Source organism: Molossus molossus, unplaced genomic scaffold, assembly GCF_014108415.1.
Source record: "Molossus molossus isolate mMolMol1 unplaced genomic scaffold, mMolMol1.p scaffold_m16_p_5, whole genome shotgun sequence".
NCBI lineage: Eukaryota > Metazoa > Chordata > Mammalia > Chiroptera > Molossidae > Molossus > Molossus molossus.
Genome location: NW_023425388.1, coordinates 33,265,859 through 33,410,037, shown reverse-complemented (window position 1 = coordinate 33,410,037; position 144,179 = coordinate 33,265,859). Strand labels below are relative to the sequence as shown.

The window sequence follows — 144,179 nt, the reverse complement described above, 5'->3', positions numbered from 1 at the left end:
TTTATATGTTTAGTATAATTGTTATTAAGAAAATAGACTCCCGGATAAACTGGAGAAAAACAATCTGCCTTATAATAAATATATATTTATATTCTCATATAACAAAACTTACATTTGTCTACAAAATTACACTTTTGCATTAATTCTCATAAAGCACCTAGATTAGGAATTTCTTATTATGGAGAGTTTTAAATAAAAATGTGCTTCTAGTATTATTTTTCAAAAATGTCTCTTTCCTCTTGCAGAGCTCAAATAACCATACAGAAAAGGGATGCTTTATAAAATTATACATACAGTTTAATACTTTCTTGGCAGGACATTCTTTATAAAAAGAATTTAGGTACCTTGTTATAAATATTTATTTTTTATAGGCATCATGCTACCATTTCATAAATAATTGATTCATTAGAATATAGAGTATACCAGATGTCTCAATTTTTTAACTGCAGAGAATGGGGATACTTCACCAGCTTTAAAATGAACTAGATGAGGCAATGATCCCAATAATGCTTCTTTCAAGTAATACACAATGTAAAAGTGAACTTGTTAGTGGGGACCCTGAGAAAGAAGATACCTACTGAAAAGGGCTGTTGGTAGCTTATTGGACTCAAAAAAAGGGCAGACAGAATCTAACAGCCATTTCTGTACAGGGGCCTCTCACTCAAACTGCACTTCAGGGAGAAGCCTGCATTGAGCTACCTACCTGCCTGCACTGTTTCCACCATCTGAGCAAGTCATTAGAAAGGAGTTCCTGGAACTTTATTTCAACCAAAGGACTGAGTGTTTCTAATTTAATCAGAGCTCAACAGCTATATCCCCATCACCATCTTCAGTGACCAGAGTGGCTTCATTTTGACCAATCAGGACAGTGCTCTTTGGACCAATCAAACGGCAAGATTTGGAGTTCCCCTTGAGGATGGGCAATCAGGGACCAGGGATGAGAACTGTCTGTATAAGTCAGCGCCTCTGTGGCTCTGGGCGTGCGCTTCCCCTTTCCACCGAAGAATGCATTTCCCTGGCTGCAGCTGAAACTTCGAGCTGTCGGCTGGAGCAGAGCGGAGCAGAACAGCCCCGGCCAAGCAGACCAGTGAGGGACAGAGGGTTGTCTCGCCAGAGATGCGCCTGGACCCTGCTGTTTTCACTGCTGTGCTGTGTCACATCGGAGATGCTTTGCACTGAATAAAGTTTCCCTCCTCACTACATCCCGTCGTGGAGATTCCTTCACTGCCCCCCGATTTGGGGATTCCTATTGGCACCGAATTGGTGCCAATGACCATAGATTGACAATAGTGTTCTCACTACTGCACACAGGACACGATTTTGAAAAATTCAACTGGTTCTTTATCAAGAACTGCCTTTATCTACTGTTTAAACAGAAAGAATAAAATACCATAAAAAGAAAGCTATAGAGCAAAAAACAGTCTGAGAATAAGGTACAAACTGTCACTGTGGAGTAAGCTGTTTTCTCCAAGTTCCTTCTTTACTTCCTTTCAGATATAAAATACAAAGATAAGGGATTAACATGAAAAACTGCAAATCAGTTATAAAGGAAGAGGACAGAGTTGTTGCAACATCCTCTTGATAACTCTCGTCGACTTCGGTGTACGTGGAGGTCAAGAGCCTCGTGCCACTGTTCACTCATTCTGCAAGCATACAGGAGTCACACAGGAGGAGGTGAAGTCCCTGTGCTTGTAGCTTATGATGCAGCTTTCCTTCCAGGCTGTGGTTTTTAGTCACCTAAGATCCAAATTTTGAGTCTCAATATTATTGCTTATACCAGATTAACTATAAAATTAATAACAACTTTTTAAATTAGGTGTCTTACAAAAGAAAATGTATTGTCTGGCCAGTGTGGCTCATTGGTTGAGGGTCGATACATACACCAAGAGGTCACCTGTTCAATTCCCGGTCAGGACACAGGCCCAGCTTGAGGGCGTGATCCCCAGTGGGTGGCATGCAGGAGGCAGCCAATAAATGTTCTCTCTCATCGATGTTTCTATCTCTCCCTCTCCCTTTCTCTCGCCCTAAAATCAATAAAGAAAAAAAAAAGAAAACATATTGTTTAATTTCTAATGGTATTGTATTAACATATAGCAACAACTAGAGAAAGAACAATAAAAGTAAAATTCTCTATGAATGTCATATTTTGTCTCTGACTAGTCAGTTTTATAATAAGCAATAATGAGATTAATTGCTGCTGATATTTCATTAGAACGAATTAGAAATTGTAATAGCAATCATTTACATGTATGCTTTTATCTAATTCTTTCTTGAGATAGATAAACAAAGGCTTGGAAAAATGTTTTATAATCATGGACTTTTAGTGTGATTGCAGCTATGTGAGCAAAGAGAAGGGATAGAAGATGAGGTAGAGATGAAGTCACAGAAGTTACTGTTGCGTCAAAAATAGACTGAAGCAGAACAAGTGTGAAGCGGAAGGGTCGCTGAGGAGCCTCTTCCAATAATCCCCGTGAAAGCTGCTGATAGCTGGCTCACTGTGATACAAGTGGGCAGACATGGAACTCTGTTTAAGGAGCCTCCTGCAAGAATACTTCCAGTTTATATTTGGAGTGTTAGACAAGTATCAAAGACAGTACTATTTTTTGCCCCCAAATAATTAGAAGAATAGAATTGCCTTGTCATTAGATGGGAAAGATTTTTAAAAAGAGATTTGTGAAGATAGGAGTATTTCTGAGTTCTGAGCCCCAAAGACTGGAGCTGCTAATGTATGCTGCACTGTGGGGAAAGCTGCCTGAAAATGAAAACAGAGAGGACAGAAGAAGGATGAGGCAGACCGAGAACAAAATCCCAGCAGATTTCATAAATATTATAAAATTAATTTTCACTGGTCTTTTCCTTGTTAGTTTCCATACCAACTGACCGACTTTCCTTTTCTCCAACAGGTAAATATATATATCACTTTAAGGTGGCTTTTTTTTTTTTTTTATCCTCACCCGAGGACATTTTTCCATTTTTTGTTCAGGTAGAGTGGGAAGGAGAGAGAGAGGAACAGAGAGAGAGAGAGAAACATCGACGTGAAAGGACACATCGAGTGGCTGCCACCCGCACAACCGACCAGGGCCGGGGACAAACTGCAACCGAGGTACGTGCCCTTAGCGGGAACCGAACCCGGGTCTCTCCGGACCGCAGGCCGACGCGCTAACCGCTGAGCCAAACCGGCCAGGGCTTTTTTTTTTTTTTTTTGCATAAAAGACTGCCCCACTTTTTTGGCTAGCTTTTTCTCACCCTTCGGACATTCGCATGGTTGTTTACTCCCAGGGAGCTGTGTTCCCTGACAGCTCAATCTCAAGTAGAAAACTCTGTGGTCTGTTACTCTTACCTACTTTGCCTTACAGTATATATACAAGGGATATATTTGAATATATGAATATATATTTTATACATTTATTAGATGAATATGTATTTCATTATGTTTTGAATGTTTGTTTATTCATCCAATTTTATGACAATGAAGATTTTTTTTGCTGTATTCTCAGAAGCTACCACAGCCCTTGGAACATAGAATATGTGAATTAATTTAATTAATTTGCTTTGATGACACTCTGTTCTTCCTTTAGTAACCACCTTCCACTTCATTTTTTAATGAAATTCATTGGGGTGCCACTGGTTAACAAAATTATACAGGTTTCAGGTGCAAAATTCCACAACACATCATCTGTACTCTGCATTGTGTGTTCACCACCCCAGGTCAAGTCTCTTTCCATCACCGTTTGTCCCCCCTATACCCACCTCCACCTCCTCCCAGCAATCCCCACACTGTTGTCCGTGTCTAATAGTTTTTTCTCTTTTTTCCAAACATTTTCTCAATCCTTCCAGCATCCCTACCCAGCTCCCCAACCCCCATCCCTGACAGCTGTCAGCCTGCTCTCTGTCAATGGGTTTGTCTGTATGTTACTTGATAGTTCATTTTGTTCATTAAATTCCACATATGGGTAAAATCATATGATACTTGTCTTTCTATGACTGGCTTATTTTACTTAGCATAATGCTCTCCCCGTCCATCCACGCTGTCACAAGGGTAAAATTTCCTTCTTTTTTTTTTTTTAATCCTCACCCGAGGACATTTTTCCATTTTTTGCACAGATAGAGTGGGAGGGAGAGAGAGGAAGAGAGAGAGAGGGAAACATCGATGTGAAAGGGACACATCGAGTGGCTGCCACCCGCACGACCAACCAGGGCCGGGGACAAACTGCAACCGAGGCACATGCCCTTAGCGGGAACCCAACCCGGGCCTCTCCGGACCGCAGGCGAATGCTCTAACCGCTGAGCCAAACCGGCCAGGGCAAAATTTCCTTCTTTTTTATGGCAGAGTAGTTTTCTCTTGTGTAAATGTACTTCTGCTTTTATATCCACTAATCTACTGATGGGCACCAGGGCTGCTTCCAAATCTTGATTATTGTAAATGACACTGCATGAAAATAGTGGTTCATATATTGTCTTGAATTAGTGTTTAGGGTTTCTTCAGATATGTTCCCAGAGATGGAATCGCTGGATCATAAGGTGGTTCCATTTTTAATTTTTTGAGGTAACTCCGTACTACTTTCCACAGTGGGCGTAACCTTCTGCATTCCCACCAGCAGTGCACGATGGTTCCCCTGTCTCCACATCCTCACAAACTCTTCTTGTTTGTGACTGATTGATGACAGCCGTTCTGACAGGTGTGAGGTGATACATCATTGTGGTTTTAATTTGTATTTCTTTGATGATTCGTGACATTGAGCATCTTATCATATGTCTATTGGCTATCTCTATGTCCTCTTTGGAGAAGTGGCTATTCAAGTCCTCTGCCCATTTTTTGATTGGAGTGTTTGTTTGTTTGTTTGCTTTTCGGTATTGAGTTGTATAAGTTCTTTATAAATTTTGGATACTAAGTGCTTATCAGATGTATCATTGGTGAGTATATTCTCCCATTCAGTGTTTTTTTTTTTTAACCTCATTCTTTATTAAAGGAGTTTAATTTTGTCAACCAAACCTTGATGCTACCATTCTTTTAAGAACATGGCTCAGTGTAATTCTGCTTTGATTTTATATATTTAGAGTTTACAATTTTATTATAGAAGATAAATTTGTTTTCAATGTCCAGATTTATGAAAACACCCATACCGATAATTTAAAAAGCGGATACCCAATTCTGTCATCTAAATTTTAAATCAGGCTTTTCAATATTAATAAAAGCTTGAAGACATTTATTTTTTTATGCTAGAATATTGGTTGTATATTGGTAGAACATTGAGAGAATGAGCATATCTACAATGTAAAAATTTTAAAATAGCTCAAAGAATGACTAAATCTTTATTGGTAAAATTGCCTAATGTACCGCTAGAGTTACAGTGACTTTTCTCTAACGTAACCCTGCTGTTTCAGCCAAAATTACAAGAACTAGGAGGTTGTGTTTAGTTGATCCTAAGGTTCTGTCTCTGTGTAAGTTAAATTATATTCATCTTTTATTGGTAACTACTTTATTATTAATTCTTTGAATATTAAAGTTAATTTCAGATAATGACAATACTCAGGCCTGGAAGTGTTATTTTCTTTATCTCTCGCACTTGTCCCCACACTAACCAACTATCGGGAGTTCATTCAACCAACATTAACAACTATGTCCTTTGTGAGTCCAAAATAAGTTGTAGAGGAAATATAAGGGGAAATAAGACAGATTCTCAACTCTAACTGTTAGATTGATCATTAATTATTATACTTAGATGCTAATATTAATGGGAAGAAATGGGAGAATATGAGGGCAGTTTATTGCTGTAAAAGGCAGAAGTATTAAAGAACTGTTTAGTTAAATGGGTCATGGGAACAAAAAGAGATGTTACTAATAAGGCATATGTGAAACTTTCGCTGTGATGATTTTATTGAGAAATGTTTCTCTTTTCTTATATTCAGAGAGAATGTATTTAATAACTAATACAGAAAACCACTGGTACAAAGGAAGTGAACACTGCCTAAAAATCCTCTCACCTCAGTTTCTCTTAAAAAGAGAAAATAATCCCACTTCTAGTTTCTCTGGAAAACTTTATGTTTAAATAAAATTTTACTTTATTTCAGCACTCATTAAACACATTTCTAAATTATATACATTGCCCTCTTTGTAGGTAAAAATTAATAAAATATTTTTGTAATTATAATTATGGTATATGTGTATTGTAGGCTCACATTTTTAAATCACTGCTAAGGATCACATGCTACTGTTTTTAAAAGTTGGTTAAATACAGAAACCTTGTGTGGTTTGGAATTAAAAGTCAGTTTTATTATATTTTCCTTGAAGTCTCTCTTTTAGTAAAAATAAGAAAATTTTATTTAACTGAAAATCTAGTTGTTGGGGTTTATTCACTGAAAATATTAATGCCACAGAAATATAAGATATACTTTGATTTACAATTCTCCGTCAATATAAGAAGGTATTGATCATTTCTGTGTTATCAATTCTTTCCATAGAAGTATAATTAGATCACTAACATCTAATATATTTGTCTAATTTGGGTTTCATAAATTAACTAATAAGGTAAAATTAATAATATTTGATAATATTTATTTAATTTAGGTTATTTACTAAGTGCATCTTTGTATACATCCATACCCATTATCTCTGACCTAGGTTTAGAGATTTCCTAACTTTGGCTTGTAACCTGCTTCCACATACAAGGAAGCATGCTCAGATGAGACCTGAAAAGATTTACTACTTCAGTCCCCTCTCCTTTCCCATCTTACATAACCCCCAACATCAACCCTGGTACTTTTATCATAAAACCTTCATTACAAAACTCTTACTAAAAAATAAAAGCCTGCCCTGACCGGTTTGGCTCAGCGGTTGGAGCGTCGACCTGCGGTCTTGAGAGACCCGGGTTCGGTTCCCGCTAAGGGCACGTACCTTGGTTGCAGTTTGTCCCCGGCCCTGGTTGGTCGTGTGGGTGGCAACCACTCGATGTGTTCCTTTCACGTCGATGTTTCTCTCTCTCTCTCTGTTCCTCTCTCTCCCTCCCACTCTACCTGAATGAAAAGTGGGAAGATGTCTTTGGGTGAGGATAAAAAAAAAAAAAAAAAGTCTATTTTGTCTCTGTTTGCAATGTTCAAGAAAGAGCTGATTTCATGTTAAAATGCATAACTCATGATTTTCTGCTGGAAACAGACTTTTTAAGCAGTGCACTTAGAACTCTACATTATAGCAGAATCCTAGCGCTGTTCTGGTGCAGGTGCGGCGCACAGAGCCATGTCTGGTGTTCCTGATGCCACCTTACTCCCTGTATCTAAATTGCAATGTTCCCTTCCTCACGTGGTAACCTAAGGCTGAATCCTGAGCCCTTTAGTTCTGAGAGGCTCAGTAAGGTCTGTGAGTGAAGCTGGGGACAAGTTTATAATTTCCTCTCCTGTTTCTTTAGAACTGTGCATCTAGTAGATGAATAAACCTGATGAATAAACATATTAAATCATAGTCATGATGTGTTGGAGAGAAGAAACTTGAAGAATCTCAATGCCATCATATCCACATGAGAAAATGCTATTTAAAATTTTTCTGTTATTGAGTTAAATATTTATGACAACTATCAACAGCCTAGTTCTGTGATAATGGCTTGCAGAAACCATAGATCCTGGCTCTCTCATGATTTGTATCATGGAAATAGAATACCTGTTTTTCTAACCCCTCTGTTAAGGTCATTTATGGAAAGAGCAGGCACATAAAAGTACAATTTTTACTTAAAATCTACCGCTGTCTAGTGTCTATGCTACAAGTATGAAAACAAAGATGAACACTATAACTCTACCTTCAAAGAGCTTACAGTTCAGTAGGGCTGATAAACAATGCACACAGAGAGGTGCAGTACAGACAATTTAAGAGGCTGTATAAAAGTTACAAAGGAAATGATGGTTTGCACACGGTATTGTGATAACCTTGTGCTTCTATGGAAATATAGAGTTATGATTATGGAGACTTGTAGAATGTATTCATTTGCAATGTTATTTTTTTAAGTCAAAAAATTTGAAATGCTGTGACAAAAAAAGAGTATGTTTTTTCCTTCATATCACTATTATAGATGCAAAAAGAGAAAGAGTTAATATGTCAATCTATTCATGAACATATAAAACTCAAGTGCCTCAGTAATGACTCAGCCTTCACAATTATGACTTTATAACATATGGATCATTACTGATTTCATCTTAATTGATATGACAATTTCCTTTATACTCTTTGGCAACATTTGGCATTGTGATTTTATTCAAAATGTATAACTCAAATATCTGACATTTTAATTTGAGGACATCTGTCAGTCTAAACTAGAACTGATCATTGATTTATCAGCATCAAATTATTTAGAACTTATAATGATAGAATGTCTGAAATAATTGAATCACTTTTCATAAAATATATATTCATATCAAAAATAATATGCTGTATCAGTATGGACAATATATTATAAACCCCTTTTTCTCTTTAATACTGACTACACAGTAAAATGTATTAACCACAACTTTGTGTTGAAAGAATATACTTTTCCTTCATTGAAGAGCAAGTGATTTTTTATTTCCTTTTAATAAAATAAGATAAAATAGACTCTCATCTTGGCTAGTTTCTGAAAGTTTTGTGGTTTAGTTACTATCTATATAATGTTTGATTTATAAATAAATATTGTTTGTAAATATCACTAGTAATATATTCTGTAATTTTTTTCTCTCCATGTTTTGAAATTAATTAACTATTTTCTCCAAAAATGTGTTCTTCTTTGCACACACCCTCTTCCTTACCCCTTTTTAATCACTGCTTTAGTCAGACATTCTTACTTAGGTTTGTGGGGGGACAAATAGTTGAGAACCATTGGATTACAATACATTTTTAGAAACTTTTTATATAGTAAAAACAAATTATTCTCCTTGGATGCCATAATATTTAGGCAATTTTCATAGACAATGAAGTAGACACAAATTATTTCTATCCCATTCCAAATATGTATTTTATAGGTGAAACGGTGTTTTGTTACTCATTCTTGGCCTTTGCAAAGACATTGCCTGTTAAAAGAGCATATGCACTGAAATTGTGTTTTAAGATTTACTGAAGTTGTTCAATTTTAAGTATCTGCATTGGACATAAACCTAGATGATTTTGTGTTAAAGCCAGAAACCATGCATTTTCCGCTGTCACTTATATAGATGGTTTATGGCTCAGACATGGAGAAACATACTATGGAAATTGGGTTCAAAGTATTTGGAGTAATGCTGTTTGATTTGGAACCCTGGGTCTGCCACTTCTTATTTGGGCCACCTCAGGTATTACTCATTCAATGTAGCTAAATCCTATATGCTTAACCACAAACCAAGGATAATGATGGTACCTATATCTTAGAGTTGGGATGAGTATGCAGTGAGATAATGCATTCCAAGAATTTTGTTCAGAGGCTGACACTAGGAAGGAGCCATCAAGTTCTACTATCATCCTTGTCGTCGTCATCATCATCATCATCATCATCATCATCATCATCATCTAACAGGCACAGCATAGCACTGTATATTTATAAGAATCTTCCCTTAATGCTTATTATTTCTATTTCTTTTCATAATATATTACCTACAATTTTATTTAATTTACTCTTATGTTTTGAGTTTTATTTTGTTTTCTGGTTGATTGTTTTGTTTTCCTAAGACACAATGTTTAGTGCTGTTTTACTAAAGAAATTTGCAGTCTTTGTAAGTGTTGCAGATTGCTTAGCCATCATAGGGGAGCAAAAAAACAAAATATCAAATTACATCTAGCTGTAAAATTCAGCTGGAATGTTTAGAAAGTGAGTAATTTGTTCATCTTCAGAAGTGAGTTTATTTTTTCTTTCTTATGATAAAAGCAAACATCCCAACATTATGCCAAGTAAAATAAGTCAAACAGAAAAACAAATATTACATGATATCAACTTATATATAGATTCTAAAAAGCCCAACTTGTAGAAGTAGAGTAATGGTGGGGTTGGGGGTGAGAAACGGAAAGAAGCTGCTTAAAAGATACAAACTTCTGAGTCTAATATGAATAAGTCCCAGGCATCTAAATTACCTCATAGTGACTATAGTTAACAATATTTTATTAAATATTTGAAGTCGTTAAGAGAATAGATCTATGTATTCTCAACACACACTCACACACACACACACACACACACACGGTAATTATGTGAAATGAAATGTGTTAACTTAGTTCTTTGTGGTAGTCATTTCACAGTATATACTTATATCACATTGTTCCTAGAGAAATGAGTTCTCTGTCACTAGTGGGACTGGGATCTTGTGATATCTTGAGAAAATGAATTTTCTAAGACATGCATGAGAGAATGAGTGATTTTTTTTATTTGTGTAGAGTTGTATCCATTGGTTTCTAAAGTCCCAGTTCCCTTAGTTCAGTCCTGGAAAAGGGGTAGCTGAGGATTCAGCAGAGCTAGAAGTAGAGCCAGTGTCCAGAGTTTCCATCCCATGGTGGAGCTGAGTCTGGCAGAGTATCAGGGTAGATTCAGTCCATCAGTCCACTGCGTGGGTCCCACATGGCCATCAGCCATGTGGGCCAATGCAGGGCATGGGAGCCCCATAAGCCAAGAGTCTGGTGCGGGCAGCAAAAGGGATTAGAGCCAAGAGAGGACACTTTCTTTGTTTTGAAGTTTACGTATTTCAGATTTTGTGCCCTTGCAGTAGCCATGCCTACTCTGGCCAGTTACCTCTTTCTAGGTGTGACTGACAGGCAAGTATCTTCCCACATCACCCACACCTTACTGTGCATGCGTCCATTGTCCAGTCCCTTCCCCAGTGACATGTGAGGAGCAGACCTGGAGAGTGTTACTTGCAGCTTTCTGACATAGTTGTAGAAATGGGTGCCTATATTATCTGGTCTTCCCCTTATTCCTTTCTTATTAAATAATGACCAGGTAATGTTAACAGTATCAAATTCACCGTTATACCTTAAACTTACACAATATTATATGTCAATTACATTTCAGTAAAGCTGGGGGAAGCAAACATTCCAAGAATGGTAGAAGCTCTTTATTTTATTTTATTTTTTAATAATTTTTCTTTATTGGTTTTAGAGAGAGAGGAATGGAGAGGGAGAGAGAGAAAGACATCAATGAGAAAGAACATCAATTGACCACCTCCTGCATGCCCTCTATTGTGGATCTGGCCCTCACCTGGGCATGTGTCCTGACCAGGAATTGAACCAGTGACCTCTTGGTGCATGGGTTGACACTCAACCACTGAGCCACACCAGCCGGGCTAGAAGCTCTTCTATAAAGATGACCCACACTGATCGCTCTTTACTCATTTGTTATGCCTTACATGAAAGACAACTGATAATATGGAGAGACACCTTGATCACCCAGCTAAGCTGCTCCTCTCAGCAGTATAGTCTACAATAAAGCCAAAGATCTCAGGGGAAGATTTCTGCCTTCAAATCAACAAATGGGTGCAATCTGAGCTTAAGATTAATGTTTTAATGTTTCAAGAACACACTATTGACTGGAAAACACACAAGTAAGTGCCATATTGTTTCCGGGAGACTATTCATTGTATATATCGGGCCTTTCACCCATTTTTCCAATCTTAGAGCATTAACTTGCACCACACACTCGCATAAGTAACACTCTAAAGACAGAGGTAGGGCATACACTCCAACTCCAACCTTCCCCTCGATATATGACTTGTAAGGAGGGATGCTTTTTAAACTATACTTAACCCTGGGTATTTTTTTTCTTTATTGATTTTAGAGAAAGGAAGGGAGAGGAAGAGAGAGATAGAAACATTAATGAGAGAGAACATCAATTGGTCGCCTTCTGCATGCCCCTCACTGGGGACCTGGCCCACAACCTGGGCATGTGCCCTGACCGGGAATCGAACCAGCGACCTCTTGGTGCATGGGTTGATGCTCAACCACTGACTCACACTGGCTGGGCAACCCTGGATATCTTGATAATTTCTAAATTGGATCTGTCCCCAATTTGGACCTACCCTATCCCCTTGAAAAATTATATACTGTAAAAATTACTTAGGTCTTCCAATTGATAGAAGTATTCTCTGTCTTGATTTAGGGGTTGCTTTTATGAGTTACATTTTTCTCAATTAAAAATAGAATGATTCATGTTGATGCCTTCTGTTTGCATACTAAAATGGAGTTTATGCTTACTTCTTCTAGCTCAATCAAAATGGTTTAAACTTTGAAGTCAATACTATGTGGCAACATTGTCTCCTAGTAGCAGCTATTACCATTGTAAGAATGAGATTTACAAGGAAAATTGCAGCACAAAGCTGAAAACAATGGGCAATCGTGGCTTCTCAGGGATACCTCCTTTTTGTAGGAATCATGGTTCTTAATTTATTGTATCTTAAAACCAATGTAAAATTTTAGTATATGAAGAAGAGTATTTAGGATTTGAAGAGGCCTAATAAACATCACCACTCCCAACATTCTTAACAAATTGCAAAAAAGACAAAAAAGAGGACAAAATGACAGCTTTCCAAGGCTGTGTTAAATGAGAGTCAAATGGCCTGAACCTCAGTCCAGGCCAGGGAAAGCCCAACTGGGAAAGGGTTTAAGTCCTCAGAGCAAACAATTTCTTTCATTCTGTTCTCTGCCTTATACTGGTTTGAAATGGAGATGGAAGAGACAAAATCCCTAGCGCTTACATTTTTTGGTAGATTAACTCAGTCAAATGGAAAAATGCACAACAATAGCTTTTACCCAGCAACCAGATAATTGGCTATATCTGTGAGAGTAAAAGTAAAGAGACAGAAAGAGGAACACTGAAATCAGAAGTTTGAAGAAGGGTCATTTCTATATATGGAAAATATGTGCAATCAGGATATGAATTGTCGGCATCACTGACCTCAGTCCTGAACCTGATCACTATCATTGAATTTTGGTGATTCACAAGTTCATCAAAAGAGTTCTTTGCAGGCTTAGACTGATTTTTAAAATGTGGCCACAATACCACAACATCAACATGAAAAAGAAATAAAGCTATAATGTACATCCATCAGGTACTGCTTGGCTAAAAGGGTATTTGGCCATCCCTGTATGTTATTTCCCGAGCCATGTTAAAGGAACACGGGTCGCTATTTGCTGCTGGAATTAAGGACAAATACAAATAATAGAATTATTATGACTTGAAGGTAGGAAAGAGTAGAGACAGAAATCAGTCACAGTGGAGGACACGGAAGCCTGCTTGTCGGTGAACATACCGCTAGTGAAATCCCCAGGCTTCCTGCTGTCTATCTAAACTCGCCAATGGCTTCTCGTTTCACATCAGGTCAATGCCCAAACCCTGTTTATGACCTACAAGGTCCTACATAATAAAGCCTTCCATAACCTTTCTACCCTCATCCACAACTGCTTACCCCTTTGTCCGGTCCACTCCAGATAAAGTCTGGCCTTTTTCCATCCCTGGAACACAGCAGGTAACACCCACCTCGCAGTGAATCTGTTTAGCTCATACCTTTACTTCCTTTGAGAGTTTTTTAAAATGTCACTTTCCAATAATTAACACTCTCGACCCTTTGCTCTGTTACTTGTTTTCTATGGAATTTATTACCTAGCTCTATATAATATACGTACTTATTATGTTAGAGTTTGAATCCCCTGACTGGAATAGAAAGTCCACAAAAGGAGGTATTTTAGTATTTTATTTAGTTATATCTGATGAATGAATAAAGCCTCATGGAGAACGACTAAAGCAAGGGCATTTAGGATTTCCTGATGCTGCAGGATACACGTTGTCTGTCTGTCAGTCTGTTATACTCCTGACACATGGCAGCCAGCTAATCGAACAGCAAGGAATCATCCTCAAACATAACCTAATTATTAGGTATTTTCCCAGGATAACACTCGAAAAGCCTTATTGCTTACTGTTTCTCTGGCACTGTCTTTCTGGTTCCTGGCTCCAGTGCACCTCAAGACTATACTGCAATTTTGTTTCCTTCTTGTTGCCGATTAGATTGGGCTGGAGCTGAACCTCTTGTACTTCCATCCTAGTCACTATGTTACATCCTTGCTCCCCTCTGTCATTGTGCCCAAAGGGGGAGGAGTAGACAGCAGCCTACTTCACTTCCACGTTCTTAGAATATTCAGCCTTCAGGGTACTAATTTGTCACCTATAATTTTGTATTTATAGCCATGTCTGCAATTTAAAAATCCAAGATACAGCATGCAGAATATCAGGAGGAGAGGCACTTATTTTTACCCACTTTTCTTCATTTTAATCATATTATTTTCTTTGTTCTTCAGTCGATTTTTCTCCGCTCCCTGTTGAGTTATTTTCTGCGTGCCTGAGGATCTGTCTCGTCCAGGAGGCCCATCTCCCGCGCTCTGCCTCTCTGTATGTTAATTTTCAGAAGCAGGTGTGGGGTGCAGGCATCCGAAGCAGTTCATCGGCCAACAAGATGCAGCGGTGAACACTGGGTGGAGGCCAAGGACGGAGCTGGCGTGGGCACTGGAGCCAGGGCTGAACTGGCTCAGGATGCTGTGATGTGGAATAGAAATCAGGGAGCCAGGAAAAAGAGCCAGACATCAACTTTCATCACATTGAGGTTTTCATTCTGAGAACAAGAAAGATTTATTTTTAAGTCTTAGTGTCATCATTTGCTAGTTCAGTAAGACTTGACAGAAACTTTTACTTCTGCTGATTCCTCTGGGGCTGAGCGAACCTGCCCCTCCCGGCCAGGGCCCGCAGCCTCCAAGGTCCCTCTGCTCCTGCGCCGTGATCCCGGCCAAATGAGCAGCATGCTTTGGTGTAATACTCTCCCCGAGTGTGGATGCGACTTGTCACTTGCATCTAATCAATAGAATTTGGCAAAGGTCGGTGATGGATGTCACTCTTGTTGTTAAGATACTTTAAATAAAACTCTGTCTTGCTAGCTGACTTGCCCTAGAGACCCTCCTTCCTGGCTCTGTAGAGTAAAAAGCCTTGCCGGGAAGCCAACGTGACCAGGGACTGCAGCGGTCACCAGGAACTGGGGGCAGCCTCCCAGCCAGCCAGCCAGCCAGCATCTGGACACTCAATCCTACCGCGGCAAGGAAATGAATGTTTCAAAACACCGGAGTGAACAGGAAAACGGATTCTCAGTCCGGCTTCCAATAAGCTAGACCTTGATTGCAAACGTGTGAGACTGTAAGCAAATAATGCCAGCTAAACTGGGCCCAGACTGCCGCCCTGCAAACTCTTTGAGATAATAGGTTTGGGTTGTTTTAAGCCTCTAAGTGTGTGGTACTGGGCAACACAGCAATAGATACTACACTGACTTTGCACCCCCTAGTGGCTTCCCTAGGCTATTACACTTACAAGATGCTGTCTTACAAACAGATGCCCTCCCCCGCCCCCCAGATTTTTACCAAAGGAGACCCTTTTCCCTACTCTTTCAGCCACGGTTTACTATACCAGAATTGGACAATTGCCAGTTCCTCAACTAAGACATGTCACAACCTTAGTGATCCTGCTGAAAAATCGAATTGGACCAATTAAATTATCTTAATGTCATTAAAACTAAAAAGTGCCTTAAATGTCTCACCAACTTTCGGGAAGAGGATCAGGTTTGAGAACATAAGTGGATGTGTCTGCTACAGCATACAGTTCCATCTGCATATGTGGTATTTATATTTTATTTGCTATAATTTTTAAAATAAAAGGTACCTAAATGTCAAGTGGAGCAGTTGACAACACGAATGTACATTTATCCTTGCCAATCTGTTTTTCTGTTATGTAAATTTAAAAAAATTATTGATGAATTCATTTATGTTATTAACACTCTAATGAGAGAAATTTAAATCAGAATTCTTTCTCATGTGAAGAAACAAAGACATCATGGGGCCCCTAAATTTAATTAAATATAAAAATGTGTTAGTAGCAAAATGGGTGCTTAAAAATTGTGGTGAGTGGCCCACAGATAAAAGAGTTGTGGGTTCAATTCTGGTCAAGGGCATGTGCCTTGGTTGAGGTTTCATCCCCGCCCTGGTTGGGATCCTACAGGAGGCAACCAATTGATGTGTCTCTCTCACATCGATGTTTCTCTCTCTCTCTCTCCCTCACACTATCTAAGGATAAATGGAAAAATACCCTTGGATAAGGATTTAAAAAAAAAAAAAAGGTGACTCCAATCAATTTTGGCTAATAAAATCGCTCAGGACTAGTACTTAAAAAACTGAAAGGTTTTCTTTCACAGTTCCAGAAATTTTTGACTTAGCACTTTAATAATATAAATGCTTCTTATAAGAATCTAAATAATGTTAGAATATTTGTTGTAGAAGTAACATTGATTTACTTAAACTTGTAAACTATGTCACAAGAGATGGTGGGGTTGAAACCCATACAGTCCTGGGAACATGAAGGAAGGAAGCCACCAGAAAATAATTAGAAGTTCAGGAGATGGTTACATTTTGTTTTACAGAATAAGAATGTATTGAAAAGCAGAGAAAGACTGGCAAGAGTAAAGATACAGAAAAGTAAAATGATGGTATACTAAGGGCTGACATTTATCTTTAGTTAAAATATTTTGTATCATCAAGTCTATTTGAGAACTTTCAACATTTGTGATTTGTAGTGCAAATATTTTAGTAATTCCTCTTACTCTAATATACTAATGTCCTCTTTATTTCAAAATAGACCTAAAGTTGAGATTATGTTTAAGTTTTATATTTTAATTTCACACAAGCAGTGTGAAAATTCTAGACCCACTGATTATTTAATATTTATGTAACATTCTTAAACCGTTTATTTCCTTAGAGGTCATCTTAGTTCAGATGATAAAGAAGTCATGTACTTATTTACATTGTTTTAGAATTTGTGATGACAGCTTCACACTGGATTCATTAAGGAGAGGGTGGCGCGTAATAAATACTTGTGGAAATACTCACACAGTTCCCCAGTCGTTGTTAATAGGACATGGAAGGCACGGCATATACACTAGAATGATAGTTTATTTTTTTTGTGTCAACTTGGTTGGGGCCTGGTACCCAGACATTTGGTCAATGTTATTCTGGAGGTTTCGGTGAAGGTGTTTTTGGTGGAAAATATCATTTAAATTATTGGACTTTGAACAAATCAGTTTAGCCTCATAATGTGGGTCAGCCTCATCCAATTAGTTGAAGGTATAAATGGAAAAAGATTGACCTTCCCCAAGCAGGAAATTCTGACAGCAGACTACCTTTGAACTTGGGCTGCACGTCTTCCGCGGGTCTGCAGCCTGCTGGCCCATCCTGCAGACTGTGGACTTACACCTCTACAGTCATACGAGACAGTATCTTAAAATAGATCTCTGTATACAAACATACTCTAATGGTTCAGCTTTTCTGGAGAACTCTGACTAATGCCACTATCTCTATCTGAATAAATATTTAACTACTCTGAATAACAATCTTTCAACCATAAGAAAAGGAATTGGACTAAGTGACTTCAAAATCCCTTATTGCCAGAATTTCTATGAACTGTAATTTAAAGTTATGTTTCTGAAGAATTATGAAATAAAAAAGCTTTGGGCCCTGGTCAGTTTGCTCAGGGTTAGAGCATGGGCCCTTGGACTGAAGGGTCATGGGTTGGATTTCCAGTCAAGGGCACATTCCTGGGTTGTAAGTTTGATCCCTGGCCCTGGTTGGGGTAGTGGGGGAGGCAACCAATTGATGTGTCTCTCTTTCTCTCTCCCCTCCATCCCTTCCACTCTATCAAATATCAATGGAAAAATATCCTGAGATGAGGATTAACAACAGCAACAACAAAGCTTTGTAAACTACATTCTATTTCCAATTTTGGTCACTTACAGTGTATCCTTAGTAAGTGCTAAGGGACAATAGTTGTACTTATATACAAATTAACCAACTATGTATATATACTTTGTTTTAAGGAAATAAGTTTATGACCAAATTATTCCAATACAAATGGGGAGAAAAGAAAAAATACCTAGATCCCCCACAAACACTATATTATACTTTGTTATTTGTTTTATACATTTTTTTTAATGAACTGACCAGAACAACTGATACTTGGTGATGTTTTTTGTTAAGTGTTATTGCTTTGATTGGAATTACATTTATTTTCATGGTTATGCCATCTTTTTTACGTTATTTTGCTTTTGAAAGCTAATGATCTAAGCAAAATTCACATGCATATATCATCAAAAGCATTTACATACAGACACCAAATAATTTATTTTCTTGATAATTCACCCATGTTGGCAACTATGTTTTTTAAACAGATGGCACTATGATAAATGATCCAATATGTAGAAATCATGGCATGAATCTGGAAACTTTGCACAGATGCTTATAATGAAATGTTCATGATCACATACCACTTGCACATTCAGAGACTGACACAGCCTTCTGTTGTAAGGCATTTATATGGTGAGGTTTCTTTTAGTAATGTTTAGTGATACTGCTTTGCTTAACAGATGATGCATTCTCCAGAAATTAAATTTATGTATTTGGTGATTTTATTCTTTAAGCTTTAAAGCTAAACATTTCTTAGGGAAATTTTTATGGAAAATATTAATTTAGAGTTTATTCATTTTAACAAGAATTGAAGATACTCTGGGCTTAAAGATGTTTGCAAAACTAGCTTTTCAGGCCTCAGTACAATTTTAAGTTTCAACCACAAAGCTCTCTAGACTATAAGAAGAAAAACTTCATTTTGTTACATGGAAAACATTTTGTTTAAAATATAAAATATTTGTGTTAAGCTATATACAGTATGATGCTATGTAAATTCTCCTTGATGTGCAGATTATATTATAGCAGGTAAAATACACCATTCAAAGAAAAAAAAGAAGTCTTTTATTTCAAAGGCACAAAGCTAATCAACTTGAGCTGTAAAGGACTTTAAGATGATATTAACAGGGAGCTGGTGAGTTGGAATGTTGAGTAATGATTCCCAAGGAAAGCAGATAAATCACTTGACATAATATGAATACAAATCACGGGCAGAAACATGGATCATAACAATCTATTTCTTGGTTCTTTAATCATGAACTATTTAAATCTCTAATATACTAAAGTCTGACTCTTAACTCTGTATACAATTTCAGAGTTTCTCTGATTTACATTTGGAGAAAAACACATAGGTCTTAACATATTCTAAGCCTTAACTTATTTATACTTACTGCCTGTCTCTATGTCTCTCTGTTCTTGTGTGTGTCTCTCTCATACATGTACAAACACACACAAACACATGTTTGAAAAATTCAATGGAGCAAATAAGGGACCATAAGGAACATACACACATATTATTAATTATGTGAACTTCATTTTAAACTTGACATTTCAAATTATACATAAGAAATTCTCATCTATCTACATATTTATTATATCGGTAGTCATTACTAAGTTTTAAGTCCATAAAACAATGGTGATGAATCATGAGCCAAATTACGTGCCAACTGTCTTTCAGTTTTATATTTCTAAAATAAATTATGAATACATTTTTTTTAATCCTCGTCCGAGAATATTTTTCCATTGATTTTCAGATAAAGTGGGGGGAGGGAGAGGGAGAGAGGGAGAGAAAGAGAAACATCAATATGAGAGAGACACACTGATTGGTTGCCTCCTATATAACCACATCCAGGGCCGGGGATCAAACTACAACAAAAGGATGTGCCCTTGACTGGAATCAAACCCACAGCATTTTGGTGCATAGACTGTTGCTCTAACCGCTGAGAAAAACCGGCTGGAGTGAATTATGAACACTTTTTACGTAGGTGCATTTGAGAGTTGCTTAAACAAGGTATAAATTTCAAGATAAATAAATTTTATGTATCCATATTAAAAATTCTAAATACTATCAGGGACTTGCATTGGAACAAACTGTGACAGTCAATATTAAAACTGGAACTTACAACTATAATATTTTGATCCTTTTATGTGGCCCATAAATATTCATTTTCTGATTTAAAGGAATGTAATAATTACTTACTGGGTCAATAGCAAAATATGAAAACTATATATATTTTCCCCTTCAGTTTATACTTCATATTAAACACACTTTGGTTAAGAAAAAAAAAATTTAAATACACAGAAAAATTTATGAAAAGATGAATTAAGTAGACATGAGGAGAAGTGAGTGTTTCCCTGTATTTTTCTTCATTTTCTTTATTTATTCTTTACTTCTACTTATTTTCTTATGTTGAAGTATAGTGTTTAGTGGCAATAACAAACCAAGGAAATTATCAATAAGTAATCAGGCCAACAGTTTTCAAAAGATGATGTGGAGATTCCTAGGTTTCTTTGAGACACTTTCAGGGGTTTTATAAAGTCAAGACTCTTTTCATTACATTGAGACCACATTTGTCTTTTTCATGCTCATTATCTCTTGCATGTATAAAGGAATTTTCCAGAGACCACGTAACATGTGATATCACAACATGTTAAATCTGAAGCAGATATAAGAATCCAACTTCTATTAAGACAAAGATTTAAAAATCTTTCAAAAATGTTAATGTTACTCATCTAATTTGTTTTATGATGTGAAAAATCTAGTTATTTTACTTAAAATGCAGTTAAATCAACATGTAGTGTGTTTATTTCTATTTAAATAAATTAACAAATGTTTAAAAATTACTTGTTTTAAGTTTTAATATTGTAAATATTGATAGCTATAACTCACATCAAAAGCTATTTGGAATCCTTAGTAATTTTAAGTGTATAAAAGCATCTAATTTCCAAAACTTTAAGAACTTCTGCCATAAATTAGTGCCTAATACCTTAGATTATTGCCATTTTCCATATGAATGTAAAAACTTAAAGTGACCAAGATGCTCTATTAGACACATCTCCCTCTTTTGGTAACCTATTCAACTAAAATATATTAGACTTTTTCTATTCAATCCATTGGGTTAAGCACTGGCCCTAGAATGCTCAGTAAGACCTCATCTCATGTCTATCCCAGAAAGAAGCAACGTCCTGGATTATCATGTTCTCACAACTAAGAGGGTGTATTCTCTTGTGAAATCACAGCATGTATCTGATATGAAATATTGTTTACTGAAATACTGCTTTTGGCATTTTACAATACCAGGTCTTGGCTATTCTTTATCTAGAATTATAGCAAACGATCAAGGTGACTGCCCTCCTACACCCAAGGTCATGGTGACTGAGTTACAGAAGGTACAGACTCCACCTAGGCTGTGCACAGTGCCTCAAAAAATTCAGTTTCTTCAAAGGAAAAAATGAACACATGGGACTACATCAAACTCAAAAGTTTCTGCACAGCAAAAGAAACCACCACCAAAATGGAAAGGCAACCCACTCTATGGGAGAGCATAATTGCCAATAATATATCAGATAAGGGGTTAGTTTTCAAAATATAGAGAGTGCTCATACAGCTCAACAAAAGGAAGACAAAGAACCCAATTAAAAAATGGGCAGAGGAACTAAATAGACACCTCACCAGACAGGACATACAAATGGCCAGGAGACATATGAAGAAATGCTCAACATCACTAATCATCAGAGAGATGCAAATGAAAACAACAATGAGGTATCACCTCACACCTGTCAGAATGGCCGCCATCAACAAATCATCAAACAAGTGTTGGCGAGGGTGTGGAGAAAAGGGGACTCTAATACACTGCTGGTGGGAATGCAGACTGGTGCAGCCACTATGAAAAACAATATGGTGTTACCTCAAAAAATTAAAAAATGAATTGCCATTTGACCCTGTGATCCCACTTCTAGGAATATATCTTAAGAATCCTGAAACACAAATCAGAAAGAATATATGCACACCCATGTTTGTAGCAGCACTATTTACAATAGCTAAGATCTGGAAACAGCCCAAATGTCCATCAGTAGATGAATGCATAAAAAAGCAGTGGTACATATACACAATGGAATACTATGCAGCTGTACGAAAGAAAGATCTCTTATCCTTTGAGATGACATGGAGGGACCTGGAAAGTATTATCCTAAGTGAAACAAGCCAAACAGAGAAAGGCAAGTATCATATGATCTCACTTATTTGTGGAATATAATGAACATAACAGCCTGAAGAACAGGGTAGTCCCAGAGATGTGGAAATAGAGTACAGACTGACAATCCCCAGAAAAGGGGGTGGGGAGGGGAGAGATAAACCACAGAACTTATATGCATGTAAACATAACCAATGGACATGGACAACAAAGGTGGGGACAGGGCGGGGAGGGAGGGGGAGGAGGGTGTCAATGGAGGAAAAAGGAGAAACATCTGTAACAACAAAAAACATTCAGTTTCTTATGGAGGAATCAAAAAAGAAATATCCTTACAAAATAAGCTTTTGATAATCTATTTCAAAGTCAAAGCTTTTGACTTATAAAAGTTGAACTTTGTTAAGATAATTAAATATTACTGGAAATCAAAAGTGACGGCACTTAGCACGTGAAACGCCTGCTCGCACGGGCATTGCAGAGCTGCATGTGCTACATGGGATCCGCGTGAATGCTTGAGGCGCATGACTTCCCGTGTGAGCAGGCGTTTCACGTGTGCTGGGCTCAGGAGTCACGTAGGTTATGCTTCTTCTCATGGTTGCCCGTTGGGGGCCATCATCAACAGTTTCCTGCAGGTTGCCCATGAATCATCACATAGAAGAGGTTCTCACTTATGCTTCAAGATTTTTGTCAAAGCACCGTTGAAAATGACAAATGTGGGAGCTCCAATATTTACTTTCAGACCTCTTGTAAACCTTTTGAATAACACTAGCGAATGTATGAAATTAGAATGGTATGGGAAGGAAAGACCTTAGCTACTCAACAACAGAGGTGTACCTGTTACTTATGGAGATTGTTATCAGTGCCACGGTCATTACCAATACTTAGATTAAAAAAAAAAAAAATAGAAGCACAGTCATTTGAACACAAGGTCATGACCCTTTAGGAGAAAAAAAAATCTCATCAAAGAAGAAACCAGTTATTTAGAGAGAGAAAAAAGAAAGGGGAAGGCCATAGAAAATACCCTTGAAGGCTTCTTTCTTGGACTTTGAATTTCCATCAAACTATGGAACCTCTTTTCAAGTACAGAATACAAAATTGCACAGCTCAGTTCCTAAGTGTTGTAGCCTAGAGAATATATGAAGAGTTTGGAATTTGGAGGAAAAGTCTGGTCTCTACATGCACGCCAGGAAGAAAATGTGCAGCTGGTAATGTGGACGCTGTCACTTTGAAAGTGTCCTAGGAAGCCAGAGAAGAGTCTTGTCATTTTTTTGGAAGGGAAGTCACTGGCATCCCTCTTGAATCAGATGCAATTGTGACTCACAACTGGAAAATGATACACAACTGCTCAAAGAAAGCTTCGTCTATGCTGGCGGCAAAGCTACTAGAGAAGGAAATGAATGTTCTTGCACCCTCTGCATCCCTACTGAATCAGAAACGCTGGGAAAAGTGCCCAGAAATGTGTTTCAAGAAACCCTGTAGGTGATTCTGATGCACAATTACTTTGAGAACCACTGTTTCAGGGTAAGACATGGTGTTGTCTACTGTTCTGATGTTGGAAAAATAGCAAGTGATGGAAAAATCAAATTTGACAACATTAAGTTTTCAACTTCTGAGATGAAATGGCACCTTAACATAAGATTAAGTGTCTTTTTTAGGAAACAATGTTTTACTGGGGTAGGATGAAATTGAGGTCATATTTTTGCAGATGAAAATAGTAGAATTCTATTCTCGATAATCTCAGTTGTACCCTGGCTTTCATAACCATTGAAATAGATATACATTGTATCAAAGAAAATTAAAATACAGGCTAAATAAAGTATTTATAGGTCAAATAAGACTTTTTTTTATCTCTGGAAAATAATAGACCTTGTTAATTTTTCTATATTTTATTTATTTATTTATTTATTTATTTATTTATTTATTTGTTTTTAATCCTCAACCAAGGACACTTTCCCATTTTTTGTTCAGATAGAGTGGGAGGGAGAGAGAGAGAGAGAGAAAGAGAGAGAGAGAGAGAGAGAGAGAGAGAGAGAGAGAGAGAGAGAGAGAGAAACATCGATGTGAAAGGGACACATCGAGTGGCTGCCACCCTCACGACCCAACCAGGGCCGGGGACAAACTGCAACCGAGGTACGTGCCCTTAGCGGGAACCGAACCCGGGTCTCTCTGGACCGCAGGCCGACACTCTAACCACTGAGCCAAACCAGCCAGGGCAATTTTTCTATATTTTAGAAGCTTCTTTTTCAAATATCAAGATAAAATTTAGAATTCTGAGCATAACTTTCTGCCAAAGCCAAAGTGTAGAAAGGACACACTCTGTACCTATCAAGACAAATTTACTGTGGCCTAGAAAGGAAATAACTATGTGAGCAATAATAGGAATATAAATATATAGAATAGAAGGCTTGTTAAGATATTGACTAAACCTGTGATAAGAACCCAAAACCCTCAGTTTGGGGTGAAGAGGGGGATAAAATAAATGCAAGGTGGGACAAAGAACAAGCTGAAAGAGAAGACTGGTACCTGAGGCACTTTATAGCCACAGAAGAGCAGAAATAGTAGCTTGACATCCACAGGCAGAAGGAGAGCTGGAGATGGAGCCACATTGCTTAAAATATGCAAGAACTACAGATGCTCTTCAGTCATTCTTGGAGCAAGTGGCAATGCTGAGGAAATGTGACTTGCAAGGTGTCCCAAGTTGGAATAAAGAGGCAGCAGAATCTGATAACCTTGTGATCTGAGGGAGCTACCCAGTCATTGCCAGTGAATACCAGCCTGATGGTGTAAAACCAGGCCAAACCAGGTAGGTGCACCTGAGCAAACAGACAGGTAGGAGTAACTGGCGGGGCAGATGTGCATGGACAGTGCCTTCCATGAAGATTAGAAAGCTTGACTGTGAACAAAGGTATCAAACTAGAAAGTCAAAGTGAAAAAAGACTCCTTGAAGCAGAACATGGCCTTAACATTATGCTTAAATTTTACATTGACTGAATATTTAAGGGAAAGCAACAACTGTAAACTCAAAGAGATCAAATCACATTTAATAAGCAAATATAAGGTCCACTCTTGTGTCACTCTCATCATCAGGAATGGATGCTCCAAGAGACAATAAAGTCAGTTACAGATGATAAAGTTATATTTTCAGAAGGAATCAGGATCCATTGGCTTGTTTTTCCTATAATCCTTCTTAGATCTTCCCAGTAATGCACCCTCTTGCAGCAAGTGAGGAACTTTGGTAACGTCTCGGTAAGTAGACCCATTTTGAATCCAAAGTGATACTGTATTTGCACTTAAGTAAATGCATACTACTTACCTGAAACATGACAGGCAATCTATGCCTGTATGAAAGCAGAAACACATTGTATTCATTGAAGTAGAATTTTCAAAAAAATCTTGAGAGGAAGCTACAACAATCAAGAAGTTACCCAGGAATATTTTTTGAAAAATAAATATGACTTATTTACTGAAGCTAAGCTGAGTAACCTGGCATGTGTGTTTTTCAAATATTGGCATCCATTCCAAGACTATCAGACATCACGTATAGTCAAGGTTTGAGTGCAAACAATTCAAGATTTGATACATAAAATGATGCCAAATGTGATAATATATGCCTTGTATAAAAAATAAGACATTCACAAAAGACATTTTTTTGTGTGTGTGTGGAAAAAATAACTCATGCTGACAGCTTATGAATTTCAGAATTCTTCAGGCAATTCTATTTGCCATTGTCTCTGGCCCAATTTTATATTGTTAACTGATTATCACAAAAAGGTGGCTAAGGATGCATTTTGAAAAGAGTTTGGATAATTTTAGATTTGCAATGCCAGACAACAAAAAGCTTTAATATGTTATACTTCTACATGCGCAGACAAGTAAAGAGAATTAATCATTAAACAAAAGTTTCCAGCAAAACGTGCATGGTTATATAATTAAGAATGTACCATCTCCTAGAACAATAGTTTCCAAACAGCACATATTTAAAAACTGCAGGCATAAACCTACTTAAAGGGCTTCATCATTCAGGCCTGCAAACATAGCATTGTCTTTGTCAATTTGTCTGTGGTTCATTCTGGTAGGTGACATTGTTCTTGAGTACTAATCAATTGATGTCTCCGTGCCATCTGGCATTCTGTTGCTAAGCACAGCTGCAGCCCTGTAAGGTGAAGTGTGAGTGGCAAGAAGCAGGGTTTGTGTTCATCACGATGTCACAGCTCTGACTACAGAGTCAATAAATCCCTCCTATGTCAGGCTTATCCTACTAGGCAAAGAAGTGCTTTGCCAACGCGTTGAAGAAAATATGATGAAAAGTAATCACTCTAATGAGATTTTGAAAATCTGGTTTTGTTTATAGAGTGACCTCATAAGAGAAGATACTTTTCTTCACTTGGATTGAATATAATACAAGTCATTAACAGCTATATCATTACATAAAAATATGTTACTGAGAACTCTGAGTTAATCTTTATTCTTTATCACTTAAATATATGCATGATATATCTCATTGACTCATTTTCACCTATTAGTAGGGACCTATATAATTGATCTTTAAATTTTGACAGTGAAAAACAGCAATATTAATAATTACGTGGAGAAAAGAGACATTTACCAGAAGTGTCCCAGACAAATATAGTATAAATCTTCAATCTGAGAATGCTGAGTCCCATTAAATATTGTAAAATTTAAGTAAAAACTTAAATTCTTATCAACATGTTGTAAAAATACTGCTAATGGTTGGCTTTCAAAACATCATAAATAATTAGCTGTTGTTAAACTTGAGTGTGGTGCAATTTTATACAATTTCTGTCAAAGCCAGAATAGCAGAGTATTGATTTCAGTTATAATTGCCAATGAGTGAGAATTGTAATCATGATGTACCTGTAACCTCTGTGAAGTGTCTCTTTGCCATTGTATTTCTTGACTACCGCAATCTGTATAATCCACCTTGGGACTGTTTGACTGATTCAAGAACATCTCTCCCAATTTCATATTCGTGATCTTCTATTGTAATTCTTAGACAAAAAAAGACATGTCTAACCTTCAAATAAATTGTTTCATTGAGTGTATCCAGCTTGAATAGAACTGGTTTAGGAAACACCTTGGGGAAAGAGACTGACAAATTGCTGTGGTAGATAAACACCTATAACAGATGAGTGGTTGCCAAACATGTCTCCAGTGATGAGAAACTTTTTTTGTTTTGTGTTTTTTCAAAATGCACTTTCTTTTTCTAACATGAAACTCTTAGAGACATAGGCACACTGTACATTTAAAATGGTTTTGAGAAAAATTATGTTTTCTACATTTATTTATACATTAAAGCAACTACCAAATTTTATACAGTATGTTGATGGTGCTTAGGAATACACAAGGTGTTGTGAATACAAAGATAGGAAAAATAACGTTCATTTCATCAACTCAAATACAAGAGATGACACAAAAATATTAACACATAGGGAACTATCTATAGTAAGTTATTTCCTCTAAAAGCATCTTCTCGTTTTTGTCTGACCCCTTACCCTGGTCTATTCAGAAGTGTTAAATGAAGTCATCACTTTTATATGTCCATAAAAGCTTATACATCCATAGTTCTAACAATTACTGTCATAAAAATAAGTTAGATATGTATATCTATCTATTTGTAGAAGAACATCTTGTAAGATCGAGGTAGGTCGCCCTTTCAAGTCATGTTCTTTGGAATTTGTAGCACTAAACTATATCTTATATTATGTTGATCATCTGAACAGAGCCAGAAATCAGACATCAGAACAATGATTATACACAGAAGGACTAAAGGGTGACCTGACAGGTTTAAGGAGGAAATCAAAGGTAGAAACTTTACGTGGAGGCAGCAAATTATCTTAATGTAAGTTTTCTTATGTTCAGCAAAATAAGCTTCTCTATATTTAGGAATATACTCTGAACATATTTTCTTTGTACGATAAAATCTTTCCGTGAATGTCATCACCAAATATGAACAGACTGAAAAACAATATTAAGATACAGATTGTACTAAGACATAGCAAGATTAATTATTAATTGCCTGGTTATATTTAGTAACTGCAGTCATGCACCAGCAATCCAGTGCTTAGCTAAATGTCAGACTATTTGGCAATACATTTGTAACCCCATTGCAAAAAATAGGTGAATCTCAGCAGTTTGCAATTTCTGCATTGTGGCTTTGATGACTATTTCTGTTACTCTCCCCCAAAATAAGGTTTAATTGTTGCCTTTGCAAAGTCATCCTGCAGTAATAAAATAAAGTTTCAAAGCAAAAGGAGAGCGGTATCCAGAAATATTGTAAAGAAGACAGAAGATTGTCAGGGGGGAAAAATACTGAGGAGAGGTTACCCTGAGAATGAAGCAATAACCTGGTGGAGAAAGTGCCAATTGTTCTTTTTAAACTCATCTCAGAAGTCACTGTATGACTCCAAAATGTGCTCTTACAGTGATCAAAATTATTTTATAAAAGCTTATTTTTATTTAAACATATTGTATGCAAATTGGAAAATTTTCAAATTATAAAAGTGGCGAAAGAAAGTGAAATGTCACAATTTTTTAATTCACAGAGCATAACTATTTTATTTTATATTACATACATCTCTTTTTTCCTCATCTCAGTCAGTGTCCCTCTTGGGCGCGTGTGTGCACGCACATACACACACACACACACACACACACACACACACACACACGCTTCAGATCTAAGGATTCTCAGGAAGGATTTACACCTTGCCACACTATTGAACCTTCCTAGAAGTCATTCCTATGCATGTAACTCCCCAACATTTCTACTCTTAGGGCAACTCTCCCACATTGTTTTCTTCTCTTAAACTATGTCTGTCACCTTATTTACTTTGTCCCAGCCTAAAATATTTGTGCTCCAGCTTCTTCATACTGCAAGTTTTTTTTTCTTTTATTGTCCTTGACCTATTTTGTCATAAAGTTTACATTATTTCAATAATATCAAATGAGCAGCTATACCTCATTTTAATCTCTAAAACAATGAACACAAGATAAAAACTCTTGTTAGATCATCTGATCATGAGTTTCAGGGGGGAATTTTTTACTGTTCTTTACTTAAATTTTACTTTCTATTTGGGTATATATAAATAATAATTATAGGAACAGTACATTTACATTACAGAAAATTGGAAAATAAAGAGAAACAAACATCTAGAAGTAAATATTTCATATATTTGCTATATTGAAATAACCACTATTAATATCTTAATTATGTTCATCCAAATCTTTGTGTGTATGTGTATGTGTGTGCATACCATAATGGGATCATATTTTCATAACTTCTTTTAATCAAGAGTTTTCACCACAGTAATTCTCATTTAATCTAATATCCCCAAATTATTTATATTTCCCAAACTGACCCCCAGTATATCCTTTCTGACTTTCAAACTCATTTTTAGTCTGCACCATGCACTGCATATGGTTTGGTTCTATTGAAATGATTAGGCCAGAATGTCTCACTTTCAGGAGTTGCCTGGTTACTTTATTGTGACATAATTTATTTTGTTAATTTATGTTCGTTATTTATTATAAAATATAAGTCATATCTTAAAGCTTGATGATAAAAGATCAGTTTAGGAAATTTTGGGTAGACTAAGTGCTATTATGTGCCCAGTATTCCACTGATTCCATCATCCATGATGTTCAGTTTGACCCTTTGCTGAAGTTATGAAATTCTTAATGTCCTCTGTGTGGTTTTGCTGGAATATCGAATGTCCAGTTCTCCGTCAGTCATACACTTAACGATTTTAATACCAATTGTCAGTTCTTGCCTGAATTAATATTTTCATCATGGTCTGTGAAATTTCTGTTCTAACATATTATTCCTTCTACATATATTAGCTGTCATCTTTAAATTAGAGTTGTCCCTCAATAACAGGGCTATTTAATTTTGTATGTTTATTAGACTGCAGATTGAATTCCTCATATACACAGCCAAAGAGCAGGTGATTTCTGTAGATCTCACAGGAGTATTTAGGCATAAATGAATATGATGCCAGCAAATAACAGTAAAATAATAGGCAAATATATGTACATACATATGTACTATCATATACATATATATGAAGCAAATAGTCATGCTATTGAAAATGAGTCAAAATATTGACATGTGATGACTCTGGATGAAAGTATATGAAAGTTTTTAAAATTGTTTTGAAACTTTTCTGTAACTTTTCTGTATCTAAATAAAAAGTTACATTTTTGAAACTACTAAACACACAAAAATATGATTGATCACAGTAATAAGCAAATTAATTGTAAAGTCGTATTTAATCAAGTGAAATGAAAAAGGGAAATAGACAATAACCAATTGTATTTTTTAAATTTAATAGAATTTATTTTTCAGAGTAGTTTTGGTTCATGGCAAAATTGAGAGGAAAGTGTAGAGATTTCCCATTTACTCCCTGTCCCCACACGCACAGCATTCCCCTTTAGCAGCACCTCCCCAACAGGGCGGGACATCTGTCTGTTACAATGCATGAACCTATACTGACACATCATCATCATCAAAGTCCAGAGTATACATTAGGATTCACTATTGGTGCTGTATATTCTCTGAGTATGGACAAATATATAATAACATGTGCCCACCATTATAGTATCATTAGAGTATGATCTTATAGTACCCTAAAAAATCCTTTCTGCTCCACCTATTTATCCCTCCCTCCACCCAAAATCTGGTAACTATTAATGTGTGTGTGTGTGTGTGTGTGTGTGTGTGTATACTGCCGGTGGGAGTAGAAATTAATAATATTTTGTGCTGGTAGTTAGTCGTATGTGTCTTAGCCATAAAAGTGTATATACCTTTGGAAAAATTCTGATTTAAATTATTATTTCATGAAAAATAAGGAATATGAAAAAATATAATTGTTAGGTCCATCTTTATATTACTATTTTCATGTAAATTTAAAACAATCTACCTTTACAACAAAAGTGAGTTAAATAAATTATAGAACATCAATAAAACTGATTAATATATAGTCAATAAAATTAAAGTTAAAGAAAAACATTTGCCAAAGTCAATGATATGAAAGTAGAATGCAAAATATTATATTGGACACATTTCCTAATTAGCTTAAAGTAAAAGGTGTAATTTGCTATGATTAAATAGGAGAAAAAAGATAGGCCATATACATGAGAGAATAACAATTTCCTGAGGAGCCAACCTCCAAGACTCTGGCTCTCAGAATTTTGTCTGTGAACTTTCCGAATCAATCTCACAAAAGAGGCCACTTTGAAAGCTCCCACCCCAGATCTAAGAAAGCTAAAGCCCAAGGATATGGTCCAAATCTGGATTTCTAAAGAGCACTCGAATTGATTTGGTGGCATGCTAATTTACAATTTTTCTGAGAGTAGAACTTCAAGATTAATCAAGTGTTTGGCAAGAAGAAATTTAAGCCAATTCAATAAATTAGATTATAAACAAGAAGAGTGCTGCTCCTTTCTCTCCTTATTTATGTTTAAAATATGTGTCTCCTTTCTTTGCTCAAGCCCTGTGTACTTTAGTTTCAGAGTTTATTTCCTTGCTTGAATCTCCTGCCTTTGTAACTTTGACAAAAATCAGCTTGATACCATGATTCCTCAGAAGCTGTGAATTTTTAAAAAATGTTGTATTATTTTTCTTAGAGTCCAGTGTTCGAGACTCTAATCAAGTTGTTGGTGTCTATCAACCTCTTTCCAGAACCTCTTTACACGATCTTCCTGTATCCCTGTAAAATAGCACGGGGCTACTTCAGATCGCCCATCATTCACTCTCTAACTCCAGAGGATCTCTGTTTTGTCTCTTCCTGAGGCCCTGTCTGCAGGCGCTCCCCTATTAGCTGCCACCACACAATAGTAGTAAACAGTGGCATTATTGCCTGCGGAGCCGGGCTCACGTCTAAAATCTGGCAGGAAATCTACCTTAAACACCTGCCACATCCAGGGGTCAATGTCTAATCTCTTGGCTCCAAAGATTTGTTCAGATTTATTCTGATTAAGAACAGTTTCCTCTTTTTGCAGGAATTGTTGAAAACCTATCCTTAGGAAACAGATTTGGGGGACAGGGGATTTAGAAGACTGCAAAAACCCCACACTACTATGTACTAGTCATATTGAGTTATTCCACTTCTAGAAAGTCTATTAAGAAAATAAGGAATAGTTTCATTTAAATATCCACATGCAAAAATGTCAATTGTGCTTGTGTTTGTATAAATTATATTAGAAAATATTTTCATTATCTGTATGATTTTTGCAAGTTACTTAAACCCTTTGTGCTAAATTCTCTCCACTGTGAAATAGAAATAATAATATTTGGTTTTGAGTTTTAAATAAGTTAATATATTAAAATATATTCAAAGTGCTTAAAACTATGCACACAGTAATTAATAGTTAAAATTATTATTGTCATCATTTAAGTAACAAATGGTGCGATAAATTGTGTTATACTCACTGATAATGTATCATTGTTATTAATTCATTAATTTTTTTAAACAAAAATTAATGGGAAATACATAAAAACATGACACAAGGATGGTAAAAACCTATTTTACTATTGGTATATATAACTGTAATTATAACAATGTACATAGATTAAAACACCAGAGTGGAATATATCAAATCATCTTTCTCATCTCTGTGACATGTAAAATGTAGAAATACATTTTTTTTGCGATTCACATTTTCTTTAGAGAAGACAATATCTACTAATAAAACATTAGGGCCTGGGTGGTGTGGCTGATGGACTGCGCATCCTCCCATGGACGGAGAGGTCCTGGTTTCATTCCCGGTCAGGGCACATGCCCAGGTTGCAGGCTCCATCTCCAGTGGAAGGCACACAGGACACAGTCGATCAATGTTTTTCTCTCACATCAATGTTTCTATCTCTCTCTCCCTTCCTCTCTCTCCAAGTAAAGTCAATAAAAACATATTTAAAAAAAGAAGTTGGGCATTTTTATGGCATCAATATGCCTAAGGAAGACCAATATATACTACAAATTAGTACTTCCCACACTGTCCCAAATTTCTTTGAAGGCTGCTGCGAGAAAACAACCAGACCAGTGGTAAGTTACACTAAACCTTAAAAGCAAAAGTCACTCTAATAGGTTAACTGGAAATAATCATGGTCAAGGCCACTGCAAACTATGAGCAGTGTTAAGTCGAGTGCTGTGGTGTTTCAGCAGTGCCCCTTGAAAGACATACTCTACATCCAACAGGGTGACCATGTAACCAACACTGGTCTGCCTCTGAACCCTGAAACCAGACCCACTGCCTGTGATCTACATCCTCCCGCTGGATATGTGTGAAGAAATGATGACATCATAGAAGTAAAGCAGCAGGTGTATGTTCAGCCACAAAGAGAGAAACCGGCAAATAAGACAGAAAGAAAAAATGCACCTAATGTGGCACAGCTGAGAAACCCTGTGAGAAAATGAACTAAAGGGGGTTCACTGAAGCAAAACTTGAGCAGAGGGCAAAGTGTCAGATTTTGCAATCAGTCAATGTTAGCCAGTTGAAACATATTAAAAATAAAAATCTGCTTATAACAGATTACTGTGTAGCTTCTGTTTTAAAATAAAAACAAAGTATGTGATATATTTTGCAGAGTAGTGGATATTAGGACCGCACCAAATACTCTGTTGTATTTGCTAACATCTGATACACCCCTCAGCAACTGCAGGATTTGAGAATGCCAACCACATGCTAGCCCAGAAATCAATGCACTGAAGCTGTGTTGGAAAGAGGAATTTTGACATTTGGATAAAAAAATCACATATTTTAAACCAATGAACTCTTTTTCTTGTAGGCCATCAGACTGATTACATTTTAAACAAAAGCGCCATCTCTTTACAACCCATTACATAATTGTCAGTCTATTGCTTTAAACACAGTTTCCTCCTTTAGATAGACTGTGCATTCTATAACTTTTGTGTAACTAGATTGTCATTATACAAACTATATTTTAAATAAATTACAAATTATTATGACTGTAAAGTGTAAACTTTATTATCTAGTAAATACCTCTTAAGTAACAATTTTCCCAGAATAGACAACTTTAAGATATCAAAATGGATATTATCTTCGAAACAGTTGATGTGAAAAGACATCAGGCAAACCTAGGTAAAATTCTGATTCTAACAGCTACTAGTGATAGGATATATAGCAAGCTTCTGATCTTTAGAAGTCTTAGCTTCATCAACTAAAATTGTGGTTAATAATATTTACTCATATATTTGTTGGAGTAAAATAAAATAATTTATGGAAACTGTCAATATAATGATGGCATAAGGTATTATCAATAACAAATGACAGTTCTTATACTGGATGTCTGATATCTTAATATGAAAAAGCAAAAATGAGTCCACAGTGAGCCAAGAGTGAGAGATTTAAAAGTGAAAACAATTATTTGCAAAATATATAAAGAATGTAACTGCATTGAGAAGTCAGGCTTTGACCCGTCCCGCAGGTTGAGCAACGAGGACTCTAGACACGCGAAATGGAGACAAGACAGGGCTCTGATCAAGTCTCATTTATTCTGGGGAGATCCACAGTATACATAGGGCAAGGAGCAGAAAAACAAGAACATTTGTTGCCAAGCGATAAGTTTGTGGTAACCACCCTGAAGCAATTTCAGGTAAATATCCCATAAATATCCCGGGTGGAACAAAAGACAAACAGAGCATAACTGGCTGAGTAAATGGTTACTTAAAGGAATGCAGAAACATTGTATACAGAGGTATCCTGCCTTGGGACAGGAGATGGCAGAGCAGATTTTAGCAAAATGGATGCCATGCAAACAGTCTCCCACAAGGCTTTAAACAGTTAATCTGTTTTTCATTTTTCCAAATATCTAAGTCAAGAATATAAGCCTAGCTCTGGACGGTTTGGCTCGGTGGTAGAGGGCCGGCCTGCAGACCAATGAGTCGCAGGTTCCATTCCGGTCAAGGGCACGTACTTGGGTTGCGGTTCATTCCCCACCTTGATTGGGGTCATGCTGGAGGCAACCAGTTGTTGTGTCCCTCTCATGTCAATGTTTCTGTCTCTCTCCCTCTTTCTCTCTCTCCCTCCCCCTCTACCTGTACAAAAATGGAAAAATATCCTGGGGTGAGGATTAAAAAAAAAGAAAGAAAAAAAGCCTGAAAGACATAAATACATTCTTGAGAGTTTGCACACTAACAGCTGACAAATGTGTCTTTTCATAGAGTTTGGTGAAGATTATTTTCTGTATGTTCCTTGTATTGACCAGAAAATTGTGGCTTCTTATTACACTTGACTGCCTGCAGGGTTCCTGAAAAGGAAATTAATGAGATTTGTATGACAGATAAGTGTTGGGCTGTGAGGCTTGAAAGGACATACATATAAGAGACATCCATTCAGTCAATATAACTAAATCTTTTGATTTGCATACCTTGACCTGCAGAATAATTATGTTTCCTCATTTATCTGTTACCTTCATGACTGGCACAGATTGAAGGTACAAAGATTTCAATAACAGCATGTATTTTTAGAACAATATGTACATCTTTAAATTTTAAAACGAACATAAGAAAAATATATAATCTATAAAAGAGGAAAAACACCTTAAAAGTTTTGGTAGTGTTAAAAAAAATAAGTTCATTTCTGTTCTATTTCAGTTTCTGTTAAAGAAGCTTCTGTTTCTTTTTTCCTTCCGTCATAGATAAGTGCCTGCAATCTTAAACCTTGAATCCGGTAATACTTTTGTAAATGAATCACTTTGCATTCATACCATTAGCCTCTGAACAGATGTCAGAAAGTAAAGATTGGCTGCTTCCAGATCCAGTTGCTGCTGCCAAGTCTCGCGAGCTTTGTCAGTAACAGTTGATTGTAATGTCAGTGCAGTCCAATTTACAGGCTGGAGCAGCAGCTGCATACTGCATTTCCCTGAAGTAACACATGATTTCCACTCCTTGCAAACTTTATCATCTTTTGTTGCAGTGAGTCGGGTAAGTTGCTCTGATTTTACATCTTGTATAGAGATGCAAGAGATGCAAGTTTCTGTTAAACTCATTCTGTAGCCGGATTGAGATCCCTTCCCGTATTTGTTGTGCCTCTGGGGTGCTCTGTGGAGGACAGTCATTGGGGGAAAAAAAAAAGACAAATGAGGCAAGTGAGCACGCACATGCATCAAATCTTTATATTATTCAGGGAACACAGACTGAGTCCATTTAGCTACTGAGGAGGTAATGAATTTATTCAACTTTGTATAGAGGACCGCAGCACTTGTGGAATCACTGTTATGTTCTCAGTGCACACTCTAAGCAAAAAGGTTTTATGCTGTTTTACCCTTCAATGCACTGTTTGGTGAATTTCTCCTTAAAAGACTAACAGAAGTGATCTCTGACCAGTTTTACTCTATTTTTCTAAGTTGCATGAAAAAAATAGTTCTCTTTTTGTTTGGCAAAACGGGTTACTTTTGTTAATCAACATTTTGCCATCTGAAACTTGTAACAATTGAGTTTTCAAAGGAAAGGTCTAAGTTTCTTATATCTAAAAGGAAAATCTATTTCCCAATTTGATTTACAAACTTTTGCCCCCTTTGCCTTGTTTATTCTCTTTCAATATGTGTGTATTGAATGTTTCAATAGCAAAATATTTTACATTTACTATTATTTTAATATTATAGAGGCTATAAGCAAGTATAGATTTCTGCTCATATTCTAATCTGTCAAACTTAACTTTATTTTGATAATATCAGTGTTTGTTTAACCAGAAAATTAATCATTGAATATAAATTTTATGGATGATTAAAAGTAAACTAAATGAGAACAAAATTATTTTATGGTTTATGATTTTTTTTGTATATTTTTAATTTTTAGAGTATACCTTTCAAACTTTTAGGAATATATAAGCTCAATGAAGAGTTACTATTACTAGTCTGTGTAATGCCTTCCATAATATAAACTATTTGTAGTTATGATAAATATACTTATAGTTCACCTGTATAAATACTTTTTAAAGGATGAACAGGAGCTTCTAGAGAATGATATTTCCTTTTAAATGAAAATCTTTAGACTTCTCTGTGAATTTGAAGTAATGTGGCCTTTTGGATGAAAATAAAAATTCTAATTGGACTTCAAAGTTTTGTTTCATTCTCTTAGTTTTTATTTTTAATGCCCTGCTTCTTTAATTGTAAGAAAATATTTGGATCTACTCCACATTTCAGTTTTTAAATGTAAAATAATAATATATTTTAAGTGACATCTTATTTACAAATTTAGTTTGTGCTTTGATTCATTTCTTGGTAACAGTTAATAATACAGATTTAAATGGCATATTGTCTATATTTTAATGCTTTTATGATAAAATATGCTCATTTCTATAAAAACTGTCCTAGATTTTAGAGAATTATAATTGAATAAATGTTAACCTAAACACAGATTCAACTTTCAAAGAAGACCCATGATAACTCTCTTATATTAAGTGTTCATATTATTAACACAATGTAAAGTTTGTGAGTGTTCTTTCCGATTGAGGACAGATCCAGACCTTATGTTTCTCACACCTAATAAAGAGTCTTCTATCTGCATACATCCTTTCCGTGCCTAATGGGGAGCTGAAGGATCCCTGAGACAGTGGTATAGTCTATTTATAAACAGACTTCCTCAGTTCCCCACTTCACTTTGCCTGCAACAAAACAAGCTTTTTTAGGATTAGTATAAAGGCTTAGTTGTTTTAATTTGACCAAATTCATTTTAGCGGTGCTTGTACTAGATCATATTATCCATGTAGCTCTTTTCCCACTATTTTAAGAGCCATTATTTTTCTCTAGAAATATATATTCTATTATAGCTATTTTAAATACTGGAAAATTACTCTGTACTCAGAGAAAACTATTATCAATATTTGCTTGACTACTCTTTAAGAAGTTCTTAGCTGGCCAATTATTTTGAAAATTTGGTTGATATCCAACGATGAAAAATATATGGGCAAATATATAGCTCTTTATATCAATCATTTTCTTCTACTCATATCTTATACTGTAACAATACAATTTTCTTTTTAAAATTGGTCAAGGAATTTTGATACTACTTTTAAAGTTGTATTAAAAGTGCAAACTAAAGAAAATTATTTTTTTAAAGTTATTTTTGAAAATTATTTTTATTTTGAAAGTTATATTTGTAAAAGTTTAAAATGTTTTTCTAAAAACTTCAGTAGATTTTTATGTCCTGGAGCATTTACTAAACTTTGAACATGATAGTATTGTTATCTTCAGGTTTTTCCCCCTTCTCACTCCCATCATTCATGTCCTTTTGTAATTCCAAACAGTAACTCCCGCCTTTTTTTCAAATACTAAATGTTATGACAATAAGTTAACTGATCTAAATGCAGATACTTGGTTGTACTTGGTATGAAAACTTACTCCATTTTTTATTATAAACACGTTAAGTGTTTTTAGTGTTTCAAATGTTTATTTAATGTGGTAGTAGTCAATGTGCACCAGAATTTATGAGAAAAACTATAAAGTTTTATTGAAAATTTTAATTATTAATAAAGACTTAAAGATGTAGACTAACATTTTTATAGCCACCTTTAAGTATGTTTCTTTAGAATGTTTAACCATGTGACGGCATATATTAAACATAAATGTTTCTTTTTTTTTATCCTCACCTGAGGACAGTTTTGATTTTGGTTCAGTTAGAGTGGGAGGGAGAGAGAGGAAGAGGGATACAGAGAGAGAAACATCGATGCAAAAGGGACACATCGAGTGGCTGCCTCCTGCCCGACCCCGATCAGGGTTGGGGACAAATCGCAACCGAGGTACGTGCTCTTGACTGGAATCTAACCTGCGACTCATTGGTCCTCAGGCTGATGCCCTAACCTGACCCAGACCGGCCAGGGCTATAAATATCTCTTAATGATAAAACTACAGAGCAACAAGTTAGGTTTGAGAATAACAGATTATGAAAAGAACAAAATAATGCTTACTTAAATAAATCACTGCAGCTAAATATAAAAAACATTAGCTTACACTAACAATGAGTATATGAACACATGTACATTTTGGTATTAAAATTTAGATTTAATATTATGGTATGTAACACTCTCCAATAGGTAACATGAAGGTGAGTTGGAATTATATTGACATTTTTGTAATAAATGGATTCTCATATGATATTTTTGAATGTTACTAATTAATTATTTACAAGGTGATGACTCATAGATATCATTGTTAAAAATGCAAGATTACTGTTTATATGAATTTTACTATAGAACATTAATATTCACTCAGTACAAACTATAAATAAAAATATACAAGAAGTAGTTATGTAAATCAAACTAAATGACATGTGCATTATATTACAACTTTTTTGTTGTTATAGTGGCTATTTTTTTTTACATTTATTAATTACATACAAAAACAAACAAGATATTTTGATAAATTAATAAAATGTATAACAAGAGTTTGAAAATTACCAGAGGCCAGAAATTATTAGGATTTGGTTTTGGTTTATAAACAAAAAATAATATTTATGTAAAGCCAAGAAAAAAAGTTGAATGATCTTTAGATTAGACTCAGAAGAATTGATTGAGGTAGGCCAGAAAGAGAAATGTCCAACAGAGATGCTGTGATTAATCTGTTGAAATGCAGTTTAGAGTAAACCAGCTTTGGCTCTTAATTTTTTTTTTCTTTTTATTAAATTTACTGGGGTGACACTGGTTAACAAAATTCTATAGGTTTCAGGTGCACAATTCTACAGCACATCATCTGTACACTGTATTGTGTGTTCACCACCCCAAGTCAAGTCCATCACCATTTACCTCCCCATACCCTCCTCCATCTACCCCCTCCCCTCGGCAATCACCATGCTGTTGTCCATGTTCATGTGTTTTTTATCTATTTTTTTTTTCTTTTTTGCTCAATCCCTCCACAACCCCCACCCAGTCCTCCCTTAACAGCTAGCTGTCAGCCTGTTCTCTGTCTATGTGTCTGTCTCTATTTTGTCAAAGCAGGTTTTTAAAAAAGAAAAAAATATTGCATCACAGCACTTTGCTCTTCTCCAAATGCCCTCCTCTGTTTATTTAAAAGAAAGGGCTTAGACATTATCAGAAGGAAAAACAAAAAAACAAAAAGCTGTGGTAGCAGTGTTTCTAAAACGCTTAAACTGTCAGAAGATAAAATTTCATTAGTAAGCATCAAGTTTACTGGAACCTTTATATTGTTATTATATTTATTTACTTATTATTATGTATAATATAAAACTAATATTATAATTATAGTAATACATAAATATCATAACAGTATAAAAAGTGTTAAAATATTATATACTCCAATAATATATGTTATTGGTCCTAGAGCAAATTCAATGGTATCAAAATTGAGGACATAAAAAAATTGTATATTTTTTAAACATTACTATAAAAATATTATATATATGCATATACATGTGAATAGATATCAATAGAATTAGATATAGATATATAGATATAGATAGACGTAGACTTAAACAAAGAGAAAGAGATAGAGATAAAGAGATAGAGACAGAGATAGAGATAGAGAGATAGAGATAGAGATGATAGAGATGAAGATATATCCATAAGTACTGGACATGGAACAAAATAACATACTCATTGGTTTATTCAGATATTTATAGATCAAAAGTACTTGTGCATCACTAGTTATCCTATAAGCAGTGGTAAATTAAGCTGATTTAAAATATGAGTATGCTAGATCTGAGATAGTTACAAGATAGGATCGTATTATTTGCCTTCTATGACAATCTAAATTAATAATAAAAATAATAATTAATAATAATACAAATTCTTAGTGCTCAGAAGATTATGTTCTTGAACACATAGGTTGGATTTATAATTACAGTATCAAACAGCATTAATGAGAAGAGTTTGTATATTTGTGGAACTTCGTTACTGTTATGTGGATGAGGTTGGTGTTTGTATTTGACAATTTAAATCAGGTTTTCTTTCAGTTATATAAAGCTATTAGTTCTTTTGAATTGTATTTAGATTATATATTCTGTCCTTCTTTGTCATATAAAGTTTCAGAATATGGTTTTTAATTATTTTATTTAAAAAAAAATCAAGAACGCTGGTGGGTTTGGCTCAGCAGTTAGAGCTTCGGCCTGAGGACCAAAGAGTCTTGGGTTTGATTCCCAAGAGTCAAGGGCATGTACCTTGGTTGTGATTTGGTCCCTGGCCCTGGTCAGGGTCATGCAGAAGCAACCAGTTGATGTGTCTCTCTCACACTGATGTTTCTCTCTGTCTCTCTCTTTCACATCTATCTGAAGATAAATGGGGAAAAAAAATATCCTCGAGTGAGGATTTAAAAAAAGAAAAAAACAACGGACAAACTCAAGAGAGCATTATGAATATTTAATAAAACTTTGATCTCCCCAAATGATTTCTTCATATCATCAAATATTATTTAATGAAATGCCGACTAGTTATAATTTTGTCTGCCTCAAAAATTACTTTTGTTTCCTCTACTTTTTCTAGTAATTTCTGAGCTTTATTCTTCTTTTTTCACTGATTTTATAACTATCAAAATACAAGTACATCTGACTATGCTAACACATTTAACCTCACCAGTTGCATATACTTTAATAAATAACAAATTAACAAATATGTATTGAATAATCCCCGAGTGTAAAATTCCTTCTAAATCAGCATCTCCTTCCGCACTGGTTTTCTCCATTGCATTGTAATTCAGACAGAGAGACTTCATAGTTATTCAGTTTCAGAGAAATTATCGGTTATACATGCACAGACCTCTCTTTCTAATTTTTTCCCATAGATCTTATAATGGTAACAGACTTTTTACTTTTCATAATGTGTAGGACAAAAGACAACTATTGTATTTTTTGTTACTTAACATGCAGTGAATAGATTGTCCAAAATCTCTTCCGACCATAGCCTGAGATTGCATAGAGGAAGAAGCCACTAAGCAAAAATGACCACAGGAGTGACCATGGAAACTGAAAAAGAGTAATAGAAGACTAAGGATCCTGACAGGTTCTTAACCACTTCACAGTTCTGTCAAGAGCTAGCCAGCCAGCCGTGATTAGAACTGTACATATTTCAGAGAATACATGGGCTTGTATTTCCTCCTCTAACCAAGGTAGAAATTATATCTGTAATAAATGAACTACCACTTAATGCCACTTATGGTGGGGTTGTGTATAGTAAGAAGTATACATATGTCCTTGAGAAAAATATCCTCTATAAAACACTAAATCTCCCTTATAGAAGTTTTATAATGAATTTTTCCAAAGTGAACTAGTTTCTACTTTTACATTCCACTTATTTGTTTTTGAAATTGAAATATTTCCAAGTGTTTTCTGTTTTGTTTTTTTAAGATAAACTTTTGTAGTGGTTGCAGATTTATTACTTTTCATCATTTGTAAGATGAATAAGAGCTACCATATTTACTTAGTATCAATGAAATATAATGCCAGATGCATGAGGCTGTTATAATTTCCTACTTACCTCTCTTTCAGAAACCAATATGCAAAGCCAGGGTACAATCAAATGCATCCGATTTCTTTTGCGGTTTCTTCTGCTCTGGGTGCTTATTGAGAAATCACACACTGAAGAAGACATCATTATTACAACCATGAATGGTCAAGTCAGAGGGATGAACATGCCGGTTCTTGGTGGCTCAGTAACAGCCTTTCTTGGAATCCCCTATGCACAGCCACCTCTTGGTAGACTTCGGTTCAAAAAACCACAATCCTTGACCAAGTGGGCTGATATTTGGAATGCCACAAAATATGCAAATTCTTGCTATCAGAACACAGATCAAAGTTTTCCAGGCTTCGCTGGAGCAGAGATGTGGAATCCAAATACTGACCTCAGTGAAGACTGTTTGTATCTGAACGTATGGATTCCAGTACCTAAACCAAAAAATGCTACTGTAATGATATGGATCTATGGTGGGGGTTTTGAAACTGGAACATCATCTCTACCTGTTTATGATGGCAAGTTTCTGGCACGAGTTGAAAGAGTTATTGTAGTTTCAATGAACTATAGGGTGGGTGCTCTAGGATTTTTAGCTTTACCAGGAAATTTGGAGGCACCAGGGAACATGGGTCTGTTTGACCAACAGTTGGCACTTCAGTGGGTCCAAAAAAATATAGCAGCCTTTGGTGGAAATCCTAAAAGTATAACTCTCTTTGGAGAAAGTGCAGGAGCAGCTTCAATTGGCCTTCACTTATTTTCCCCTGGAAGCCACCCATTGTTTACCAGAGCAATTCTGCAAAGTGGAACTCCTAATGCCCCGTGGGCAATAATATCTCCTTCTGAAGCTAGGAACAGAACTTTGACCTTAGCTAAATTCCTTGGTTGCTTTAGAGAAAATGAGACGGAGATAATCAAATGCCTGCAAAATAAAGATCCCCAGGAAATTCTTCGGCATGAAGTATCTGTTGTCTCCTACGATACTCTCTTGTCAATAACTTTTGGTCCCACTGTGGATGGTGATTTTCTCACTGATATGCCGGACACACTACTCCAACTTGGACAATTTAAAAAAACCCAGCTCTTGGTGGGTGTTAATAAAGATGAAGGGACAGCATTTTTAGTATATGGGGCTCCTGGTTTCAGCAAAGATAACGACAGTATCATAACTAGAAAAGAATTTCAAGAAAGTTTAAAAATATTTTTTCGTGGAGTGAGTGAATTTGGACGGGAATCAATCCTTTTCCATTACATGGACTGGTTAGATGATCAGAGAGCTGAAAACTACCGGGAGGCCTTGGATGATGTTGTTGGGGATTACAATTTCATATGCCCCGCCTTGGAGTTCACCAAAATGTTCTCAGATTTGGGAAATAATACTGCCTTTTTCTATTATTTTGGACACCGATCCTCCAAACTTCCTTGGCCTGAATGGATGGGAGTGATGCATGGTTATGAAATTGAATTTATTTTTGGTTTACCTCTGGAAAGAAGAGTAAATTACACAAAAGCTGAGGAAATTTTGAGTAGATCCATAATGAAACGCTGGGCAAATTTTGCAAAATTCGGGTAAGTGCCAATTTTATAATTGTTCTTGTTTTGTTGTGTTTGTTTTGCTTTGCTTAGCTTTGCTTGGCGCCTGGTGTAGACTTCATTAAAAGCACAGAAACATTTTAAATATTAATTCTCTTTGTACTTTAAACTGGTTTTGTTTTTTTTTTACTATGTAGTGAATTTCAATTCCTTGCATCAGTGTGCTTAAAAGAAATCACCCAAATTTTTTTTACGAAAAACATTGCAAAGTACTTTTAACAATGTAAGCCAGAGTTTGTGTGGAAATAAGTGTTTACCTTGAAAACTAAAATTACTGTGACCATGCGTTTTAACCTGAAGGTTCTTGATGTTCACCGGTTTAGAGAATAATAGAAATATACGTTCTCATTCTCTTAAGCAAGAGAACGTGGTACCTGATACTTAAAGAAACACGGGCCTGCTCAGGGAAAACAAAAGGCAAGATGGTGATGGAGTTGGGCCTAGGATTACCCAAAGACAGTTTCCCATTTTACCAATTACTTTCCCCCAATAGGTTTGCTCAGAACTTTTAGGAGATATCTATGGGACAGGAGATCAAAGCTCCTCATGTTTAGCTAAGCTGTTTTCCTCTTGAGGAATCTTATGGCTGATAGTAGATAATCAGAAACTTTACAAAATAACATATTTTCCCTCATATGTTTTAAATATTGTAATATGTTTCTAGAGTCAGAAAAAATAATCTGTTTAAGTATATATTCTAATTTGTATATTTTCTCAATATACAAATGGGTGTGTATAGAAAATAAGGTTGTTTTTTCTTAACTGCATTTGTAAACCAAAAATAAATTTTACACATTGGAATAACTTGGATGAATTAGAATAATAAAAATATAAAAATTTAGGCATCTATTTTAAAAGGAGTGCTTATACAAATTCACTAATTAATTAATACATTAATCTAATCTGTCATACTCTTATATTAAAAAGAATGTTGATAATAATATTATTACTTTCTGGTTTTCTTTTCCAACTCCCATTTGAAATTTATTTTACTCCATGTTACAAAATACTTGCATGATGTAATTCTAAAAACAACAAAATACTGATAATCATCTAGGATGTATAAAGCTAAAATTCTTCCATCTGGCATAAAAAGGCCACTCTAATTTTGCTGCAAACTGTATTCCCCAACAACACCTGGCTGTTTGATAGGAGGGTATTTCATGAATGCCAAAGGTTCCCAGCTTTGCCTTCTTCTTGTTGTGTGCACTGTTTATGATATCTACCCCTACCCTTTTAAATATACAAGCCTTAATTTTTTAAGGTTCTCAGACACTACATGTTTCATCAAGCGTATCTTTAATTCCTAGATTTGTGATTGCCTCAAACCGCTTTTTCACTCTCACAAAAGTTATTGACAGTACCTTGTTCATGTAGTATCTTTCATTGTATCCTGAGCCTCCTAAACTACACTAAACTAGCTTCTTGAAAGAAAAATCATGGTTATATTGGATACTCATTAAACTACTGACTTGAGTATATATACTTAACAAAGATGTAGTAATGGTTGAATGAGAATTTGTAAAGCCTAGGATGAGCAAAAAGTATAATTTATAAGATACATGGGTATTATATTATTTGAAGTTGTGCATTATCTTGATGTGCAGTATCTTATGCCTTCTCAATATCAATTTAAATTTCTGCTTAAGAAGGATCATCTTATTTCTAGAACTGAATTACTTATATCTCATTGTGTTCTCTCCCTAAAGGCTACATTCATATTAAATCATTAAATATGTGTTTAATTCTTTCTTACAATTCTAGAGATTATAAATAATTTAAGAAGGATCTCTTAAAATTATTGTTGCTTATAATTTTTAAAGGACTTTATATTTTGCATGTTGAAATCAAAAACTTTATGTTTGATCATGTCACAATGAAAAACACTGAGAATGAGACTGTGATAAATGCTTGTTTATGGCACTCGGATAGCGACAGATCAGAGAGTAGAATCTTTGACACAATTGCATAGACTGTTTAATCGTAATCTGCCTCTATGATTAACATATGCTAATGGGAAATAAATGAAGGTTGACACATTTTAATTATAATGATAAATTCATGTAAACAAGATTATAAACCAAAAGATTAAAGTAAACTTTTTAAGTAGTTTAGCCATAACGAGATGTCATTTTAGTTAATGACTTTTTTTGCAGTCCATATTTAACACAGGTGAAAGTAGATACTTCATATTTTTTGACAGTTGACATAGTGGCAAACATGATGTTAATCTCCTCATGTACATTATCTTTTTAAAAAACATACTTATGGCCCTGGCCAGTTTGGCTCAGCGGTTAGAGTGTCGGCCTGTGGTCCAGAAAGACCCGGGTTCGGTTCCCGCTAAGGGCATGTACCTTGGTTGCAGTCTGTCCCCGGCCATGGTTGGGTCATGTGGGTGGCAGCCACTCGATGTGTCCCTTTCACGTCGATATTCCTCTCTCTCTCTCTCTCTCTCCCTCCCACTCTGTCTGAACAAAAAATGGAAAAATGTCCTCGGGTGAGGATAAAAAAAGAAATAAATAAAAAGCATACTTATGAACCAACATAGAAGCCTAGAATGGTTAAGTAAACTCTAATAGAAACAAATTTGGTACATGTTAGGTTTGGAAATCTAACTCTGGTTCTCAGTCCAGGGAATAATGTCTGGAGCTGTTTCTCAGAGTCCCCATTGGGAGTATGGTTTCTACTAGCAGGGTAAAGGCCGGGGAAGCTGGTAAACACCTTACAACACACAGGAAAGACCCCACAACAAAGACTTATTTATTCCAAATGTCAAAAATAAGAAGATTGAAAAACGCAGATTTCTGTCTCCCTGACCCCACATTACTCAAATATGATACATGAAGAAAGTGAAAAAAATAGAACTAAGAATTACAATTAAAACTCAGAAAAATTAGTTTCAAGTTCATAGTTTTTAAAATGTGTTAATAAATTTTCCTTAAACAATGTGAAGTATATACTGTATTTTGCATTATTATTAGGTTCAAAATAATTTTGAATTTTCCTTTGTGATTTTTTTTTATTTTGTCACTGAGATATTTAGTAATCTGTTATTTAATTTGTAAATATTGCGATACTTTTTTAGATATCTGATTGTGGATTTCTCACTTAATCCAGTTCTAGTAAGAGACTATATTCTGTAAGATTTCCCCTAAAGCATCTACACAAAAATGAAAATAATAAATTCCCAGTTAATGTACAAAAAGCTGCAAAGGAATAATAGGAAGGATAAATTTTTTTTTTTTTTTTTAATCCTCACCCGAGGATATTTTTCCATTTTTTGTACAGATAGAGTGGGAGGGAGAGAGAGGAAGGGAGAGAGAGGGAAACATCGACGTGAAGGGACACATCGAGTGGCTGCCACCCGCACGACCAACCAGGGCCGGGGACAAACTGCAACCGAAGTAGGTGCCCTTAGCGGGAACGAACCCGGGTCTCTCTGGACCGCAGGCCCACGCTCTAACCGCTGAGCCAAACTGACCAGGGCGGAAGGATAAATTTTTTAAAAAGCAACATGAAAGTGAAATAAACCAGACAGAGAAAGACAAATACCATATGATATCATGTATGTAGAGATCTAAAGAACAAAATAAATGAACAATATACAAATAGACCTGTAGATTCAGAGAACAAACTGATGGAGGTCAGAGGGGCGGGGTGAAGGGGTAACGAAGCACTAACTGGCAGGTACAAATAGGCATGCGGATATACGGACAGCATAAGGAATGCAGCTAACAGTACTGTAATAACCATTTATGATGCCAGGTGTGCACTTGAGTTATTGGAGGGAATGCTTGCTAACCTACATGAATGTCTGTCCTCTGTGCTGGCCACCTGAAACTAACACACACACAAAAGTGTTGGGTGCAAACTGTAATAACAAAATAAAATATTAAAAGAACACAAGATAAAGCAAAAAGGTAGACTTAACAAAATAATATTGATAATTACATTAAAGGTTAAATGAATTGATTATGCCAACTATAAGAAAGTTATGTTAAAAAACATGGGTGTGTTGGGTAAAAGGATGTAACAAATATATCATGTGAACATATCATGGGAAATGTAATGTGTCTTAGAGTTAGACAAAGAAACCTCAGGACAAAGAGAGAGATTTCATTATATTGAAACAGTTAATCAGGAATACATAATCCTAAATGTGCATGGAATTAATAGCATTGATTAAAATTATAAAACAAAAATTAACAAAGCTAGCCCTGGCCAGTTTGGCTCAGCGGTTAGAGTGTCAGCCTGACAGATTTCAAAATTTTCTTTTTTTTTTGATTGTCAGTAATTTGTTCATAATGCTACCAAGTGTGCTTTCTTTGTAATTTTTGGTGGGCATCTGAGGTTCTCTAAGATACATCCTCTTGATTTTTAATGACACATTAGAGTTATTTTAGATCAATATTTTATCAAATATTCTTTCTGTATCATTCACATTTAGATCTTTTTCTAATATTCTAATTAAACACATAGGAGGCCGCTTAATCTTGTTCCATGGGGTACTAAGGTTCTCTTCCCTTTTCTTCAGTTTTGCTGCTGCTTTTCAAATTAGGTATTTTTGTTGTTGTTGTTATTAGTTTCTTTGCAAGCTCACTGACCCCTCTACCTTCTCCAATTTGTAGCAGAACCCATTGACTAAATTTTTTATTCCACTTCTTTTATTTTTCAGATCTAAAATTTCCTTTTTTTAGTAGTTTTATTTATTTATTTATTTGCTAAGAGTTCCTCTCTGTTTCTTACTTAAGAAAATATTGTTCTTTAAGTTCTTAAACATATTTAAAATACCTTTAAGGTTTTGTTTGTTAATCCAATATCTGGTTCATAGGTTTAGTTTCCATTTTCCTATTTCTGTACATGCCCAATAATTTTAAATTTATGCTAAACTTTGTGGATGATATGCAGTGAAATTCTATATTATTTTATCCTTCTCTGAATATATGCTTCCACTGAAAAATATTTTGATAAAAGCTCAGCCTCTCCCCAATATGTATTTTAAGATAATCTACATCTTTTATTTCTCATTTAATTATATGAACTCATTTTTTTCAGTTACTTTAAAATATTTTATTAATTTCTAAAGCACAGTGGAACCTCAATTTTCTCTTTTAAATATATATTTTAATTGACTTTTTTAGAGAGAGAAGGAAGGGGAGAGATAGAAACATCGATGTGAGAGGGAAACATGAATAAGCTGCCTTCTGCACACCCTCTACTGGGATCGAGCCCACAACCTGGGCACATGCTCTGACCGGGAATCGAACCTGGACCTCTCAGTCTATGGGATGATGCTCAATCTACTGAGCCACATTGGCCTGGCAAGGAACCTCAGTTCTTGAACTTAATTAGTTCCAGAAGGCTGTTTGGGAAGTTATTTGAAAACAAAATTATTTTTTCCAATTAGGAAAAATGTAATTAATCCTTTCCAGATCCCCATATAATTCCTTGTTTTAACCTTTCTTATATACACTACACGTCTATGCTCTATCATTGTTCTCCCGACTTTCTTTTTCATTTTGCTGCTATCACTAACCTTCTTAGGACCCCTGGTCACTTGCTGTATGTATTTAATAATAATAAGCAGTAACAACAACAAAAAGACAGTATTCAAAGCACGATTTCCTGAGATGTTAACAACACAAGGCCAAGTGGTATACTGACTCACACTCTCGACTTCTCTCCTTTGTTGCCTGAGGGGTGTGTGACTGATCATCATACAGGTATCAGTACATAAAGGTCATTTTGTTTCACAATCAAGACCCCAAAACACCATGAATAAGTTGGCCAAGAACTAAATTTTTAAAATAAGAGACATTCAAGAACCAATATTTGACTGTATTTAAAAACATTCATAGTTTGACTTCTTGACAAAAATAAAGAAAACATTGTTCTGTGGTAACATTAAATGTTATTCAAATTTGGTATCTTCAGTCGTAGTGTTTGAGATCACTTATAAAACAGAAGCCATATACGGTATAAGTTAGCCATTTGTCAGTCAATATTACCATCTATATGATGTATTTTGTTGTTTCTGCTTTAACCTCAGTGCATCTCTAAAAGTGATGTGGCCCAGCCGGTGTGGCTCAGTGGTTGAGCATTGACCCATGCACCAAGAGGTCACTGGTTCGATTCCCAGGGAGGACACATACCCAAGTTGTGGGCCAAATCCCCAGTGGGGGACATGGAGGAGGTGGCCAATCGATGTTCTCTCTCATTGGTGTTTTTATCTCTCTCCCTCTCTTCTTCTCCCTTCCTCTCTCTCTAAAAATCAATAAAGAAAAAAAAAATTTTTTTTGAATCTTATCCAAATAGTGCACAGGTCCATATGTGTATTGTATCCAATATCTTGTATAGTAATACATATTGAAATATCAACATACCATATATCTATCAATTATTCATTCAAGTAACAACTTGATGACCAGCATATTAATCAGTATTTAATAATCAGTATTTAATGACATCTTTTCAGCACTATCTCAGTGATACAGGAAATTGTGAAATCAAACTTGATTAATCAGCTTAACCAGAACAGCCAAGGGAGGAAAATAAGCCAAAATACAATTACAGCATAATGTAAGATAGGAGATCATTATTCCAGGCCCCCTCCCGTTGCCTCCCACTGTTGTCAACGTCTCTTGTTTGCTACATCCTCTGCGGGTGCTGTATTCAGAGCGCCGCTCTCGGACTACTCCAGGGGCAGCTCTTCACAAAGCAGCAACACAGTCTTCCCTGTGCTCACTCTGATGTGCCCAATTTTAATTTCTGCATATTCTATGTACATATAATCTTAGGCAAGATATTTAAAATTCTCTCTTTTTTTTCCTTCTCTGTAAGATGGGGATATAAATATACTTCCCTTACTGACATATTGAAATATACCTTATCATTGACAGGAAATTGCATTCCTTCTTTCCATAAAAAATTTCAGTTTTTCCAATACCAAGCACAAACCACTTCAATCTATTTTAATCTAACATTAAACTTGGCTTCCACCCCCAAATGTACAATTGTTTAACTTTCTGGCTTAACATTAATTAGTCAATTAAGTTTTCAAACTTATAAAGGTGAACTGCAAAATGGAGGCAATTAATGTGCTTCTGGTTTGTGTGTGTGTGTGTGTGTGTGTGGTAACTGATATTTTCAGAGCCCCTCTAAAACTTTTAATGTTTCTAAACATGCTTTTGTGAGAAATAAATGCTATGGCACAAATCATTTTTATTTTATACTATTTCGACATCATGAAAATAAAAAAATTAAACCATTTTCACAGCATCATACCTGCTCCTATTTTCATGTATTTTATTTATTATTTATTATTCATTCCTTTATACTGGAAGGAAATTTATCACAAAAGAAGTTATTTATTATATGGAAACAAAAATATATTATTAAACCTTCAGTCCCTTAGTTCACTGATCTATAAAAAATAAAGAAAACAGTTCCTGATTTTTGTACTGGGCAGTAGGTGTAATTAGACTAAATGTAAAGTCACAACTTCTTAGTGCACAGGATTTTTAAAAATATTTGAGACAATTTAAAAATAAGAATTTCTTTGTGTACTAAAATATAATTATAATAATTAAAGTTACATATTTTTTTAGATTTCCAGAGTAATGAATTTTATGGTTTGGATTATTTGGGAGATATATTTGCTTGCGTGCGCGCACACACACACACACACACACACACACACACACTGAGGAAGGAGTGTCATGTATATCATCATAACTTCATCACACTGCTGGAAATGTAGTCAATAATAACAACTTTATATATATATACACATATGTATATTTATATGTATATGAAGTTGATTTAATAATATTTAGTGTTTAATAGGTGTATTTCTATCTTGTTTACTTATATGACACAAGAAACAACGTTGAATAAACTGCTTTAACCCCACTTACTTTTCAGATGGGTATGTTTGTATTTTATTTGTGTATTCCTTGATTTTTTTTTAACTAGAATCATTTTGTTTCCAAATAAAAATAGAAAAACTGAGGAAAAGGCAAATCCAGTGTAAGTGGAGACTCAGTGCGCCTTTTTTTCTAAATCTTTGTATAGGATTTAGCACACGCCTGTACTCATTATACAGAACTATGCAAATCTCTTCACCAAGAAATTAATTTTCAAGTTACCTTTGAATTTATTTTTTAACTATATTTTTCAACTTAAAAAATAACATTCTAGGATACGATGACAACTATTTCTTAATAAGAGATTTCTTAAATACACCAAAAGAACAGAAGTTAAAGTTAGATTTAACACGAACAGTACCATTACATTGAGGAGGTATGATATATACGGATCCTATTAGAATAAGAAAGTGCTGAAATGATGACACTAACTTTTTTTCCAGAGGAGAAAAGTGTGGCCCATAGAAGAAAAGGGACTTGGAGCTAATAGGTGACAGAACAAAGATTAACTATGACTCAAGACTATTAACCTTCATTTCCTCGTATTATCCATTTACCAGGCTGCTTTCACTATGAATTATTGAAAGCACTCATTAAATATACTTAGGAAATGCATTTGGTTGCAAACTTATAATTTTAACATATTAGCATGCTGATACCTGCCTGGTTAATGTTACAGAGGAAAGGACAGAGAACAGACTAAAATTAGACATCATGACATATAGAGAGGAGTTTAAGTTTGTGAAAGTTTGTTATCTGGCCATCTCGTCCAATTACTATCAGGCTTATAATTAGATTTCCTGACAACTAATAGTTCATGTGGTTTCCAGAGTAAAGAATAAAATCCTTACCCTCTGGTTCTATAATTATTGTGGTACATTATCATAATTAACCTAACTGGAACATTTTGATGACTTTGCAAAAGGGTGAGGGTTCAAATCCCCTTGGATTTATTTTATCGCTGTCATGATGGCATTAATGTTCTATTACTTCAAGTCTTTTTATCCCTCCTTAGGAATTAGGTGAGGAATTATTGTACAAGGAATAAAATGTGAGCTGGAGTGTTCCTGTTAAAGTACTTAAAGTTTACCAGATAGAATATAAATGTAGGTTGAAAAAAAACCCCCACATCTATGCATTAGTGTAACTTATTTGAAAAGAAGAATTACATTATGGGACAATTTAAAGTGTACATAGGATCACTTGTAAAGCCATTGCAGAGTGCAGCAATATTTCACCATCAGCGACAGTGGGATGAGAAAGAGAAGCCAGATTCCCAAAGGGCTACGTCTATGAAGATAGCTGTAAAACTAAAATATGTTTGACTAAGTGCTTCAAAATACTCTGTCACCGTGAAAAGCTGGGAAACTAATGCTTCTTACTATAAGGGAGCTCATGAAAAAAAATGGAAAATCCTCTTTATTGCATTCATATACTTGGAAATAATGTGATTTGTTCTTTATGTTTTCCCAAGTGTGTTTTGTATTTGGAAAAACTATATAACATTTGTAAATCTTAATTTCAGTCTGACATTAGAATTAATTAATCAATTATTTTAAATTAAAGTCATAAATGTAATATTTTAAAAGACTTGTCAGATACAAAATAGTAACTTCAAATTTCACCAAAAAACACAATGCATTGACTTTAAATGTTTTTACTGTATAAAACGATATGTGTTTTTTACTGTTCTGTAATCAAATATAACTAAAATGTATTTGGTCAGATTGATGAGTTCCAAGAAATTATTCTTTTTGTTGTTGTTGTTGTTTTGTTAATCCTCACCCAAGGATATTTTCCCAATGATTTTTTTGATAGAATGGAAGGGGTGAAGGAGTGAGAGAGAGAAACATTGATGTGAGAGAGACACATCAATTGGTTGCTTCTCGCACAACCCCAACCAGGGACAAGGATCAAACCTACAGCTCAGGTATGTGCCCTTGACTGGGACCGAACCTGTGACTCTTTGGTCCATGGGCCAATGCTCTAACTACTGAGCAAACTGGCCAGGGCCAAGGAATTATTCTTGCTCCAATTTTCCTTTCCAGTCAGTAACACTCAAAGTCAGAGTGCTAAAAAGCATAACTGTACCCTCTTTTTATTTCCTATATGTTAATATATTGCCTGGACTTCTTTCTATTATCATGATCGCTACTATTAACCTGTTGGGATGATCTATAGAGTTATTATAAATAAAATGTTAATATCAGCGTGTCCACAGATCTCTGTTATGTAAAAATAAGTGAGTCTTTATTGTATACAAATTAAATGAATTATTGTTAGTGCATCAGTATGAAAGAATTATTTTTCATATATATTTATATCAAAATAATATTTATTGTATTAGAATTAAATATTAATTAAAATATATTTTATCTCATAATCTATTACAAACCAAAATAATAACCCAATCTTGTCATGTGTTAGTTTTCATATTTGCTTAAAATGCATAATGCCGATGTTTCTGGATGTATGAAAAAAATTATACATTTTATCAAACTCAAAATAAAAATCTACATTTTTATAGAGCGCTTGCTAATCACAAATTAAATTTTTTTCTGTGTGGATGAGTCATCTATTATGGTGATTTGATAACTCATTCTTCCGTTTAAGTCATTCAGCAAATATATTTGAAAGCCTATATGTACCAAGCACTAGGTCATAGGGATACAGTAGTAATGAAAATATACACAAGAGGAAAAAAGATAAACAAACAAACAAACAAAAGAAAACATTGAGGAGAAAACAAAGAGAAAATCTCTACCTTCCAGGGCCTTATAATCTAAGAGCAGGACAAAGACAATAAACAAATAAATAAAAACTGTATTTTAAATTGATTAGAGCTCTAAAAATATTAAACATATTTGGGGGCATAGAGCATGATGTGAATGGAAAGTGGCATCATTTGGTGCATGGGTCAATGCTCAACCGGTGAGCCAAACCAGGCGGGAAAGTGGCATAATTTGTAGTATGGTCATGAAAAGCCTTTCACAGAGTTTTATTAGATGGAGCGACCGAGTTCATCATCTGGAAACCTAGGAGAAAGTTATGTGGATATCTTGGGAAAGACTTCTCAGAAGAGAAAGCAGCAAAGCCACGACGTCTAAGACAGAAATGGTTAAGAAGTTGAAGAAACAGCAAGAAAGCTAGTGTGTTCGAGTGGTAAGTGGTAGAAGATAAAGTCCGAGAGGTAGAGAGGGCCAAGATATGTAGGATTTGAAGCCGAGGTAAGTCCTTGAATTCTATTCTAAGTGAAACGATGAGTCATGAAAGATTTGGAACAGTCAAGTGTCACAGTTAGACTAAATTTTATAAGCATCTCTCTTACGGGTTGTTAAATAATGTGAAACAGAGGAGAGCTGGGAGGCCATATAGAAATCTAGGTGAGAAATTGTGTCTTAGATTTAGTTTAAGTGGAAAGAAATGGTCAGATTAATAATACACACACACACACACACACACACATTTTAAAAAATGTATCTCTATTGTTCAAAGTATTACAGATGTCCTTCCTTTTCCCCCAATCGACTCCCCTTCTCCTTTTTTAGCCTTGTTTTGAGGTCAGAGTATTCTTAAGAAAGTACTGACTGCCCTGGCCAGTGTGGCTAAGCTGGTTGGAGCATCGTCCTATGCACCAGAAGGCAGCGACTTCAATTCCCAGTCAGGGCACACACACAGATTGCAGGTTCAATTCCCGGTAGGACATTCTCTCTCTCTCTCTCTCTCTCTCTCTCTCTCTCTCTCTCTCTCTCTCTCTCTCAGATCAATAAAAACATATCCTCAAGTGAGGATTTAGAAAAAAAGAAAGTACTGACCAAAAAGCCTTTGGACTAATCACTTCTAGCCCACTGTATTGTTTGTGTTAATAATAATGTTAATTAAACTTGACTAACTGCTAACATGTGCTAGCTCTGCACTGAGGGCTTCTTTCTTTTGACAGCTCTCTACGGAAGTATGATCATCACCAACAGGTGGTGACAAGGATACTGAGGCTTAAAAAGGTTAAGCTGCTCAAAATTCCACAGATATGTATTAGTAGAAGGCAGAGATCCAGTCTGGGGCTAGGAAAGCTCAGCTAGTATGTTTAGTGTTTCCATTAAATGTTAAATGAGCTGAGGAAAGAAAAGATTAATATCATAATGGCAAAAGCGTATCTAAATATTAATATTAGACTAGAAATAAGGTTTCCTTCTTCCTTACCCTGTATCTCTAAAGCTATGCATGTGTGTTTGCGTATATTTGACTGTTTATTTTTGGATTTGAGGTTTCTTTTTTTCTTTAAGAAAAGTAACCTCTGGGAAATGAACATTGCATAAAATATATTCATTAAGACTTCTTAATCATTTATCATATTAATGAACCTTGAAATAAAGAATGAATGGAAAACAACATAAGCCACAAAACATTATTAGCAGAATTTTTAAACAAATTCTATTTATAAAACTAGACTTTGCAATCTCAGATTTAATTTTCAAATTATGATAAGAAATAACAATTTACAATGTTCTATATACTTATCAATTTGAGTTAATAGAAAATAAATTGTCCAGACCTTGTAATATAAGGGGTTTTATTACAAAGCAACCATTGTGGAAATTATAGAAACCTAATAATTACAAAAAGAATTAAAATGCAAACATGCACAAGTTTTGATCTTCTCCATCAACTTTAGGTTCAGATAGTCTTCTGTTAATTACTTAGTCTTATAATAGACTATGTATAAATTAAGGTATAATTTAAATCTCTACCTAAATTATTGTATAGAACCACATTGGTTGTTTTATATCTTTTTCTATTTAATTACATCTTCTTTCTCCCATCGGTACAATGGAGATCATTTATATGTAATGAATAAGTAATATTAAAATGAGAAAATAATTATTAACTTCTAAATATGAAATTGAACTTTATCTTTACAATTGCCCTTTCTTATGTAGAAACTTTTACAGAAAATCTGTTTAAAACATTCATTTCTATCTATTGCCATCAAATGACAAAAATAAAACAATTCATCAATGAGTTGGAATTCCTTTATTCAGGGAGAGTAATCTGTGGATTGGGCGAGTACACTGTCTCACCTGCAGCTTCCCAAGGGATATTTAAGCAGCAGTGAGTTTTAGAAGTAGCCTTAGAAGCATCATTAGAAACCGAAATACAGCCACGGGACATGTCTACTGGTATTGCACATGTGACCTTATTCAAGGAGAATGTAAATAAGTGGAGAGCCGGGAGTCGGCTTGATGCTTTAGGATTGGCTGACTGAATAGACTGTGTGTCTGGTCAAGTGGAGCCTTTGTAGGGGGAACAGGAAAGGTATCTACGTTTTGGTTTGCTGACATAGCACCTCTGGGCAGGAGCAGCATTATTTGGGGCCTAGAAATTAATTTCAACATTATGTCTTAACTTTCTCTTATTGGGGGGCTAGGAAAGATTTTGGTATAAGTAATTGAATCTAATTAGTGGATCATTTATGGTTTAAATAGAATATGTTCTCAACTAATTGTGTTTAAGAGCTAATAACGTTAATTTTGTAAAGTAGTACTGAGTTTACGAGATATTGGTATATCATGTATAATAGGTTCTCCCATGGTGAACTTGTTCTATATATAAATATAACCAGGTATCTACTAGAGGAAAATAACAAGGTTGTGAAAAATCAAAATTGATCTTTGATCTTTACTGAGTTATGAACTGAAAATTATTCATTTAATAAGAAAAACAAAAAAGAAAATAAAGCATTATTGTAAGATGATCACTACAAATATTTGATAATTAAATATCCCAAAAAGAGTATCATAAATTAGTTCAACATCAAAAGGTTCTACCTACATATTAGTATATCTTTTAAATTTTATTGGTGAACAGTCAAAGTGAACTTTGAAATAGCCAAAGTGAAGTTTAAAACCATAATTCTACCCCTTCCCCCAAAATGTGTACAGAGGACCATCATGGAGTGTGGAGAATGGAGGTAAAGGTGATTGAGCAATTAGAGGATTGTGGAAATCCTAAGACATTTGGAAGGTCATCCTGAACATTTTTAGGAGCTTGAAATGACAGACAGCAGTGAAAGTGGTCTAGAGCAAAAATCTGGCAAAATCATTTCTAATTTCAACTCTTCTGTGGGGATGGATGGCAACTGCCTATTGGAAGGAGAGTTCGGAATCTCTTAAAGTAGATAAATTTGCTATTTGAGTCTTCCAATCTTGAGCAAGATTGTTTCATTGCTTGTGTTTTTATATTGTACTAATTGTAATTAAACATAGCTGCTGTTTCCATGGCTGATTTATAAAATAAAAGATTTATTGTATTTATTTTAGTTATCAATATTGTACTGCAGCAGCTTCATTTCATAATTGCTGTGCAATTAATTTCAGTTAATTTAACTTAAAACAAGTAAAATGTAAAAAAAAAAAAAAAGAGGAATCTGTCTCAAACTGCCTGCTTTCATATATTAACCTTGAGTCTGATGTTTCTGTTCCTCCAGAAATGTCCTCAGTTTTATCCTCTGATCTTGCCAGTTTGCCTTACAAGATAACAGTACCACATCAGTTCTTTAGGTAATGGTATACTAAAGGACAAAAAATATTTGAAGAGAAAAAAAAATAACGGCTTGCCTCAAATACTGCTAAGGAAACTAACAACTTGCTATTAATTTTAAGCGGAAGGACTCCATTCTCGGGTGCCTCCGAAACAGAGCTGGTGAAACAATGCCCCCCACCCCCAGTGCAGTTTGTCCAGCGGTGTCTGTGGTCCCAGTATGATGCCTCAAAGCAGAAAGCAGACAAAATAACACACCCAAGGACATAATGGAAACAAACATTACAAAGTGATAAAGCTATGCAGAGTCTACAGTGAATCCCTTAAAAAGCAACATTGGCACACAAATAAAGGAAGTATGTATACTGGAAACAAACACCCTTCCGGGGCATAAGGTATTCTGAGTGGGCATATTCTGCCTAGTACAGACACTAAGGAAAATTTTCCTGAACACCTTCTCTGTGAATTTGAATCTGCTGCTAGAAAATTCCAATTTAGAAAAATATTACCTGTAGCTCATATTGAGTATAACTATAGATAATACAGTAAATTCTTATTGTCTGATATCTATTTTTAAAAATTCAGTAAGCATGAACAGAGCCGAAAACATACGCTTTGTCTCCCCAATAAATCTCAACTTCTATAATTGAAGTAAAAATAAATAATGTATGTGTTTATTTATCTATTTACTTTTAAATTTTAATTTAATTTTTGCCATCACTCTTTAACTCCCTTACACCCTCTTCCCTTCCACCCCCAAGATTGTATTTAAATCAATTAATACAATGTCCATCACACAGCAATCATAATTAAGAATGACAATTTTAATATTACTAGGAATCATAAACATAAAACAGTATTCTCTGGACCGCAGGCCGACTCTCTAACCGCTGAGCCAAACCGACCAGGGCAAAACAGCATTCTAAGAATGTGTGAAACTCTACTGACCTCTATGAAAGACCAAAGGAATAGTGGCATAGTCAGTAAGTTATGACAATAAAATAATGCTTACCTTGATAACATAATTTTTTTTAAGTTTGACAGTTAAGGAAATGTATATAAATGTCATGTTTTACTAAACGTGCTTTTAAGTCAACTTTTACTATTATAAATTTGATAGTCTTAAACACCATGCTACCTCTCTCAGAGAACTGTTTATAATATCATATTATGTACTTTACCTTGGAAGTATTATAATATAAAAGTATGCTGTTGTTGGATTATAAAAAATGCATTTTAATATGTGTGAGATAGTTAAAGGGGAATATATTTAACAAACATTTGCCTTATATACCATTGATAAACTTATTTTAAATATGAGCAATGAATCTAAGTAGTTACTACACATGTAAGATTATATCAACACATACATAATGGGAAGTAACATAATTTAAAGCATCTTGACTGTAAAGAAATCTTTAAAATCTTATTTTTCCTAAATTTTAATATATAACACTTTAAAAAATAAAAAGTATTCTTTAAGTATTCAAGTTGCATTTAGTATGCTACACAAGAGACCCGTGGACATTCAAATTTGGCAGTAGTGTGGTCTTAACATAAAATTTGAATATTTCATACATTTTTTACACTGAAACCACATGTAAATTGGATTTTGATGTTTTTTCTACCTGAACTTCAATATTTTCACTCATATTGGCTTTATGTTACCCATCCAAAACCCCAAAGAGCCCACAGAAAATAAATGTAAAACATGTTTACACTATAGAAAAGTAAAAGTTTGTAACAGTTTTGTCTTCCACAAGCTAAATACCCAATAATATTATGACTTCCCATTTACCATAAAAGGAAACAATTTCATAATAATTTAAGAAATACATATACATTGTTAACTTTTTAAATATATGAGCTAAAAATAGTCTATGACTTTCTTAGTGTTGAAACAATGTATAAAATCAAAAGGAATAAATAACTATCACTCCATAGTTGATGGTTTTCTTTTTTCTTGAACTTCATTTTCCTAACTTGAATATAAGGTTATATTCAACATTTTTATAGTATATGCCTCTGTTTTATTTATATGAATGGCATTTTAGAACTATATACATAGGAGTCTAAATGCTATCAAAATTGGCCTCCTTAAGTTGTAGCAAAATAAAGTAACCACAATATGGCCATGGACTTTAAAATTAAATATTTATTCATTAGTTTTATAAAAGAAGATCAAATTGGTATTAAATTAAAATAGAAGGTATTTCTTTTTTTTTTTTTTTTTTTATCCTCACCCGAGGACATTTTTGCATTTTTTGTTCAGACAGAGCAGGAGGGAGAGAGAGGAAGAGAGAGAGAGAGAAACATCGATGTGAAGGGACACATCGAGTGGTTGCCACCCGCACGACCAACCAGGGCCGGGGACAAACTGCAACCGAAGTACGTCCCCTTAGCGGGAACCGAACCTGGGTCTCTCTGTACCGCAGGCCGACGCTCCAACCGCTGAGCCAAACCGGCCAGGGCTAGAAGGTATTTCTTAAAGGCAATCTTATCACAATGGTTTATGTAGCATCTGTTCATAAAATATCCCTGGAGTACTATAAATTAAACATAAAAGTTACTGAAAAGAATATGCAAATTTTTATTGTTTTCTTATGATGTCTATAACTGGTATAAAAGAATAGTTATGTTCTTGACAAATCTAAAAAGATTCCTTGAAATCAATTTTTCATTAGCATATATAAATTCAAATAGCATCTGACATATCCATCACTCCTTTTTCAATAGCTGATGTCGAAATACTTACCATTGTTTAAAATAGGCAGGAGTATACCAGGTAGCCAATTTTTCTTAATGAGATTTAACTCAACAAAATCTTAATCTTAGAAATTTCACTGTAAGTAAAATACTTTTTTACTTGATACATTCTAATAATAACAATTCTTCTGCCCTGACCAGTGGGGCTCATCGTACTGTGCAGCAATATCTTTTTTGAAAACAACTATAGCCCTGGCCGGTTTGGCTCAGCGGTTAGAGCGTCGGCCTGCGGTCCGGAGAGACCCGGGTTTGGTTCCCGCTAAGGGCACGTACCTTGGTTGCAGTTTGTCCCCGGCCCTGGTTGGTTGTGCGGGTGGCAGCCACTCGATGTGTCCCTTCACGTCGATGTTTCTCTCTCTCTCCCTTCCTCTCTCTCTCCCTCCCACTCTATCTGTACAAAAAAAAATGGAAAATATCCTCAGGTGAGGATAAAAAAAATAATAATAATAAAAAATAAAAATAAAAACAACTATAAATATTTTCAAGTGTACTAAATATGTTTGTGTTTCCGATAGTGAGAACTTCAATTATATTTTCTAGGGAAACTTATTGAACAAACAAGCTTCTAGAAAATATTACTTTACTTTTAAAAGTGTTCTTTATAATGAGTAATTGCAGCAAAAAAATAAAGGAAACAAAAAATGAATATTATATGATGTCAGAAAAGTAAACAAATACTACAATTCGACTATAATTTATCTAAGTCTGAAGAATTTTTCTTCTAAACTTACAAAAATACACCAGATGCTATAAAATGGATAAACTAATGTAAGGAAACTAACAAAACGTGTCGTGTTGTTGTTCTGTAATACTTATGTCCAAAATAAGAAAGAAATAAAATACATACTATTTGAGTTTTTATCTCCACTTCATCAATCCAAGGAAAAGAAATCATGACTTCTTAAGGAAAATATGATGTATCATTGTTGTTTAAAGTAAAGATTTGTTGCCCTGGCCAGTTTGGCTCAGCAGCTAGAGCACTGGCCTGCGGACAAAGAGTCACGGGTTCGATTCCGGTTAAGGGCACGTACCTCGGTTGCCGTTGAATCCCTGACCCTGGTCAGTGTTGTGCAGGAGGCAACCATTCGATGTGTCTCTCTCACATCGATGTTTCTCTCTCTCTCTGTCTGAAAATAAATAGAAAAATATCCTCAGGTGAGGATTAAAAAAAAAGTAAAGGTTTGCTAATATCTACTTAAGTTATTCTGTCAAATACATAACATCATTATTTATTGTTTCTAATATCACAGTGTTCTAGTCGAGCTATTTTCTCTCTAATTTAACAACTGCTTTTTTCATAACCAACACATGGAAAGAACCTAATTTGGTCATTAGAATAATCAGAACAATATTTCATCATTTTGACTATTATTCAAGCAGATTAAAATAAACTACATAATTACTGCCCTGGCTGGCTTGGCTCAGTGATTAGAGCGTCAGCTTGTGGACCAGAGAGTTCCGGGTTCAGTTCCTGCTAAGGGCACGTACCTCGATTGCAGTTTGTCCCTGGCCCTGGTTGGGGTTTTGTGGGTGGCAACCAATCCATGTGTTTCTCTCACATGCAATGTTTCTCTTTCTCTCTTCCTTCCTTTCTCCTTCCTGCCCTATCTGAAGATAAATGCAAAAATGTCCTCTGGTGAGGATGAAAAAAACAAACAAAAACAAAACAGAGCAAAAACAAAACTACATAATTACTATGATAAAGATGAGATTGCACCATTTTGGGGCATCTAGTTCTAGTCCCTTTTTGGTTTATCCAATATTATGAGCTTAAATGATGATTATAAAAATTAGATATTTTATATTAGATTATACCCCCACATCTCTATAATATTGTATAATTTTATTCATTGACCAACTACTTATTGAGAACCAATTATATGTCATGCACTGTGCCAAATGTTGTGAGTCAGTAAAAATATAGTGTAGAATAAAAGCCAGCTCTGCCACCAAGGTAGTTATCATTTACTGCTGGAAGAGAGAAACAAATAAGCAATTTACCATGCAGAGTAATAAGGGCTATCACATGGCTAACTTCTGTGGAATAAAATATAGAAGGACTGCAATCCAGTCCTAGAATCCTATGAGAACCTTTCGCAAATAATCAGAGCCTTTTGGGAAGATGAAGTATTGTTTGGAAAGAGGCAAATGTGATAGAAACAGCAAGAGAAAGTAAGAAGCAGGTGCAGGGAGACATGCACATGGAGAGGTATGCAGAAACCAGCTCATAAATTTTGTAAACTCTGCTATTTGGGGGTTAGATTTACATGTGGAAACATTTTGTTTTGTTTGTCTTCTTGTTTAAATCAGCACAGAATGCTATAGAATTTGAATGTTAGTAAGATCGTCCTGTCTGCAGAGGAGAGGATGGCTCCAGGCGAGCAGTAAAAGTGACGGGAGGAATGATTTGGTGGTGTGCTGCAGTGGCACAGGGCAACAATGACAATGGCCTAGATTAGAAGTGTTGCCCGGCCGCAATGGCTCAGTGGTTGAGCATCGACCCATGCACCAAGAGGTCACCAGTTCGATTCCCGGTCAGCGCACAAGCCCAGGTTATGGACCAAATCCCCAGTGGGGGGCATGCAGGAGGTGGCCAGTCAGTGTTCTCTCTCATCAATGTTTCTATATCTCTCTCCCTTTCTCTCTCTCTAAAATCAATAAAGAAAGAAAAAGGAAATATTACACTGAGGATGAAAAACAAGCTGGCAATAGATTTGAGAGGTACAGTGGATATAAGCCATAGCGTTTGGTGATTAATTAGACTTGGATAGTAGGTGAGAAGAAAGGGAAATTAATGTTATCCAGTTTTCTAACTTGACTGGCTGGAGCCTTTTACTGAGTTAGGTACTTGTGGAGGACAGAGTTAAATTGATGAATTCAGTCCTTCATACATTGAGTTAGTGCCCATGAGACATCTATGGTGATAGGTTGAGTAGGTAATTGGATCTAAATGATAATTTAATCAATCAGATTGGTATGATCACTAAGATATTTTATGTAGAATGAGAAGACTCACAGTCCCAGGATAGCTATCAATACCCAAAGTTAGGGAGGAAGAAAAAAAAGGGGGTGCCTAAAATTCAGAGTAAGGAGCGTCTAGAAAATTAGAAGAAAAAGAAAACAGAAAACAAGAAATGTGTGATGTTTCTGATGCAGCAAAAGTAAGTTTGTCAACAAGAAAGATAACACATTGACAAAGTAAGCACTAAAAATAAGACCTTTATATTTAATGATTGAAGTCAGTGCTGTGATCCATCTGTGCTGATCTTAGAGCTCCAACATTGTATGAAGAGAAACTTCACTCCATCTGCTTATATACATATGAATGTGCATGAATCAAGATAAATATCCAAAATATGTAACAAAACATTTTGTGCCACAAAGAAATATAAGCTTGTGCTTAAAAATTTTTTGGAAATATATTTGTGTTCCTCTACTAACCTATACTGAAATAAACACTAATCAAAGTTCCGCCTTTCCAAACTTCCATATCCTTCCATTTGTCCTTCTGGGATTCCCAGTCTGACAACAAACTTTATTGCAGCTTCAACTTCTGGACGTTTCCTTTGTACTTTGGCTTTAACTGTTGTCTGGCTGATCTTGAATATTCTTTTTAACTTTCAGCCCATTCAAGTAGTACTGTTTTTATTTCACCACACATGTACCACAGAGTTGTATACACATCTATATCTACTTGAGTTCTCATTACCATTTTTAACATTATTCCTCCCTACTCTCTCAGCAGATTTGATCAGCTGATACCAGACTATGCTATCATGTTCCTGTCGTTTTGTAGTCATCTGCATAAATCCAAGTGAATTCTCTTTATTCACTGGAGATTTTTAGCATCTAGCTTACTTTCTATCATAAATCATTTAATAGATTTAAATTACTTCAGTGTTCATACCAATAATCCATCCAATGATTTAACTCCTTTCTTTCAATCTTGCTCATCTAAATATATAATTGCAAACAGCCTAATGTGCTTGTACACACACACACACACACACAACACAGTGCTAATACATTGAAGACCTTAAACTTTAGAAGATCTTTAATGTTGTCTAGTGTTCCATGTCCCTACATAATTCATTTCCAATTTTTTTACAGAATATTTATATTTTGTCTCTCCTCAAAGCTTAAAATTTTTTCCTCTAGTCATATTTTTAGCTATAAACTTGCATTTACACTGAAAAATAAAATAAAAAAACATACACACACCCAGACTCAATCAGCTCACCAGCCATATCCACCAACCCATCAAAACCACGCCCAAGTACTCTACCTTCCTCCTTCTGTAAAAGTATGTCTCTCATCTCCACTCTGAGCAGGATTCTATGGAGCCCATTCACTCATGGCTATGCACAAATTTAGCTTTTAAAATTATTTTTCTTTTCTTTGTTATAATTTCCCCCTCTCTCTACTCTATTATTCCCATTATTTTACTAATATACAATACCTCTAATCTTAAAAAAAACACACATTATTCAATGGTTATTTCCGCATTTTCCTATTCTCTTTGATAGGAAAACGCTCTAAATGGGCTACTTCTATCAATTGCCTGCTTTTCTCCTCTCATTCTATTTTTAAACTGTTCCACTATCTCATTCACCTCATGTTGGCTATTCTCATTATCGCCAGCAGTGACTTCCACATTACCACAGCATGTAGTCATTTCCCAGTCACCTCACTTAACCTGTGTCTGAACTTTGTGTGTTCTCTCCTCCTTGATGCATCTTCTTCAGCTGGGTCCTGGAACCCAGCAAACCCCAGGCTGTGTCTAACCTTTGTGAACCTGCTATTTTAGTCTTTTTAATGTTTCTCCTCTTTTTCTTAGCTCTGAATGTTGTAGTGTTCCAAAACTCAGTCTATGGACATGTTCTCTTTTTCATAAGAGATCTCATTCAGTTTCATGCCTTTAGCTACCTGCACATACTGATGACTTCCAAAGTTCTATCTGCAGCCCCGACCTCTTATGTGCATATCCGCTGTGTGCTTTTCTAGTAAGTATCACAAACTTTAAATATCAGTTTTATAAAATATTCTCCTATCATGCTTCCCTAACTCAGTTGAAAACTCACTCCATTCTTCCACTTAATTTTTCCAAAATCCTCAAGGGTCAACAATGCTTTTTCTCTCCTTTTTAAAAAAATCATTCCCCACATCCATTTTGTCAGCAAATAGTGTTAACTTGATCTCTAAAAAAAGGAACAAGCCAGAGCTCGCTTCAAGAATACACATTGCTTATAATTATTAATGTTCATTGCATATCTTTTGATCTAAAACTGTTGTAAGTATAGTCTAGGCATTAGGTGATATTAAGAAATAATTGTTAAAATTATTAGCTATGACAATATTGTTTTGGCTAAGTAGGAATATGACCTTTTTAGGTGCAGAGAGAGATGCATACAGAATTGCTTAGGTGAAAAATGTGATGTCTGTACAATAGCATAAAACAAACAAATCAAATGAGTTGGGAAATATCCAAAATTTAATCACTGTTTACCACGTCCATTGTTACTATTTAGGTTTAAGCCTCCATCATCCCCCGCCTGTATTTTTTCACTAGGCTTCATCTCAATTCCACACCAGCTACACTGGTTTCCTTGCTGTTTACTGAACTTACCAGCACACCCCCACTTAGGTATACTCAGAACTGAGTCTCCCTCGCTGGGCCCTTTGCCTCCTTCTCCAGATGTTTACATGAATATATCCTTAATTTTCTTCTGGTCACTCAAAAGTCACTTTCTTCTTAGATGGTCTCCTGGTTACCTTAACACATTTCAATGCTCTGTACACTCACCATGTCCTGTTTCTGCTTATTTTTGCCCTCTTTGCACATATTATTTAGCTGATTGATTTTAGTCATCGTCTCTCTTTCCCACCAAAAGAAGGACAGGGATTTTTGTATATTTTATTTAGAATTGTATGCCTGGTATATTGTTGGGCACATAATAGATAATCAATGAGTATTCAATAAGTAAATAAATAAATAACTGAATTTTTCTTCTCATCTTACTCACCTCTAAAGCGCTCCAGAACTTAGTTCTTCAATGTCTTCCTTATAATTTTCCCTAGGTAATCTTATTTATTTCTACAATGTTAAGCACTTTATATATGCTAATGAATTCTGTTTATATCTCTGAATGTCTTCTACCTTTGCAAATTGATCAAAGCCCAAAACTTCCTATATTTAAATTCTTACTTTCTCTATTCTATATTAGCAAATTCTTTCAGCACAACTCTCAAAATAGATCCAAAAATAACTTAGATTGGACTATTTTCACATTCAAACCCATTTTATGTGACCAAAGTATCTTTTCTGATTTACTGCAATAGCCAGTCTCCCTGATCCCACCTCTGTGTCTCTGTAGTTTATTGTCCTCACTGTGGTTAGAGTTCATTTTAAAAATGTAAGCCAGATATTATCACTGCCTAGATAACAGCTCTCCAGGGACTTTTGTTTTTATCTAGAATAAAGTCCAGATTTCTCATCATTATCTAAAAAGGCCTATATGACATGTTCTTTGGCTACCTCTATTAAGATTTTCTCCTTTTACAGTATAGTCCAGCCAACCTGGTCTTCTTGAGACTTCTTATTAAAAATATATGGATATTTGGGCTGTTTCCAGATCTTAGCTATTGTAAATAGTGCTGCTATGAACATGGGGATACATATGTTCTTTCTGATTGGTATTTCAGGATTCTTAGGATACATTCCTAGAAGTGGGATCACTGGGTCAAATGGCAATTCAATTTTTAATTTTTTGAGGTAACACCATAGTGTTTTCCATAGTGGCTGCACCAGTCTGCATTCCCACAGCCCAAATGTCCATCAGTAGACGAATGGATAAAAAAGCTGTGGTACATATATACAATGGAGTACTATACAGCTGTAAGAAAGAAAGATCTCTTATCCTTTAAGACGACATGGAGGTACCTGGAAAGTATTATCCTAAATGAAACAAACCAAGCATAAAAAGACAAATACCACATGATCTCACTTATTTGTGGAATATAATGAACATAACAGTCTGAGGAATAGGGTAGACCCAAAGATGTGGAAGTAGAGTACAGACGGACAACCCTCAGAAGAGGGGATGGTGGGGGAAGAGATAAACCACAGAACTTATATGCATGTACTCATAACCAGTGGACATGTACAACAAAGCTGGGGACGGGGTGGGGGAGATAGGGAGGAGGGTGTCAATGGGGAAAAAAAGGAAAAATATCTGTAACAAAAATAAATAAATAAATAAATAAATAAATAAATAAATAAATAAATGGATAAACAGGTTCTAAGAAATCAAATACCTTTGTGCAAGTTCTACCAATTTTTAGTAGTCGAGTCTGGTGGCAGAGCCTGTGGTTCCAAACCATGTATTTGCAGTGCCTCTGGGTGTAATGTGATATTGGGTACAGGCTGAGGACATTAATTGAATCACAGAACACAGACAGTGCTTTTGCAAAGGTTAAATGTAGGGTGGTCCCATAGAGTTGAGGGAACACAGAATGCTGAATATAGATGTATAGTCAGTGGTTGGGATTTCACAGCCAGAGCCCAGCAAGGTGTTGTTGATGAAAGAAAAGTTGAGACATGCCAATCCACCACATACGAGAATAATTAAAACCGAGAATGGATAACTTTGTCAAAGGAGAGGACAGGAGCAGAAAGAAAGTTTGAGTTAAAGTGATGCCTTAAAGAATCTAAATGACAGTTTGATTTGTTTAATTTATTACAAATATTTGAATAACAAGGTCTTACTTGCTTCTAGTCACAATGACACGGATCTAAAGGTAAGGCATAGGATAGATATCTTTATCAAAATCTCTAGGTAGGCATGCGTAATTTTTAAATTTTGCAAATATGTTTGGTATGTGTCTCCTTATCACCACCATTTCCTCATATTCTTTTTTTTATTCCCTTCCTGTTGCAGATCACTGATTTATTACATAGGAAGCAGAAATGAACCTAAAATATTTTTTCAAACTACACAGACAAAAGAGCAGTTTAACAATTTAAGAGAAAACAATGGTAGTAGCAAAGAGATACAATATAAAAATACATTGAAATTAAAAGCCATCTCATGGATAACATTCTCATCACTATACAGATAATACAAGCTACTGGTAAATGCATGTCTGAAGGAATGTGCTTATAAGGAAGAGTTGGGATGAAGATTTAAAAATTAAAAACAGTTTTAAAAGATAAAGTACAATTTAATTTTAATTATTCCTTAATCCTAAAAGTTTTGAGATGTCACATTAAAAACTTAAATTCTAAGCACACACTGACATATGAATATCAAGTTTTTCTGTGACGTCAACAAAAACAGCCTTGTTTTTTCTTTAATTCTCACCCAAAGATATTTTTCCATTATTTTTAGACAGAGTGGGGGTGGGGGGCAGGGGGGAGAGAGAGAGAGAGAGAGAAAGAGAGACATCCATGTGAGAGAGACATACAGACTGGTTGCTATTCGTACAACTGGCCAGGGCAAGCCTTGCTTTTTTTTGTTAAACTTCCAACAAACTATTATGGATTAGAAAGAGCACGGCCAGTAGAGGAAGGGATGCTTAATATTGAAGCCCATGTTTGCCATGTAATTGCCAAGGCAGTTAAATCCTCTCTGTCTCTATTTCCCTAATAAAACCTACCTCATAGCTTTATTGGGAAAACATATCCAGTACTGTTTCCTACTGTGCAAAGCCTGCAAGCAACAGCCAGAATGGACGGCTCATTTCGAGCTTCACTATTGCTCTGCCGTCCTCTTCATGTTCATAGCTTCGATTTATTAAATATTGCAGCGAGATCCATCATGGCTCTAAACATTCTGCATAGATATTTTATGTGTACTTTACAATCTCTCTCTATAAAATGCATTCATATACCTATTTTACACATAAACTGATGCATGGTGAGTTTAGACAGATTGCCCAAGGTCACACAACTAATAATATTTTTAATGAATACTTTTCTTAACGCCTTTCTTGATATTAAAATTGTTTTAAAATTATGATACCCAGAGTAATGTTTCAGAGCTCCTAGTGACAGAAAAAAAAACACCTTAAATCATAAAATGAATAGGTTGTTGGAACATTGCTTATCTTTATAAAACTATCATTCTCTATGTTTCACTCCTCAGATTGAGGACATTTTCTGATTTGTAATTTAAAAAAATATACATTTATAAATTTTATACATTATATTCCATAATTATATTTCAAATTTCATAAGTATGTATTCATATAAAATGGCTAAATATATTTGATCATAACAAGATAAGGATTTATGTAGATCTAATTATAAAACAATTTAGTGGAAACAATATTTTAAATTCTTCATCATTACCTTAGATGTTTTTGCATAAAATTCATAAAATAGCTTCCAGAGAACATTGCCTTTAAATTCACAAGTTATTAAATCATACTTCCCAATACTGAATAATTACCTTTGTAGTTTGTATTATGATGCATCTGCCTTGGACATAAGAAGTAAAATTCTGTGACTTAGCTGCAATTAATAAGTCATTCGGAAGTTACATGCATCATAGTCACTAAAGCAGAGTCTGGAAGACATTTCCGGAGCTGTATTTAGAACCTATGAGAACTGCAAAGTCCACTTGTTCCTCCTTCTCACATTTCTCTTTCTAGGTAAAAGCCAGAAAGCTGTAGCCAAGACACAGTGAAGGAAGTGAGGTTTACTTTCATTACCCCTCTTCAGTTCCTCTCACAACAATATTTTTATGACTCAATAGCTAGTTATGAATGATCGGGTGCTCTTTACAGATACTTGGTTATACCTCTCTTTCTTCACAGATAATATTACCATCTGAATTTTTAATATTTATTACTGTTTATTTGTTCTACCTCCACAGATTAAATTGATCGGTCTCTGAGATCAGGGACCTTATCAATTCTGTTCACTGCTATATCCACTGCCCATAGAGGAGTTCCTGGTACACACTAGGCACTAAAATTCAATGACTGAATAACAAACATCCTCCAGGAAAAAAAAAAAGTTCAGTATTTGATTGTGGTTTCAAAAAAATTCAGCAAAATATTAGCTAGGATGTGATACCTCTCCAGATAGAATAACCTCATTGTCTCACAGATGAAAAAGTTATCTTTATTTTTATTTTCTTTTAAAGGAATTTATTAAGGTAAAATTGCTTAATAAGATTATATGTTTCAGGCATATAATTCTACATCACCTGTATATTGTATTGTGTGTTTACTACCTCAAGTCAAGTCTCCTTCCATCACCATTTATCCCTCTTTTCCCTCTTCTACCAATCCCCAACCATCTTCCTTCAGGCAATTATCATACTGCTGTTTATATTCATGAATCTTTCTTTTTTTTCTTTGCTCAATACCTTCTGCCTTCTCACCCAGCCCCTTACTCACCCCACCCCCACAGCTGTCAGTCTGTTCTCTGTATCCATGAGTCTGTCTTCACTTTGTTTATTTTGTTCACTAGATTGTACATATAAGTATAATTATATGCTACTTTTCTTTCTCTGACTGCCTTATTTCACTCAGCATAATACTCTTCAGGTCCATCTATTCTGTCAAAAGGTAAGAGTTCCTTCTTTTTTTATGACTGAGTAGTATTCCATTGTGTAAATGTACCACAACTCTTCTTATTCACTCATCTCCTAATGGGCACTTGGGTTGTTTCCAGATCTTGGCAATTGTATATAACTCTGCAATGAACATAAGTGTGCATAGATTCTTTCAAATTAGTGTTTTGGGTTCCTTCAGATATATTCCCCAAAGTGAGAACGCTTTGCCAAAAACCAGTTCCATTTTTAATTTTTTGAGCTAACTTCAAACTGTTTTCTCCAGTGGCTGCACCAATCTGCATTCTCACCAACATGGCATGAGAGTCCCCTTTTCTCCACATCCTTGCTAACATTAATTGTTTGTTGATTTATTGATGAATGCCATTCTGATAGGTGTGAGGTGGTATCTCATTGTGGTTTTAATTTGCATTTCTCTGATGATTAGTGACATTGAACATCTTTTTACATGTCTATTGGCCATCTTTATGTCCTCCTTGGAGAAGTGTCTAGTGAGGTCCTTTGCCTATTTCTTTATTTTATTTTTTTTATTGATTTTCAGGGAGAGAGAAAGGGAGGAGAGAGAGAGAGAAACATCAATGAGAGAATCAATGGATTGGCCACCTCCTCCATGGCCCCCAATGGGGATCAGACCCACAACCTGGGCATGTGCCCTGACCAGGAATCGAACCGGTGACATCTTGGTGCATGGGTCAATGTTCAACCACTGAGCCACACGAGCCGGGCTTTTGCCTATTTCTTAATTGGATTGTTTGCTTTTTTGGGTGGTGAGTTTTACAAGTTTCTTATAAATTTTGGATATTGAGCCCTTATCAGATGTCCTCTCATTCAGTGGGTTGTCTTTTTATTTTGTTGATGATTTATTTATTTAAAATATGTTTTTTTTAGAGAGGGAGAAAGATAGAAACATTGATGCTAGAGAAAAACATCAATCAGTTACCTCCTGCATGCCCCCTACTGGGGATCGAGCCCACAACCCAGGCATGTGCCCTGACCGGGAATTGAACTGGGACTTCTCAGTTCATGGGACAACACGCAGTCCCCTGAGCCATACCAACTGGGCTGTTGATGGTCTATTTTACTGTGCAAAAACATTTTAGTTTTATATAGTCCCATTTGTTTATTTTTTCTTTTGTTTCCCTTGCCTGAGGCAAAGTATCAGAATAAAATATTTCTATGATAAATATCCAAGATTTTACTGCCTATGTTCTAGGATTTTTATGGTTTTGAGATTAACATCTTTATTTTTAATCCATTTTAAATTTATTCTTGTGTATTGTGTAAGAAGGTGGTCTCGTTTTATTTTTTTGCATGTATCTGTCTAATTTTCACAATACCATTTATTGTATAGACTACCTTTGCCCCATTCTATACTTTTTCCTATTTTGTCAAATATTTATTAACTATAAAGTTAAATTGATGGATCTCTGAAGTCAGGGACATTATTGGTTCTGTACATGCCATATCCATTATCTACAGAGAAATTCCTGGCACACAATAGGCAATAAAATTCAATGAATGAATTACAAATAGATTCCTATAAAATGTATTTGATATTTTGTTATGGATTAAAAAAATTCAACTGAATATCGCCTATAATTTGATACCTTTCCAGATAGAATAATCTCATTGTCTCATAAATGAAGAGGTTATCTTTAGTCCATAGGACGGGGGGAAAAAAAGGCGTGTATGTGAGAGTGTGAATGCATCTGACTTCAGGTAAAACAAAAATTGTGTCATTAAAGGGAGGTTAAATATATTCTATCTGGGCACAAAGCAGAGAACAGAACCTTTGGGAAAAATTTATATAAAGACTACTTTTAGCTTAGTATAAAATGTTCCCTTTGATAAAGAATTAAAAATAGCCCCAGTGCCTAAAATTCTAGTAAGACCTGAATGCAGGTCTGTTTTAACAACTAGAGTTAGTAATGCGTGAAGTTGTCTGGGATTGGAATGACCTTGTCCGGAATGTGACACACATCCCATTATGGAAAGTGAACAGAGGCTAGAATGGCTTTATGCATATATCCCAGAGAGCATAAGATGCTGAATAGGAGATAAGATAACGTTACTTCAAGGAAACTTCAATTGTATTTGAAGGGCATAATATTTATCTTTTCATTAAAAAATAAGTGATATAAATAGTGGAAAAACTTAGGAAAAATATCCAGAGAAGACTTAATGAAAACAATGTAATAAATTGAAATCTTTAATTAGAAAATATTTTAAACTATATGCTAATAAAACATGATGCTTTGATGAGAGTGTGAATTGAGGGCTTAAAAGTTTTCAATATGGGATAATTTTTAATTTACTAATTATTGGTCTAATAATTAATATAAGAATTATTTTAAAAAACATGGTCTTTTATATGGTAGATAGAAAACGTATTTACTGTTATATCTCCAATGTTTGTATAGATTTAATATTACTTGGATGAGAGGTTTTCATCAATTAGTTAAATTATATAAAGTTAGTTATTAAAGTGAAATGAGATTATTTTCTATGATAACTATTGTAATGATTAGAAATGCAATATGCTTGGGTGCTCACTTTGGCAAATTTACTAAGCACAGTTCAGGGCTTTACTCTGAATTGCAATAAAACTTACTTGAAATATTTGTAATACTAACAGTTTCCTCGAAAAATAATGTCATTGATATCTATGTACATGGTACATAATAGCAGTAATTCTTCTGCCACTAGAAAATAATTGTTACAAATATAACCATTTCTACATTTGGAAATTAGGCAAGATATCTGGATGCACTTATTAAGCTAATAAAAAAGAAAATACGAAGAGAACGAAAGGAGGGAAGAAGGGAGGATATGACAGGACTTACACACACACACACACACTAGCTTCTTTCGCCTTACTTTCCCTAGAAGCAGTGTTCTATAAATATAGAAACAAAATCAAATATGCATAGATATTTTTTAAATTTTAGTTTGCAATATATTCATCTTATTACCTAAATCTTTTATTTGCACACTGAAGATATTTGTATTTATATATTTATAAATGAAATGACACGGTGTTCAAATATAATCAGTGTAATGTTTTCCTTATTTCAGGAAGCTCCCTGGTAGGTAAAACCTTTACCAAGCAGTGTTAATTGAGCACTGACTGTACTAGGTTATGGGAATAAAAACAAGCGTGTTCTCTGCTCTTATGGAGTTTCTCAGTCTGATGGAAGTGATTAGTCAATTATAGGGACCTCTAGTGAATAGTGATATAAAGGAAATAACTGTGAATTCAAGAAGAATTATCTGATTAGCTCAAACGGACTATTGAAGAAAAAATTGCAAGAATTTAGGGTTTTGTATAATTTTCTTAAAGCATTTGATTTTCCAAGTCCCTGGTACTGTTCAAGTATTCCCTTAATCAAACTATTTTAAGACTCTTATATGCTACTACAAAACTAAGTTTCCAGGACTTTTTCATGGCATCACTTAGGCTTATTCTGGAAACTGTGGGCTTGTTGTCATCAAGTTATAGCACAGACTACCACAAGCAACATGAATAAGAACAAAACTGATAGATTTGGAGGACTCAAAGAGGAAACTAATTTGTTTCAAGTTTATGATTAATTTTTTGTCTATGGTTAATGCCTTCTGCCCCCTTATTAAAATAAGTGCTCTAGTGTCATTAGGTGGAAGTGCATTCGAACTTCCTCCAGCCCTCGGGCTCTAGCCCTTCTGGAACTCATGCGACCGCATCCCAGTGATAGCAGTTGCTCTACAGACACTAGAACACAAAACTAGGTACAACCAAAATAGTAGTGGTCATTCTTCTGCCACTGGAAAACAAGAATTGTTGCAAATATAACCATTTTCACATTTGGAAATTAGGCAAGATATCTGGATGCACTTACTAAGCTAATAAAAAAGAAAATATGGTGAGAAAGAAAGGAGGGAAGGAGGGAAAATGTGACATATATATACACACACACACACACATATACATATATACACACACACATATGCACACACATATACATATGTATATATATGTATACACATATATTTATAGGAAGTAAGGAGGGAAGGAAGGAAGGAGGGAGGGAGGGAGGGAGGGACGAAAAAAGGTTCCTGTTTCTCTCTTGATCAATTTAATGTTCAGCCCAGTTCATTATTTTCTGGAGAACTGGAGGAGGCCAAACATTGCCTAGCATTCCTAACTCTCCAGCTAATTAAACAAAGCCTCCCCCTAAAAAAATTTAGAGGAAAGAATAAAGAATAATAGTCTATACCATGAAATTTTGTTCATTCATCATACCAACACTACAGTAAAGATCTTTGAGATCCTCTGTCTGGAACCCTTTTGTCCTTTCAACTGATGAGCAACTGAAGTTGTACAACGCAACCTAGTTGCTGAATGTGAGCACTGGGAATCAGTCTGTTCGCACGACTCTGTCCAACTACTTTAGTGAAGTATTTAGGAAAGTGGGTTAAGTACAAAAGCCTCTTTTAAATACTAATTAATATTTAAATGGTCTAATAAACCATAGACAATGTGTTTTAAAGAGGACATTTGGCCCTGGCCAGTTTGGCTCAGCGGTTAGAGCGTCGGCCTGCGGTCCAGAGAGACCTGGGTTCGGTTCCCGCTAAGGGCATGTACCTGGGTTGCAGTTTGTCCCCGGCCCTGGTTGGTCGTGCAGGTGGCAGCCACTCTATGTGTCCCTTTCACAATTGATGTTTCTCTCTCTCTCCCTCTCTCTCTTCCTCTCTTTCCCTCCCACTCTGTCTGAACATAAAAAAAAGGAACAATGTCCTCGGGTGAGGATAAAATAAAAAATAAAAAAAAGAGGACATTTGATACCTATTTATAAATTTAGAGAAAAAAAAATGTGCCACATCTCAGCAAAGGTGAAAATGTGTTGAAATAGATTTGGATTAAAAGGAAAATCATGTCTGTGTATAAGTCATTTCTACTCCTTTCCCCCCCTTAAATATGAATGAATTTAATAACACTTACTGACAACCTGAGCCAGGTTCTTTTTAGGTGATTGTCATAACATTTTTTTCAAAATGATTAGACAAGATTCCTGACACCAGGAAACACTTAAGAATTTCCACCTACATGCTATATGTAGCTTTATTATTATTTTTAACGCATTCTTTAGACGGGTGTTTCTTTCTACCTTACAGACCTTCACTTTCATAGCGCATGTCTAGGTGTATTATAATAGGCCTTTGCTTATTGCCAGTGCTGAGATCTCATTCTCTCTTCTGTAGGCCTCTAGTTACTACAGTTGCTAATTATTCTTCAAGTTGAAGGTGATGTGCAGTAAAATATACCTCATCTTTCTCATGGTATTTTAAAAACTAAAATGTAATTTGTTCCTTTTTATTAGTGTTGAGTGAAAATAAATATTTCTTTCTTTCCCCCCCCTTTCTTAGAAGGTTTAGCCCATTGATGTATTATGGCCTTTCCACAAATTCAATAACAGGATCATACTGTCTACATATTTCCTTGGGAGTCTTCCCTTCTCTTTCCTTCCCTTCTCTTTCTCTCATAAAATTTATTGTGAAAAGCTGAGAATGCAGCCCAATTCACAAGTTAGGAATGATGAAATAATAAACACATAATAACCAGCTTGACCATGGACCATATTCCTACAGTGTATTTAGATTCCAGAGTCATTGTTAGAGAATTTCCGAATTACTGCAGACTCCCCCAGGGTAGTAGTGCAGCCCTCTCCCCAGGCACCCAGATTCCTGCTGGAAAAACAAACCTGTTGAAGTAAAGAGAAATCTTAACAAACTAACGAATCTAGGGAATTGTTCTTCGAGAATTACTTCCCTCATTTCTATAATTTGTAATGGAAATGTCAGGAGATGGGAGAAAGCAAGTAACAAAAATAAACTAGATTTAGATATTTGCATCAACTATAACCTAAATTATAAGTAATCCACTTAAAAAGAATTTTCTATGCGCACTACATTATATACACCCCATGTTGCTTTAGTAACTGATATTTTTGCTTTTATTATATTCAGAGGGAATATATATACAGTCAAGAAACCTTTCTAACGAACTACAGTGAGTCTAGATAGAGGACAGTGAACCTTGGAAAGAGCTGAGTTTCAATTAGTGAGAAACTCATGCATACTCTCATTCCTCATCAGCTGACATAAGACCTGGAAGTCAAATATAGTATTACTATATCTTTAGGCACTTAGAGAGTCAATGTGAGTTTTCAAGTGTTTAATCCTAGAAGAGTAATGTTTACAAGACTTTTTTTTCTATCTTAACACATGAGAATATAATGAATTTCTCTCTTCTAATACTGTAAAAATTACTATTTTATAACTGATATTGAATTAATACAAATATATCCAAAGTTCTGAAGGCTGTTGACTTAGTTCTCATTTCAACAAGCAGTTTTGAACTTTGTCTTTAAGTTTATGATGGGTGCTGAGTGTGCAACATGCTCAAAATACAGCCGTTATTTACTTGGCACCCTTACGGTAGTTGCAATAGCATGTAATGACATAAATTAAATTTTATCTAAATGACGTTTGTTCAGTTGTTTTTGGTAACCTTAATATTCAAGTTGTAAAATACATACACACATAAACACATACATGTATATACACATATATGTATATACAATCTATATAATATACAAGACTTAAACAGAAATGAGTATGCTTTTGTGTGTATGTATGTATGCAAAGAAAAATTATTTAAATCATTTCATTTCTTTTTAAAAATTTATCTTAGAGGCCTGTAAAAAAAAACAGGCAGTTCTGTAAAAGAAGTTTTATAAAACTAATCAATCGCCTAGCCAGTGTGGCTCAGTGGTTGAGCATCAACCCATGCACAAAGAGGTCGCCAATTCAATTCCACGTCAAAGCACTTGCCCAGGTTGTGGGCCAAATCCCCAGTGGGGAGCATGCAGGAGGTGGCCAATGTATGTTCTCTCTCCTCAATGTTTCTGTCTCTCCCTCTCCCTTCCTCTCTCTCTAAAATCAATAAAGAAAAAAGAATCAAAAAACAAATGAATCAATCCACCTTGGATTAAATTTTTAGATTAAAATGGAGCTAGTGTGATTGAAATATTAGAAATGTATTCATGAATTAATACTAAGTTGCTGTAAGAATTATATGGGTATTGAACACATTTTGGTTGGTTATATAAGAATAAATATTAACAATTTAATGTAAGAAAGTTCTCTTTGTGTCAGTTTTATTTATTTTTACTTTTTTATTTTTTTAAATCCTCACTCAAGGATATTTTTCCATTCATCTACTCAGTTTTGAAGATTGCACGGATTTTAGGACATTTAATTAAACAAAATCAGTAATTCATAAATATATTGCAGTCACAAAAAATTTCTCTAGAAGCAATAAAAAAAGCCACTGTTTAATGTCTATATTTATCCTCAAGCATTTTCTGTATGAAGCAGAGAATATGGTCTTGGGAAAAATATGATCTTATTTATCTTTTATTGTTTATTAATGTCATTGTTTAACCTATTTCTCCACATTTTCTAAAATAGATTATGTTGTGAATTCATGTTCATCATCTCATATTTAAATATAAAGAGTAACTGGTTTACTGTGTACAAATTGTTTTGTTTAATCTTTATTTAAATCTGTCAAAATAATAGAAGTGACTTGTGAAATTTTTAATTTGCTGCTGTTACTACCAACCCTGATATTAACACAATATCTTCTTTTTATTTTCTTTTTGTTCACTTTTGCTCTATTTGGTCATAGTGTTTTCTAAGGGAACTAAATCTGCACATCTCACTTTTTTTCATGTGGATCTTTAGGCATGGGTTACATGCCATTCCATCAATTAGTTCCAGTTAATCTTAAACTATCATGGTAAAAAAAGAGTTTCCAAGTAAGGCACATGTTAAAACTGTTCCATAATGTCTTATGACCATAGTATAAACTTATTTGAAGTAAAATTTTACATTATATGACCCAGAATACTGATTTTCCTGAAACTGGATAAATGTTATCTGTAAAATACAATTTTCTATGTGGTGGTAGTTTTTAAATGTGAACATTTACATAAAAGAAAATGAGATAACTTAAACTACCTGTTGTGATGTTTTTTATTTATTTGAATCATATTTCTTGCCTAAATACGATAAGTCAGACACAGTTCCAGGTTGTCAACAAAGCAATCAAGTGATGGTTTGCATGGATCTTACGCTCTGTTTAGTCCATTTTGGCTGCTGTCACAAAATACCACAGACCAGGTAGCTGATAAACAACAGAAGTGTATTGCTCACAGTTCTGGAGGCTGGATGCCCAAGATTAGACACTGGCATGGTCGCCTTCTGGTGATGGCTCTCTGGATTCATAGCTGGTTTCTTCTCATTGTGTCCACACGTGGTAGAAGGAGTAAGGGATCTCGCTGGAGCTTCTTGTATAAGGGCACTCATCCCATTTATAAGAGCTCTGCCTTCTTGACTTACATACCTCCCAAAAGTTTCAGCTTCTAATACCATCACCGAATGGGAGACCATAAACACTCAGACCATAGTATTCTCTAATAGGACGAGAAGAAAAAAAGTATATAGTTAAAACACCCAGTCTATGAGGATATAGACTGGGTATTTCAATTGAGATGTCAAGAATGCCTGTTTGAAGATATGGTAGGAAAAACATGGGATAAGGAACTACAATCTGGAAGGGGAAAGGTGTTGTATATCCTATGAAATAATTTATTGCATTTTATATATTGTTAATGTCATTTCTGTATTGAAATGTATAAATTGATCATATTTTTAGTGCTCCTGGGGAACCCGCATTAGAGAGCTTGGGAATCCATGTAGAATGCATATGTTCCCTCATGAAATACAGCTTGACCACCACTAAGTTTCAATTCCTTGCTTACTGTCTCTATCTGAATCTCAAATTAATGCATAAAAAGCTGAATTCTTGATATTTTCCTTACAACAGGCTCTTCTTGCAGCATTTTCTATCTCAGTAATGGCAAATCCATTCATTCTTTCAATTTTTGTTGTTGTTACTGTTAATGCTTATCCCAAGGATGCTTTTCTCATTGATTTTTAGAGAGGGATGGGGGGAGAGAGAGAGAGAGAGAGAGAGAGAGAGAGAGAGAGAGAGAGATCATGTGAGAGAGACACATGAATTGGTTGCCTCCTGCATGCACTCTGACCTGCAACCCAGGTACGTGCTCTTGACCAGGAAAGGAACCCACAGCCTTTCGGTGAGCAGGCTGACGCTTTAACCACTATGCCACACCAGCCATGGTCATCCTTACAATTTTTCAGGCCAGAGTCCTCAGCATTATCCTTAATTGTCCTCTTTCTCTCCATATCTAATCTACTGTCCCATTAATTGCAAGGACTGTATCTTCAAAATATATTCAAGATCTGACCATATTTATCAATTTCTACTACTACCTCCCTGGTTCAAGCAACCATCATCTCTAATCTAAATTATTATAGTAGTCTTCTAACTGGTTTCTCTACTTCTACCTTGGATTCCTTGCAGTCTATTCCCAGAACTGCAGCCAGCTGACCTTTTAAAAAAATGTAAGTCAGATTTTGTCCTTTCTTTGTGTAAATCACCAATTAATTCTTCTTTCACTGAAAGTAGACTTAAAAAGCTTGCAAGAAGCTACAGGTTACTAAATAATGTGACCCTCCTGTCACCTCTCTAACCTCTCCTCAGACTACTTTCTCCCTAGCTGGCTCTACTATAGCCACACTCTCCTACTTGCTTTGCTTAGAAAACTCCAGGCACCCTGCTGTCTTGTAGCTTTTGCTTTCTATTACTTCCGTTGAAATACTCTTCCTCCAAAAAATCATAAACAAAAAAATGCATGACTCACTTCATACATGTAAGCCTTCATTTAAAAGTCCCTTTTTTATCAAATATTGCAGACTTTCTCTACCCAGAGTTAGCCTAAGTAAAATTTAAGGGCTCAGTCCTTAACACTTCCAAGTCGGCCCAAGATTTCTGGCACCAGTTGCAAGTTTAGGGGTCCCAGGCCACCCTCACTTCAGACTAGTCAGATACAAATTCAAGGTCCTCCTGGACTCCATAAGATTTGAAAATTTGTTAGAATGACTCACAGAACTCAGGAAAGTGTTATAATTATAATTACAGTTTTAATATAACCAAAGGATATATATCAGAACCAAAGAAAGAGATACATATAACAGGATTTGGTACTAACAGGGTTCCAAAAGCAAAGCTTCTGTATATTTGAAGATGCTTTACCTTCAAGCCATTAATCATGAGAATGGGCCCTTGGAGCATCGCCAACCCAGGAAGCTCACCTGAGCTTGAGGCTCAGAGTTTTGTTGGGGTTTTATTATATAGGCATGAATGATTGAATTATTGGCTATGTGGTTGAATTCAGTCTTCAGCTCCATCCCCTTCTTGGAGGTCAGGCTGATAGCATGTGGCTCAAAATTCCAGCCTCTCTAATTACATGGATGGTCTTTTAACCATAGCCATTCCTTCTCTAAGATTCTCAGCACGACTAGCCCCGCCCTGAATTATGTCTTGAATGAAAACCATCAGTTGCCCACCAGGAGTCACTTTGTAAGCATAAAAAATCAGTTATGGTGGGAGATTGGAAAGATTTAAATGTTACCTCACAGGGACTATAGACAATGTCCAATTAAATTCATTATTACATACTCCCTCTCTTCTGCCCCTCCCTACTGATGTTTGCTGGTCCTTTCCTATTATTCCTACTCTCCATTATGTTATGTCTAGCAACTGTAACTGTCTAACATATTTTCTTTATTTATCTTGTTTATTGTCTATCTTCCTCAAAGAATGAAAACTGAAAGAGGCATGAATTTCTGTCTAATTTGTCTTTTTGAATCTTCTATGACTTAAAGAAGCCTGACATAGTATACACTCAATAATATTTGTTGAATAAATGACATTTTTTAAAAAAATTCAGATTCTCTTATAGCCCATCTACTCTTTAGATTAAAATACAATTTGATTTAAGTGTAACATTACAATAGACTATAAATTGATGAATATCTGCATATTTAAGAAATTATCCAATATAAACTGTTACTCCTTAACCCTCTTATGACAGTAGAATATTTCAGGTGGCCTTTAAATTTACAACTATGAACCATGTCTTTATTTTACTAGATTGTAAAGCATACTGAAATATATTCACTTTTTTTTTTTTTGTAACTGTAAAGCCTGTTTGGACATCACTGTCTCTGAATTCTTAGTCAAGAAGCATCTTAATTTTCGTGTTGGTTTTGGTAGGCAATAGTGCGGTTTAGAACACTAAGAAAACTTGACGCGTGGAGCTGAATGTGTGCTCTTCCTCGTATCAGGCATCCTGGGTCAATTAATGTCATTTTAAAACATCTATTTATGAAGTGAGCTCTCAAATCCGGGCTCACATATCAATAACAAGCAGGTAATTTCCTGAAACACAGAAGTTGTAAAGATAATCTACTTTTTTTTGGTTACATATGCTAAAACTAAAAACTGTTCAAACTTACATAAGAAGAAAAGTATAATAGATGATCTTTAGACTACTTTTACATACCACAAAGTACAAAAAGAATATAATAGTCAAAATAGAGCAAAAATTACTTTTCATGGAAAATTTTAGGTATCATCACCTAAAGTCTTTATTTTGTGATAAGAACAGAAATACTTTTGAAAAACAGCAATGTCAAGATGTTTAAATGCATCTTATAATTTTGAGATTAAAATAATATAGTATTTTAAAAATTATATATCTGGAAAATAGATTGTATTTCACAAAGTTTTTAATTGATTCAGATAAGAAGAGGATCATCTCTCTTGTTAAGTTGTAAAGTCTTTGGGGATTTCTTCATATTATAGAGTTTAATGCTCTATCACTTCAATAGTAATTTCAATCACTTTTTGAAAACTATATCTGCTCCATAGGCAAAGGGATTTTATTATCTCTGAATTGTAATTTGGAGTGTCATGAGTTATTTCACAGGACAAAGTTTGTTAAATCAATACTGGCAGTGTCATTACTGTTTCACTCTTGAACTCAAGTACAAGTCAGCTCAGTTTAAGTTACCATTTGCAGATGCCAGAAATGAATGTGAAGTTAAAATGGTGCCATAAGTTAATTAGAGTGGAATTAGAAGGATAGCGGGCAATTTAGGAACATAAGAATTACTGTACCGAATCAGACCAATGGTTCTTCTGGTTTGAAACCCAGCCTCCAGCAGCTGTACTTGTTAGTTTCCAAAACTTTAAAGGTAAGGGAAAAGACTCCATAATTCACCTCGACAAGTACGCCATCTGTGAGTTGGAGAAATTTTCTTTATGACCTCTCTCAAATAATACCCTAAAGCAGGAGAGGTTTCAATTCTGTTATGATATGGGTTTAGCTTGAATAGCTCTGCTTATTAATATTTCTTGTTTAAATCATCCAATTCCTACATAAAATCAACTAGTCCCTCAAGAAGTTATTCATTGCTAAAGCTTCTGAATTCATGGTTGAATATGTCTGCTTCTATGATAAAATATGAATTTATGGTGCTTATTTGATACGAGTTCTTGATGGCAAAATCTGCCTCTAGATAATCATGCTGGATGAATGCCTGCTTCTCTTTCCAAAATATATTGGGTTCACAGGCTTTGGGGGGGAAAATACTGTATTTGCTATTATTAGTTAACATTCTAGCTATTAATAACCTACCGAAGATATTGAATGATGACTAATTTTATGTACTGAACTTTTATGAAATTTCAACTGGAGTTTTTCTTATATGATTTTGCTTAAGGCAGAATGAATCTAAGACAAAAGAATGACTTGTTAACCCTTATCACTTTACTCTTCTGTTTATGATGGAATACCTCTGACTACTTTATGGGTTTCTTGATTATTCTAGATATCATCCCCAGGTCAATAATTCTAAAATGTTATGTTCACAGTAAGCCATTTAGTATAAAAAAATCCCTCGAGAATAGTAAATGTCTACAAGCTAAAGTCTAAACCATTTTTCTAGACTGTCAAGTCTTAATATGATAACACTAATATCCTGAAGCTGTAACTCTGACAGGGTCTCTATCCTAGAATCTTTTAAACTAAGATGAACACTCATTATTTGTGCCTATGTTAATTCTGTTTCCTCTCTTTAGCTTTTCCAACTCTTCTTTCTGGTTTACTTTTTATGTCCTCTCCTTACTTCAGCTAGAGTCTCATTTACTTCAGGTCATTTCTTTTCAAACTTAGTGATTGCTCCCTCTTCTGATGATTTGTGTCCCACTGCTTGGTTTAGGCTACGATCAATTGTTGGTCCTTTGTTTTCATGGACACTTCTGTTTGTAAATTACCTGAGGGAAACCATGTTTCCCATAATTAATTGTATTTCTAGAGCCTAGAGCAACGTCTGACCCATAATTACAGTTTAAAAAGATATTAAAAAAAAAACCTGTGAATTTTCTACTGGGAGCCCCTTTAGCAGTGTTCACCACTTCGAGTTTCTGTTTGTGTGACCTAGGTAATAATATAGTATTGAGTGGTACAAAGTTGTAAATGAATCTATAAATTTCTAAAAAAGAATCAAGTGTTATTGATTGAAAAACCACAGTGAAAAACATAAGAATTATTGGCACGGAAAGAGGAAATGAAAGTTCTGAACTGACTTAGACACATGATGTTAGAGAATGAAAAGATTTCAAGCAGAAGTACTAGCTGGGGCAAAGGAAAGAAGTAAAATAAAGGAGGAAATTACTATGGAACTATACGTAATTCCCGTGGGTAGGCTAGTGAGTAGGTTATCTGCAAATAAGCTTGGGAATGTGAGTGGCATCATGTTTATTAATCTTTATCTAAACCTACTGGGAGTTATTAAAAGGATTTTCAGCAGTGAACAGATCTTCAAGATGGTAAGATAAGATTAAAAGTGAGACTAGTAAAGGCGGTTTCCTAGAGTAATGAGGTTATGATATAATAAGGAAATGTGTAATCAGTCCCAGACTTAGTCAGTAAGGATATCAAACAGAATGAAATAGATGCAAGAGATATTAAATAGATGGTATCAATGTTCATTATGAACATATTGGGCTAAGATAAGGGGAAAAGATGAAAGAAAAATAACTACCTTTTGAGCGTGTTTTTAAAAAATAGCATTATTGAATAGCAAATGTATTTTTCTCCTTGTATGTTACAAAGAAATGCATGTTCTTCAAAATTTACTTCCTACAATTTCAACTAACATAATGCTTCAAGGTACTGAAAATATTCAACCAAGCTTTTTAAGCTTGACATCATCAAAATAAATCCACAGGTTTTTTTTCCTGACTTTTTAAAGAGCTCTTGGTTTTAGCTCAGCCGGTGTGGTTCAGTGGTTGAGCATCCATCCATGCACCAAGAGGCTTCCGGTTTGATTCCCGGTCAGGGCACATGCCCAGGTTGTGGGCCCGATTCCCAGTGGGGGGCATGCAGGAGGCAGCCAATCAATGTTCTCTCTCATTGATGTTTCTATCTCTTTCTCCCTCTCCCTTCCTCTCTCTCTAAAATAAATTTTAAAATTTTTTTAAAAAGTAAAGCTCAGGTTTTTTTGGACAATATTTTTACCTAGCAATGATTTTAGTAGAGCTATAATGTCTTTTTTTAATCTTTTAGAAATCCAAATGGGATACAGAACAGTAGTACAAGTTGGCCTGTCTTCAAAAGCTCTGAACAAAAATATTTCACCTTGAATACAGAGTCACCAAAAGTACATACTAAGCTACGTGCTCAGCAATGCCGATTCTGGACACTATTTTTCCCTAAAGTCTTGGAAATGACAGGTGTGTATTTTTATTATTTAGTTAAATAATTGGTTCTGGATTATGTAAAAGGGGGGAAAGTTAGACTATACAAAGCATGTTGATGGTGTTGATCTGTGACTTTATAATTACTTGATTCCAATGAATCCATTGTATTAACTTTCTTCTAGCAAGTTTAGATATGTTTGGAGGGCTTACTATATGAACAGCACTTCAGTAGTAAAAAAAAAAAAAAAAACTAAAATAGAAATTCCTCCCTAGAAGAGCATAAAACAGTAGCAGAACTAAAATAGGGCACTACTTGCTATTCAGCCAATCCTTGTGGAATGAGTTAACGGATAGTGAAAAAAATAAATATATAAAATAAAGAACTCATACAACTAAAAACAGATCAGAATATAATTTATACTCAAAAAAGGTCAAAACAGATTTATTCATAAATAGTGGAACTCTTGATTTCCAAAGGGAAAAAACTATATATAAACTAAAGTTTATATTTAAAAACACAATCTAAATATTTCTAAATATTCTGAATTTGAAGATATTTATCTAAGAACATGTATACATATTATATAACCCAATGGCCAGATACTAATTTACTTAACTAATCTTCAGGAAGTGATTACCTAGATTTATACCAGGAAACATTAGGAAAATTGGTTCAGATTACCATATTATTTAAAAATTCATTAGTGTAAAACTATTTAAATCAACTTGAACATCCAACTTGAATGATCACATCTTTTGTGAGATAAACAACAGACGTAGCTAATTCAATGCCTGGGTTTAAAATGCTCAGATATTTATAAGCTATGTGGCTCTTCTGGCCGATTTTCTACCTTAATTTTCTCAAATGAAAATAATTGACATTCAATCATCAGACATATTGCTGGCCAGTTCCTTTACACGTTAACATGCTGTTTATCATAATATTTTGTAATTTTCAGACTACATATTAAATATCACAATACAGTAGATGTTTTTTGTTTCTTATTTAGAGAGGGAAGGGGTTAGTTTCATGCAAATATGGGCACCTCGGAGCTGTATTTGAATGTTTTATTATGAGACATTACTCACCAAAATTATAATTATGTACTCCATCTGTTTGGGAAATCTTTCTGATATAACTGTTCTGTGTATTACCAAATGTTCTGTGACATAATATATATCCAGAGATGGGCTTCTCCAATGCTGGACAGAGACAATGCTGCCCCGTGTCCTCTGAGTGCGCATAACAATGTGGTCACATGTTGCATCTGCCAAGAAACCAGAAGAGGTACCATTTAACATATCACAGACTACACATTCTTAATCTTTACTTACAATATTTTTAAATGAGAAGGTCATAATTTGAGAAGAAATAAGAGAGGAATTGGTGGGATTGTAAATGACTAATTTATTATCAGCCAAACTGAGCCGTCTGGTTCAGGCACATATGGTCTCTTGCAATTTACTTGTTGAAAACACAAAATTTAAATATCAGCAATTTCTGAAGATGCACTTCAAAATCTCTATCTCTAAATTCTCAACTGCCATAAAGCAGATTTAATAAACAAACTTCAAAATTTGGGGCTAACTTCTGCTACTTCCTAGGTAGTGCTAAACAACTTTCTAGGTGAAGCAACACTGTGTGGAAATACACCTGCTCTGGGTTAAAATCATGCTCTGGGGCCAGTTCCGTGTGTCTTAAAAACAGTTTAATATTTTAGCACCATTTTCTCAGATAATTCTTCTAGAAAGGTTACACCAAATATATTTTATAAATTTTAAAGTAAATGCATGTGATTTGATAACATCAACAATGAATTTGTTAATAATGAAAAATTTTACATTTAAACAAACAATTTAACATTACATGCTTTTAGGTTTTATAAACAATAAATATTGAAGGGGTTTCAAAAGTTAAAAACACATGTTCTTATCATACCTTATATTTTTCAAGTTGCAAAATGTCAAACATTTCAATTTTTGATGTTTTGAAAATTGAAGTTATTCAAATGACTTGGGTGGAAGTTTTACAAAAATTTTATTTAAAAAATAATGCAGCTCTACAAGTAAAAAAATATTCAAAGAATGACTGTTGACTGGATTTCTTAAAAGTAGAAATGTAATGCGTACCACTCTCTTTGTGGAAACCCAATAAGCTTTATAAGTACCACTAGAGCAATCATTTACATTTGTGCAATAAATGTTCTTAAATAAGATAATCCATAGGACTTGTTTAAACACAATTCTAGCACTTAACTTTCACACCGTAGTTTAGTACATGTCTATGCTGTTATTGCATGCACCTGCAAGAAATAAAGTTTGCTATATTTGTTTCAAACGTTATCAAATTCAGAGTTTCATTAAGACTATAACTGTACAATACCTCAGAAAAAGAATAAAAAGAAATTAGAGAAATGACCCAGTCAATGTAAATACGATATCAATATTTTTCACTACAATTGGAAGAGTAAATTTATTTAAAAGAAAGGAAAAGTCTTTGACTTTCATATCTTCCCAATAGAAAAACAAATATTCAATCCAGTGGTTTCTCTTTTGGCCTTTGAATAAATCATGAAACATTTTTACTTGCCAAACTAAAGAAGACCACATGTAAATGTAAGAATTGAGATACCACTTTGACGAATCATGTGCTGCTGTTTGCTAATCAGTCAGCAACAACAGAAACCAAAAATGAGAGTGAAAACTGGTGTGGAGAAAAAATCAAATTGTTTTGCTGTTTTCATTTTCTGGATGTTCCATTCCTTGTTAGAAGAGAAACAAAACAAAACAGAACAGCAGCGACACAAATCTTTGGGTAACATATAATTAAATCAAATTATCTTTTCTTTCACTTTATTATTTTTTTTTATTTTTTATTTTTATGAATTTTTATTTATTTTTTTGTTACAGATATTTTACCTTTTTACCCCATTGGCACCCTCCACCCCCCCCCCTCCACCCTGTCCCCGGCTTAGTTGTCCATGTCCATTGGTCATGCATACATGCATATAAGTTCTGTGGTTTATCTCTTCCCACCCCCCCACCCCCCATCCCCTCTTCTGAGGGATGTCAGTCTGTGCCCTACTTCCATGTGTCTGGGTCTACTGTATTCCTCAGACTGTTATGTTCATTATATTCCGTATATAAGTGAGATCATGTGGTATTTGTCTTTTTCTGCTTGGCTTCTTTCACTTAGGATAATACTTTCCAGGTCCCTCCATGTCGTCTCAAAGGATAAGAGATCTTTCTTTCTTACCGCTGCATAGTACTCCATTGTGTATATGTACCACAGCTTTTTGATCCATTCGTCTACTGGTGGACACTTGGGCTGTTTCCAGATCTTAGCTATTGTAAATAGTGCTGCTATGAACATGGGGGTACATATATTCTTCCTGATTGGTGTTTCAGGCTTCTTAGGGTATATTCCCAGCAGTGGGATCACTGGGTCAAATGGAAGTTCAATTTTTAATTTTTTGAGGTAGCACCATATTGTTTTCCATAGCGGCTGCACCAGTCTGCATTCCCACCAGCAGTGTATTAGAGTTCCCTTTTCTCCACACCCTCGCCAACACTTGTTGTTTGATGATTTGTTGATGGCGGCCATTCTGACAGGTGTGAGGTGATACCTCATTGTTGTTTTAATTTGCATCTCTCGGATGATTAGTGATGTTGAGCATTTCTTCATATGTCTCTTGGCCATTTGTATGTCCTGTTTGGAGAGGTGTCTATTCAGCTCCTCTGCCCATTTTTTAATTGGGTTCTTTGTCTTCCTTTTGTGGAGTTGTGTGAGCTCTCTGTATATATTGGAAATTAACCCCTTATCTGATACATCATTGGCAATGATGTTCTCCCATACAGTGGGTTGCCTTTCCATTTTGATGATCGTTTCTTTTGCTGTGCAGAAGCTTTTTAGTTTGATGTAGTCCCATGTGTTCATTTTCTCCTTTATTTCTGTTGCCTTAGGTGATGTATCAGTGAAAATTCTGCTCCGTATGATGTCCGAAATTTTGTTGCCTACATTTTCTTCTAGAATTTTTATGGATTCACGGGTCACATTTAAGTCTTTTATCCATTTTGAGTTTATTTTTGTGTATGGTGTAAGTTGATGGTCGAGTTTCATTTTTTTGCATGTAGCTGTCCAATTTTCCCAACACCATTTATTAAAGAGGCTGTCTTTACTCCACTGTATGCTCTTGCCACCTTTGTCAAATATTAATTGAGCGTATTGCCTTGGGTCCATTTCTGGGTTTTCAGTTCTGTTCCACTGGTCTATATGCCTGTTCTTGTGCCAGTACCAGGCTGTTTTGGTTACAGTCGCTTTGTAGTATAACCTGATATCTGGTAATGTGATCCCTCCAACTTTGTTCTTCTTTTTCAAGATTGCTGTGGCTATTCGGGGTCTTTTTTGGTTCCATATGAACTTTTGAAGTATTTGTTCTAGTTCTATGAAATATGTCGTTGGTATTTTGATGGGGATTGCATTGAATCTATAGATTGCTTTGGGTAGTATGGACATTTTAATTATGTTAATTCTTCCAATCCATGAACAGGGTATGTTCTTCCACTTTTTTATATCTTCCTCTATTTCTTTTTTCAATGACCTGTAGTTTTCTGCAAATAGGTCCTTTACTTCTTTGGTTAAGTTTATTCCTAGGTATCGTAATTTTTTTGGAGCGATGGTAAATGGGATTTTTTTTCAGTTTCTCTTTCTGTGAGTTCATCATTGATGTACAAGAATGCCGTCGATTTCTTGACGTTAATTTTGTATCCTGCTACTTTGCCAAATTCATTTATTAAGTCTAATAGATTTTTGATGGAGTCTTTAGGGTTTTCTATGTACAATATCATGTCATCTGCAAATAATGACAGTTTCACTTCCTCCTTTCCAATTTGGATCCCTTTTATTTTTTCTTCATGTCTGATTGCTGTGGCTAAGACTTCCAGTACAATGTTAAACAAGAGTGGCGAAAGTGGACATCCCTGTCTTGTTCCTGTTCTTAATGGAAATGTTTTTAGTTTCTGTCCATTGAGTATGATGTTGGCTGTAGGTCTTTCATATATGGCCTTTATTATGTCGAGATATGATCCCTCTATTCCTACATTGCTGAGCGTTTTTATCAGAAATGGATGCTGGATTTTGTCGAATGCTTTTTCAGCATCTATTGATATGATCATGTGGTTTTTATTCTTCATTTTGTTTATGTGGTGTATCACGTTTATTGATTTGCGAATATTGTACCAGCCTTGCATCCCTGGAATGAATCCCACTTGGTCATGGTGAATAATTTTTTTGATGTATTTCTGGATCCGATTTGCTAGTATTTTGTTCAGGATTTTGGCATCTATGTTCATCAGGGATATTGGCCTGTAGTTTTCTTTCTTCGTAGTGTCTTTTTCTGGTTTTGGAATTAGAATTATGCTGGCCTCATAGAACGTGTTTGGAAGTCTTCCTTCTTCTTGAATTTTTTGAAATAGTTTGAGGAGAATGGGTGTTAGTTCTTTTTTGAATGTTCGGTAAAACTCCCCCGTGAAACCATCTGGGCCTGGGCTTTTGTTTGCTGGGAGAGTCTTGATTACCTCTTCAATTTCCTTAGTTGTTATTGGTCTGTTCAAGTTTTCTATCTCTTCCGGGAATAGTTTTGGGAGACTGTGTGTTTCTAGAAATTTGTCCATTTCGCTGAGATTGTCGAATTTGTTGCCATATAGTTGTTCATAGTAGTTGTTAATGATCTTTTGTATTTCCGTGGTGTTGGTTGTTACTTCTCCTCTTTCATTTCTGATTTTGTGTATTTGGGTTCTCTCTCTTTGTTTCTTGGTGAGTCTAGCTAAGGGTCCATCAATCTTGTTTATCTTTTCGAAAAACCAGCTCTTTGTTTCATTGATCCTTTGAATTGTTTTTTTGGTCTCTATGTCATTTATTTCTGCTCTGATCTTTACTATTTCCTTCCTTCTACTTGCTCTGGGGTTTTCTTTTTGTTTGCTTTCTAATTCTTTAAGTTGTGAGGTTAGACAGTCAATTAGAAATTTTTCTTGTTTTTTGAGGTAGGCCTGTAGTGCTATGAACTTCCCTCTCAGAACTGCTTTCGCTGCATCCCATAGATTTTGTGTTGTTGTGTGTTCATTTTCATTGGTTTCCAGGAAGTTTTTGATTTCTTCCTTGATCTCCTCGGTGACCCATTCATTGTTTAATAACATGCTATTTAGCCTCCATGTGTTGAAATGTCTTTGCATGTTCTTGTTGCAGTTGATTTCTAGTTTCATGCCATTGTGATCTGAGAAGATGCTTGATATGATTTCAATCTTCTTGAACTTGTAGAGATTTAGTTTGTGTCCTATCATGTGGTCTATCTTTGAGAATGTCCCATGTGCACTTGAGAAGAATGTGTATTCTGTAGTTTTGGGGTGTAATTCTCTGTAGATATCTATTAAATCCATTTGGTCTAGTGCTTCATTTAGAGTCTCTGTTTCCTTGCTAATTTTTTGCCTAGAGGATCTATCCAGTGCTGTCAACGGGGTGTTGAAGTCCCCAGCTATGATTGTATTGTTGTCGATTTCTCCTTGGAAGTCCTCCAGAAGATTTTTAATATATTTTGGTGCTCCTATATTGGGTGCATATATGTTTATCAAGGTTATATCTTCCTGTTGGATAGATCCTTTCAATATTATGTAGTGGCCGTCTTTGTCTCTAGTTATGGTCTTTATTTTGAAATCTATTTTATCAGATATGAGAATTGCTACCCCAGCTTTTTTTTGCTTTCCATTTGCTTGGAAAATTTTTTTCCATCCCTTCACTTTCAACCTATGTGAGTCTTTTGTTGAGAGATGGGTCTCTTGTAAACAACATATAGATGAGTCATGCTTTCTTATCCAATCAGCTACTCTGTGTCTCTTTATGGGAGCATTCAGTCCATTTACGTTTAAGGTGATTATTGATATGTACTTATTTATTGCCATTTTTGTTTAGTGTGGTTCTATTTTTGTTCCCATTTCTACTGCTAATTACAGCAGTCCTTTTAACATTTCTTGCAGTGCTGGTTTGGTGCTAATGTATTCCCTTAGCTTTTTTTTGTCTGGGAAGCTCTTTATTTGATCTTCTATTTTGAATGATAGCCTTGCTGGGTAGAGTAGTCTTGGATTCAGATTCTTGTTTTTCATGACTTTGATTACTTCATGCCATTCCCTTCTGGCCTGTAGTGTTTCTTGTGAGAAGTCAGCTGAGAGCCTTATGGGGTTCCCTTTGTAGGTAACCTGTTGCTTATCTCTTGCTGCTTTTAGGATTCTCTCTTTGTCTTTAATTTGTGGCATTTTAATTACTATGTGTCTTGGTGTGGGCCTGTTTGGGTTCTTCTTACTTGGGACTCTCTGTGCTTCTTGAACTTGAATGCCTTCTTCCTTCACCAAATTAGGGAAGTTTTCTCTCACTATTTTTTTGAATATATTCTCTATCCCTTGCTCCTTTTCTTCTTCTTCGGGGACTCCTATGATGCGAATATTATTACGTTTCCAGTTGTCCCATAGTTCTCTTAAGCTGTCTTCCTGTTTTTTAATAGTTTTTTCCTTTTGTTTTTCTGATTGGTTGATTTTTTCTACCCTGTCTTCTAATTCGCTGATCCGGTCCTCAGCTTCCCCTACTCTGCTTTTTAAACCTTCCAATGTGTTTTTCATTTCGGATATGTCATTTTTTATCTCTTCTTGTTGGTTTTTAATTTCCATTTGGCTTATTTTCAGTGTCTCTATGTCCTTACTCATGCTGTTCAGCTTCCTCAAGATCATGGCTCTGAATTCTAGCTCTGTTAACATGCCTAATTGCTCCACATTGATCTCATCTTCGGTGGAGGTGGTTTGCTCTTTCATTTGGCTTCTGTTTCTGTGTTTCACCATTTTAGCTATCACTGTGGGCTTTGGAGCCTGTCAAGTTCTCCCTGTGGGTGTTGGTGTTCTGCTGTTTGTGGCTCCCTCTCCTGTGTTTAGATGAGCGAGGGAGGACCCGCGTTGAACACCACTGTCAAGTCTTACTTTCCTGGTTAAAGTTGCCAGCCCAGGAAACGTACTGTTATCCTCTAGCTTTTTGCCTGGAAGCTAGCAGTCTAGGTTAATTGATGAGTTTTGGGTTGTCAGTTGATTGAAAAACTCCCTCTGGTGCTCAGCCAAGGGGCTTTCAGGAGGGTGGGGCAGATGCTGGTCCTTAGTGAGCCTCAATTAGCACTACAATGGCCCGCACGGTGGGGTTGGATCTCCGAGGGAGGGGCTGCTGCCTCTCTCAGAGCCCTGGGAAGAAGCAATGTGGCCACCGTCCTGAGTGGCTGCACTCAGCCAAAGCTCCGAGAGCCCTCCAAACCCCGAGTGTCCCGACACAGTTCCAGTCCAGTCTGCCCTCCCTCTGCCGGAGCCCAAGGTGAGTGGCTGTGGCTGTTTTAGCCTCAGTCCCGGCTGCGCTGTGGGGCCGCCTGGGAGTGTAACCCGCGGGCGCCGCTTACAGCTGAGGCCGCTGCCGAGCTGCCGACCGTGGGCTCCCAGCCCCGTCTCGCGCCTTCGCAAGCCTACCGGGCTGGAGTTAGTGTCCCCCGTTGTATGGTCCTCGCAAGCTGCTTTTCTGTTGGTTTTTTTCGTCGATTTGTCTGTGTTATAGTTGTAATTCCAGTTTGGTTCTGGGAGACGGTCTGTGTAGCTCCGTTCACTCCGCCGCCATTTTTCGGTCTCCCCTCTTTTGTTTCACTTTAAAAGCATGAAAGCTTCACAAAGTCTAGCCTGACTTTATAATAGTTTACTGTCTCATCACACACTGAAAATTATAGCAAAACAATTAATAAGTTCTGATACGCCACATAAATAATTATGCATTTCTTGGTCATTTTAAGTTTGGGATGACTTACCAGTCTGTGTTCTCTCATAACTCCTCAGACTTTACTAAATGGACTGAGCTCCAGTGAAATATTACTTTTTTTTTTTTATCCTCACCCGAGGATATTTTTCCATGTTTTGTACAGATAGAGTGGGAGGGAGAGAGAGGAAGGAGAGAGAGAGAGAAACATCGACGTGAAGGGACACATCGAGTGGCTGCCACCCTCACGACCAACCAGGGCCGGGGACAAACTGCAACCGAGGTACGTGCCCTTAGCGGGAACCGAACCCGGGTCTCTCCGGACCGCAGGCCGACGCTCTAACTGCTGAGCCAAACTGGACAGGGCAAATATTACTTTTTTTTAATTGAGAAGAGAAATATGGCTTTATTTATTTTTTTCTGTAAGGAAGAAAGAATGACCTTTTTTTTTACCCCCAAATGAGACAACAATGTGGGCTAAACAAAGATTACAAAATTCCTGAAACAAAGATGTCGATATGTTCATGAACTACTGGTATTGATCTAGCTGTACATAGATTCAATAAAGAGCAAAGTTAGGAATATATTTTTGTGACAAGGGCAGTAAATTCATTAGTGGAGCTCCCAATAGGTGCATAGAGCTTGATTTCATAATGCATATATCATCACATTTAGTCTACACTGTAACACTGCAAAAATAGAGATTACTGTCCTTATGTACAGTGGAAAACTAATTTGAAAAGTTATGAATTTTTCCTTTCACTAGTCTATTAAGTGGTTAAGCTGGAATTTCAACCCATGTCTATACAAAGCCTATAATGGTCTTTTCTTTATTTCACACCATAGTACCTTGTTATTTACATCTCACAGATGGTAAATCTATAGACGTTTAGTAGCATTTTCATTTCAGAGAAGAGGAGGGGGAGAAGAAAAAGTTCCGATTTTGGTTTTGATTTATGTCATGGGTCTCAAACTTTATTATTATTATTTTTGTTCTGGTGTATTCAGTTCCCCTGGTTTCTGTTAGAAAATAATTAAATGTTTTATATATTATTGTCTGAATCAATGTTCAGTACTTCTAAATGAAAAATATAGTCAGGTTTACAGAACATTTGTACAATGTAAAGTTGAGTATTTCAATACACTAAATTGTACAGATGTTTGATGATGACACAATAAGAAAGTAAATTTGCATGTATATAAATGAATAAATTTTGAATTATTCCAACAATAAGAAAAAATAATCATATCCAGGACATTTTCTCTAAGTATTAAAATCTATGGTCTAAGTGCTACATTACCAAAAAATTATTTGTTATATAAAATATGTCCATTTGAACTATACAGTCCTTATTCCATGTAAGTAACATTTAAAACCTAAATGTTATCATAAAAAATAACATAAGACGTCATAATTTGGTGACAATATTTAATATTCTTTCTTCCACATCTAATGTTTTTTGACTCTTTAGAAAAGTTCTATTATTCAAGAAGAAATTATAGTCATTGACCTTTAAAAGTCATTTTTACATAAAAATGGGACTTTGTATAAATTCTCAATATTTGCCCATACTCCAAGCATTATGGATATTTCAAACCTAGATTTATTCTAAATTCTAGAGAATATTTTGATGGCTGTAAAATGTTTTAAATATTTTTATTTTTAAGTAAACTAGAAATAAATAATTGAACGTGGTCCATTATTAATCGCATGAATGAAAGGAAGACACTTTTCATGTATATTATAATATACTGTGAGATCACATGAACTGTCTTCTGTAAATTAATATTGTACTGTCATAATTAATATTTAAAAATTCCTAACTAAAAAGTATATATTAAAAAATTCCAAGTCCTTTATTTTAGGAAAATAGAAATAACTTAAAAAATTTTATTTTCTTATTTTTTTATCCTCACTCGAGGACATTTTTCCATTTTTTGTTCAGATACAGTGGGAGAGGTAGAGAGAGAAATATCGATGCAAAAGGGACACATCGAGTGGTTGCCACCCGCACGATCCAACCAGGGCCGGGGACAAACTGCACCCGAGGTATGTGCCCTTAGCAGGAACCGAACCTGGGTCTCTCGGAACCACAGGCTGGCGCTCTAATCTCTTAGCCAAACCGGCCAGGGCTTAAATTTTTTTTAAATCACTAATTTTTTAAATCATCACTCTAGAAGTTTAAAATAGTAAGAAAACTACAAATGTATAAAATACTTATAAATTTAAATAATTGAAACCATTTTCTAGACTTATTATGTCTATTTATATCAGGAACAAAAATATGTGATTTTAAAAGTTTGTAATTTAAGAGTTTCTGTTGTTCACAGACTTTGTTCTTTAATGTAACACACTTTCAAATAAGTCAAGATGTCTAGGTTCTTGTAGTACATAGACAGACCATTTTGGTTCATTGCCTGAGATTATTTTTTACTTAAACAGCCCTCTCCCTTGATGCATACATGCACTTTGCTAATTACTGGAAAGCAGAGATTGTCTTAGTCACCTTTCGTATATACAAAGCAATTAATAAACTGCTTTCTTATAGTAGTTTCAATAAACTGTTTTCAACTACTAAGCATTGTTTGGAATTAAAATATATTGATATAGGAAGAGTGCAAAATCTATATAGAGTGCGAATTGCAAAGTTATCTATATGCAAATAACATTGTGATATAAACACTTTCATCAGGAATAATATTCTGAAGTATAATTCTATATACATAAGTAAGATGCATTAAATAAAAATTTTGGTGTAAGTAGGGGAATCAGGAAAAGAGAATACTATCTACATTTTTTTAGAGACAAAAACATATATAGTGTAATATGATTGACATATAATATATATACTCCTTTTTGCATTTTATATATTGTAAAATTTGTATTCTATATATATTTTATACAAATATATTATTTGCATTTTCATATAATGTGTAAAATGTATTAAAAGCTATTGAGGCAGTAAGAAAAGCTGATAATAAACAATGAAGAATAAAATATTGTAGTGTAGTGTACTTGGAAAAAAATGGCATCTGCAATCAAAATTATTTTTCAATTAATGTAAACAGAGATTGAAATTTAGATTAATTTAATTTATTCCATGTTTTACAGGAAATATTGATGAAGCAGAACAAGAATGGAAAGCAGGATTCCATCGCTGGAACAATTACATGATGGACTGGAAAAATCAATTTAATGATTACGTTAGCAAGAAAAAAAGCTGTGCGGGTCTCTAATTAATAGATTTATCTTTTGTAGAATGTTCGTTTTTCTGTAAATCAAGGCAAAGATATCGGTAGCTCTCTTACACACCTAGTAAGAAAGCTATTATAGCTGAACAAAAATGCCTGAAGGATAATATTGATTTTTTACATCTATCACTTAGCATTGAACCTAGCATTCCAAAACCCAAATAGCTAGAACATGTTTAATTAAATTTCACAATGTAAACTTTGACAATTAATTATATGATTATTAAAACTGTTTGAAGCTTCAAACACTTTCTTTCCCAAATAACTTTAATACTTATTTCCTTAAAAGTATCTGTATTCTTATTTTGGTTGCATATTTATTTTCACTATGACTCATAAAGAGGTATTGTTTTAAAATGAAGGAGATCTTGGACCACTGGATACTATAATTTACAATATTGTTTCCCCTAATTAATTTATTAATTTAATGTCTATATGAGTTACAAAAAGAAACAGAATAAATGCCCTTTTATTTTAACATATAGCAGAGGGAATCGTAAAATAAGAGACTCGGTCGTTGGATAGAAACAAAATGTTGTCACTAAGAAATAAAATGTAGAACAATATATGTTCGTTTTATATTTTTAAAAATATATATGCTTGGAATCATCCAATTATATTCTTTATTCTTTCAACTCTTTCCCTTTTGCACCTTCCCACTCTTTGACCCTTCCCAAACTTGTATATATGTAAATTATTCTTCCTTGACTCAAAAAAAATTGTGGATGAGCAGAAGTATAAAGTCAGAAGGCATGTACCATCTGGGTTGACCCAAAAATATTGGAAACAATGGTTCAACTTTCATAGGAAAACTGTTCAATTGCAAGAAAGAAAAATGTCTACTTTCAACAGGCAAATCATATTATTTTTATAATTTAAAAATTACAGGGCTACAGGTACTGACTTGTATGGCAATGGAACGTATCTAGTGAATAAATTCACTGTAGTTCACTAAAGGGAAGAAGTTAGAGGAAGTTAAGTTTCAGAAAACAGCAGTACTTGTTGATTATGCTAATTAAGAATTGAAAACTAGCCCTGGCCGGTGTGGCTCAGTTAGACGTTGTCCAGTGCTTGGAAAGGTTGCTGATTCCCTTCCTGGTCAGGACACATGCCCATGTTCCAGGTCGCAGGCTTGATCCCTGGTAGGGGGCATGCGGAGGCAGCCAACTGATGCTTCACTCTCTCTCACTCTCCCTTCTTCTCTCTCTAAAAACCGATTAAAACACAACAACCTTTTATAAAAATGAATTGAAAACTAGCACTCAAGATAGGACAAACAGAGTCTACAGGTTTGCACACTGTTGGATAAAACAGCCCATTGCGCATTTTTCCTGGAGTGTGTCTCTAGTTAGAGCTAGTATGGGACTGGCATCTCGCTCAAAAGTTCATGGTACATGATTAGCTTCTCTTGGTTAGAGTTTTTAGACAAGCCAAGTCAGTTTTGCTATCACTCCAGTACTGCTATCAATGGACATTGTTTGTTTGTGGTTCTTCCTTCATTCTGTGGTAAAGAAAACACACACACACAAATGATAGGTGAATTATCAGGCGTTCTGTTCTACACCACTACCTCGATTTCAAGCGCCATTCTTCCAAAATCCACTGCTTTTTGAAATAACTTGAGCCTCCTTTCGATGTGGAATACTCTGACCTATGAAACGTCAGGATGAAAGGGATAATGTTTAAAGGTTAAGTAATTAATTTCTGGTCCAGAAAACAAATTCCAAGGATAAGTCTTAATGTAATTGTTGCTGTGACATTTTAGAGAGTATTCTATTTATTGGAATCTTCCCGACATTGCTGAAGGATGACCACCTCAACAGTGAGTACAATTTCCTGTTGCAGCTGTAGTCTTCCTGAATTCAAAAAAGTGTTCTCTTTATGGTTTGTTTTAAAATTAGAATGGTAAGAAAAATAGGAAATACAAGTTTGGTGAAAGCTTGAGACTCAAAGAATAAAGCAAAGACCACTACATACAGTTCACCACACACACAGACATATGCGCACATACATGCATTTATACGCATAAAAGTCTATTACTGTCCAGCAAGGGATCACCTTAAAACATTTCAGCGAATTATTCCAAGAGGGTGTTCAAAGGGGATTTTGTCACATTATAAAATAGGAGAATGCATTATGGTCACATAATAGCCATCTAATCGAATATTAAAAACTAATGTAAGATAGAAATATATTTTATAAATACATATGTTAACAGTATTATACATAAAATATATAATTATAAAAATATATGTTATTAGTTGTATTAGAATCAGCTGTGATGAAACACACAGTCATTTTGATATGTCATTGGCAAATGCTGCTGTAATTGGAAAACAATTTATTTGCAAATTAACTGAAGGGAGAAATAGTAAGTGAATTACATTGTTGGTAACTGAGTGAGGAATATTGTCAATCAAATTATGGGAAGGCATTACAAGTTTGCAGTCTCTGGAGAATAAACCATAAAAATGTATGTAACAATGTTAAGAATTCTAAAATTCTTGAAATTAATACGCCAAGACTATTATCTATCTATGTATTACAGTATCTATCTAGTATAGGTACTTCCAATTTTAACCCAAATAAAGAAAAACAAAAACAGAGAAATATTACTGGTATGGCTAATTCAACCAGGAGTATAAATTCAAAGTCATTGCTTTGACTAATAAGCCTTAATGTTCCCTCAGCTTTACTAAACTTTGGACAGATATCTTCCTGACTGCAGGGCGGTGAACTCCCATTTCTAGGAGTATTTACTTTATAATTCTTACAAATGTTAATTCTTTCTCTGCCCCTTGAAATGTATGTAAATCTCCCAGACTCTTGCCAGAATTACAGCACAGGAAATGTCTTTCTCAAGGACCTGGGAATGATTGTTTTAAAACTAAATATTGAAAAAGATAGTGCCTTCATTTGCCAGTCCCTGTGGGAAGGTGGGATCCTGACTTTGATGAAAGCCAATTACTAAACATAGATGGTCTAATTGTAGAGGGAAACATTATCCATTTCAATAATAACTTAATGTATTCAACACAATTTATTGGTCAACCCTTCCCCAATGTCCTTCGGTACTTTTTCACTAGGTCATCTCAGCATTTAAAAATCCTCACAACTTTTGTTACAGAGGAGTTCAATTTCTTGTCTCTATTCCAGTAGTCTTGAATAAAATTATCCCTGCCTATTGACTTTATTCAGTGCAATTTTTACTTTAACAGCCTAAAACAACATCCAAGGCTTCTTAAAGTGCCTAGGACCCAAACACATTTCTATCAATTTTCTATTGCCATCTCAGGAAAATACAAGTATTTATCTTATAGCTGGTGTCTCAGAAACAATGACTCACTTAACAACTTAATGAAATGGATGGCAGAACTTGAATTTATGAGGTGTTAAATTCCTATGCTTTTGCTAGTTCCCCCTAATATCCTTTAGACGTCAGCCAGATAATAATTTGCATCTTTCAGAATATTTTTTTCCTTCTTCCTTTCTACATCAAATTTCAGTTTTCATGGTGATATTGTTTTCTTGTTAGATGGCTATGAACAAATTCATTTTGCACATAACATTCCTTTTCCTTTTTCTCTTCTCTCTTCTTTCTTTTTCTTTTTCATTAAAGCAAAAGAATAGCTACAGATTTTGTAATGCAAATTTTCATTATGCTGTTGGGTCTTTGGGAACAGTCCCTAGAAAATATGATTCCCAGAAACATATGAGTTTGGGGAGGACCACAACTTGGTTTAGCTTTGATTTTCACCATTTCGGTGGAAATGAGCCTCTAGTCTGTAGCTCCAGGCAGAAAATAACATTTTTTCTCCAAGAGGACTCTTCCTCTCCCACTGTTCTTAAAGATATTTCCCTGGTTTTCTTTAGTGGAAATGTGCTATCTTTGTTTTACAATGCTGTAATATGCTAATTTTGAAGTTACTATCTTTGTGCAAGGTAATAAGTGAGTGAAAAACTCAAATGCTAACATCTGCTGTGGCATTTCAATTTTAAACCAAATGTGTGTATAATATTCTCTTTGGTAAGTGAATTAACATTTTCACATAACCATGAAAGATAAAATTTTAATAATCTCCCTTGGAGTTGTCTCTCTGAAGTCATGTGCAAAATATTAAGTGAGAATTCTAACAGAACACTACTCCTTTTTTTCCTTATAGATTTTTGAAGATTTCAAAGACAGAGAATAAGTACCATGTCCTCTCTCTCTCAGTTCACCTGGCATTAAATCCAGTTAGAGAGGCAGCTATTTATTTCTCTTAGAGTAGATTTAAGGCTACCAAGGACTGTGTCAAATTCCAGAGCACCCAAGCTTCTTGATCACTGTCTAAAATTGCTAGATAGAATTTTATTTCATATACATTCTTCAGGTCATGGAAAACATTCTAACATTTCTATGATGTATATTAATCATCTTTTCAATTTTCTTATTAACAGTCACTATTCTTGAAAGAAGAAAAATTTAAATTATTGCATGTTAATTTCCTAATAAAAAATATCACATTACTAGTATCAGTCCAATGCATAGGGTGTCCATTTTAGTAAATTTGACTAGATCCCATCTGAAAAAATTCAATGGTATAATATTTTGAGACATTTTTCCATATAAAGTATTCTTACTCAACAGATTTGAAAGTCAGCTTTAGAGGAGAGCTACTTGTACCGCATAAGAGGACAGGTACCAGTGGTCCTACAACTTCAAAACAATGTGTTGGTTGCATACCTATGTCCTAATTAATTATCATTTATTTTTCTGTTTGACTTATATAAAAAACAATGTTAATTGTATAGATTCAAATTTTTTTAATGTGCTCATTTAAAAAAATCTTAAAAATATAAAAAGAAAAAATATTGTAATTACACTGACAACTTTTAAATTATATATATGGAATTTTGTCTACTCTAAAAAATGTATATGCTTACAAAACATATATATTTCAAAATATGTCTCAGGATATACTGAGATAATTTTTCATCCACTATTTATTATTCATTTAATGTGTTCATTCAAAAATGTAAATTTAGAGAAGTAAACAAAGATTTTCTGCCTAAATAGCTGGTTGAATCCAGTTATATTCTGAGACAAGGACAGCTGTAAGTCTAGCAGGTCGAAATGGAGAAACCAGAGTTTGGTTGAGGGTGTGTTGATTTTTAGATGCCTATTAGATATCTAAGAAAGAGATAGAAAAAACACTTTCTTAAATGAGAGTTGAGTTAAAGAAAGATGTCCAGATTTGAGCTATAAATTAGGTTGTCTCCAACACCAAGATGTTATATGAAGCCATTGGACTGAAGGAGATTACCTACCTAGAGATTGGGTGTAAATCAGGGCTGAGAGAAGCCAATTCTCCAGCACTGAGCTTAATTTCATGTTTAAATCTCTGTTAAGCTCTAATGCTTATTGCCAGACCTTCTAAAAATTAAAAAAAAAACACAAAAAAAACCACTTTCTTTTTCTTAAGTTTCTAACCTTTATTCATCTCCATTCCATCTGCAATTCAACAAAATTTTCTTTAGAAAAAGTAAACCAAGTTTTTTTTTTTATACATGAGATCATCTTTTAGTTGCCTTTGCAAATAAACGAATATTTGTATGAATTTATAATATCACTACTTAAATATATTTTCTTCAATTCCATAGAATATTCTACAGAATAAAAGTCTAACAACAATTAGAGTTTTATTCCCAGCATATAATCTATATCTCTGTTTGGATACTTGTAAGATTTATATATACATGCTTGCATGCATATAATTCACAGGTTAAATAATGACCCCCCCCCCCAAAAAAAAGATACCTACTTCTTAATCCCTGGAACTTGTAAATGTTACCTTATATTGCATAAGCTAATTTTGTAGAAATGATTAAGTTAAAAATATTAAAAGGGGGAGAAAATGTGGAATTATCCCAGAGGACACTAAATGCAGTCAGAGGCATTACAATGAGAAAAAAGCAGAGGGAAATGGGAAATACAGAAGACGAGAGGGAAGGCAGACCACAGAGACAGATTGGAGAGCTCAGCCACAGGTTTAGGAATGCCAGCAGCCACCAGAATCTAGAAGAGACAACAAATGAAGTATTCCCTGGAGCCTACGGAGGGAAGGTGGCCTGCTGACACCTTGGTTTCGACACAGTGACACTGACTTCAAATTTCTAACCTCTAGGACTGTGAGAGAATACGTTGAATTGTGTAAGCCATCAAGTTTGTGTTAATATGTTACAGCAGTCATAGGAAACTAACATATATATGTGTATATATATAATTTTCTAATATATAAACTAATATATATATTTCACTAAGATATATCTAATTATTATTAATCTAACACAATTTTCTCTAGGTTTTCAAAGGCATTTTCAATCTTCTAGTTAAAATATATCTTCATTTGTGACAACTTTGTGGTATAAGTCTATTATTTTTGCTCTATCCACTCTATTCTCACTGTCTGTGGTCTTATTATACTTGGGTCCCATTACCTGAATTTGAACACTTTAGACTCACTTCAGTTGGTTGAGTGTCATACCATGTACCAAAAGTCACTGGTTCTATTCCCGATCAGGGCACATGCCAGGGTTGCAGGAGACAGCAATTTGTTTCTTTCTCTCTCCCTCTCCCTTTCTCTTTCTCTAACAGTCAATAAAAAATATATTAATTTTTTCTTTCTTGCTTGCTTTCCTCAGAAATACTCCGACTTGGGAAGTTTCCCCTCCAGTATTTACTTCTCCTCCCAGATTTGCCTTCTATATCTAACCTATTATTTTATTACCACCATTACTTTTATTAAAACTTGTAATTTTTGTTTTGCATCTCATATAGTTTTTATTTCAGCTTATTCTCTCTTTATGGTTTGTTGTTATAATTCTATAAATGCAAAAAATCCCTTTAATCTTTTAAAATAAATATGTATTATTCATAAATATTCTAACATTTTCTAACTATTTATGCACTAACAATTTCAAAAGCAAGTATTCTTTGGATATGGTCATTCCTTTTAGATGAATTATTTTTCCATAGCCCTATGCTAACAGTCTTAAGTGATATAAATATTGAGATAAATTTAGGCAGAAGTAGGCAGGAATTCCTGGTCTAATCCTTAAGACACAGGTAAAGGAAGAAGGGGCAAATTATATTTAATATAGTTTTAACCTGTCAGTGAGCATATCTACCATATAGTAGTGTCTAAGAGGAACTTCTCGTGGAAGACCTTGTCACAAAAAAGATATTTTTCTTGGTTCCAGAAAGTTTCTTCTCAAGATTGGTAAAATAGACATAAAATTGCTTTAGCAATGTCACATTTCAGTTTATTTTTTATTTTACGTGTTTGTCTTATTTCACTTTATTTTAACCTTACATGACCTTGGGATGCACCAGGATTTACCTTCAGAAGTCTCTTCTGCGCTTTGCCTAACTCAGTTCTCAGTACTAGAAATGTGATCGTTGTAAATAGTAGAGTCCACATGCTGTTGACCTGTAGGGGCAAAGATTTTTTAAATCCTGAAAATGTATAGGGGTATAGGTTGGTGTTATGTATGATGCCAGTGCCCATATTCCTAAGCTTTAAAAAGGGAAAAGAAAAAACAAAACAACACTGCATCATCAAAAACTGTGGGTAAATCAGCGTGACAGGAATTGTTCATAAGAATTTCATAGAGGTATATCACACAGAAAGAGTAACTCCAGTACAGTGATATCAACTGGAGATCACACCATTGCTATTAATTATTCTATAGAAAAAGACAACTTTAACATATTTTACTGAATCACAGTATCACAGTATGACATTTTCAGTTTGAATAATACTCTACAATGATTTTATTTCTTTATCACAGGCTCAATAACTCTCCGACATACTTTATATAATTATATGTTCAGTAGAATTTAGACTCCTTTTATTTTTCATTGAGGTGTGTTTAATTGAGTCAGGAGGCATGGTGTTGCAGAGATAAATTAATTCTTGTTGCTCAGACATATTAAACTCACCAATACCTCCTCTTTTCACTATATTTATTTATTTATTTGTTTGTTTGTTTGTTTATTTTTGTTACAGATGTTTCTCCTTTTTCCCCCATTGACACCCTCCTCCCCCTCCCTCCCCTCCCTGTCCCCAGCTTTGTTGTCCATGTCCATTGGTTATGCATACATGCATATAAGTTCTGTGGTTTATCTCTCCCCCCATCCCCCTCTTCTGGGGATTGTCAGTCTGTACCCTACTTCCACGTCTCTGGGACTACCCTGTTCTTCAGACTTATATTCCACAAATAAGTGAGAACATATGATACTTGTCTTTCTCTGCTTGGCTTATTTCACCTAGGATAATACTATCCAGGTCTTTCCATGTTGTCTCAAAGGATAAGAGATCTTTCTTTCTTACAGCTGCATAGTACTCCAATGTGCATATGTACCACAACTTTTTCATCCATTCATCTACTGATAGACATTTGGGTTGTTTCCAGATCTTAGTTGTTTTAAATAGTGCTGCTATGAATATGGGGGTACATATATTCTTTCTGATTGGTGTTTCAGGCTTCTTAGGGTATATTCCTAGAAGTGGGATCACTGGTAAAATGGCAATTCAATTTTTAATTTTTTGAGGTAACATCATATTGTTTTCATAGTGGCTGCACCAGTCTGCATTCCCACCAGCAGTGCACTGGAGTCCCCTTTTCTCCACACCCTCGCCAACACTTGTTGTTTGATGATTTGTTGATGGCGGCCATTCTGACAGATGTGAGGTGATACCTCATTGTTGTTTTAACTTGCATCTCTCTGATGATTAGTGATGTTGAGCATTTCTTCATATGTCTCTTAGCCATTTGTATGTTCTGTTCGGAGAGGTGTCTATTTAGTTCCTCTGCCCATTTTTCAACTGGGTTCTTTGTCTTCCTTTTGTTGAACTGTATGAGCACTCTATATATTTTTAAAATTAACCCCTTATCTGATGTATCATTGGCAATTATGCTCTCCCATACAGTGGGTTGCCTTTTAGTGGCTTTCCATTTTAGTGGCTGTATCTTTTGTTGTGCAGAAGCTTTTGAGTTTTATGTAGTCCCATGTGTTCATTTTCTCCTTTGTTTCTGTTTCCTTAGGGGATGTATCAGTGAAAATTCTGCAGTGTATGATGTCTGAAATTTTGTTGCCTACATTTTCTTCTAGGTTTTTTTATGGAGTTATGAGTCACATTTAAGTCTTTTATCTATTTTGAGTTTATTCTTGTGTATGGTGTAAGTTGATGATCGATGATCTAGTTTCATTTTTTTTTACATGTAGCTATCCAATTTTCACTGTTTTAAGATAGGCCTGGTTGATGAAGGTCAAGATGAACATGTGGAGATCACTAAGCTAAAAGATTTTAAATGCCTAATTGAATATTAAAAAATTATTTTGAATATAATTTACTTCAATATTAAATGAAGGGAACAATGTGCTCATTCAATATATCCTAAGAAAAATTCCTGCCTCACACAAAATTTCTGCAAATTATTGTTCCCAGAGGTCAACTCATTGAAATTAAAAAATAGCACAGTGTTTGCAGGAAAATGCTAGAATAAAAAGGAACAGGAAAATAAAAGATGGACAAAAACATTCCTCAAGGGGAAAAAAATGATTTCATGGAGTAGATAAAATTGCGACCAAATAAACTGCCATTAAATATTAAAAATCTTAATAGTAAAACAAGAGATAGTATGACCAAAACTTCAAAGCAGAGTTTCAAGAATTTAAGAAAGAGCCCTGGCCGGTTTGGCTCAGCAGTTAGAGCATCAGCCTGCGATCCGGAGAGACCCGGGTTCGGTTCCCGCTAAGGGCACGTACCTCGGTTGCAGTTTGTCCCCGGCCCTGGTTGGTTGTGCGGGTGGCAGCCACTCGATGTGTCCCTTCACGTCGATGTTTCTCTCTCTCTCTCTTCCTCTCTCTCCCTCCCACTCTATCTGTACAAAAAATGGAAAAATGTCCTCTGGTGAGGATAAAAAAAAAAGAAAAAAAAAAAAAAGAATTTAAGAAAGATGTGGTAGGTAACAGAGAAAGAAAACACACGAATTAGTCCATCACAGGAAAAGGGTAGGCAGGGAAAAAATAATCCCAGATATGAAGTCTACACCAGGACAAAAGAAAACCCTCTTGGCTGAAAACACAATGAAAATATGATAGGATTGAAAAGTAGATTAAATAAAAGTAAAGAACGTTTAAAAAAGAGAGAGAAAGATGCATAGAAAAGATTTATCAAGATCTAATCAATCACCTTGCTAAGTATTAAAACTGAAATAGGAGGACAAAACAAGTTGATATAATTCAAGAAAAAGTATGTTAAATACAATTTTTGTTTGTGAAATGAAAGGGGGCATGATTTCTCCTCAAAGAAAGAGTTAGAGTGGTCACATATCCTATGATTTCAACAATACTTTGAAAAATGTAGTCTTTATAGAAAGATTGGTAAAATGACATAAATGTCCACTAATAGAATACTATTGAAGCTTTAATCATAAGACAGAATACCATGCAGCAGATAAGCCTGCTAAGTGCTGATGTGAAAAATCTCCAAGTTTTTTGCATCGGAAGAAATCAATGTGCACAGTATTATGGAAGTATTATAATTTCTATTTAAAAGCAATTACTCTGGAAACATATCAAAAGAACAACAGCAAATGACTCTGAGGAAGGTACTAGATGGCTGTGATAGAAATGTGGAACTGAGAATTTATTTTACATATTCTATCTTTGAATGCATTGTATACTTTGTAACATGTGTGTATATTACCTACTTGAAACAAATAATAACATGAAATTTTAAAAAGTCAGCCAAAAACACATATACTAACACACAGACACAGGCACAGACACAGCATGGCAATAGCCAGAGGGAAAGGGAGGAGGGAGGCAGGGGGAGGTGGGTGGAGGGTGGGAACATGGACATGGAAAGAGACTTTGCCTGGGGCGATGTCCACACAATGCAGTGCGCAGGTGATGTTTTATTGAGCTGTACATTCGAAACTTGTATGGTTCTGCAAACCAATGTCACCCCAATACATTAAACAATAACTAACTAAATAAATAAACAAATAAGTAAATATAAAAAGACAGCCAGACCTATTGTTTAATTATTCTCAGGGGAAACCAGTGCAATATCCACAACCAAATACCCAAACGGTTGTTTTGGGCAGGCATTGTTCAGCAGGGTAACGATTGACGTGAAATAATTCCATCCAACATGTTAATAACTTCAACTACCTGGAGCAGCATTTTGCTGCTAACTAATCCATGAAGGCTGTGCTTTTAAAATTATACATTTGGCAAAAGATTTACCAAAGTTCTTCAGTGTCTATGGATAACTGGTCACACCTGCCCTTAACATTTCCAGGCCAAAATGCCTCTTCCATGCTCTGTGGTGCTTAACTCTGGGATCTCAACCAGGGCATTGATTCTTTTAGAGGAATTAAAAAAAAAAAAAAAAATAGCCAGTAGAACTCTTTAAAAGAAAACATAATTTATAGTGTTTAATTTCCATAATGGAATGTTAAAACAGGCACTTATAGTTTACTTCAATCAATTGCAGAATGAATCTATAGCCTAGGTTGTTGGAATAGATAAAATGGATGAGGACCTGCCTAACCAAGGTCATTTCTTCCTCTCATAAGATAAAGGAAAAGTAGCACTGACATTTTGGTATTACAACCACATACCAACAGAACGTCTTTGACCTTCATGTTACCCATCCACTCTCCCTCCCTACATTTTTCTGTTGATAAGATGTAACAGGAGGGTAACAAAGGACAAAAAGGTGAAGGGATTAAGAAGCAAAACTGGCAGTTACAAAATACTCAAGGGGATGTAAAGTCCAGCATAGGAATGTAGTCAATAATATTGTAGTAACTATGTATGGTACCAGGTGGGTACTAGAAATATCAAGGGGAACAATTTGTAAAGTATATGGTTGTCTAACTGTACACCTGAAACTAATACAAAATAATACTGAATGTCAATTGTAATTGAAAAATATAAAATTAAAAATTAAAGCCCAGCTGGTATTGCTCAGTGGCTGAGCATCGACCCATGCCCCAAGAGGTCACTGTTTTGATTCCTAGTCAGGGCACATGCCCAGATTGTGGGCCCGATCCCCAGTGGGGGGCATGCAGGAGGCAGCCAGTTCATGTTCTTTTACATCAATGTTTCTATCTCTTTTCCTTCTTTTCCCTTCCCCTCTCTCTAAAATAAAAACAAATAAATAATACATATATATGTAATATATATATATATATAATTAAAGAAATTAATTAAATAGTTGCATTTGCAATTTCTAAACAAACAAAAACAGGTGCAGACAGTTTTTTATCAGATAATCAGGCCTGTTTTCCGATCAAGATAAAGTTACTTCTTCCTAGAATTTCCACTCTCCTGGCTTTTATAGTTTCTGAATAAAGCAAGTATGACTCTAACACATTAGATATTACTGTTGACAGTTCTGTTTCACAGCAAGCAGTCTCGATAAAGACAGTAGTGTACTATTTTACATTCTGTCACCAGCTCCTCATTTCCACTCCCAACTGCTCAGCAGCCTTACTGAGAACACTGGACAACGTGTGCCTGAAGGATGACTTCGCTTGAGTGGTCGTAAATGGTCCCCCAAGTCAGTGTGACCTAAATCTGAGATAAAAATAATAAGACCAAGACCTTCATACTGTAAACCAAAATTAAGTTCAGACTGTAAGAAAGAGTGAAAAGCATGTAGTTGATCAAAAGGAGCTGCAGCCTAGGAGACACAGATTCAGGAAGCTACCTGAATTGTGTTCCGCCAAGACAAAGTAAAAGCGAGGCAAAAGTTCCCGCCCAGGTTCCCAATTAAGTCCATTTTATGTAAATAACATATCCAAATTTGTATACTTTCTGATGGTTGTGACTTACACGTTCCTGACTGTCAATATGGAGCAGTTCTGATGGGATGGGGCAAGACTTTCCTTGTAAAGTTGACTCAGCCAGGCTTCAATGAACAGGGCATAATGTGGGAGGCCTAGAGTTCAGTCTGACGTCCTTCTTGGTATACAGAGTTGTGTAAGAAAATGACCACTAAGATGTTATTATATATAAAATTTGGGCCCTTGATTGACCATGGGGAGTCCACCTCAGGAAATAAATTTCTTCTGGGGTTCACATCAAATGGATCTTTCTTCTCGGGTCCACGATTTAAATAATCTGAGAAAGAATGTTCTAGGATAGTGCAAAGATACCAAGGCAAAAATATGCTTAAAGTGCTTAACAAAAAGATTGGAATTTAGAAAGGATTGCAGGAACCACAGGAGATAAAGCTGGATTTTGTAGGTTCTTATAAGAGCATTAAGAATTTTCATTTTGTCTTTAATTCAGTAGAGAGCTATTAGAAGTGTAATAAGCATAGGAATGACTTGCTCTGGCTTAGATTTTAAAGATCATTGTGATTGCTGTGTGACAGACAGGTATCTGGAAAAGGCAGTACAAGCAGAAGCAGGGAGACCAATAAGGAGGTTTTTAAACATGGTCCAGACAGGAAATGACTGTAGCTTGAAAGTGAATAATCACAGTGAAGATCTGAATACGAAGATAGAATATGTTTTGAAGGTGAAATGATCAGAGCTTTCTAATGTATTAAATACGAGTCTGAAGGAAAAGGAGGACTTGAGAATGACTAAGATTTTTGGTTTAATTAACCCAGTATATTGTGGCACAGTGACATAGAGCAGCTGAGATGGGAAAACTCAGGAAGTAGAACATGTTCATCAGTTAAGGGTGTAATTCAAGTGTTCTGTTCTGGAGATGCTTACAATGTACATTGCCTATATTTCAATAAACCTCATATTCCTTAGGACACATGATTAGATCTTTATTTCTGATGTAAGATGATCTATCCAACCACATCTGTAGTTAATCTTAGCAAGTGTATGTAAATCCCATTTTCAACACAAAGCTGCTATTCCATTTTTCTTTGTTTGAACTGCCTACATCTGCATACTTTCCTAACGAAGTCCTACACATCCTATAAGCCCTTAATATATGTCAGTTTCTTTCTACGACTTTCCTTGACCCTTATCAGGGACAAGTGTATTTCCCCAAGCAGTATCACTTCACTTTATTTATACTTTTTAGTGTGAGGTGTCACACTGACATTCTCATCAACTCTACCATGAGTTCCTCAAGGGTGAGCATATCTCTAATTTATATTAAGATTCCTGGAAACCAGCCCAGTGCATACATTCTCACTGAACACAAATTTTCATATGCACTCATGCTGAAAAATAACCCACCGGCAATCTTTTCAGACCCACCCACATACATATAAATAGCAATCTCTCTCTAGATGCATCTTCAAGTACAAAGGACAAAGGTAAGGTTGAAAAATCAAAGGTTTAACTTGAAAACTAATAGCAAACATATGGCTTTTTATTTTTTAAAAAACCTTATTCATACATATTTTTATTTTCGCGTTCAAAACATCTCATTATGGACATGGAAGAAAAAATACTGTTTTTAAGTATTTTATTGCTATATCAAGGAACATATTATATGATAGAATATTATTATATGATGGAACACATAAATGCCATGCTAACTTTGCTCACTTGTAACTAAACCAAAATGGTTTCCTTGCAAGTTGCACATAGGGGTCAAGAACACGGCTGATTCGGAGACGAAGAGGCGGTAATAGCAGTAAGTCTGGCTCAACTGTAGGCCTAGTGCGGAGAAGGAGGCGTGCCAGCTGAATGGGGATGTGCTCTCTCTTTGCTTCTTTTTAGAATCATGGGGGTCTGCCAAAAATCTGTATATTGCTGGCAAGCAAGCAAAACCAATCTAAGCACCTGTGTTGCAAAACTCAGCAATTGTGTGATTGCCATTAGTGTTCCATCTGTGAGTTTGGTACTTGCCACATGTCAGTTGACTCACATGTGGTGGGGTTGGAAGGGAAATTCTACTCGATAAGGGGAACAGCAAAATTAATATATCATTTACTGTTCTTTGTGATTGACAAAATATAGCAAGCATTGATGGGAAGTGAGAATTTTACAAAGGATATGAATAGATTAGAAACCACTGTTACATGACAAACAGGAACGCTTTAATTCAAAAATATATATATATTTATATATATATATTTAAATTATTTATATATATATAAATAATTTGATGAATGGAACAAAATCTTAAATTTCTTTATTGACTCACTACACACAGTGGAGTATCAGAGTCACTGGTCCAGTACAGAGGTAAAAAAATCATGTCTTACCAAGGAATCTAAAACATTAGGTGACGTTAATTATCTTAGATTATTAAATAAAAAGAATCTCATTTACTGAGACTCAAAAAATTCAGACTTGGTGAGGTCAGAACTCATCTAAGCTGAAGATAGGACTGTATTATCAAAGAAAAAAAACCCAGTAAAAATGTCAATGATGTACAAAATATTAATGGGAAAATCTTGAAACTTGAGCACAAAAATGTTTTGCATACTTTAGTCTGTCAACATGCTAACAACTGCAAATCTAAAGTTACATATTGCGACGAGGAGGTGGGGAGAGGTGAAAGAGGGCATAGAGGGGATAAATGGCGATTAAAAAATAAAATAGAATAAAATAAAATTCAAAAAAGTTACATATTATTAGCAATTACATGCATTACTGAGCATGTCACATGCACTGAACGTGGCATGACAAGCATCTTATTTTACTTTTTAAAAAGCTATTAAGGATCAAGAAGTGTGGCTCTGAGAAGTTACCTACCTTAACCATTCCACAAAATGACCTGTTTAATATTTCTAGAAATACATGTATTTCCTTTATATTCTTTTTGTGACACTTTTCATAATGGTGTCTATTAAGCAGTACTTGGTAAACATCTCAGTCCCTCAGCTATTGAAATGGCACAATCCAATAATATTGTATTATGAAGTACCTGAACAGTACTGTACTAGCTGAGAAAATCAATAAAACATAAAATACCCATGGAATAGGTCAATGAGAAATCTGAAGGATAAAAAATATGTATCTGTCATGATAAGGTTCAGGTGGGAAATGACAAATTTGGATTTTAAAAGGTAGTGTTTCTGCTCAGATCTATTAAATGACATCGATAATACATGCTGCCCATATATTTGTTTTAGTCTCTCCAACTTTTAAAAGGGCATTTATTAAAGAAAATTCTAGAAGAATGTATATCGGGTATCTCTTATTAGTGAAAATATAGATAATTTATATTTTCAGATTTTGCTCTTCTGTATTTCTAAAGTGCATAACTATTCATTGTGGAATTAAAAAACTTGAAAGGAATATTTAAGATGATACATTGTAGACAGTAACTATGGTGCACACTGAACTTAGAAATTCCAAAGGTACATGATTTTAAAACAATGTAAAATGCTATCATGAAAGTAGTAAGAATAGAGATTCTTCTAGATTCTAAAATACATAGAAATATTAGTTGAGAATGCATTCTTTATGTTAGGAAGTGCTGACTCATTAGATAATTTTTTTTATTCTAAAATTGTATTAGAATAATTTTTAAACACATAGAAAAGCTGAAAGAATTTTACAGTAAAAATTCATATACTGCCAGACCAGTGTGGCTCAGTGGTTGAGTGTCGACCCATGCACCAAGAGGTCACCGGTTGGATCCCCAGTCAGGGCACAGGCCCAGGTTGTGGGCCAAATCCCCAGTGGGGGGCATGCAGGAGGCGGCCAGTCGATGTTCTCTCTCATCGATGTTTCTACCTCTCTCTCCCTCTCCCTTCCTCTTTCTAAAAATCAATAAAGGAAAGCAAATTAAAAACAAAACAAAAACAAACAAACAAAAATGTATATACTCTCTATGTCTCTGTTGTAATTAACATTTTACTATATTTGCTTTATACATATCTATTTATCTACATACTCTTCTAAACATAAGTTCATCTATCTTATTTTTGATGCATTCTAAATAAAGCTGCGGACATCAGTATATTCCACAAATACTTCAGCACACATGTTATTAATCAGAATCCAGTATTTGTTTCCTGTGTTTTGTTGTTGTTTTTGAGGTAAAATTTAAGAACATTTCAATGCATAAATCCTGACTGTCCTTTTAATGATTCTGACAAATGTTAATTTTAAAAGGACATGACCTCTTATATGATGTCGCTTATATGTGGAATCTGAAGAACAAAGTAAATGAATAAACAAAACTGAAACAGACTCATAGACACAAAAGCCAACTGGTGGCTGCCAGATGGGGAGGGCATAGGAGGTCTAGGTGAAAGAGGTGAAGAGATTAAGTACACATTGGTTATTGCACAATAGTCACAGGGATATAAAGTATAGCATAGGGAATATGGTCAGTAAGTTTCAATAACTATGTATGGTGCCAGGTGGGTGCTGGAAATGTAATGAGAAACACTTTGTAAAGTATATGATTGTCTAACCACTATCCTGTACACCTGAAACCACCCCACCACTAAAAGTAAACTTCAAAAAAAATGTAGAAAGATATATAATAAAATGATAAACGAGGGACATGGACTCATATTGGGTTCATCTTCTTACTCTTATTTTCTCAATAGCTTTCCAGGTTGATAGATTGAGAGTTATAAATAAAAATCAAATTCCACATTAATGAATTATATTTTATGAGCACTTTCACTACTAATTAGCTTTCACTAATTATCAGAGCTCTAAGTTGCAAGCAACAGAAAGCAACTCAGGTGGATCTACATCTTTTCTGCCTAAGCAGAAAAGAAATTTATTGAAAATATATATTGAGTTTGTTTTTCAATGAAGAGCAGAGAGAAAACAAAACAAAACAAAACAAAACAGCAGGAGTTGGAAGAGCCAGGCTTGGAAGTGAGTGGAGACATGGGATAAGGTAATACCTAGGATCATTAAACCTGGTGGGGGGAGACACAATGTCACAGACCCTGGCAGGATGAGGTCGGGTTGAACAGCCATGGCCCAACTCCACATCCACATCCAGATGCACCGTCTCTGTGGATTGACCTTGAGAAGCCCACCTGAGTCACTTGTTCATGGCTGCTTAGGGAGCCTTGGAATGTGAGAATCTAGTATTTTTAGCTTCTGTAGTATGTGCAAGAAAGCTTAGCATCCCAACGAGAACCATAAAATAAGACATTTTTAAACTATAGTCAGGAAGTTCATATAATAGGTACAAAAAAACCCAAACCAAAACAAACAAACAAACAAAAACTACACAGCACATATCACTAACATACTTCATTTCGTTTTTCTGCTCAACAACCCTATAAAGTTGTAACCAGGGCAAGCAAAACATTCTTGTTTTACGGATGAGGGAGTTTTTTAGACAACTGATATTTTCTCAACTTGACGTTAGCACTATATTTTCTGGTTTGACTAGTGAGTGCTTGTCAGATTAGAACAGTGAGACCTCTTTTTCTGGACAGGGCTGCAGAGACCATGGTGGGCAGACTAGGAGAGGGAACTAAGCCAAATAGCTCCTTAGCAAGGAATCTAGACATTTAATCTCGACTATGGCATCTCTCTACAATACGAAGATTCTAAACTTGAAAACTGAAGGCAGCTATTTTCAGCTTTGAGAGCAGGTTGGTCAGCGGCAAGACTGAACAAGAAACCACCCGAAGTAATTTTTGAAGAGACAACCCTGATGGCAATTATGTTGGTGATCCCAGTTCTTTTCCCGAGCCTGGGTACCCGAGGTCCTTGTAAATTGTGAATGACTCATATATTTAATTCTGCTAATAAATTTTCCTTTTGATTAAGCAATTCCCAATGGGTTTGTTATTTGCCTGTAAGAGTTATAATCATTGCATTAATTATAAATAGGTGATCCTGATCTAAAACCCGTTTTCACCTACATTGCAGTGCTAGATCACAATTTATTAAGTGTGGATGTCAGCGTTTTCTAGCTATAATCTTTCATGTAATTAATACTGGATTCATTCCCTCCTTAATAAATAATGCCGTAGAATAATGAGTTTCTTTTAAAACAAGAAATGCCCACTTGTACTCTTAGAAGTAGTTAAGACCAAAAAAGAATCAAGATGTACTGAAGAACCATCTCATCTTCATTTAAATTATTATCCATTTAATCTTCTCCACCCCATTTCTATAAAACATTAATAAGGCTGTAAGTCTAAGCTCTTATGTCACTGTAACTGTAGCTTTTGGACTCTACACGAGATTGACTCCAAATATGGTATTTTTTTGTTACAAGTAATGTGCACATGAGAGGCAGTAAGTCATCTCTGCGAGCTCTAATTCCGTAATAATTTATTCCAAGGCCGTGGCAGCTAATGCTTCACTCACTATTAATAGAAAACTGTGCAAGTGGCGTAGGTGGTACTTTCAGTTTAGTGATGCTGTAGTTAATTTTTTTTTAATTTATAAAGTATTTATAAATCTCGTCTTTGCAAAGCTACTGAAACTGTGTAGGCAGAAACCAGTTATCTCCCTATCTCGCAGCTTTCTAAATTATCGCCGCTTCTGTCGCCTACATAATCACCTATACCCTCTTACTAAATCTGTTGTTTGACCGCATCTGTTACTTTGCATCTTCTGAAACAGCCGATTATTTGTGTGGTTCATGAGGAGAACTTATTTTGTTATTCCAATTGCTCGACTGCAGGTTTTGTTACAGAGGGCTTGAGGGATTGTGACAATCCGATTCCTGGACTCTACCTAAGCACTGGCAGTAACACTTTCAACTTCGCCTTTATCAATTGTCCTTCTTTCTATCTGGTAATACCCTATCTCCTTGGGCCTAAAGCCATATCAGCTTTATCATACTCAGAGTTTGCATGGTATATCTCTTCTCATTCCCTTACATTCTTGTATTGTAATAAAACTTTATTGATTCTGAAATTTGAATATCATGTACATTTTCACTTGTCACACAATATTTCTTCCTTTGATTTTTTTCCCCAACGATTTACAGTGAGACACTATTTCCAGCTTGTGGACCATGCAAAATCAAGCAGTTGGGGAATTTAGTCTATGGGGCATGTTTCATAACGCCTGCTATACAATACAAAACAAATTTAGTCCAACTTAAAATGTTGGGCTCAATATTTATACTTTGTTTTTATTTGCTCAGTTGACATTTGTGGATTATCTAAATTGGGCAAAGTAAAGAAATTGCAAAGGTAAAAGATTAGAGAAGACTCTATAATCCCAATAGGGAAATGATACATAGAAATATGTCGAAAATCCAATATTAAGTGTGGTAAGTGGCAAAAGGGCATTATGTAGAACACTGAGCAGTGCTTTGAGGTCTTGTTGAGAATTTACATGGAACAAAATGCACATATTTAAGTATATAGCCTAAGGAGTTTGACAAATGTATACTTCTGTTAAACAAACATCCCAGTCAAGAAAAAAATGTTTTTTCATTACCCTGAGAAAATACCATATTCCCTTTATAGTCAAACTCCCACCAAGAGCAACCATTATTGAGATGTTCCTTAGATCAGTCTTTAATGTTCTAGAAATGTATGTAAATAAAAATCATATAGTATGTCAAACAGTAATGATGGATTTTTCTAGTTCTCCCTTTAGTTCCTACAGTTACTACTCCATGTTTTGTTGAACTCTGTTATTAGGTATGTACAAGTTTAATATTTTTAGATCCTCTTGTTAAATTATTTTATCATTATGAATATTTCTTACACCTGGTAATACCCCATGCCCTGAAGTCTGCTTTATCTAACAGTATAGTCATATCAGCTTTATTATTACTGCTTAGTACTTTTTACTTTCTAGTGTAACAAGAATTTCCAGACTCATCTTTTACTTGCCCTGTATCATCTCTGAAAGCAATCAGTGCTCTAAGGCAATTCTCCAGTGTGCCTCAAGAATTTTTAAAACATGTAGTACCTGACTAGTCAGGGACACTGATCTTTTCCCTTAGATTGTCAGATAAAAAAGTGACAGCAGATAGCACAACAATAGTCATCCAGTGTAAATGCCCGGTTTTGAACCATAAATGTATAGGTCATATAATAGAGTTAAATTTTATTGATAATGCTAAATAATAAGGTTGCATCTGATTGGTTAAATTCTTGGTACCAGAAATCCTTATATACAAGTATAAGCACCTAATTTTTAAAAAAGTCACCTGGGAGCAAAAAGGGTAGGCAAAGACTATTATTATATATTTTTTGTAATCAATCAAAATTATACCTAAATTTTGTCAGATTGACAAAAAATATATGTATTTTTTGGTGCGCCACAGAATTTTAGTAATTCGTTTATGTGTGCCATGAGATGAAAAAGGTTGAAAATTACTAAGGGGTTTTGTTTATGTTGGTCTTAATAGTATTTTGAAGCAGAGATCTGGGTACTGGGTCTCCTATGTCTATGATATAGCATTATTTCTGGATCTATTCAATGAAAGAGACATGAGTTCTCACTTGGTGTTATGGTTAATGGTCTGGCAGGAAGGAAGAATCAACTACTAATCAGCCACTAATTGCAAGTCACCATGGGTGATTACATAAGTCTCCCATCCTGCCCCTTGCCCTCAAGGAGCTTCCCATCACTAGAAAGGCTGGCAAGTACTTGTTGCCCAAGTGATGGGCAATGTGAGCTCATAATTACGTGATAGTCATCCCTGAATATAGAAACACATTTCTTTTTCTGGTGCTCATTTCAACAGAGGGAGAATATAACCGCTTGATGAGAACCAGTAGAAAGTTAAAAAAAAGAGAGAGAGAGAGAAGGGACAATTATTTTTTTAAATGACTTCAAGGGTATTTTCATTTCTGACCATAAAGCACTGCTATAAGAATGGCCCTGCTATTGTAAACTATTTCATATATATTTATGAAATAATAGGTTTCAGACATTAGACAACAGCCAGAACAGGACTATGGTCTTTGAGGGAAAGGGAATGAATAAGCCAGCCTTGTGATTAACATAGGTTACTTACTGAAGGCAGTTTCTAGGTTGTGGTGAGCGGAAAGAGAAACCACACAAAGGCAAGTGGTCTCAATGAATTTTAAGAGCCCGACATCAGAGATAAAGTTGTAGAGCAAGCTAGAATGCATTGGGGAAAACAGCAGAGAAGAGTCGACAGCACAGAGAGAGCTTCAGGTAACTGCAGAGAGGTTGCTTTGAATATTGCCTTTTTACTGGTCTTCACTGGAGTGGGTGACATCCCATGAGGTGGTTGAAGTAATAATATCAATTTAAACAAATTCTAGAGCTCAAAAACATGCTAAAATCAAAAATACATTTACATTTATGGGATATCAGATAGTTCACATATGAGTATCATTTTGGAAGTTAGATCAAATCAGCTGTAGACGAAAACCTTCTCTGAACTCATCCTAACAATGCTTAATAGCTGTTCCAAAAGGCAAGTAACTTACCTACATGCCAGAGAAAGGTCTAAACTTCTTTAAAGAAATAAAACACAACCTATCACCCAACAATGTAGAACTTATAATGTCCAGGATCCAGTGCAAAATACTAGGTATACAAAAAAGTGGGGGAAAATATGGCCTATAACCAACAGAAAAAGTAATCAAATGAAAGAGATGCAGAAATGGCAGAGATGACAGAATTAGTAGACAAGTATCTTAAAATAGCTGTAATGTATATGCCCCAAATGCTCAAGTGTATAAACAAAACTGTATATAGTGAGGGGAGAACTACAAGATTTTTAAAAAGATGACCATGGTCTGGTCAGTGTGGCTCAGCAGTTGAGGTTCGACCCATGCACCAGGAGGTCGCTGGTTCGATTCCCGGTCAGGGCACATGCCCAGGTTGTGGGCCAGATCCCCAGTGGGGGGCGTTCAGAAAGTCGACAATCGATGTTCTCTTTCATGGATGTTTCTGATTCTCTCTCCCTCTTACTTCCCCGTTCTCTAAAATCAATAAAGGGGAAAAAAAGAAGACCATGGAACTTTTACAGGTGCAAAGCAATCAGTGTGCTTTAAGACACAGCAATAGAATGAAGCACAAGGAGAATGAGGCCTGACAGGAAAAGAATAAATATTGAAAGAAATCATAGCCAAGGAATATCTTTGACGAAAACTATCAATCCACATATAAATAAAGTTCAGCATACCCAATCAGAACAAATATATTAAAAAGCATACAACGCACATCATAGTCATATTTTGAAAAGCATTGAAAAAGGAAAAAAAATCTTAAAATTCAGTATTAATAAAGATTTAATGAAAACACTTAAATGTAAACTGACTGTGTTACATCTTTACTAGGTTAGTTTGCTTGTCAAAAAATAACAGAAAGATCCAGTGTAAAATAAGAATTACCAGGTTAAAGGGAAGACATGAAGAACTAAAATAGAGATAATTGTGGTGAAGAGGGTGTGGGGGGCAGAGCGGGGAAGAAGGAGTCAATGGGGAAAAAGGATTACATCTGTAATATTTTCAACAATAAAGATAAATCATAAAAATAAAATAAAATAGATATCATAACATACACAACTGATAAGTAGTTATTGACCAATAATTGCACTGTCTAAGGCAATATCCATTTTACTCACTCTATTATTTATATTAATGAGTTTTTAATGCCTTCATCTTTTTTTGTGAGTTTAGACTTGTGAGTACCTAGACCTTAGGAAACTCTATGTACATTTGTGATTTAATGACATACTATTTTTAGCATCTCCTTGAAATGCTGCAAAATTAATAATGCTGCATATATGATATAAAGAGCCTTGTCACTTTGGATTTGCTGCTTGAGCAATTTTGCTTTAAGAGAAGTATATAAATTACACAGTGGTATTTAATGAGTAAGACATTTGCAATGATATTAACCCTCTAAAGTCATTTATGCAGAACGAGGGGTTTTTTAAATCTATTTTAAATCTTCCTTAGAACACAATGATTTTTAAAATCTAAATACATATACCTTAAACTTTCTAGCTACGCATCTAGCAATTAAAGTACCTTTCTGAAAAAGCTACAATGAATTATGAAATCTAATTACTGTGGAATTATGGAAACTATTCTGAATTAACTAGGAAAAAATAAATATTAATATTTCACTTAGCAGTAGCCTAATAATAAGCCTTATTTACAAATGTATTTCACAAAGTATACTTAGACATATTATATCAATAGAATTCTACAACTCTGTGAGAGGATAGGAAACCTAGTATGACCCCCATTTTAAATTCAAAACACATAGCGTGCAAAGAAAACAACAGATTTGCTCAGTATCACATGGTATGGGACTTGAAGTCTGCTCTTTCGGTAGCTGTTGCCTTCCTTTTTCTCTTATAACACAAAATCTCTTTAGAAACACACACATATTTGTATACTGCTAATACATTGATTACGCTGTCACTAAAAGTAAATATAGTGTCATTATTATAATTTCTTAAATTAAACATATAATTAAATTTAATGAAATAAATTTATCAATTTTTATGTGATAAATCTCAACATTGAAGTATTGTCTCAGAAACAAAAATTGTAATAGTAATGAACATTGATTTAGATTGTGTATTAGGTTTCTATTAATGCATAACAAATTGCAACCAATATAGCCGTTTAAAGCTATGCTCATATCTTGTCTCACAAGTTTCGTAGGTCACAAGTCTGGCACAGCATAAATGGATTCTCTTCCCAGCATCTTGCAGGAATCAAAGGTCAGCAGAGCTGCAAGTCAATCTAAGCTTTGGGGTGTTTTTTTGAGATCACTAGTTATTGGCAGAATTCATTTCCTTATGCTTTTTAAAGTGGTTCCCTCGACTTTCAGGCCAGGAATATAGCAGGTGGAGACCTTCTCACCCTTCAAATACCTCTCATTAACCCTTTACCCACATTTCTCTGACTTTCTCTTCTGCTTTCAAGGTCTCATGTGATTGCTTTGGGCCTGCCTGGATGATCCAAGATAATCTTTCTGTTTTGAAGTCAACTCATTAGTAACCTTAATTTTACATACAGGGTTTTATTTTTGCCATATACTGTAACATACTCACTGGTGTAAAACCAAGGGCAAAAATCATGGAGACAAAAATCAGCCTACCATAGAGATGTTTTTTGATAAGAAAAAAAAAAAAATAACAAATACATTTTTGTCTAGAAATAAAGTATTATCAATTTAAAATTAAGCTTTAAATGTTAAAAAAAAACAAATTAAGATAAAAATGCATTCAAAATGTATTTATTTGGTACAGAATAACAATCAAGAAATATATAATTAGCACTTGCTATAGACCAGTACTACTAGAACCAAGACAAAATTATAGCCAATATCTTTCTGTCTCTGATGTATACAATAATACCTGACAAAACCATGTTGAGCATATATATTTTGTAAATAATCACAGGATAAAAAGTAATGTATCATCTCTGTCCTCTAACAACTCATAGTATATAAAGAGTAATGGGCATGCAAATTTCAGTGAAAGGGAAAAAAACCCACAGTGTCTCTGTAGTTAGATACTATGGTATATAAGGAATAAAAGGGCAGAAGATAAGCCTTAAAAAGTAAGCAAGAGCCAGATCTTTAAAAGAATGGTTTGATAAACTAACTTAAAAAAATGACCTTGATAACACAATCTAAAGTCTTTATCCAGTCTTTTGCTCTTGAATGTAAATTTAAAATAATATGTTGCTTCTTCTAAGCCATATTAGGCTTGGGGTATTGGAGAGATATAGGTACTGATAAATAAATAAAATAATGTATTTTAGGTAAGTAATTTCTATTTGTCTGTGAAATTATATAGTGTAGGTTATGAACTGTTCTATCTATAAGCAATCTATATCCTATAATCCATTATCATGATCAAGTACACATTTTTCTCTGTGACCTATGATTAGACACGAACAGAATTTTTAAGATTGTAAAATTGGACTGGCTGATATGGCTTAGTGGTTGAGCTTCACCTGTGCACCAAGAGGTCACTGGTTTGATTCCTAGTCGGGGGCCTGCAGGAGGCAGCCAATCAATGTTTCTCTCTCATTGGTGTTTCTATCTATCTCTCCCTCTTCCTTCCCTTTTCTCTAAAAATCAATTTAAAAACAAAAGATTGCGAAATTATTATTATTAGACATATTTCATAATTGAACATATCTGATCACTTTTTTCTATTCTTCAAAACTCTCCAATGTCATCCTATTGCATTTAAGCTAATGAAACTTTTTCATATGCTCAGAAGACAGTATTTTCTAATCTTTGCCAATTTCTCCAACCATTCTTTGATCAGTTATCTACTTTTACTGTCTTTGTTACATTAATACTCATTTTTAAGTACACTATAATATATGCTTTCTTTCACCTCAGACCTTTTAATATTCTATTCCTCCACAAAAACTTTAGTCTAATTAATTCAAAATAACTATGCTAACTACAAATTCATGTTTTCCTTTTTATCTTTGATTCCAAAATAATGGTATAATGAACAAATGGCCCCAAATCTTCTCCCTTCTCCTGGACACATAATGAGCATACATCCTTTTCTCCCCACTGACTTTAGGCTTCGATATGTAATCGTTCTGGCTGATAAAATACAGTAGAGCCCGGCTGATGAGGCTATTGGTTGAGCATCCACCCATGCACCAGGAGGTCACCAGTTTGATTCCCGGTCAGGGAATATGCCCAGGTCATGGACCCGATCTCCAGTGGGGGGCATGCAGAAGGTGGCCAATCGATGTTCTCTCTCATCAATGTTTCTGTCTCTCTCTCTCTCTCTCCCTCTCCCTTCCTCTCTCTCTAAAATCAATAAAGAAAAATTATTTAAAAAAATACAGTAGAAAGTATCAGTGAGCAAGTTCTGAGCTTAGTCCTTAAGTAAACTTATGTTTTCATAAAAAGAGATTTCCCAGCAGCCATCAGAAAGCCAATAGGCTCAAGACTCAAGGAAAGCTGGTGTTTCTTTTGGAGTTCTAAGGCAGGAAAAGATTCATGTCCCAGCTCAAGATAGTCACGAAGGGAAGTTCCTTCTCACCGAAGGAGAATGAGCCTTTTTAGTCTATTTGTATATCCAGCTGACTGGGTGGAGGCCACCCACACTAGAGAAGGCAATCTTCTTTACCCAGTTTATTGATGCAAATGTTAAAGTCATCTGTGAACATCCTCAGAGACACAACCAGAATAACATTGACCAAATATCTGATTACCCGAGGGCTCAGGTTCAGCTGACACCTAAAATTAACCAACACACTTGGGTAGCTGCTACCTCCATAGACTGGGCCCCAAGAAGAACACACCTAAAACAGAGCTGTAACAGCTGAGCCAAACCAGACCCACAGTTGGAAGCACATCTTTTCTGTGAAGTGTAGAAGTCACAGTAGCATGAAAATAAGTAATTTTTGTGTTTAACCATTGAGTAATGGAGTGGTTGTATATGCATCAATAATTAATTTATATCTAGGACTTACCTATTAGATCACTAGTTGTCCAAACATATTTATGAGCAGGCCAAGCACAAAGTCATACTAATGTATTCAGTTGGATAATCACTACTGATATCTATATGTGCTTCTTTATTTTAAGCCATGACCATATTTGCTGTATTAGAAACTATTAATGCATGATGTTAAGTGGAAAATTATTATAAATATAAATGTCAGTGTATATCCCACAGGTGATTGGTAGTTGTGTCTGAAATAACAACCAAAATAAGTTATTGAAGCAATTTTATTTTTCATTTTGAATGTGGCATGCCTTTGTAAGCATGTATTCTCTGTACTTGGTTTTCTCACGTAGCTTCCCCCATCATTTATGCTAAGCTAACCCATTTTCTGTTCCTGTACTTGTCATCACTTAATGCCTTTTCGATAAGTGTGTTATGACAACCGTTTTCTAGTCTTCAGGAAGCTGATCTGTCACACGTGCACTTCTGAAAATATCATTTGCAACTCCCCTAATTTCTGCCACACTTACTGTGAAGTCTACGGATGTGTCTGTCATGTGTTTCCAACATGGAGCATTTTATTTCCCTGAAGAATATTTGCTGCTACACGAATGCTACTGGAAGATCTTTGATAAAATGAAACAGTTTTCTCTTGTCTAAATTACACCTCACCTCCACTACAGATAGCTCAAATTCTCCTATACACGAAGACCAATGTAGCAACAATTAAATCAAAGATTGAAACCAGATGGACACTTGGATGTGAATACTGTGCCCACCACTTAGCAGCCATGTGCTACTGGACAAATTCCTTTTGTCTCCAGCCATTTGTTTCCTCAGCTTAATGCTTAGCTTGCAGGTATTGTGTGATGGTTAAATGAGGTAATCCATGTAGCAGATAATTGGGAAGTGGTAAGTTGTGCAAGAGTTGTATTTTTTCTTTCTGTAAGCAGGGCCCTGTCCATATGTGGAAAGTCTTAATGTTCCCTTAAAGATTTAATGTCAACTTAATTGGGCTCTTACTTTAAAAAGTAGTTTTTAATACTGAAAATGTCAAGTGACATCTAACTGTTAGTAATTATAATAACAATAAGGAGAAGAAACTAGCAGAGTTATGAGACCATAAGGTGTACCTATGGAAATATACTAAATAAATGCTTCTAACAGGTAGATAATCATTTTGTATTTTATAGCCATTAGAATTCTAGTGCAATTGAGAAACAACTGTTAAGTTGTTAACAAGAAGAATATTACTATTTTCTCATCCCTTGGAGAAAGATTTACAAAGGAAATAGGTAGTAAAATTGGTTATGTCATTTTATTCTGCTAAGTGAGTAAAATTTTCTGAACTCTGGGTATATTATAATATAAATATGGAGAAAATAGAATCCATATACTATGTACAATAAAATAACATTTATGCAAACTTCACCATGTACTAGGTACTTGCTACACATTTGACACAGTAATTAATTTAAAACTCATAATAAGCCTGTGACATAGCTATTGCTATTATTTCCATTTAACAGCTAAGACACATAAGTGCCAAGTACTTCTGTCACCTGCCTCAAGTCACACAGATGGCAAAAGAACCAATGTCATATAATAAGTGCAAATAATTTATATCCATGGCCAACACTTAAACCTTGATATTACCCTAATATTCTCTACTGTAAAAATTTTAATCTAATATTCCAATTTCAGACCAAAATTTTCTAATTTTTAAATGTCTAAAGAATCCATCTTACTTTTATACTTCCAAATCTGTGCTGTTAGACCAGAAAGTAGAAAAAGCCCTATACCTCTGTTTCTTCCTACATAAATCTGAGATTCCCGGGTACTATTGTGTGTGAGATGCTCCCCAAGATCCATCTATTCTTCCCCAGTATAATCACATCTACTAGTGGAAAAATGGACACTTCACGCCCTCTGTTCCAAGCCATTACTAATCTCTTTTTTTCTGATTTGATTACTACCACCATCTCACCCCAGGAGTCAGAAATGCTCCACAATTCAGAGAAAATCCATTTTCATCTCTCCACATCCAACAAGTAACTCCTTATCCTCTTCCAGCAAACTTGATTTCCCATAAGTGGTACTTAACTCTGAAAATATTACCATATATTCACTTTCTCAAGATAGAATTCTAGGAATCATTATTTATGTTTCATATTTTCTCATTTTTTATATCCACCAGCAATTTTTATGATCTTTTCTCTTACAAATCTCTAGATCCCGTCCTCTTTTCTTTATTCTCATCCCTAGGAAAATAACTGCTATAATCTCCTATCTGGGCTATTTCAGTGAAGTTCTATTAACTTGTCCGTGTGTATCCACTCCTGCCCATCTCTACTCTGCCATTGGTCCACAAAGCAAGTCTAATCAGGTCAAGATCCTTACTTAAATGCTTCAAAGTGTTAAGAAAAGAGTTCTAAAAAAACCTAGAAGGGTCTTAAACAATTATTTGTTTCTATGTTCTACCACATTTGTCTTCTTTTAATTGTTTAACTGAACCTCAGTCATCACCTCTGTGTCTTTCACATGTTTTGTCCTGTCTTAAATGAACTTTCTCCTCCCCTGTGTGTTTAATTTCCTCCAGGAACCCTTCCCTGGTCCCTAGTAACAGATCTTCCCCTCATGGATCTTACTCTGTTGTCATTGCAATGTTACCTTTTTGTGATCATTGTTGCTGTTGGCGTCATCTCTTAAACAGCCATAAATTCCATGAGAACAGCGCTAGTGGCAGTCACCTCAATACGTTTAATACAATTTAAACAATAAATAAGTGCTTAATAAATATTTGTTGATTAATGGATTGATTGATATCAGTGGTAGAGAAGTCCTTTTACTCTATACATTTCGGACTACTAGATTTTAGGATGGTGAGATAATAAATCTGTGTTATTTTAAGCCACTAAGTTAGTGGTAATTTGTTAAAAAACAGCAATAACGAACCAATACACTGCTGTAGTATTTATAACTAGAACTTATTTATAGTGCAGAATAGCAACTTGCTGTTTGTTATGACTCCCACCAGATCTTACTTCCCAGAATAAAGGAATTGCTCTTGACTAACCTGAGTAACCTGCACAGAATTTGAGTGGAAAGATACATTTTTCTTTCAATGATCTAGTAATAGAGAACATCCTTTTGTACATAATGGCAATATTTTTATTACTCTTACATTCTGTAAACATTCTGTGACTACTACAGAGGTTGCAGGTGCCTCTTTTTATCCTCACCCAAAGACATTGTTTGCATTCATCTTCAGATAGAGCAAAAGGAAGAGAGGGAGGAAGAGAGAGAGAGAGAAACATTGATGTGAGAGAGACACATCTACTGGCCGCCACCCACACGATCCCAACCGAAGCCAGGGACAAACTGCAACTGAGGTATATGCCCTTAACGGGAACCGAACCTGGGACTCTCTGGTCTGCAGGCTGACACTCTAACCGCTGAGCCAAACTGAACAGGGCACTGGTGCCTCTTTTTTGAAAAAACAATAAACTTTTCTTCTCTTGGAAATCCTTTTTCTCCTTCATGGTGATAAACATTTAATTCAAATCTAGCCTTGAATTTTGGTTTATAATTCAATGACAATATAAACTAATTATTAAAATAGGAAAACATTATTGCTATTTTTTTTTCTTACAACAATGGCTTTTGGAGCCATAGTTTTGCTATGTTTTCTAATTTTTAAAAATCCTTTTTTTTTTTTTCCTGAAAAGATCAAAATGTCTAGTGGTAAATTTATTTTAAAAAATCTGGCAGATGGAGAATAATTAATAACATCTTTATTTTATTGTTTTAAAATTTTTTTAATTGATTTTAGAGGAAGAGGAAGGAAGAGGGAGAGAGATAGAAACATCGATGAGAGAGAATATTGATTGGCCACCTTCTGCATGTCCCACACTGGGAATTGGGTCCACAATGTGGGCATGTGCCCTGACCAGGAATCAAACAAGCTACCTTTTGGTGCATGGGTCGACACTCAACCAGTGAGCCACACGGGCTGGACAATAACATCTATAGTTTAAACAATGTGTTATAAGTTAAAATAAAAATATTCTGATGTAAAGTTGAGTATATTTCTTTACTGTGAGCCCACTGACTAGAACTGTGTAATTTGCAATAACACATCCATATGCAATTATATTTGGGATATTTGTATTAGAATAAGACTCTAATAAAAAGAAATCTGAGTAAAAAATCCTTACAGTAAATACTTTAAATTTTTTTCACCATAACTTATAGCATTGCTTTATCCCTAAATTGATAGCAGTATATTCACAGACTCAATTATTTATAAAATATTCCAATAACGTTTATATAAGTGGCTTTTATTTTGTTTTGCTTCATTTGTTTAGGTAATATGTAATTAATTATAAAACCACAGTAAAACCTTAGCTGACATAAATTTTAAGACTAAAGGCAGATAAGCATACAACCCAACTATAGGGAGAAGAACATGGGTTCTTCTAAAAACAATCTTGGATCCCAAGTCTGCTTTGGGCAGTATTATGATGCTTCGCAGAGGGGTGGCTTATCCAATTAGTTAAACTGAGGTTTCTTAATAGTACTAGTTCTGTACATTCGTTTCTTAATTCCATTCTTTTCTATCTGGAAATTCCTTATTCCTCTTTTAAAATTCAATTTACCTATTACCTCATCCAAGAAACCTTCTCTTGCCCTGGCCAGTTTGGCTTAGCGGTTAGAGTATCAGCCTGCGGACTAGATAGACCCGGGTTTGGTTCCCGCTAAGGGCACGTACCTCGGTTGCAGTTTGTCCCCAGCCCTGGTTGGGTCATGTGGGAAGCAGCCACTCAATGTGTCCTTTCCATGTCGATGTTTCTCTCTCCCTCCTACTCTACCTGAACAAAAAATGAAAAAATGTCCTCAGGTAAGGATACAAAAAGAAAAGAAACCTTCTCTGACATTACCAGACTGAGTTAAATATTCCTCTGTTCCCTCACAATGTCTGAAGCACTTACATTTTGTAATAGCCAATGCATTACTTGCCTTATTTGCCAATATTTCTGTGATCTCCAAATTACAGGGAGTATATTCTGTTCATCATTTTATCCCACTGACCAGTATAATCCTACATCTACATTAATAGATGTTGTTCTTGTTGTTTTATAGTGAGTGAATGACATCACAGAGATAAATATATGACAGATATCGAATGGGTTCATAACTTGGAGAAAATATTACAATGAAGTAAAAGGAAAGACATTGTAATAAATATTTGAGTACAATTTGTATATGCAAAGGAAAGATTTAAATTAAAAAATGTTTGTGGGAAAGAACTGAATGCTAAGCTTTCACTTATACCCACATTGTTATGTATTAAGTAGACTCAGAACTAGGAAAGTTATCATAAAGCTGCCCAGAGACATGGAAAATAGGAATAAAACACAATGAGGCAATGGGGTTGGTAGGTTGGATTATTCCTGCATTTAGTGAAACAGTTATTTATCCTCACTGAGGACATTTTTGCATTTATCCTCAGATAGAGCCAGAGGGAAAGAGGGAGGAAAAGAGAGAGAAAAACATTGATGTGAGAGAGACATACTGAGTGGCTGCCACCCACACGACCCCAACCATGGCCAGGGACAAACTGCAACAGAGGTATGTGCCCTTAGCAGGAACTGAACCCGGGACTCACTCTCTGGTCCGTGGGCTGACGTTCTAACCGCTGATCCAAACCGGCCAGGGCATGAAACATTTATTGAGAGTTGACCTTACAGGTCTTAATAAGGCTGTGAGTTATTTAGAAGTAAGGAGGCCTAGATTATAATTATATAATTTTACTCCTAAAATTTAAGGAAAAAATAATGATATTGCTTGAGTGATACTGCATGATCGAACACACAAGAAAAAGTTTAATCAAATACATAGGAGAAAACAAAAATGTGCTAAAATTTGCCTACTCCAATTAAATATAAACTAATATATAATAACATGTATGAAGTTAAAAATAATATTTAAGAATCAACACAGCATGAACACTGACAAACAGAATAGACACAGGACAGTTTGCTCAACTGAAGCATATTCCTTCTTTAGAAGACCTTGATACAGCAACATTCTTCCCAATAGAAATGTTTCCCTTCAGAAATGTTTGGAATAATTTTAGTCTCTTCTTTGAAGAATTAAATTCTTAGCACTCAATGTCTTCTTTATTTAGCCCATTATTCTGTTCTTCCTCTAAGCCAGGTGTTTAGTCATCTACTTAGATTTTGAATTTTCAGCAGTTTTTTAATAATGCTGGCTTTTCAAAGTTTTTCCACTATAATTTGAATTATAATTTTTACCCACATTTCTTTTCAACATTATAATGTGTTTAGTGATATTAATAACTATAATTGTTCTTTGGCTGAAGACATATGGCCCAATAAAGATTAAAATTATTTTGTTTTGCTTTGTCAAAAATAGATTTTGAATTGGAACTGCAAATATATTACAGTTTTTTTTTCTCCAAAAAAATTTTATATAATGAAATCACATATATGTACCTGTATTTTCTCTTTTCTATTAACAAAATCATCTATTGACATTTTTCCAATGTGACACAATGTTTCATTTTTCTATTTGTAGTCATGAATTGAATAGATTTCTTCACCACTTTAAGTCCATTCCCTCAAAAGTACAAAAGCTCTGGAATGACTTATGTAAAAATGCAAATTCTTAAAAAATATGTTTTTGAGTAAAACAATAAACAATTGAGTATAATGATGAAAACATAAACTCAACTAAATACAATTTTTAAAATTCCTGCTTCTAGGCAACTCCTGAAAATGTGCTATATAGTTTCACTAATTCTTCATTCAATCTTTCAGAAGATAGTTACTGTAAGCCATGTATTGTTGTAGACATTAGTGACAGACAAATAAAACCAACTATATTTCCACACTCATGGTGTTATATTTTAATAGAGGGATCCAGTGAACAAATAAACCAGTGTATATTTGGCTTATGAGAAGATGATAAATATTATGGAGAAAAAGAAAGCTGGATAAAGAGGGTGTTGTAGGCAGTCTATAAATGTCTTTGATAACACAATGATCTCCGTCTCCCATTATTCAAACCCACTGTGTACTAGTTTTTTTTCTTTTCTTTTTTAAGATTTTCAATTGCTTTTCAGAGAGTGAGGAAGGGAAAATTAGAGAAAGAGAGAGAGAAAGGGAAACATCAGTTTGAGCGTGAAATGTCTATCGTCTGCCTTCTGCACACCTCGTACCAGGGATTGAGCCCAAACCTGAGCATGTGCCTTGACCAGGAATGGAACCAACAAACTGAGTGCATGGGATGACACCTAACCAAGCCACACCAGCCAGGGCCTGACTATACCAGTTTAATGCATTCCCTAACTCATTACAGTAATTGAATACAATATGTCGTACGTTATCACAAATAGCACACGGCAGGAGCTATGGTATGTCACTTCCAAGATAAATTTATAAAAGGTTTCAGCTTCTGCTAAGATGTACGCTCTCTGACAATGACTTGCTCTAGAAAAGTAAGTTTCCATTACATATGTACAGAGTGGAGGTCTGTGAGAGGTTCATGTGGTAAAATACTGACATATTTGGCAAACAGTCACTGAGGATGTTTAACCTGCCCCGATCATATGAATGAGCTTGGAAGCAGACCTGCTTCCTGTCCTGTCATACCTTCAGATAAGACCAGTTACACACCTACAGCTCGGCTGCAACCTCAGGAGATGCTGGCTAGAACCAACCAGCTAAACCGTTTCCAGATTCCTGACCCACAGAAACTGTGAGATAGTAAATATTGTGTAAACTACTAAGTTTTGGGGTAATTTGTTATGCAGTACTAGATAACTAATGAATGAAATATAGAGTCCAATCCTGGGGAAAGAAGATATTTTACTTAGTCAAGTTTCATAGATATTTTAACTTTGAATTTTAAGACTTTACTCAAAATTTGTAACTCTAAAATAATATGCTGTCATTTGGCCTAATTTCTCTCTAGTTGTTGCTTTAAATATAGTTGTTGCTTTAAATACATTAGTTGTTGCTTTAAATATGAGCTTACAGATTTTCCTTATTACTAAGGGAATATGGATTCCTTATATAAAATTTACATATTATAGAATATGTTAATAAATTACATGCACTAAATACTGAGTTTGGTGACTATTTTACCAGTTTATTTTATTTTTTTCCAACTCATGCATTAACATATGTTACACATTAATGTATCTGATCTCAGAATAAAATTGGATAATGTTATATACTCTATTGTCAAAAATCTTATTTTATATTTATTTTAATAATTCATGTATATATAATCTATTCTTTCCAAACACCCTACTATATTCAGTTCTATGGGTGAACTATAATAGGATTAAAAGCTTCTCTCCTAATGAACATTTGGGTTAATTCTAATTATTTTCTACTATAGGTTACACTTTGTGAAATTTTTGTGAAACTTTATGAGGGTTTCTTTACTAAGATATAAATAATGTTATTTAGAAAATATTGGATTTATAAGCTGTTTTTTGAAAATAATGAAAGAATTAAGTTGACCAATTTTCTTACAGACTTAACAGTTTTTTAAAATGCTTTTAAACACTGAGTTAAGCAATTAAAACAACGAAATCATTAGATTATATAATATATAAATATTTTTCTAAATTCTATACTTTCCATTATCTGAAGAGTAAATGATTATTTGAATGTTTGATTAAAATATTTAGTGGTTCAGGCCTAGCCTATTTGGCTCAGTGGTTGGAACATTGGCCTGTGGACCAGAGAGTCTCCGGTTCCCGCTAGGGGCACATACCAAAAAATATATATATATATTTAGTGGTTCATACTTAATTTTATCTGCCTGCACCCTCACTCTCCCGTCCACGTAAACATACAATAAATAAATCACAGATATTAACTTACCTGAAAAAAATAAGAATGGCTACCAAATTAGCTTACTTTAGTGTAAATTGTATTAAAGTGTAAACATTGAATGGACTGCTCCAGTTGATAATGGGATGGTCAGATACTGAGCTACAGAAAATATAGAATTTCACAGTAAAATGTAAACAGTATCCACTCCAGAGCTTTTTCAAAAAGAAGAATTAGTTCCCTCTTTTAAGCTGCTTGAATCATTGACAATTTCCACGCAACCACAGGAATTATTTTAGCAGTCTATCTTAACAGACAAGTCATTTACAGCTCCCCAATTATGTGTATGCCTTTCCACACTTTTCAGCCTTCTTTGAATTAGGCAATAAGACTCATTTAAGACTCATTCTGGCCAATTGGCCATAAGCAGAAGTGGTGTGTATCACTTTCAACTGAATATTTTAGAACCAATATATATTCCTCCACCTCTTCAAGAGAGAAATTAACTCTAGTTATATTAAACCACTAAGATTTTATAGTGTAATGTGTTACCACCATAAAACTTGTTACCACAGTATAAACTGGCCTATGTGTTTAGTACTCTAATTTACTTTTTTATATTTTATATTCACCAAACAAAATATAGTTTTGCTCTGCACATAACCCTAATTATTGACAAAGAATGTGTGATCAGGCCAACATGAAAAGCTTTGTATATGTGACAGCTACATGCCCCGTTGTCAATTAACATATCAGTAGTTGGATTTTATGCATCAGTGTTCTTGTTTTGGCTAATTTTAGTTTGTCAAAAAATAACTACTTCTCCTACATATAAAATAAACTTTTAGAGTTTAAACTACTGAGTGTGGCACTGAACTATAGTAATTCCTCCATGAATGGTTTTCTATCCTTTTACACAAATACCTACCTTCATCCCAGTAAAATCTTTTGAAATACTTTCATTTGGCCCTTGCAGCATGTATTTTTCATTTCACTACTTTTTGCAATATACATTTAGACAAACATTTATTAAAATCATAAAAGTGTGTGTAGAAAGAGACAAATAAATAACATTTTTTTATCCACATAGCACTAAATATAATTCAGTGCCTTGACCTCAAAATGCTATAAAAGCATCAACCTCAAAAATGATTCAAGTGTGTAAGAACACAGTTCATCTTTACATTTAACCTTTTTTTATTGGTACAATTTAAGTACACTTTTAGATGTTCTGTTTGGGGCTCAAGTAGAATTTTAAGTATCTCATTCCTTAGGATTCTTTTTTATAAACCAACCACCTTTTCAAATGTTCTTTATGTATCTTATTTTCTAGGCCATTTAGTATTAGCATCACTCATGGCTGCATTCTCTGGATTCTTTCCAGATTTTGTTTTCTTCTTTAACATTTATACCACAAAGTTCTAAAAATAATTTAAACTTGATGCAAAAACAAAACAAATAACCCTCCATGTTTACTGATACATTTGCCAGTCAATGACCTAAACTATATATTTAAATAAAAATGAGGACTAAGCGATAGCATCATTTGACAAATAAGATACCTTGTTTTAAAAAAGATGTGCCAATATGTGGTACTGCAATCACAGTATAAAGTGCATTTTGAATATATTCTTGTTTTTCCATTTATGTCCAAGTGAATACAAAATATATTGAAATCTGGTCAGTAATTTTTCCCAGTGATTAAATTTGACATGAGCTTATGAAGGTGTCAAATAAATGCAGGACACAATTTTAAGTATGAGTTTTTTCTACTTAGCTTGAATGTTTTCTTTTAGTATAATCTTAAATTTTTAAATTTTAAATAGATTAGTTTACTTAAGTTATATTTTTGGAAATAATTACTATACTTGGTTTGAATTTGTTGGAATGGTTTATAATTTTTACATTACAGTACTTATTTCTTAATTTTCTATGAAAATTTATAGCATAGATATTATGTTTTAAATTTGTAATACATTCTTAACGTTATATATTTTTATCAAAATCAAAATCTTGTCAATAACTCAGTTCTAAGTTAAAACCCTGCACAGCTAATTGCTTCTTTAGACTTGGAATAACAGACCCAAACAGACCTGAAGTAAAATACAGCTCTGCATGCTCATTTTTTAAAATATTTTTTATTGATTTTTTTCTATTTTAGAGGGAGAGAGGAAGAGAGAGAGAGAGATAGAAACATTGATGTGAGAGAGAAACATCAATCGGCTGCCTCCTGCACATCCCTTGCTGGGGATCGAGCCCGCAACCCGGGCAGGTACCTGACTGGGAATCCAGCTAGGACCTCTCAGCCATGGACGATGCTCAGTCCACGGAGTCACACCAACCAGGCTGCATGCTCATCTTTTAATGGACTTTTCAGGAGGCAATAGTTACATTATTGTGTCTCTTATATTCTAAGATTCAGTTCCCATATTCCAAAATAGTGTTTCCCAAAGTTTTCTTGCAGAACATTAGTTCCTGAACATGTTTCATCAGAAATAGGCCCCAAGGTCAATTAAGTTTGAGAAACAGGACAAGTAGAATACCATTTAAGAGATTTAAAATGTCCATGTATATAGTTGAGACTCTGAGAAATACTGAAACAAATGAACTATTTGCTTTTTGTTAACCAATTTGACCAAGTACTTGTTTATGTGTATGTACATGTGTATACGTGTAAATGCACACAATTTGTTGAAATTCTATAAAACTTGTACTAATTGTGCTCTAAAAACAGTTATTTCAAAATATTTCTCCAAACCAGATTCTCAACCTCAGAACTATGACATTTTGGGGCTGGATGGTTGTATGTTGGGGGCAGGGACTGCTGTCCTGTGCTTCGTGGGTTGCCTAGCAGCATCCTGAGCTCTACCTACCAGATTGGGGGGGGGGATCCCCAAACATTGCCAAATATATTTTCAGGGGAAAAATTGCCCCAATTTAAGAACTATTTATACAGGCAATGCATTTTTTCTATTCAGGTTTGAATTTACTAAAGGGGGGTTGGAACATTACAATGAGTATTTTAGCAGAAGGGCTGAGGGAAACAAATAGAAAGAAGAAAATAAAGGGTGTTAAATACTCCCAGTGTTGGCCAAGTCCTGAGGATGCCAGTTCAGAGAATGAAGTGTTGATTCTTTGTTTACTCTTAATGTTTGTGCAGTTCACTGACCTGAAACAATTTCACTTTGTACTCAAAGCATGGAAAATCTTTTTCAATCTCTTAAGCTTTATATTTTTACTTGCCCTCCTACATCATAAATATTTAAGGATTCCTTGGATTTCCTAACTCAGTTCTACAATCTGCCTGGATTATCTTAATTACTGTCATGGCTTGAAATAATACCACTGTCTGAAACATCTAATTTAGTGCATGTCACCAATCCTGACTTTAATCCAAAAATTTCCATCTAAATTTAAAACTTCAAAATCAACATCTTACTCTCTAAAACCTGTTCTTCATCTTAAATACTGTTGAAGCTTCACCATTCTTCTAGCTGCAAGAAATCAGAAACTGATGCAAATTCTAGTCCCTCCTCACTGTTCCAGGGCATCCTCCTTCTCCCCCCTTCACATCCATCCAATTTCCTGCTGCTGACTTCAGCCCGTAAGGTGCAAACATAGAAGCCTCACGCAGGCTTAAGCAGCTCCCACATTGTGTGTGCGCGAGTCACTATTAAGAAATTCCTCACAGATCACTCTTAGTGATTCTGGTTCTTTGATAGAGTGAGGAATCTCTTATATTGCTTCGTGTTCTTCCTTCTTTTTCAACCATCATCTGCACAGAGGAGTCAGATGAACTGATCTCATCATCTTTATCGTCCATGTCTCAGATCATTCACCTTCATTTCTTATCCTGCCCTCTTGCAGGCCTTTATCCATTTCAATAGCCCCTATCTGCTCAGCCAGCCACCAATCTCTTTTAAATTCTTTGTTCATATCAACCTCAGAGCTACCATTTTAAAAGTATCTGTCCTTTCACTTTTCATTCATTCACACCTACACAACATTTAATGAACACTGTTGCTTCTGTGCAAACAAGGAGAGGGAGCTGAGAAGAATAAACCTGTGAACTACAACACCAGCACACATTTTCCTTGTATCAACTGTGGCTGAGTAGGAAAATGAAAAAAATGTATCACTGTTGCTTCCCTTCTGCATTCTAACCCCCTGCCAAATATCTCTTTGTCTTTGCTTCTAATTTGGAACCATGTGGGGAGGAGGATTTAGCTAAAATGACATAATAAAATTCAACCAAAGATATTACATTAATCAGGTTAGGAATAGGGATAAGTATATTCTAGGCATTGAGACTAATATGTGTGAAATATCTGAGACATGAACTTGTTTGCTACATTTGACAAATTGAGAATGGAAGTGGTTGGACAATAGGAGAAGCGCATGGAATGGTATTGATTAGAATAAGCATAGAGATGGGATTATACCAGGGTTCTCCTGGATATTTGAGAGTTTTCATTATCTACTCTTTTCTGATGCCCTGAAAGAAGAAAAGTTAAGGCAATAAAATAATTGAAGATGAAATATTGAGTCTTTTTGTATGGTAACACACTGGAATTTTGCTAGCACCTGCTTGTATTCTCAGTACAGCAAAAGTATAGATTACTGATTCCAATGGAATTAGCACTATGAGGATAGACATTTAAAGTCACTTTTCTTCATCACTCTCCTTATCCTTGGTTTTGAATGATGTACCTCTTCCTTCTGCCTCCCCCTCAGACCTTCAACCTCCTTCTAAGGAAAATAAATAAGACTGAATATGATTTGTGATGAGAATTATGAATTGTATTTTATTTTCTATTGGACCCTACAGATATGCCTTAGATTTAGAAACAAATGCTCCTTGTTAACAGATTATTCCTTCCTCCTGTACGCACATTAAAGCATAGCAAAGGGTTGATGTATATGAGCAGATAAAATATATGGTTATCATTAAGTTGTTTTTTTTTTATGAATTTTTTATTTATTTATTTTTTTGTTACAGATATTTTACCTTTTTACCCCATTGGCACCCTCCACCCCACCCCCCCTCCACCCTGTCCCCGGCTTAGTTGTCCATGTCCATTGGTCATGCATACATGCATATAAGTTCTGTGGTTTATCTCTTCCCACCCCCCACCCCCCATCCCCTCTTCTGAGGGATGTCAGTCTGTGCCCTACTTCCATGTGTCTGGGTCTACTGTATTCCTCAGACTGTTATGTTCATTATATTCCAGAAATCAGTGAGATCATATGAAATTTGTCTTTCTCTGTTTGGCTTGTTTCACTTAGGATGATACTTTCCAGGTCCCTCCATGTCATCTCAAAGGATAAGAGATCTTTCTTTCTTACCGCTGCATAGTACTCCATTGTGTATATGTACCACAGCTTTTTTATCCATTCGTCTACTGGTGGACACTTGGTCTGTTTCCAGATCTTAGCTATTGTAAATAGTGCTGCTATGAACATGGGGGTACATATATTCTTCCTGATTGGTGTTTCAGGCTTCTTAGGGTATATTCCCAGCAGTGGGATCACTGGGTCAAATGGAAGTTCAATTTTTAATTTTTTGAGGTAGCACCATATTGTTTTCCATAGCGGCTGCACCAGTCTGCATTCCCACCAGCAGTGTACTAGAGTCCCCTTTTCTCCACACCCTCGCCAACACTTCTTGTTTGATGATTTGTTGATGGCGGCCATTCTGACAGGTGTGAGGTGATACCTCATTGTTGTTTTAATTTGCATCTCTCTGATGATTAGTGATGTTGAGGGTTATCATTTAGTTTTAGTTTTAAACTTCAAGTTTTAATAAATGTTTTGGAAGAAACTTGTTATAACCACCATTTTCTACACCTTTCTACTACCCAAGTCCAAATGAATCCTTGTAACATTACCAAGCCAACATTAGACTTGGTTAAGTTTATTATTTTCATAGTAGATACATAGTAAATAGGAGCTAGATATTCAGTATATAGATTATAGAATATGTTTCTATGGATGAATAGAAATGAGCCATGATATAAGAGTAATGTCTCTGGAGTCACACTGCTTCCTTCATGACTTTTCTCTGTGACTTTGGTCAAATCACTTCACTTTTAGTGCCTCATCCTGCTCATCTATGAAATAGTAATAATAATATCCCATGGGCTTATTTTGAATTGTGAAGATTAAGTGAACACTCAGAAAAGCACTACATAAACTAAAAAACACATATGCTTGTAATATGTGTGTATGCACACATATATATGTATACATTGCTTGTTTATGCAATATATGTTCATATTTATAATTTTATATATTCATAATATTTTATATATAATTATTAGAATACATATGTATTAATAATTTTATAAATTATCAGATAATATCACAGCCTTTGCACAATTGAGATAACTTGACCAGCTCAGGAGAAAAGAGATGGAGCTTCAGGGTATTTAGCTTATTTATTCATTGCATCACTGAGGTCTAATATGGAATAGAAGGGAAAGTAAGATACAATTATCATTCAGTAGGGTAGCATATTAATTATTATGCTATTTGGAAAAGGTTATGGTCACAAAAGGCAATTTTTATTCAGCATTATTACAGGGTATGCAATTGATTGCTTTCATTTCAGTAAGGGAATCAGAATCATAGAAGATGAATGTCTTTTCAAAGAACAACACTTTCAGCTTTAGAAAGTAATTTATAAGGCTACATTCATGTCATGAACAGAATAAAAAATGGCAAGAGATAGTAGCACTGCCCCATTATTTACCAAGGATCGTCCTTTCTTTTCTTGGGTGTCTATTACTCTATGAAGTGGTGTTTATTGGTCCTTATTTTTCTCCTTCATGTGAGAACAATTGCTGTGCCCCTCATCACAAGGTCATGTTGGCCTTCCTCCTCCTCCTCCTACTGTTTTCTCTCCTGTAAATTATACACACTCTACTGAAACCCAGCCAGGAGCAAAGATTAAAATAACTGCTTCTACTAGAAATTATATTTATTGTTGTTTTGTCTCTACTGTTGTTATGTAATATTGACATTGTATAGTCAGCATGGGAATAGTTACTTCTCATGTCCCCAGTTGTTCTGATAGAAAAATAGACACGTGGAATAAGAAGTTTAGAGCTAAGATCGACCTGAGAATTTATCTAATCAAGACTCCTTATGTTACAGAAGAGGATAGAGAGGTCCAGAGAGGTAACATGGGCACAGCTGAGTTTAAGCTCCTTTCTTTCTTAAAAAAAAAGAAAGGAAAACAAACAAGAAAACAACGACAAAGATCAAGATATCATATCACCATAACCACAATAAGAAAAGATTGACAATTAACCTAAAATGGCCAAGCAATTATAAAGAGGTACTACAGGAACTTTATTCTAAAAAGAGCCATCCACAAATGTGACCAGATACCCTAAGTTATTATTAAGAGTAGAAAACCTATCTTTACCACTAAGAAAAATATTTATCTTTGCCAAATGGTCAAAATCTAAAAGCTGTACTATATGGTTATAGTTAAGAACAGAAAAAAACTGTGGATGTTTAGTCTTAAAAGAGAGAAGTTTGAAAAGCAATATTTAAAATTTTTGAAGAACTGTGTATTAAAATGTGTACAAAATGGATAAAACTAGGAGAAATAAATGGTCCTAGAAGAAAGACACTTTTAAAATATAAATATAAAAGAGGCAGAAAGTGAGTAACCCGATCACTGGGAGTGTTCAGAAAGAGGGAGAAAGAACAGTGTTAAGGACTAAATGCTAAGGATGTCTTCTAGACAATGAATAATGAAAAGTTCATTCAAATAACATTGAGGACACTTTCCTCCAAGATTTGATGACTCGTGGTACAAATTAGAGAATGTGCAGAGCTCAGTTTGCTGGTGGAGAGTCATAACAGACAGTTGAATGCAAAACAACTGGGTTAAGAAATCAAATGGTCTGTTTCTTCCCTTCTAGTTCAACAAATAATAGTGTTCTTTAAGATCTGTTTTAGATTCATTTCCTCCAGGAAGATTACTATTTCCAGCTGACTTTCAATTGTGTTGATACCATTTACTGTATTATATTGGTTAGAACTCAGAAACGTCTTTTAGGGCCTTAACTGTCTAACCTGTAAACTCCTACAAACTCTTTACCATGCACATTAAATCTGTCCTAATGACCTATCATACTCTGCTTCATGTGTTCCCATCACTCTCAGAATATAACACATTTAATTTTAACTAATCATTTACATATCTCTATCCTCCACAGCACTGGGAGCACCTTGAAAGCAAGAACATTGTTTTGTTATTACTAGATCCCCAGTGACAAGTGTGCGCATAGCACGTTATAAGCTTCCAGTAAATGTTGGTGGATTAATGAAAAGAATGCACAGAGCCCTGGCGGGTTTTGGACCAAAGAGTCACAGGTTCGATTCTGGTCAAGGTCACGTACCTCGGTTGCAGTTCAGTCCCCAGCCCTGGTTGAGATGGTGTGGAAAGCAACCAAATGATGTGTCTTTCTCACATTATGTTTCTCTCTCTTTCCTTTCCCCTCTGTCTAAAAATAAATAGAAAAATTTCCTCAGATGAGGATTGATAAAAACAAAAAAAGAATGCATACATTAGCTAGCAAATAAATAAAACTGTTTTATCTGATAACTTAGGATGGTAGTCTTAAGCACTGGCAGAGTCATTTCTAATACTTCATGCTACCCTATAGCTCTTGTTGATTTGCACAGCATAAAACAAATACTGAATGTTAATGCATGCTATAATTTAATTAAGCTTTAGCTTATTTACACTCTATCATACTGTGCATTATATTATACTGCATTGTTTTTTTGTTTGTTTGTTTGTTTTTTATCCTCACCCGAGGACATTTTCCATTTTTTGTTCAGGTAGAGTGGGAGGGAGAGAGAGGAACAGAGAGAGAGAGAAACATTGATGTGAAAGGGACACATCGAGTGGCTGCCACCCACACAACCGACCAGGGCCAGGGACAAACTGCAACCGAGTACGCGCCCTTAGCGGGAACCGAACCCGGGTCTCTCAGGACCGCAGGCCAACGCTCTAACCGCTCAGCCAAACAGCATTGTTTAATGTATATGCTTTATGCATACACCAAATAGTTGCTTCTCTGGGTCCTGAGTACTTTTCCACTTCCTTGTCTCTTCCATCCCTTTCTCTTGGACCCTTCAGACCTTTTTACTGTCCAGAAACTAGAGGGTTACGCCTGGCCCAGCAAGATGCTCCAGAATCCTGCTCCCGTTCCACAGGCCACATCCTTTCTAACTACACAGTCCTGTGGCTATAATGATTATACATTTGTTTAAAATATATTCTTGCTGTTAACAAATATTTCTTAAACATACGAAGTGCCTCTCAGAATAAGATATACATGGCTCTGTCAGAGAACTTGAGGTCTCTGATTACCTTTCAGAAAAGAGAGCCCGTTTCAGAGAAATAAGAA

The 144,179-nt window shown here is 35.1% G+C and overlaps 1 protein-coding gene across 1 annotated transcript; it reads left to right on the top strand.

Moving 5' to 3' along the window:
- The first annotated feature begins 35,765 nt into the window (after nucleotides 1-35,765).
- BCHE (butyrylcholinesterase) lies at nucleotides 35,766-98,788 on the top strand. The gene is made up of 4 exons (XM_036243210.1): nucleotides 35,766-35,882; nucleotides 42,393-43,920; nucleotides 86,353-86,519; nucleotides 98,420-98,788. The coding sequence occupies exons 2-4, from the start codon at nucleotides 42,401-42,403 to the stop codon at nucleotides 98,542-98,544; spliced, it is 1,812 nt and encodes a 603-aa protein (XP_036099103.1). The 5' UTR covers nucleotides 35,766-35,882; nucleotides 42,393-42,400; the 3' UTR covers nucleotides 98,545-98,788.
- Nucleotides 98,789-144,179: the final 45,391 nt, after the last annotated feature.

Excerpts from the sequence above, each read along its gene's own strand:
- BCHE (XM_036243210.1), top strand. The coding sequence starts at position 42,401 with ATGCAAAGCCAGGGTACAATCAAATGCATCCGATTTCTTTTGCGGTTT. Across the intron at positions 43,921-86,352 it reads GCAAATTTTGCAAAATTCGG|AAATCCAAATGGGATACAGA; the intron begins GTAAGTGCCAAT and ends TTAATCTTTTAG. Across the intron at positions 86,520-98,419 it reads TAAAGTCTTGGAAATGACAG|GAAATATTGATGAAGCAGAA; the intron begins GTGTGTATTTTT and ends CATGTTTTACAG.